The sequence below is a fragment of the Culex quinquefasciatus genome, chromosome 3 (assembly GCF_015732765.1).
Source record: "Culex quinquefasciatus strain JHB chromosome 3, VPISU_Cqui_1.0_pri_paternal, whole genome shotgun sequence".
Taxonomy (NCBI): domain Eukaryota; kingdom Metazoa; phylum Arthropoda; class Insecta; order Diptera; family Culicidae; genus Culex; species Culex quinquefasciatus.
The window spans coordinates 176,658,156-176,802,334 of NC_051863.1; the positions used below are offsets into that span (position 1 = coordinate 176,658,156).

The following is a 144,179-nucleotide window of genomic DNA, read 5'->3' on the forward strand; positions in this document are numbered from 1 at the left end:
GGTCATGGCCATGCTTGATAGCAGAGAAGTGTTCGCTGAATTAGGAGGATCTTCTGTGACTGTAAAGACCACAAGAGGCTGTCCTCAAGGGGCGTGCTGTCTCCATTGCTGTGGTCATTAGTTGTAGACGACCTTCTGAAGAAACTATCTGAATTGGGGTTTGAAGTAATTGGGTTTGCTGACGATGTGGTAATACTAGTCCGAGGGAAATTTGAAGAGATAATTACCGAAAGAATGCAATATGCCCTCAACTGTACTTTTGAGTGGTGCAAAATGAAGGGCTTAACATAAACCCTAAGAAGACTGTAGTTGTCCCGTTTACTCGTAAGAGAAAGATCCTTCTTAAAACTCTTACTCTAGATGGGTCCGCTTTGGAATTTTCTAAGAATGTGAAGTATCTGGGGATCACTCTAGATGCAAAATTAAACTGGAACTTACACTTAGATCAGGCTGTTCAAAAAGCCACAACTGCATTATGGGTATCTAGGAAGACCTTTGGAATGAAATGGGGACTTAAACCGAAGATGATATCCTGGATCTATTCGGCCATAATAAGACCCAGATTAACTTACGCTGCCTTGGTATGGTGGCCAAAAACAAAACAAAAAACAGCGCAAAAAAAACTAGAAAAATTACAGCGTTTAATCTGCATATCCATCACTGGAGCAATGCGAAGTACACCAACGAATGCTCTAAATGCTGCTCTTCATCTCCTCCCGTTGTACCAATACGTTCAAATGGAGGCTGGAAAGAGTGCGCTTAGACTAAGAAGAAATGAGAATTTATTCAAGAATTGTAAGGAACATCTAGGAATTTTAAAAGAACTTAACATAGATCCACATGTGTTTATGAACGAGGACTGGATGGAATATACCTTGAACCTTGATATAACATACAAAGTGATTTTAACTGATCGCCAAGTATGGGAATCAGGAGGTCCAAGCCTACCTCCGGGAGCAATCATATTCTACACGGATGGATCAAAAATGGGTAATAAAACAGGAGCGGGGATCACGGGGCCAGGACTAAGTATTTCGGCTCCTATGGGACGCTGGACTACTGTATTTTTGGCCGAGATCTATGCTATTTTAGAATGTGCATCAGCATGTCTGAAGAGAAACTATAGGTATTCTACAATCTGTATTTTCTCTGATAGTCAAGCTGCTTTGAATGCTTTGAATTCTCCCAAATGCCAATCTAGATTGGTTTGGGAGTGTGTAATTCTTCTGAAAAAACTGGGTAATAAAAATCGAGTATTCTTGTACTGGGTTCCAGGCCACTGCGGGGTTGAAGGGAATGAAAAGGCCGATTTGCTTGCCAGGAAAGGCTCAGATGACCTTTTTGTTGGTCCGGAGCCATTCTGTGGAGTGTCGAAATGCGTTCTGAAAATGGAAATTACAAAATGGGAAAATTCCATGATACAACAGAATTGGATTGCCTCGCATTCTGCAAAGCAATCCAAGTTGTTTATCACCCCTAGCAAACAGAAAACGTCGCGAATACTTGGTCTGAATAAACGGTCACTAAACATATACATTGGATTAATTACAGGACATTGCCCATCACGGTATCACTTGAAAAAGCTAACGCGAAGTCAAACTGATATCTGTAGGCTCTGTGACTGTGAAGTGGAAACTTCAAGGCACTTACTGTGTGAGTGTGGTGCACTGATTGCAAAAAATTAAATTTTTCAATAAAGGGATTTTAACTCCCTCAGAAATTTATTCAGAAAATCCCACTTCGGTTGTTGACTTCATTCTCGAAGCAATGCCAAACTGGGGTATATCGCATCCTCAGTCAGTGGCGGTCACCCTAAATGGTGACTTGTCACCCTGAAAATATGCGACAGTAATTAGGGGTACACTACAATAGATCAACTAAATGGTCGCAGTAGTCTTAAATCCCACAAAGGAAAAAAAGAGTATTCGCTTCTCTTTAAATGTTGTAACAATTTGGTTTGAAGTTTCCGCTTTTCCATTGAAAACTCATATAATTTAAATAAAATGGCACTGTGAAGACAATATTTGTAGATTGTTTTATTAGGCATTGTTTCAAGCAAATTGTGAAATTACACGTGATTAAATCATGAATCATGAAAACTCACGAACCCTTATTTTGACCAAATTTTGGGCCAAATCGGAACACTTTTGATCAGTGTCCGTGGAATCACTGTAACATGGTGTGTATTAGATATTTGATAAGTGAGCTTGTGACATTGTTGCACCACTGCAAGAATTTGTCTAGAAATTAGTCAACGAACTAATTTTGCTTTTGCAAGGAATAAAAATTAACACAATCGCATATTTTATCAATTTTTATTCGATATCAATAATGAATTATTTTACTAACATACATCTGTTTTTTTTTATTTCTTCATCTTAGCCTTTAGTTGCCATAATCGTATACATTGTTTGCAGTTGCTGATGTTTGTTTTCTTTTTATTCCACCGTTCTTCACTTAGTTTTTTTTCACTGGAAATTTTACGTCCTCATTTTCAAAGCAACCTCAGTAGAGTAACTTCCGTTTTCTCTGCAGTTCGCTTAGCCTAACATAATCGACCGTCCACTTCCGTTTAGCTTTCTTTACCTTACTGATTTGTACAAAAGTGTCGCAAAAAACTCAAAAGCTTTTTCTTGTTTTTATTTGTTGTAAATATTCATAGACACGAGTTTTTTTTACGGATTTTCTTATCGATTCTTGTTACTTTCTTTGTACAAACGTAAATACTTTTAAAAATTACTAAAACAAAACTGCTTTCGTTTTGCTTTCGAGCAAACAAAAAAGGGTTCAAACAGAACAAAAAAATATTTTCTTAATACTTTGAATTACACTGTTGTCCCATCCTAAGTTTTAGTTACTTTTGCTTCAGCGATTACATTAGTTTAAGTTTAGTTTTATAATAACAGGGAATTGTTCTATTTACAATTAGTTATTGGCTTACACGCTTTTAATGGGTTTTTTTTGTTTTTTTTTTTAAATGGTAATAAATTTACTGGAATGAATAGCTTTTTCTTCGCTCACAGAAAAGTACAATTAGTTACTGCTTTTCGTACCACAAACTGGCTTATTATCGAATGTGAATGTTTTTTCTTCTTCTATCGTATACTAAATTTCTCTTTATTTATGTTAATGGCATTGGAAAAATGTCTTCCATGCCTCAATTGTTTGCTGCACTATCATTATAGACAAATCGTATACACATGTTGCGTTACTTTAAAAGATTCACAGATTTTCTTTCCTTCGTATACTTGGTTTCTGCACTTTCGTTTCGAGCACTTATCGTCCTATTTTACACATCCATCCCTTGCCTGCCTAAAAATTTGAGTTATTTCGTGTAATACTGGTGTGGCGCAAAACGTTGTCCTACTTGAATAACTGCAGTCAATACACCGAGTTGTGGTGGTCGTAATTGTGCGCGTGCAAGTACGACGGCATCGTCTGGTTCAGCTCCGAGGCCCGGCGTCGCAGCGCCGCTATGCTGTGGCCCCGCCAGACGTCCTCGTCGCCGGCGCCGGTTCCGTCCGGCGTTTCGGGACCGCCACCGTGGCCGCCACCGCTGCCACCCCCGAGACCCTGGCAGTTGGAGAGACTGTGGCCACCGTTGGACTGGAAGGGGAAAAAATGGATTTAAAATAATGAAAATCAATTAAATTGTGTGATAAGTTTATTTTAATGGTAAAAAAATTATAATAATAATATATCGGTGATTCTCCGTCAACTCATTAACCCAGAAGGTTCATTTTTTTCATTTAGAACAAAATTTTTCTTTTTTAAATTTCGAAAAAAATATTTTCAAAATTTTAAAATAAAGACTAACATATCAAAAGGACGTAATATTGAATGTTTGATGTTTTTGAAATATTAGTCTTTGTTTAAAATTTATGAAAATATTTTTTTCGAAAAGATCGGAAAATTTCAAGAATGTTTCATGTTTTAACATTGTAAATCGGACCATTAGTTGCTGAGATATCGACATTAGAAAATGATGGGTTGTTTAGGTGAGACTTAGAAAACATGAATTTTCTTGTTTTTAAACCTTTGCATGGCAATATCTCAGCAACTAAGGATCGTATCTACAAAAACCGATAAAGCAAAATATAAAGAATTTTCTCAGCTTTTCAAAAATATTTTTTTTAAAAGTGGGCAAACATGGGCACTATTTTAAAAGAATCAATAACTGCGACAATTTTGAAAAAAGTTATATATAAATGGCTTTAACTTGAAAACGGTGCACTTTATCAAAATTTCATCAAAGTACTTTTTGATTGCAAATTCAATTTTACATCGAAAAATGAAATTGAAAAGAAATTGCTACCAATATTCCAATTTTTTAAAAAATTGTTTTGATTCAAAAAATCATAACTTGGTTAAAGATTATTTGCCCATTCTGGAAATTTCTGAAAAATTGGCATTTGATGTCCTCTAAAACATGTCAAAAAAATAGTGTTTTTTTTGCAAATCAAGTTTTAGTGACAAAAAGTGAAACTAAATATCACCATTTTTTTATACCGTGTATCATTTTTTTTCAGTGTAGTCCATATTCATACCTACAACTTTGCCCAAGACACCAAATCGATCAAAAAATGTCTTCAAAAGATACTGATTTTTGAATTTTCACATATCATCTTTGTATGTACAGCTGCCAAATTTGTATGGAAATTTATACCTATGGACAAACTAATGATGCAAAATGGCTTCTTTGGGTATACCGAAAGCACCAAAAAAGTTTCAGCCGGATTAAAAAATACAGAAAAAATCGAATGACCGAAATCTCAGAGAATTGCTCATGTATGTAACCCCTTATATTTGGAATATTCAGTTATTTTTTTCCTAAAATTCAGCTATAATTTGTATGGAGCTGACAAAGTTTGCTGCAACTTTACCAAGTTTCCATTAAGTGAAAATTTAAGAAGTGCTGATTTTAATAAATTTAAATGAGTTCAGAAATGAATGTTTGGTGTTTATTTCATTTGTATTTTTGCTCGCGAAAAATGTGACGTAATTGCATAATTGCCACCAATTATGTTTTTTGAAATATCCGGGTTTTCCCCAGGTTTCGATTCAACAAATAAGAAAAAAAACCGTTTTTCCCTAGTTCAGATGAATAATTTTCGCCTTAAGATAGAAAGACATTTCTTGTTTAACTTTTTGTTAATCAGTAAAAATTTATAGTTTTTTTTTCCGTTTATCTATTTTGTTTTTTGTTTTTTGCTTAAATTCGTAAACATTGCCTTTTTCTTTCCAAGACTTATGTTAGGTCATAGTTGAGATAGTGAAAAAAAACTACAAATACATAAAAAACCAAGACGCCGACCTTATTGTTTTTTTATTATTTTACAGGCGTGGATAAGAGAAGAAAACGGTTTTGTTAGACTTGTTTAGAAATGATTTCTATAAACTTTGCACAGTGGTCTAGATCGCAAAATTAATAGGAAAATTGATTTTCGGAAAAATTGTTAAATTTTGGAACTTTGGATTGGCAAAACCAACTACGTTTTAGAAGACAAAAAAAATCCAAAAATATTTCTGAAAAGATTGATTTTCAAAACATTTCAAATTTTTACAATACAACGTATTTTTGAGATAATCTCAAAATTTTGGTTTTGATAGTATTATAAATGATTGGGCATTTTCATGCCGTTCGATAATAAATATAATCGTGTTTTTGGAAACAGTCAAAATTTTCATAAAACCAGGGCCGTGCACAGGATTTTCGAAAGGGGAGGGTTTTCTCGAAAGGGGCGCATGGGGTGCTTGTTTAGATTGCGAAAGGGCGCTAACAGTCAATCTTTAAACTCAATAAATAATACTTTGGTATATTTTACATATATTTTGCTGGTTCGAATCCCGCGGCGGACGCTCTAAAATTCTAAGTGTAAATATGGGTATCCGGCGCCGTCGCTCTGTGCCTTACTCAAACAGGGCGGCGAAGTCCTTGTAGTTAAAAGGATGACAGTGGTTGGTCTAGTCCCGGGTGACAGATATAAAGTCAACTTCGTTTTTTATATATTTTACATTGGTGCAACAAGAGACTACACTTTTTGAATTGGTGCTGCAAATCGTGTTGAATAGCACCATGAAGGGGGGGGCGTTAATTCGGAGTTTGAGCGAATTTGAGATTTTTGCGCAAATGAGAGTTTTGGCGTAAATCGGAAGAGGCATGGGCCGTTCACTTGTGGAGCGTAAAACGGGGTTTTAGTGAACAAGTGTAGCGGTAATTGCTCAAAACAAGTTTTCATAAGTTTTTTTTAAATATTAAGAGTAGTTCTCTACGATTTCGCAAATTTTTTTCATGATTTTTAGCTTTTCATTTTTTTGATTTGGATGAAACTTTGCCATGCACCATGCATTCCATATGTCAAAAGAAGCACAATTGCATAATTCGTTTTTCTATACAAATGTCCATACAATTCTGGGTCCGGTCATATTATTCATCTGGTTTAGGAGATATGATTTTTTTGAAGAAAAAAAACGTAAAAGTGGACAAAAATTGTTGAAGCAATTTTGTTAACAAAATGTACCGTTTTCAGGTTAAAGCCAATTTTAGGACTGCATTTTCAATTTATTTTGGTTTCTTTTCAAGAAAATTTTGTACAATTTTCTCTCTGAAACTTTCAAATCGAGCAATTTGTTTCTGAGATACACAATCTTAAAGAAATCAAATCGATGAACTTGATTTTTTCTAAGTGTTAACCCTTTGCTGCCCATTTTTTTTTCGATTTTTTTTAAATTTTTCCCTTGTCATTTTGAGCAACTTTTGTTCTACGAAAAAGTTTACGTCTCTTGTTTTTTGTTGTTTTTGTTTCATTTATAGTTTTTATATTTGCATTTATCTTGTTTAGTTGATATTTGTTTTTGGTAGTATTTGGCCTATTCTAGCACCTAATTTGTCAAGTTTTACAGCCAATTTTTCATTATTTTTTTGTATGTTTTTATTTTTTTACTCTAGAACAAACCATTATCATTTAAATTGTTAAAAAATGCTTAGAGGTATAGTCTGAAACAATAGAAAAAAAGTACAGAAAATATTAGTGAAAAACACAGCCAAGAAAAATTTTCATTTTTTAAACATTGGTAAAGTCAAATAAAACAAGTCACACGTTCAACCCTAAAAAAATCAAATTTTAAGAGTTCACCTTTCCAATGCTTTTTAAAGGTCGAAAATTGGTAAAAAAAAAGATTTTTGGCGAATTATTAGATCGAATCCCGCCTAGAGGTGGGGTTGGGTTGTAGCTGGATAAACTGAAAGTGTTCAACTGATCATAACTCGGAAACTACTGGTTTTCAATCGACTTTTCTTTGCATTCCCTATGTCAAAAGAAGCAATTTTGCATCATTTGTTTTTTCATGCAAGTCTCCATACAATTTTGAGGGCTGGAATGGGTATGTAAACGTATGAAATTTTGTATCTTTGGACGGAATTTTCTGAAAATCTGAAAAATTAGATAAGAAACTTCATTTTGGGTCAAACATTTGTAACAGATTTTTGAGTATAAAAAATTAAAAAAGATAATTTTGAATATATTTCTATCGATTCCTTGACTTTTCTGAAGAAACGTCCTAGAAAATCGATAAAAAGTAACAAAGTTGCTACAGGAAACAAAGATATATTTCGATTTACCCCAGAAAATGTTCCGAAAAGGCACCTCTCTCATAAACAAAATTTAAAAAATGATAAAATAATTAACATATTAAATTAACATATTACGCCTGAATAGCACCATAGAAATGATGAAAATATTTTGAAAATTAGATTTCAAAGAAAGTTTCACAACACGTAAAAAAATAATCAAAAAAAAGTTAGCTAAAGCAACATAAAAATGATAAAAAGTTGCGCCTTGTGATGAAATAATTTTTTTTAAATAAAACAATTTGACTACCTTTTTGAAAATAAAATTTTACTAGAGGTGGCCTCATGACAAAATAAAAAAAATGAAAAAAGTAGAGCAACATAAAAAAAGATCAAAGATAAATATTTTAAAAATAGGATTTTACCAGCGGCGTTTTGTTGATAAAATTATTTGACTATCGGCGCTCCTCAAGCTATAAAGACTATTCAAAATTAGTCAAACAAAGTTTGCCAACCGGCGCAAAAAATTGTTGTAGCTAGAACGCTAAACAGAATTTTTATTTTTTTATGTTATCGTACGCCAAACTTTGTTTTGCTCTTATTAAACAGTCTTTATGTTGCTAGAGGGGCGTCGATAGTCAAACTTTTTTTTGTTGAATGTTTTAATTTTGTCATAATAGCGGTTCCAGTAAAATCTTATGTTTAAAATATTTTTATCATTTTTAAGCTGATTTGGGCACTGATTATTCAACTTTTTTCAATATTTTTACCAATTTTTTCCCCACTCATAAGGGCGCCTCCAGTAAAACTTACATATTGAGAATTTACATAAAAATGTTTACGTCATAGGGGCGCCCCCATTCCATTTTCCATATCGAGAATTTGCATGATTTTTTAAGTCGTAGGGGCGCCTCAAATCAAAATGTTCATATCGAGAATTTGCATGATTTTTTTTAGTCATAAGGGCGCCTCCAGTCAAATTTTCATAAAAAAATTGTATGATTTTTTTAAAGTCGTAGTCACGCATCCATTAAATTTTTCATAGCGAAAATTTTCATGATTGTTTAAGTCGTAGGGGCGCCTTCTGTCAAATTTTTGGTATTGAAAATTTGTTCTAAAAAATTTAAGTCACAAGTTGAATTTTCATAATAAGAATTTGTATGATTTTTTTTAAGTCATAATGGCGCCTCAATCCAAGTTGCCATATCGAGAATATGCCTTTAAAGTCGTAGAGGCGTCTTCAGTCATATTTTTTACATTAACATTATTTTTTTAAATACATATTTAATAAAAATAATTCATAGGGGTGCTTCCAGTCAATTTTTCATATCCAAAATTTGCATGATATTTTTAAGTCGTAGGGGCGCCTCCAGTCAAATTTTTAATGTTGAGAATATGTTTAAAAAAAATTAGGTCGTAGTGGCGCCTCCAGTTAAATTTTCGTATTGAGAATTTTCATAAAAATGTTTCATTCATAATTATCAATGGTCACATTTTCATAATAAGAATTTGTATGATTTTTTTTTTTGAGTCAAAAGAGCGCCTCCATTCATTTTTTCATATCGAAAGTTGACCTGATTTTTTTAAGTTGTTAGGGCGTCTCCAGTCAAAATTTTATATTGAGAATTTGAATTGGAAAAAAATAAATCGTAGGGGCGCCTCCAGTAAAATTTTCATAATTTTCATAAAAAATTTTAGTCATAGGGGCGCCTCCAGTAAGATTTTTCATATCGAGAATGTATGAATTTTTTGAAGTCGTAGGGGAGCCTCCATTCAATTTTTTATATCGTGAATTTGCATGATTTTTTTAAGTCGTAGGGGCGCCTCCAATTCAATTTTCATATCAAGAATTTTCATAAAAATGTTTTTGTCATAAAGGCGCCTACAACCAAATTTTAATATCGAGAATTTTCATGTTTTTTTTAAGTCATAAGAGCGCCTCCAGTCATTTTTTAAAATATAATTAATATGTTTTTTTTAATGTCGTAGGGGCGCCTCCATTCAATATTTCATATGGAAAATTTGCATGATATTTTTAAGTTAAAAGGGCACCTCCAGTCAAGTTTCTATATTGTGAACTATTATTTAAAAAAAATTAAGTCGTAGGCCTCCAGTTAAATTTTCATGATTTTCATAAAAATGTTTAAGTCAAAGGGACGCCTCCAGTCAAATTTTTCATATCGAGAATTTGCATGATTTTTTAAGTCATAAGGGCGCCTCCAGTCAAATTTTCATAATAAAATTTGTATGATTTTTTAAAGTCGTAGTGGAGCCTCCAATCAATTTTTCATATCGAGAATTTGCATGATTTTGTTAGGTCGTAGGGGCGCCTTCAATTCAATTTTCATATCGAGAATTTTCATAAAAATGTTTAAGTCATAGGGCGCCTCCAGTCATTTTTCATAATAAAAATTGTATGATTTTTTCAAAGTCGTAGGGACGCATTCATTAAATTTTTCATAGCGAAAATTTTCATGATTTTTAAGTCGCCTCCTGTCAAATTTTTAATATTGAGAATTTGTTTAAAAAAATTAAGTCGCAGGGGCGGCACCAGTTAAATTTTCATAATAAGAATTTGTATGATTTTTTTAAGTCATAAGGGCGCCTCAATCCAAGTTGCCATATCGAGCATATGCCTTTAAAGTCGTAGGGGCGTCTTCAGTCATATTTTTACATTGGGAATTTGTATTTAAAAAAAATTATTCATAGGGGCGCTTTCAGTCAATTTTTCATATCAAGAATTCGCATGATTTTTTTTAATTCTAAGGGGCGCCTCCAGTCAAATCTTTAATGTTGAGAATATGTTTAAAAAAATTAGGTCGTAGGGGCGCCTCCAGTTAAATTTTCATATTGAGAATTTTCATAAAAATGTTTCATTCATAGTCATAGGTCAAATTTTCAATATAAGAATTGGTATGATTTTTTTAAATCGTAAGAGCGCCTCTAGTCAAATTTTCATTATAAAATTTGTATGTTTTTTTAAGTCGTAGGGGCGCCTCCAGTCAAATTTTTATATGGCATATTCGTACTGAAAAAAATTAAGTCTTAGGGGCCCTCCAATTAAATTTTCATAATTTTCATGAAAAGGTTTTAGTCATAGGGGCGCCTGCAGTCAAATTTTTCATATCGATAATTTGCAAGATTTTTTAAAGTCATAAGGGTGCCTCCAGTCAAATTTTCATAACAAAATTTGTATGATTTTTTAAAGTCGTAGGGGCGCCTATAATTAATTTTTCATATCGAGAATTTGCATGATTTTTTTAAGTCGTAAGGGCGCTTCCAGTCAATTTTTTATATTGCATATTCGTATTGAAAAAAATTAAGTCTTAGGGGCGCCTTCAGTTAAATTTTCATAATTTTCATAAAAATGTTTTAGTCATAGGGGCGCCTTCAGTCAAATTTTTTACATATCGAGAATTTGCATGATTTTTTTAAGTAATAAGGGCGCCTCCAGTCAAATTTTCATAACAAAATTTGTATGATTTTTTTTAAAGTCGTAGGGGCGCCTCCAGTCAAATTTTTATATTGCATATTCGTATTGAAAGAAATTAAGTTTAAGGGGCGCGTTCAGTTAAATTTTCATAAAAATGTGGTAGTCATAGGGGCGCCTCCAGTCAAATTTTTTATATCGAGAATTTTCATGGTTTTTTTCAAGTCATAAGGGCGCCTCCAGTCAATTATAATAAAATTAATATGATTTTTTAAAGTCGTAGGGGCGCCTCCATTCAATATTTCATTTCGAGAATTTGCATGATTTTTTTAAGACGTAGGGGCGCCTCCAGTCATATTTTTATATTGCATATTCGTATTGAAAATAATTAAGTCTAAGGGACGCGTCCAGTTGAACTTTCATAAAAATGTGGTAGTCATAGGGGCGCCTCAAGTCATATTTTTTATATCGAGAATTTTCATGTTTTTTCAAGTCATAAGGGCGCCTCCAGTCAATTTTTATAAAAAAGTTAATATGATTTTTTTTAAGTCAAAGGGGCGCCTCCATTCAATATTTCATTTCGAGAATTTGCATGATTTTTTTAAGACGTAGAGACGCCTCCAGTCAAATTTTTATATTGCATATTCGTATTGAAAAAAAATAAGTCTTAGGGGCGCGTCCAGTTAAATTTTCATAAAAATGTGGTAGTCATAGAGACGCCTCCAGCCAAATTTTTTATATCGAGAATTTTCATGTTTTTTTCAAGTCATAAGGGCGCCTCCAGTCAATTTTTATAATAAAATTAATATGATTTTTTTAAAGTCGTAGGGGCGCCTCCATTCAATATTTCATTTCGAGAATTTGCATGATTTTTTTAAGACGTAGGGGCGCCTCCAGTCAAATGTTTATATTGCATATTCGTATTGAAAATAATTAAGTCTAAGGGGCGCGTCCAGTTAAATTTTCATAAAAATGTGGTAGTCATAGGGGCGCCTCCAGTCAATTTTTATGTCAAGAATTTTCATGTTTTTTCAAGTCATAAGGGAGCCTCCAGTCAATTTTTATAAAAAAAAATTAATATGATTTTTTTTAAGTCGTAGGGGCGCCTCCATTCAATATTTCATTTCGAGAATTTGCATGATTTTTTTAAGACGTAGAGGCACCTCCAGTCAAATTTTTATATTGCATATTCGTATTGAAAAAAAATTAAGTCTTAGGGGCGCCTCCAGTTAAATTATCATAATTTTCATAAAAATGTTTTAGTCATAGGGGCGCCTCCAGTCAAATTTTTCATATCGGTAATTTACATGATTTTTTTTAAGTCATAAGGATGCTTTCAGTCAAATTTTCATAACAAAATTTGTATGATTTTTTAAAGTCGTAGGGGCGCCTCTATTTAATTTTTCGTATCGAGAATTTGCATGATTTTTTTAAGTCGTAGGGGCGCCTCCAGTCAAATTTTTATATTGCATATTCGTATTGAAAAAACTTAAGTCTTAGGGGCGCCTCCAGTTAAATTTTCATAATTTTCATAAAAATGTTTTAGTCATAGGGGCGCCTCCAGTCAATTTTTTCATATCGAGAATTTGCATGATTGTTTAAGTCATAAGGGCGCCTTCAGTCAAATTTTCATAACAAAATTTGTATGATGTTTTTAAAGTCGTAGGGGCGCCTCTATTTAATTTTCCATATCGAGAATTTGCATGATTTTTTTAAGTCGTAGGGGCGCTTCCAGTCAATTTTTTATATTGCATATTTGTATTGAAAAAAAAAATTAAGTCTTAGGGGCGCCTCCAGTTAAATTTTCATAATTTTCATGAAAATGTTTCAATCATAGGGGCGCTCCAGTCAAATTTTTCGTATCGAGCATTTGCTTGATTTTTTAAGTCATAAGGGCGCCTCCAGTCAAATTTTCATAACAAAATTTGTATGATTTTTTTAAGTCGTAAGGGTGCCTGCTTTCAATTTTTCATTTCGAGAATTTGCATGATATTTTTAAGTCGTAGGGGCGTCTCCAATCAAATTTTTATATTGCATATTCGTATTGAAAAAAATTAAGTTTTAGGGGCGCCTCCAGTTAAATTTTCATAATTTTCATAAAAATGTTTTAATCGTTAGGGCTCCTCCAGTCAAATTTTTCATATCGACAATTTGCATGATTTTTTAAAGTCGTAGGGGCGCCTTCAGTCAAATTTTTATATTGCATATTCGTATTGAAAAAAAATAAGTGTTAGGGGCGCCTCCAGTTAAATTTTCATAATTTTCATAAAAATGTTTTAGTCATTAGGGCGCCTCCAGTCAAATTTTTCATATCGATTTGAAAAAAAAATCTCTTTGGCATTTTAGCAACATAGCTAAAAAAAATTGGCCCTTCGGGCCGAGGGGCGCATGGGGTGTAACTAACTTAATTTGCCAGGGGGGGGGTTAAACCCCTAAAACCCCCCCCTTGTACACGGCCCTGCATAAAACTATATATTTTTGAAATAAACTCAATATTTTTTTACAATGCAGGTTTCTAATGATCGGCAAATTTTCATGCAAAAAAAGTAGTTTCTTTTTTGTTTTAATGATTGTTACAATATGGATATTAATTGATAGGGAATCTTTTGGGTGTTGCATGAACTTCAAACTGTTACACGGATAGAAATTATGTACGCAAATCCGGTAATTATTTGTTGTCGAATTTGACAACCTTGAAATGTTACCAAAATCGTCAAAAAAATTTTCGATTTCGTTGAAAGCCTTTGCATTGTTGTTGTTGTTCAAAATCGAAAAAAAATGTTGACAATTTTGGAAACATTTCAATGTTATCAAATTCAACAAAACAGAGTTAACAGATTTGCTTAGAGGATTTCTATCCGTGTAGGAATATTTATTTTTGGTATATTTTTTTCTCTCAACTTTATGCAGTTGGGCATGCCAATCCAAGAAACTATGTCCTAGTTATCGATCGACGCCATCTACGATCAATTTTATCAAAAGTATCAGAGCAAACCCTCAAAAATTAGTTTTTTCAAGGCAGCAATTCAAGGTTAAGTTTCAGAGAAAAAATATGTTGCGATGGCTTATAAAACAAACATTTTGTTATTGAAAAAATATGTTGAACTTATTGGTCAAAACTTTCAGGCATTGCAATGTAAATAAAATATGCAATTTTCAAACTCTGATATTTAGAAAAAGTATAAGCTGAATTATTTGCACTAGGTTTCATTAACTTTAAACGCTCAAACACCCTCGGAGGTTATTTTTTTGTAAACTCGAAATATTGATATTTGAAAAAGTTTAATTTTTCAGAGAAAATAAAATTGTACCATCTTAAAGAAATTTTTAAATTTTCCAACTGAAGTTATCCATTGAGCCCTCAGAATAGAGTTTTGTTCATATCATGGGTTTTATGTAAAAAAATAGTATAGATGAACAGCATGTAATTCCATCGAGGTCCATATCAACAATTTGGCGTTCAACTACATCTTTCAAAAAGCGGTTTCAACTGAAATCATGTTATACAAAGCACAGTTAAATTTTTAACTTTTTGATGTACGACTGAGGTCTGGAATAACCCATGATAAGTTAACAATTACATCTTGGTTCACTACCGTTTTTCGAAATTTATTTATAAGATTTATGAAGAAATATAATCAAGACTTTTAAGTTTAAATCAGTTTGATGCTTACCATATCCCCTTCACTTCCACCTTGCTGCGATTGTTGATGCTGGTGTTGTTGCTGTTGTTGCTGTTGCTGCTGCTGCTGCTGATGATGGTGTTGCGAGCCTGGCGTCGACTGTCCACCATTTGGAGGACCTCCACCTCCTCCTCCTCCTCCGCCACCACCTCCTCCCGATAGCGGCGGTGTAGACGATGAGCAGCCGGCTAGGTTGGGCGGGGTCGACGTGGGTGAACTTCCGGTGCAACCGACGCCCCCCACCGAGTGCTGGTACATCATGCTGTCACCGACGAAGGGGACATCTGGAATTGGGAAATTGTTATTAATTTTGATATTGAATATAAAATTAACAAATTAAACAAAAAACGACAAACAAAGGTTACACCAAGCCCCATTACCAAGTGCGTTCAGTCCGTAGTTGTGGTACCCGCCGGCGCCCATGGCCGACGAGATGTTGATGCCCGTGTTGAGGCCCCCGTTCAGGGTGGACGACAGGGACGAGGTCTGGTTCAGCTGACCGAATCCTTTTTTTTCCCCCCGGGCATAAGGGCAGGTTAGTTGAGGGTTAGTCGACGACGTTGTTGATGTTAGTAATTTAGCAGCACACAAGAAGGAAGGGCAAAAGCAGCAGCAAAAATTAGTTTCAATTAGTGGTCCGTGTGGTTTTGGTGGTTAGTTATAGTTTCAAGGGGAGGGAGCACTTACCAGCAGTCATTGGGTTTACGCCCACGCCCCACCGGTCCCCGCCGAACATGGACGTCCCGCATAAGCTCTCGCTCATCGCAATGTTGGTGATGTTGGCGCCAAAGGGGGGCAGCCCGTGCGACGGGAGGAGTGCGCCTGCGGGATGAAGAAGCAGTTGAAGTTTAAGAATTTGTTTTGTTGAATATTATTTTGAAAAATTATTTAGTGCAAAACGTGGCACGAAAGTTTATGCAATACATAACATAATAAAAACAATTTAATCAAAGTAAATCACAGCACAATAGTTTCTTTTCAATTCTTGTAAGGTTTCCATTGGTAGAAATTGCGATTCTCGAACGATATGTTATAAAAATAACATGGCCAATGTATGGAGTTGCTTGGGAACCCAAGAATGAACGGAAAATTTTTGAGCTAAAAAAGCGATATTGTTATGACACCCACACTAATCAAATACACCTCTCGTTATTTCTAAACAACAAAAAAAGCTTAGATTAAACTTTTTAAAGTAACAGTTTCCATAATAAATTGCTCAAATATTATTAACAATAGAATAATCATCGATAGCTTTATCGGCCGACCATAACCTGATCGTTAAAATTTCCTCGAAAAACTTAGATGCAATTTAAAATTACTATTAAAATTGATATTCATATAAAAAAAAGTTTGTTGCAAGTTTAAATTTCGGGACTTCTTATCGAAAATATATAGATAAATAAATTGATAGTTTTTATAGTGTTCACTGACTGTTACAATGTACTTATTATTTTGTGATTAAAAAATTGACTTAAATTTCTTTTTTTATTATTTCCCCCTTCTCGCGACCTCGACCAGAGCCGAGGAATAAAAAACTTGAATTAAAATTTGTACCAGCCTAGCAGACGTTATTTAATTTAAAGTAACTTCTTGAAATAAGCTTATTTAACCCTCTACCACCCAATTTTTTTTCGAAAGTTTTTATTTTTCCCGTGCTCAGGAGGTCATTTTGAGCAACTTTTGTTCTACGAAAAACTTTACTTCTCTTGTTTTATGTTTTTCATGTTTAATTTTTAGTATCTTAATTTGCATTTATCTTGTTTGATTTACGTTTGTTTTTTTTTTTTGTAGTTTTTGGCCTATTCTACCACCTCCTATCGTTAGATTTTGCCTATCTAATTTATTCATGTTCTTACAGTCACTTTTTCAATTTTTTGCTTATTTTTCACGTTTTCTTCTATAAAATGGCATTATTATCATTTAAGTTGTAACGTGGGAATAACATTTTTTTATACTTAAAAATACTAGGCAAATAACATTTTAAGTAATTTATAACAAGATTTGTTATTCACCGTTATGATTTTTTTGTTATTGGATTGTTATTGCAATAACAGACTAATAACAATTTTAGTTATTCTTCGGACAAATCTTTGTTATTATTTTTTGTTATTTTAACAACTAATCCGATCATCCCAATAATAGTTGGAGGTATTTTTCCGTAACAAAAATTGTTATTCCACAGTTGTTTGTTCTTTCAATCTATATCAGACCAATAACAAATTTTGTTATGATAACATAAACTGTTATTCAACTCTAATGCAGAAATGGATTTCGCAAGAATATTCCATAACACTTTTTGTTATTTTAACAGTATATGTAATTAAAACGGCATGAACTTAGTTATGACCGTCTGTTCGGAACTTCTTTTTACTTAAAATGAAGGAAATGTTAGCAAAAAACACAGCCAAAGTTGACCCCTAAAAAAAATTAAACTTTTAACAATTTAACATTAAAAAAAACATTGGCAAAGCCACATAAAACAAGTAAAACTTCCAACCCATTAATTTTCTAAAATTTTAAAAGTTTTTCTTTCCAATGCATTTTGAAGATCAAAAATTGGTTGAAAAATTGATTTTTTGAGATTTTTTAAATCAAACCCCGTCTAAAGGCGTGGTTGGGTTGTAGAGGGTTAAACGAAATCTACTCAGAGCTGTTACTACAATACATTTTTTATAATGGAGCTATTTTTTAAAACAAAATTAAAGCTTTTAAAATGCATTAATTCATAAATAAATAATGATTTCACTACATTTTAGTTTCAAAATAAAAAAAATCACGGATTAGTTTTCAAAAAGCCGTAAGAGCCATTGGTAAACAAAGTCCTTTTTGCATCGGTATTCGACCTACTTACGAAAAACTTATATCAAAAATGCTCGAGATTGTTCATCTACACGTCCTTCAAGTGCCCCAAACTTAATACAATTACTTCTGAAAAAAAAAATCATAGTTAAGAATACGGGTATAGAACGACGCAAAATTCATATCCATTAATCAAATTTGGATATTTTCTTTAAAAAGTAATTTTCGAAAATTTAAGAATTTTACATTGATAAATCTATTATTGTGAAAATCCATACCAAAATTCGCGTTGTATGATATCCGTATTAAATGTAAGTATTTTAGTGTTTAAAAACTATGTCATTTTGAGAAAGCTTGAGTATTTTACTTTTAAAAACTGTAATGTAGTGAAAATAGATTTTTAATGTGAAAGTTTTTATGCATCGAAATTTCAGCTCGAAAAAATTAACTTAAAATAGTTTTTTGATAAAAATTTTAAGATTGAAAAAAATACATTTTTGCTCGATCTTTGAGCAAATATTAGACGAGAGGTGAAGGTAAAACGACCAAATTTTCTTGAAGATACCCAATTTTTTAGAATTTGCAAAACTTTTGAATGAATCCAGTGTAAAATCAAAAAAAAATGTACTAATACTCAATAATGCTTCTTGTGCTGCATGGGTTCAAATTTCATATCAATGTTGAAAATAGTGAAAATTCCAGTATTTTCAAAAAATTGGATTCTGTAAAAAATTGAGTAGTTTACAAGAAAAATTCCAATTTTGTGAAAATCCATACCATCGTTTGCTATCCATATTGCAATTTAAGTGTTCAAAAAAAGCAATATTTTGTTAATATTCTAGTATTTTACCTGCAGTGAAAATCAATACAAAATTTCAAGTCATTAAGTACCAATATTGCTATTTTTTGAGAATATTTCTTTAAAAATACGTATTTATTTTAAACAGTATTAAACAAAACCTTTAAATTTAAAGTTTGAAACACAAAACAAAATATTGCGTCGTTTGATATCCATCTTGCAAAAAATAAAAATTAGATTTTTTTTGAATAACTTTCTACATTATCAAAACACATGTTTTTAGATAAAAAGTTAACCTTCGCGAAGTCACGTGTTTTAGCATACAAGTTCAGTTGTAGTAAACGCAAACGGGGGTCGTTTTTTTTGGTATTTTGGAAACTAATGATTGCAAAACAACTGGACAGGTATGTTGAAACAGTGGCTCGTTAATTCAATTTTTAAACCTTTTTGTTGCACCCCCTTCCCCCTCGACTTTGGTCAGAGTCAAGGGACATAAACTTAAAAAAATATTTGCAACGGCCTTAAGTCAAAAACTTTTTTTTTCATGAAATATTTTGAACTAAGGACAGACATCTTTTCGAAAAATATCTTTTTTAAATGTATTCAACTTAAAAACAGTTTAACAGCACTTTAACTATTAACTAATTAACTATTTAAAAAAATCATATTTTCCAAAAATTATCATAAAAAAACTAACTAATAATATTTCCAATGAAGGTTTTGCTTCTTAAACAAAAGAAACAAGTTCAAAAATCAAATTAAATAGTTAATTTAAAATTATTTAATTTGTGACGGATTGAGTCTGAATTATTATCCCAAAAATGCTTTTTAATTAAAATTTTTGTTTTTTAAATATAATTAATTACTAAATCGATAAACTGAATAATAAATAAGTTTTGGATCGTTTACAGAAATTTGGTTTTTGATAGAATTATATTTTTTGGCAACTGGTTTATCGATCCAAACTCCAAACATTTCATTTCAGTTGAGAAAAAGAAGTTTAAATTCATAAAAAGAAGTTGTCACTGAAATACTAATAATAATCCAAACAACAACCAACTTTATTTTATGCCCTAATTTGCAAACTTTCTCGCAAGCAGCAATCACTGCTAAAACCTGTCATTTACCTGGCGTCCGGAACACGTTGGTGGTCTTCTTTCGTTTCTTCCACTTGGCACGTCGATTCTGGAACCAAACCTGAGGAAAAAAAAAAGACAGAGAGAAAAAAAGAAGAAATCTCAGTAACGAGCTACGAGCGAAAATGAAGCCACCTCGCAAACGACCATTTAATAAATTTTAAAGATCTCGTTACAAATCAAAAGTTCGTTAAAAGTAATGTGACCAGTGAAAAGTGTCGTCTCGCGCTCAGCAGCAGCAGAGGAAAAAGTCGTCCAATTTTGTGTCAGGGGAAAAACAAAAAAAAAATGAAACTGCAGATTGCAAAAAAAAAATGGAAGGGAGAGTGAAAACAACAAACAACTCTCCTCCAAGTGTGATGTTTTCCTGATTGGTGAGGTCTTGCCACCACGTGCACGACTTTTACTTTATTATTTATTATTGTTTAGCATTACGGTTATGATTATTAGGTATGAAATTGCTCGAGGAGCTGACATTTTTTTTCTCCGATGGGAGTATAAGCCATGCAGGAAAAATAAATTGAGCATTTTGAAGGGGTTTTAGAATTTTTAGTTACATTTCCAATTTAAAAAAAAAGTTTGAAGTTTGACATTTTATAATCGTTATCATATGGAAAACTTACTTTTCAAAAATAAACCCTAGAAAAAAGAATCGTACATAATGACGGTGCTGAATTTGGACTGCTTTGCTGAAATAACCTTTTGTTGAAAGTCTGACACTATACCAACCTCGTACGAAGGGGAAAATCGGATACAGAACAACCTTATTCCATGAGGAAAGACAGTACTACAGGACCAACCGGCTGAATCTTGCTCACAACAACACACCGAAAAGATGGGCATGACGGTGCGAAGTTAAACTAATTCAACTTTTTTAATCGAGCTGGGGGAAAATGCATTATTATAAATTCATGAATTTGAATATTGGATCTGCAAGCGGGAGTGACTTTTGACTTCTGAACGAGCCGGTTCTTGGAGAGTTGTTTTCTTTGCAGGAAAATTTGTAATATCAATCAAAAATACATTTGCACATTTTTTGACAATGTGTTTTGACAAGTTTAAACTCACAGACATTTCAAGCAAAAACAAAAATGACAACTTGTGCTTTTGTAGCTTTTGTAATTTTTGTAATTTTTGTAATTTTTGTAATTTTTGTAATTTTTGTAATTTTTGTAATTTTTGTAATTTTTGTAATTTTTGTAATTTTTGTAATTTTTGTAATTTTTGTAATTTTTGTAATTTTTGTAATTTTGTAATTTTGTAATTTTGTAATTTTTGTAATTTTGTAATTTTGTAATTTTGTAATTTTGTAATTTTGTAATTTTGTAATTTTGTAATTTTGTAATTTTGTAATTTTGTAATTTTGTAATTTTTGTAATTTTTGTAATTTTTGTAATTTTTGTAATTTTTGTAATTTTTGTAATTTTTGTAATTTTTGTAGTTTTTGTAGTTTTTGTAATTTTTGTAATTTTTGTAATTTTTGTAATTTTTGTAATTTTTGTAATTTTTGTAATTTTTGTAATTTTTGTAATTTTTGTAATTTTTGTAATTTTTGTAATTTTTTTAAATTTTGTTTAAGCCATTTGTACTTTTTTATACGATTTGAAATAAAAAAAATTGCAAAATTGGTTTGAAATGGTTATAATCTTAGTTTTAATATTAGTAAAGAAATACTATAATTTAGAAAATATTTTTGATTTTTTTTCACATCAAAAAAAAATACAGACATGATCGATTAAGAAAAAGTGTTCTGGAGTGTTATTTTTTAGTGATAATTTTTAAAGAAATTTTCTAAATCGGTTTCAAAGACCGTGTTGGCTGTTACGACGTATTGCAAACCAACCCAAATTTTTTTTTATGTCAAAACAATATTTTTCAGATATTTTGTAACCTTTTTCTTTTAATCAGATTTCTTGAAAAACACACATTTTCACGATTACTTTAACCAGATGGTTCAATTATCCCTTCACCAGTAAACATCACCCCTCATTGTTATCCGTAGAAATCTGATTATGTGTTAAAGCTGCTGTTGTTGTCTGCGGTCGTGAATTTCACGCCTCATTTCTGTTTTCCTCATCCGCATCGCTGAATTTACCCTCCTTTTCCGATTTTTCATTCAGAGAGGGGCCGGACGGCATCACATTATTCGCTCGTTTTGACACTCACTTTTTTATACACCACGTGGATTTCTTCAACGAACAACAAAAACACGTGGGCACAGGATAATAAAATGCACATCAAATAATGATGATGATGATGATGATATGCCCTTTTATTATCTCCCGCTGGGAGGTGTTTTAAATGGAAGTTTTTTTTCAAGTCCACGTTTTGATGAAGGAAATCGTCTGTTTCCCGTCTAGTTAGTAGATTTGCATTTTTCTAGTTTAATTTAATTAAGTTTTTCGCAACTGTCCGGTATTTCAAACTAATTCTGCAAGAGTTAGAGCACTCAATTAAGCAAAAATCACGAGACATCTAAACCAGTTTGAGTTTTTCAAAATCATTTCAATATCCAATACCAGTAGAAAATGCAATTTCAGCGCCGCGTGTCGATCCCACGTCAACTGGCTGTGAGCGGAAAACAATTTTCCGCGGAAAAATGTTTTACACAGGCCCGTCTCGAACGCCATCCGCCGGGTTGGGAATCATTTTGCAATCGAAACAAATTGGAAATAGATTGAATTCGATAGTGGGATCTCCTCTCCCCGTGTCGCTCGGATGTATATATTGAATGTCATATTTTGTTCCCTCACTCCCTTTCAGCAATTGTCATTGTGCAGAAGAATTGAAATGAAATTGTTTGCAAATCAAATGAATACAACGCGAGGAGCTTTCAAGTGGGCGAACGCTGGGCTTTGCGCTTATTGGAAATGGTATGAGTTTGGAAAAGAGACTACTCAATGTTCAATGTAAAAATTATGTTTGAAATTCACCAAATCTGTAAGAAAAAATTGCTAAGCAATCTTTAATGACTTTAATGAAGGCTTTTAAATTTTACTTAAAAGTTTATCAGCTGAACCTTGGAATAACCCGGTCGTGAACATTTGTGGATACTTTTGTTTGACTTAAATTCATTGAAAACAAATTCAAATCAACCGGAGAAAAAAAAAGCAATACGAACCATTGAATGATAACTAAACATTTCGCTCAAGGATGACCAAATCTGTTGAAAATTTAATTTTTGAAATTTTACATAGTATGAACATTATCTATAACTTAAGAAGTCATACAAGTCTCCATACAAATTTTACAACCGTCCATACAAAAAGACTATGTCAAATCAATTTTGACCAATCTGTGCAATAGAATTTTTGATTTTAAAACATCTCAAATAACTTGAGTTAAAAAAATGAGCAATGCAATTTGTTGAGGTCAAAGTCCAAAAACATATTGGACAAACTGAATATAGAAACTTTTTTGGTCATAAACGAAGTACACACAAAATATAATCCAAATCAAAAAATGCGAATTCGCTCCACTATCAATTAAAATAATCCAAAATCAAAAATAAATAAATTTTAGAAACTCTCATTTTTTTCAAGAAGAATAGTAGAACTTTTGTTTTGATTCGAAACATATCAAAAACAAGCTTAAATAACTGCAATCTTCCACTTTTTTCAACTTCTTTTTAAGAAAAAGAAAAAAAAAAACATTTTTTCTACAAAAAAGTGATAGATTAAACCATTTGTTTATGCTTTTTATAATAGTTTCCTTTTGGAGCAATTCCAGCTCAAATCAGGATTTTTTCTGGTACTTTTGTACCCGACCCTCTTCGATTTCAATGAAACTTTTTAGACATGTTTTCAATTGGATGTATGGGCTTACAGATATTAGCTTCATTACATTGCTTATAACTGAAAATGGTATATTTTTTCAGTGTGGTAGACACCTGGACAGCAAATAAGCTTATTAAAACGAGACAAACTTATGGGAAATTGGACGAGCTTTCCGGTAAAAATATTTTCGAGACTGAAAAATCAAGTCCATCATACAGAAATTGCCAAAAACTATAAAAAAAACCTTTTTTTGCAACATTTTTTTAAAACGCTGATTTTTGTATTTTTTAAAGGATAAACATACCATCTAGAGCGTCCAATTTCCCGGGGTTACAAAATTTCCCGGGAAATCCCGGGAATTCCCGGGAAATTTGAAATTTAACGAAAATTACTCTAATCCTGTTTCTGATAAATCTTTTGCAACGAAATTGTAAAGAACAGCAACTTTAATGGTCAAAATGAGTGTCAGGATCAATTAATGGCCTGACTGCTTGTAAAAAAAATCATGCAACTTTGAAAAAATATATAAACTTTCTAATTTTGAAATCTTTCAAATCGTCCCAAATGATAAAAATAGTATTAGCATTTTTGTTGAGAAGGATTTTTTTGAATCAAAGTGTTTGGACAGTGAAAATCTATGCTTCACAACCATAAAATTGCTTTTAAATTTGTCTCAGTGACCATAGAGTTAAAATAAAAAAAAAACCAAAAAATTCAACTTGTGAATAAATAAATAATCATTGAATTAACCTTAAAAATCTAATTTCTAGCGCTTTTTAACTTGAAACACTATTTTTTAACTTGAAAATTTGATACGAAGTTGTTTTTTAATTGTTTTTCGTGGTTTTATTATATGACTTTAGTTATATGGTATTCAGCCTAATAAATCAATTAGATTAAAATAATTTTGAGCATTTAAAAGTGGTTGAAATTCAACAATATGTTTTCATATATAACCCTCTTACGGCCTTGGTAGCTCACGTGCTTCATAAATTTATAACTTCAATCTGCGATTTCTCGAATACTTAGAAACAAATTCTTCTTACACAAACCTTTTTTTTTAATTTAATTATATCAGTTCGATTTCCATCCAACATGTTCAAGGTAAAAAAAAGTCAAACAAATCTCAATGTTGGTCTTGGCCGGAAGATGTAAATATCTTATTTTCAAATGGTGTTACAATCTCCAATTATTATTTTTTGTACACCCAAAACTGGCAGCGCTAGTCCGAGATAATGATGGTCTCGAGTCGAGAGAATAGTGGTACCATTCACGGACACAGAGAACACAGCTCGAGATGGGCGATAGAACTATTCTCTCGAGGTTCATTTGCAAAAAAAGTTCATCCGTCAAACAAAAAACTAAAAGTGTTGACTACGGGAATCGAACCAGAGACCTTTGACATACCATTCCAATGATTTAACTGCCTCGGCCACCACAGCTTGGTGACCAAGGAGAGGTCAGAAGTCGATGTATGACACTTGTTGGAAATTTATTGATACAACTAACGAATGAACTCATTTGTTATGATGATGTGAGTTGGTACCATTATTCTATCGATTTTGGCACTGATCCTTCAATAAATTTTGAGAGAACGATTATCTCGACTGTGAATTTTGGGTGTATAATTTCAAAACATTGATGCCAAAAAGGTAGGAAAATGTAAACTTCTGCTTGTATTTCGGGAATTCCCGGGAAATTTACAAATTTCCCGGGAAACGGGAAATATTTTTTTCCGGGAAATCCCGGGAATTCCTGGGATTTTTTTCCCGGAACGGGAAATTGGACGCTCTAATACCATCCTGCATTTTTCGTCAGTCTTTTTGTAACATGTTAGGCTATTTCCTCAAAACTTTTGATCGAAAAAAAAAATATTGACCTTTGAATTTAACTTTTAAACTTAAAAATTGAAAAATCTCATAGAAGTGGTGTGTATTTTTCGTTCAGTGTATTTTTTTTTCTTCAGAAAATCCGTTTAATTTCCTACAAGTTTGTCTTTGACCACTTTTTGATACCATGCAACGGCTTTGAGTTACAGTTATTTTTAAATTACAAAAATAATTTTGAATAGATAAAAAATTAAATAATTAAAAAAAAGTATGTAAAAAACTTAATTTTAAGGTAAGCTTGCTTGATGCACTAACAATACAATAAGATGGCAAGAAATAATTAAATTTCAGAAAACCGGCCAACTGCAATTTCTGGTTTATTGCTAAATTTTGTATCGTAAATCGAAGTGAATCATTCTGACCGTTGTAAAGAAGTGTTCATAGTACTTCAAGAAGAAATTTTCATAAAAATTTATGTAAGTTCTAAAATTTAGATAAACATTATCACGAAATTGTTGAAAAATATAAATAATTAAATATTCTCAAGTTGTCATAGTTTTCCTAATAAAAATGACTTCAAAAAAAAAAAATGAATTAGTTTCTTAAATAAAAATATTATGCATTTTTGAAACAAAATTAAAAAAATGGGCATTTCAGTAGAACAAATTTTACACAAAAGTGAAAACTTTTGATTCGTATTTCGTATTAAGCTTAAAAATGCAACATAAATCTATAAAACTCGCTTTAAGTAATTTCAGCCTAAATATAAACTTTTTATGCATTTTACCTCAATTTCATACGTATTTTTAAAAGCTTATAAACTAACTCAAAAAATAACATTGATTTTTCTCTTAAAACTATAGCAGCAACCTTAGTAATAAAAAAACAAATTAAATTTATTTTTAACAAGAAAAAAATGACTCTCAAAGTCACCCTTTAATTCAAAAGAAGAGTTTACAACGCATCTAACTTAAAAAAACCTTTAAACAACATTGTTCCGAAAAAATACATTACCAGTTGGAACTTGAAATGCTGTCAATATTTAGTCAATGTCACCCCGGTTAACGTTATCTTTAGTAAAATTGTATAGGGAAATAACTAAATTTTGTCACAAGGTGGAGGTAATTTTGTCGAAACATTGTTAATATTGAGTTTTTTTGGGTAGAATTTTTAGCCAAATTACTATGTCCAAGACCGTGCTTTCGCGTTGATCCTGGGGTTTTTATTACGCAAACTAGCACTACAATTTTCATAATGAATTCAAAATCAAATGGAATAAATGCCATCATAATAATTCGCTCCTAATAGTGTTCTAAACACAAACATCATTTGTCACCTCGAGGTTGCAGCTCAATATTTGATTCTTCTTCTTTTTCTTCTCCCTTAATAGAGTCATCGGTCACCGATGTGCCAAAAGGGACTCGCTCTCTCAATTCACAATTCATTTATCTTTCCTCATCCGCCAACAACCCCCTCCCTGATGATCAATACGGTCTGGACACCAGCACCTTTCCAAAGAGTGATTAATTGCCTACCTCATTATGTGGGTGCCATTTTTGGACTTCGATCCCAGAAAAAGCCAGAAAAATCTTCCGCCAAGAAAACTTTCTTTCCCACCAGCAGCAGTAGATTTATCGCCTTTCACCAGAGAGAGAGAGAGAGAGAAAGAGAGAGTTCACCGAACGAATCCCCCTCCCGGAGGAAAAGCTTCTTAAAGTTTTCGTGAAAATTCATCCTGTGTCCGGTGGAAGCAGAAGACATCCCTATGGTTTAACTGCTGTTGTGGTCAGGGCGGGACGAAAAAACTAGGAAAAATGCTTTCCCATTTTCCCGAGTTTCACCGCCCCTTCTCAGTGACTTTTCAACGAGGACGAAAAACCACCGCCGACGACTGGTGGTGAAAAATATCGTACACCATAAAATTCCCAGCGGAGATGGATGCTACAAGTAAAACTACTTTAGATCTGACTGAAATATAAATGATGGAAATAAAAATCTATGAAACAGCAGCAGCAGCAGGGAAGGGATATCGAAATGTCAGGGTTTTGTTTTATTTTGTCGTATTTTTTGTGTGCCTTTTTTTTCTCACTACAGCAGCTAAAGTTTTTCCATGTTGTTGATTTTTCTCTCTCTTTGAAAGCAGGGGAAATATCGGTCCTGACTTTTTGCAAGGCGAGCAGAACGAACGATCCTCACTGTCAAGAAAGGGATAATAGCGATAGTTTTGAAGGATTTTAAAATTTCATCCAATACTGCTGAGAAGTGCACTTCTTAAGGGGAAACGTCAAGTGTGGTTTATTTTTTATGACTTATCAATCATGACTGCAAGAATGCTCGCCGCCAGTTTCATTGCTATATTTTATTGGAGAAAAAAAAAAAGAAAGGAAACCAGTCAGAAGGGGAAACAACAATCCTCGAGAGGCGGCTGACAATGAACATTAATTGTGCATTAGAGGTGTGGAACAACAAATACACACACATACACATGGTCTGTTGTCTGATGATGCTTCGAAGGAGCAAAAGGGATAAATTTTATTACTTTTTGATGATGTCACTGTTGTTGCGAGGCAGTGATTGAGAAGTGGTAATAAAATTGAACCATTTAGGGATATTTGGAATAACTTTTTTCAAATAGTACATATATGTTTTGACATTGAAAATCTATACAATAGTTTGCTAGATATCGTCGATGGAAAAATTAAAGTTAAATGAGCAGTGTAGAAGAATTATTTTTTCTCACTTTTTTTTAATCCGAGATTTCGACAATAAATGTTCGTAATAACCATATGACCATTAATCTCCCAAGCCCACACAAATGGTGGTATTTGTATGGATTTTTGACTTTTTTACGAGCTTGGGGGTTGGAGTAAACAAAAAATATAAACAGAATTTAAAAAAAAAACTTTTTGAAAGCTTTGCTTTAGGAAACTAAAAAGGATTTCCATGTACGCAATTCTCCTCCAAAAACGGAGATGGATTTTATTTTGTTTTATTTATTTGACTAAAAACTTTCCAGGGGGCTTGTCGTTGACTAAAGAAGTCATTTTAAAAATATTTGAAAATAAGTATCTTGGATTGAAATTTTGGTGCTTTTTGCAAAAAGTTGTAGGTTTTGTTAAGAACTATTCAGAATACAAAAAATAATACAAATACAATTTTTTAATCAACTTTTTATTACTGAAAGTTGAATTCATATTTTATTGCTCTTTTTATTTTTTTATATTCAAGGGGATCCATTTTTGCAATTTCGTCGTGAAATTACTTAAGGGGTTACATACATGTAAAAAATCACTAAATTTCATGTTTCAGAAAATTTATTAAATCACCTTAAAAGATGATTTTAAATCAATCTGAAAGTTTCATGAAGATATTTTATGATTTAAGTAAGTTACAGACGATTTAAGCTGAAAATTTTGCCATGCGCAAAGCGAATTGTCAAACTTTGCGAGCGTTTTTCTCTGAACACAGAGTTGATTTACGGGTGCCACGAAATCTCGAGATGGGATGGACCAAACTGGCTGAAATTTGGGGTGAAGACTCGCAAGGCATATCCCGTGTGCATGACGAAGCCCAATTTTGAAATTTTGCATTTAAAAAAAAATACAAAAATCGAAAACTTTCGATTTTTAATATGAAAAACATAAAAATATTTTTATCCTTTTTAAAAATAAACTTTTTGAAAATCGGCCTTTGTCATGCACACAGGACCGGTTTAACGAGTCTTCACCAAAATTTTGAGCTGATTTGGTCAATACAGTGTTGAGATATCGTGGCACCCGTTTTTTGAAAATTCATATAGCTTCATATAGCTGTATCTCGGCGAAGATACAACCAAATGTCTTCAAATTTATTTTGTTAATAGTTGAAAATGTATATTTTAATTGTGGTTTGGTTGAGCGTTTTAGCAGAATGCATTACTGTGAATACAAAGAGACGAGTTGTTCCTTTTAATTCCGCTATATATTTTTAATATCTTGACAGATACGTATTTCGTCTACTACTTGCAGACTTCATCAGTGTTCTGTTCTCGAGAACAGAACACTGATGAAGTCTGCAAGTAGTAGACGAAATACGTATCTGTCAAGATATTAAAAATATATAGCGGAATTAAAAAGAACAACTCGTCTCTTTGTATTCACAGTATATTTTTATGTCTTGAAAAGAGATTTAAAAAAAGTTTAAGTTTGTGCTCAAACCAACCTCTGACATTTTTGCCGATTTACATGTATATAATCCCTTAATTTTCCTGTCATTCTCGAGCCACGAAATGGCCTACTTTTCTTTACCAAAATCAACAGATAAAAAATAAATACCTTTCAGAACTAGAACTGAAAAATTCTATAAATACAAAGAGACGAGTTGTTCCTTTTAATTCCGCTGCATATTTTAACATCTTAAGTAGTAGACGAAATACGGATCTGTCAAGATATTGAAATATATAGCGGAATTAAAAGGAATAACTCGTCTCTTTGTATTCATAGTAATGCATTCTGCTAAAACGCTCAACCAAAACACAACTGAAAAATTCCTCGTTTCAGCACTGAGGAGGGTGTTGAAATAGTAGTTTCTGCAACAAGTTGCAAAAAGACTATTTTTTCAGCACGACTAATACGACGAGTGCTGAAAAAATCAAGTTTTGCAACGAGTTCCATCCAATATTTTTTGCATTTCTGAAAAACACCCATTGAGTGAAATTATAAGTCAAATCTAAAGGTTTTTTTTTAAAGGTCCAATAAACAAAATTTTCAATTTTTGCTTTTCGGTTGTTTTTTAATACCCCTGACTCAAGGCGGTTTCAAAAACACCCAAAAAGCATAAACTGGAAATTTGGTTTATTAACTCCAGAAATGTTCATGTATTTTGTCAATAAATCGTTTATATCAATTTTTTTTTTGAAAATTATAACTTTTCAAAACAAGTGCAGAAAAAACAATTTTTGCAATTCCGTCGTGAAACTACTTACTTTTCCTGTCATTCTTGAACGACGAAATAGCCTACTTTTCTGTACCAAAAATAACAAAATCGAATAGCAACACTTTTCAAAATAAATGCTGAAAAGTTCTACTTTTCAGCACTCAAACGGGTGCTGAAAAGTTGAACTTTTCAGCACTTGTTTCGAAAAGTAACACTTTTCAACATTTTTTTGATTTAAACGATTTATTGACAAAAAAAATGAAAATTTGACATAAAATTTCACTCAGTGTGTGTTTTTTGGAATTGCAAAAAATGTTGTATGGAACTCGTAGCAAAACTTGATTTTTTCAGCACTCTTCGTATTTATCCAACTCGGTGAACCTCGTTGGATAAATGTACGACTCGTGCTGAAAAAATCCTCTATTTGCAACTTGTTGCATAAACTACTATTTCAGCACCCATTTCAGTGCATTTATTTTGAAAAGTGTTGCTTTTCGATTCTGTTATTTTTTGTACAGAAAAGTAGGATATTTTATCGTTTACGAATGGCAGGATAAGTAAGTAGTTTCACGACGGAATTGCAAAAGGTAATTTTTCTATATTTTTAATGTTTTGAACGGTGCATTTTCTTTGCAGATAGATGTTTAACATAACATTCCATTTAGCGTTTTTCGGAAGTGCAAAAAATGTTGCAAGCAACTCGATGCAAAAGTTGATTTTTCAGCACTCGTTGAATTTATCCATCTCGGTAAACCTTGTTGGATAAACGTACGACTCGTACTGACAAAAAAAAACTTTTGCAGCATATTGCATAAACTTCTATTTCAGCCATAGCCATATGGGTAAACATTTTGCCGCCAACATATATTGAGAAAAAAGATTTTTTTCTTATTAATCGAATTTCAAACAAAACAATTTTGAATGATAATTTTTAAATGCCGAACACTTCTAATTTGAAAAAAAAACAAACAATTTAACGAGAGATTATCATTTCAAAAAAATCATTCAGACTGATAGTTTTTGAAATTTCAGCTTTTGAAAATGTAGGGTTGTTTATGTAAAACAGAAAAAAATAACTTGAATTTATTGATTTTTTATGTTTCAGGGGCTGTATATCAGGAACAAAAAATGCTATCTTCATTGTTTCTTGAATAGTTTCTGAGTAAATTTTCGCAGCTTTGTGGAAAAATATGTTCATGGTCACAATGCTTGAAAATCGAAATACTATAGATTTTGTTGTCAAAATCGATCCAAAAGTGGAAATAAGTCGACTTTAAAAAAACAGTTCTTATCGATACCAACTTTATTCGATTTTACATTTAAAAATTATATTGAAAAAAATGTTTGTTTATTTATATTTTAAAGGCTAATACAAAAAAAATGAATCAAGACTAACATTTCAAAAGGGCCAAACATTCAAAATAACACCTATTTGAAATGTTAGCCTTGATTTAGAATTTTGAATATAATGTTTTCGAAAAGATCGGAAAATTTCACGAATGTTTCATATTTTAATATTGAAAATCGGACCATTAGTTGCTGAGATATAGACATCAGAACACGGTGGGTTGTTTGGGTGAGACTTAGGAAACATAAATTTTCCAGTTTTTAAACTTTTGCATGCCAATATCTCAGCAACAAAAGGTCGTTTTAACAAAGTTCAAAAACGCAAAATACAGAGAATTTTCTCAGCTATTCAAAAATATGTTTTTCAATAGTGGGCAAACATGTGCACTGAATGAAAAAAATGAAAAACTGTATCTATTTTGTAAAAAGTTACCTAAAAATTGCTATAACGTGAAAACGGTGCACTTTATCAAAATTCCAGTTGGGTACTTTTTGATTGCAGGTTCGATTTTACATCATAAAATGAAGTTTAAAAAAAATGTCCGATCAATATTTCGAATTTTAAAAAAATCAGTGTTGATCCAAAAATTCCTAACTCTGTCAAAATTTTTTTGCACAACCTGGAAATTTCTGAAAAGTTGGCATTTGAAAAAAAAACATATCAAAAAATTAATAATATTTAAATAGTCTTTTTTTGCAAAACATGTTTTGGTGACAAAAAATTAAATAAAAAATCACGAATTTTTTATACTGTGTATCATATTTTTTTCAGTGTAGTCCTTATCCATACCTACAACTTTGCCGAAGATACCAAATCGATAAAAAAATTCCTTCAAAAGATACAGATTTTTGAATTTTCAGTTATCATTTGTGTATGGGCAGCTGCCAAATTTGTATGGAAAATTATATAGACAAACATTTTATGCACCCAGAACTGGGCATCGGCATACGAGAGGATAAAGAGCACGATTCGGTAGTAAAATGGTACTGTGTGCGGACTGAGAGGATAAATCCCGAAATTACCGAGAGTACTTTACTCATGGCTCATTTTCCAAAAAAGTTCATCTATCAAAAAAAAGTACCGGTACCGAGACTCGAACCCAAGACCTTCAGCATATTGAACCGTGCCTTTGCCGTATGGGCCACCATGATTCGGTGACTAAGTGGCGGTCGTTTGTCCATATAAGCCACTCATAGGATGAACTGTTCCGATGAACGAATGAACACGCGAGAGGACTATACTCTCGCAATATAGCACTTTTCTCACGTTTCTTTTCGTGAGGACTATCCCCTCGTTCTTTAACTTTGGGTGTGCAAAATGGCTTCTTTGGGTTTACCGGAGGCACCAAAAAAGTTTCAGCTGGATTACAAAATAACTACAAAAATTAAAATTATAAAAAACCGGTTTCACAGAGATTTTTTTTTTTCATTTCAGCGTAGAGACTTTGGTTTTTTATTTGACTATTTTTTTTTGTAGTATCCACGTGGTTCACGGAAAAGCATTACGAAGATGAGGTTCAATTTCAAGTGAGTCGGCACAGAATTGTATTGCATTAGAAATTTGTTTCCACCCCAGTTTTGGCTGATTTTTGCCACAGTCACAAATTTTGGTTGAAAGGTACCGTAAACCGGTGTAATATTGATAGGATATCAATCATTTGTCAAATATTATTCGACCCATTAAACTTTTCTTAAGATTTATATGGTTGAAACATGTACTGCAGTAGGCTACACAATGTTCGTGCAGGTTTTCTCAAAAAAGTTTTCATTTAAATAGTTTTGTTGTAAATAGTTATGCCAAAAACCCGAGTAATTTTGATAATCAATTAATTTCTCACAAATTTCTGATAACACCGAAAAGACCAAAATAAGATTAATTTAATAACCTTTTTTATGAAATATATATAAATGTAAGGTTGAGTGAATTAAATGTTCCAAATTTGCTTTGAAAAATTATAATATAAGTTTTTTTTTTATTTAGAAACATTGATTTTGTTTTGTTTTTTTTTTTTTAAATAAGTTTTGTAACATGAATTAAATAATGTCTACATTTACAGAGAAAATAGTTTTATTGAAAATGCTGATGAATTTGATGATATTATTTATTTTCGTTTCAATTAAACTTAAAACTTTTTAAAAATGAAAAAGTTAAGAAAATTAAATTACAGGCCGCGGTATCAACTTTTGAATGAAAAAAGTGTTTTAAAATGCATTATACACCAGTCCAGTTGTTTTGCAATTATTTATTTTCCAAAAGTATTAACAAAAAATTTTATTTTTGCGAGAAAAAAAAGTTTTTGCGTTGCTGTACATTGTAATTTCATAAAAGTTCTAAACATTTTTAAACGAGAGCAATGCTGAAAAAGGCATTTAAGATTGTTTTCAGTTGATTAGACTACAATTTACACTAACATTTTGATGTGTTTTAAAAAAAATTGCACCCTTGTTATTTGGATTAATTTTGAATATTAACATAAATTTAAAGTTTGAAAAATATTTGCAACGGCCTAATGCGCTCTTCATAATTATTTTTAACATTTCCAAATAAAACGCCACTTTGGAAAAAAATAAAACAACAGAAAATTTTCTCCCAATATTTTGGACACCCTATAATAACAGACAACGTTGATGGCGCTGAGCATTTTCATTGTGTTTGTGTACCCAACTCTCCCTCTCTCCAAAGAAAAAAAGCTGAGCAGGGGTGGGGGGCCTATTCCGCCCACCATCATCGTCGTGGGTGGTTGGTTAGGAGCACACAATACATGCTGGCTGAAACGAACGGAGCTGGGAATAAAAATAAAAATAAAATAAATCGTTCGCTCATCTCGTGGCCTATCTCCACTCCCCAGCTGGATGCTGGATGCTTCCCTAACCGTGACCAAACGATTTGTGTCTGGAATGGAATGGTTGTGCCTGTGCCCCATGACGAGACCCCATGACGCGTTGAGTGACGACCTTTAGAAATGGCCGGTTTGGCTCTTTTCTCTTTTCCCTTTTTTGGATTTTCCTCTCTTGGTTGCGTGTTTTATGGAGGGAAAAGATGGCGAGTTTTCCCGCCTCCCCGTCCCGTTTCGCCCCACAATAATAAAGCTATGAGCATAAATATGTCCATAACGGTGGAGTTATAAAAAACGCTCAAATAAAATAAAACCAAAATGGAAAAAGCATTCCATTCTCGTTTAGCCCGGCGCTGGGTGGAATTTTTCCGATTTTTCTTTTCCCCCAACGCTTTTCATGGAGTCTGTGGGACTGTGTGGATCTTGGAGTGTTAGTGTGGGTGTATTTTTTTTTTGTTGGATCGGTATTTGCGTTGATTCCACGTTTTTGCAATAGGGGCTGTTTTAGTGGTTATTTGACTGGGGACTTAGCCGTGGGGTTCAATTTTGGCTGAACAGAGATTAAAACAGGAATGCTCATGTAGTGATAATAGCGATTTGCGGAAGGTTTATGAGATACCTTAGGTTTAGTAATATGAATGTTGGCATTGATCAACCCTTACTCTACCTAAAATTATTTATTTATACCAATTAATGAAAATGATAATAATTTTTTGTGCGGAATATTAAAATGGGTTGTATCATTAATATTTTCAGAAAATGTGCAACGAAAAACATGCAATTAAAAAAAGGGAAATTTAGCAAATTCTCGATATCAAATGTTTGAGTAATCAGAAAATGGTACGAAATTTTATTGATTGGTCAATTTCAGTACATTATCATCATTTAAAGATAATTTAATTAATTAAGAGTAAAAGTGTGTGCATAAACTTGCTTTTCGATTCGAAAGTATTGATAAATTTTGAAAATTTGAATTTTAAATGCTTTTTAAACGTTGGATATTGAAGATTTTTACTCACAAAATTTATAAAATCGATCTTTTTTATTTCAAGTTTTTGTCATCTCCCCCTTCAAAATTTTCCTCAACAAAGAGGAGGCAAATAAATCATTGACCGAGTTATGAATTCTTGAATCAAAACTGATAAAAAAACGAAATATTGGTCGCAAAAATTTCTCAACTACATTTTTTGATGTAAACTAGAATTTGAAATCAAAAAGGTACTGTAATGAATTTTTTATAAAGTGTACCATTTTCAAGTTATAGCCATTTTAAGGTAACATTTTTGAAAAAAAGACTCAGTTATTATTTTTTTTAAATTAGTGCCAATGTTTGCCAACTTTTGAAAATATATTATTGAAAAGCTGATACAATTCACTTTCTTTTGCTTTTTTGAACTTTGTTGATACGACCTTTAGTTGCTGAGATATTGCCATGCAAAGATTTAAAAAATAAGAAAATTGATGTTTGCTAAGTCTCACCCAAACAACCCACCATGGTCTAATTTCGACATCTCAGCAACTAATGGTCCGATTTTTAATGTTAAAAAAAAACAAATTATTTGTGAAAATCTCCGATCTATTCGAAAACGATATTTTCAATTTAAACTAACATTTCAAAAGGGCATATTATTGAATTTTTGGCCATTTTAAATGCTAGTCTTGAACAATGAAAAAAAATGATGAAAAAAAATGAAAATATTGATAATTTTGATTTCTAGCTTGGATTTTGAAGTTTTTGTTAAAAAAAAAAACAAGAAATCTGGTAAATTTGGTTTGGAAACATTTAATTCAAGGTTAAATGCACATTCATAAGAAATTTGATTGATATAAACATAAACCCATAGATTTTAATCGACCTGTCTAAAAAAATTCCATAAAATAAAAAATAAACTTAAAAAAAATTGCTGAAATATTGAAATATTTCGCCAGACCCCACAAATTTCGTGAAAGAGATTTTTATAGGAAACACACCGTGGTGTAATTTCACTAGAGGTGGGCAAAACCGCTCTTTTTTAGGAGCCGCTCATTTTCGTTCGCTCACTAAAAAGAACCGCTCTTTTGAACGGCCTTTTCGCTCTTTTTCAAAAATTTGATAAAAAGGTTATTTTTAAAGATTTCTGCGAACTCTCTTCTAAATTCTGATTTAATCGATGAAGTTTATAAAAACTGTAGTTAAATCAGGCAAGAGAATTTTTTTCCATAATCTCTTAGCTATTTAGTAAATTTTTGGTAATATTTTACAAGCTATGCAATGTACGATCAGTTATATAAAGAAAAGCTTTTTCATTTTGTTTAAAAAATCATTTACTTTTGGAATTTCAAAGAAAAGAAGGAAACTGAAAATAAGTTTGAAAACTTTAAAGTGGTGTTTGCATCAATGCTATTTTGGGATAAATTTTTATAAGCATTTTTAATTCTAAAAACAAATTTTGTGATGCAATTTGTTCGAAATTCGATAAATTCTATTTATAACAAGTTTAATAATCATTCTATCTTGGAGCGGTTCTTCCAAAAAACAGCGGTTTAAAAAAGAACCGCGGTTCTTTTTTTGTGAGCCATGGTTCGCTCTTTGTAGTGAACCGGTTCTTTGAGCGGCTCGCTCTTTTTTTGCCCACCTCTAAATTTTACCTCTGAAAATGTGTAAAATTATATACATTTATGATGATTTTTACCTCTCTTAATGGGTTATTTAACTTTTTCAACTTCATTCCTTCAATTTTACACCAAATTAGATAATTTCTACTCTGTTAACAAGGTGATAATAATCAATGCAGAGATTATCATGAATATTGATAACTTATTGAAATGAATGAGATTTTCAGCATCGTATTTAACATCGTCTAATTTTTTTCGGTGAGAGAAGTTCGCTTGCGACGAAAACAATTTTGAAATACACACAGGAATGTTGAAAATTTGGTAGGTTTAATATTACCTCTTTTTTTGAGTAATATTACATGGAAATGTGTAAAAATGTGAACCTGATGAAAATTCATCATTTTCTGGGGTAAAATTAATCATTTTTTTTGCCACAAAATCTGTCACCATTTCCTGATGAATAACACCATAATTTTTTTTCTGTGCATAGAAAAAGTAGAAAAAAGTCGCCGAGCTTCCGTGGCCGTGAGGTTACGGGTTTCGCCTTGTAAGCGGAAGGTGATGGGTTCGATTTCTGTCTGGCTCGGCAAGTCAGATCCCTAAAAAGAGTAAATATGCTCACTGGGAATACTGACCGGTAGGGGATGGGTTTCGACTAGCGGCGTGCTGGGTTTCCAATCCAGAGGTCGTGAGTTCGATTCTCGTACCGGGATGATGAATCAACTTTTTTTTGCTGATGTCACATTTTGTATTCAAAATTATACAATTAGTTTAAGAAACGCTACAAATATTTTTAAAACATAGTTCAAAGCATATAACACAAAATTGCATACTTATTAAGTCTTATCAAATCCAAAAAGTATCTTTTTTATCAAAAAGCTGCAAAGGCACATGAACAAGTAATGTGAAATTTTCGTTTTTTTATGTTTTCGTATGCTCAAAATGTTATTACTGAAATATTCTTAATTATTGAAGGCCACCCTAATTCATCACAACCCAGGTTCGTCGTTTACTGCTCGCTCTAACTTCACTGTCTCCAAAACCACCCTCTGCCATGAAATAAACAGTACAGTCGTTCGTTTCAAATCTCCAAGTGCCACTGAAAATTGGTATCTAGGGTCCCCCCCCTCCCCTCCCACACTCCTCCCAGTAAAAAAAAAAACTTTTTCCTTTCTCGTCCACGCTCGCAGCTCACACCATTTCCATGACAACTCTCTGCCTCGTTCGCTCTCTGACGACCATTCGTCAGTCGGACGAGTTGGAAAATGCTCGGATGCTGCTGCTGTAGCAACAGGAATCAGAGCTCTACACTGACTGTGAATTCCAGTGTGGATTCTCCCCCCAACCAGCACACTGCTTCGCAGCATTCCAGTGTGAGATTGTGTTTTTCGACTGTTTGAGAGAATCTGTGTGTATTTGTTTGCTGGGGGGAAAAGGGGGAGTTTACCAATACAAACCCCCCCGAGCTGAAGTCACGTGGGGAGTCACGATGACGATGCTAGAAGCAACCAACCGACGGGAAAAGGCTAGAATAGATGGACCGGTTTGCCGACGGAGTTTTGGTTTTGGAACTGTGGGGGGTTTGTGCTTCCCGGCAACTTTTCTTGGTGGTTATGAATATTTCAGAAGCATGCGCACTGCTTTTTCAGAGCGATACATGGGATTGCTTTTTTGGAAGAGGTTCGAAAGAGGTTGACTGGAATGAAAATTGGATATTTTTTTAAATTTGTCAACTGTAGAATAAATAAGTTCTATTGAATTTGTTGTTTGAATTAGAAATGTGCTAGTTACAAAATATTGACTTGCTTTGTGTCTATGCGTATATTTATCATGGAAGGGCCCAAGTTAGATTTGAATTGATATGGCACATATTGGAATATGCCGTACAATGATTTTCATAATACAGCAATTCCATTTGAAAAGAGCCTAAACCGAAAAAAAGTTCTCCGATCGGGCTCAAAATTTGTCTGGGGGTTCCTTGGCTAAAATAATTAGACCCGTATTTTTTTGTTTGGCCATTAGGATGACCTACATTGTGCTAGGGTGGTTCGAAAAATGGCAATTTTCGTAATTTTTCGCAAAAACGAAAAAATGAAAAATGACGAAAACGATTTTTTAACCACCCTAGCACGATATAGGTCACCCTAATGGCCAAACAAAAAATACGGGTCTAATTATTTTGGTCAAGGAACCCCCCGAAAAATGTTGAGCCCGATTGGAGAACATTTTTTTCGGTTTAGGCTCTTTTCAAATGGAATTACTGAATAGACCGATTCTTCGGCTCCTTTAAAAAAAAATCCAAGTTTTTTTCAGCGTTTTGGCTGTAGTGGCAAAATAAAAGAAGAAACCCCCCAATGTTACTACATATTTGGAAAGATAATTGATTTTCCTACAAAGAAATATCATGCAGAATGAACCATATAGTACCTGTGCTTCCCCTGAAATAAAAATGTAGCGTGACGGGACAACATCGTAGAACTGGACTTTTAAAAGGCACACTACAAAAATCGCTACAGTTTTGCTAGTTTGATTTTTAAAAACTTTTGCTCTTCAACACATTATCACAAATTAAAAAACGAATCTTTTGCTCCTTGAACTGAAAGAATTGGATGAAATTTGAGTTTTTGTCAGCCATTTCTTTTCGTGAAAGGAGCAGATTTATGAAAAAACTCCTCTCCCGTAAAATGGCTTGCAGACCACTTTTGGTCAATGTTCTTGGCTTTTAAGGTAAGAAAACGCATTTAAAGCACATTGCAATTATTGCATCAAAATAAAAATGATTTTTTTCATATTAAAAATCATATTGAAAATTGAAAAATGTGACATTTTGGTGTAGCTTCGCTAAGAATCGGTCAATATAAAAGTTAGAAAATTCTCCATGAATTCCGGATATGGATTTTATTTGTATTTTTTGTTTGGTTCAAATTTTTAATGATCCTTCCCTATGGCCAGAGAAGTCATTTTGTGTCATTGGTTCACCCATGCAAGCTCCATACAATTTTGGCAGCTGTTCATACAAAAAATGTACGTAAATATTCGAAAATCTTTAAGAAGAATTTTCTGATCCTGTTGCATTCGGCAAAGTTGTAGGATGAGGGCTGTTCAGAAAGTTTGCATAAATCCGTATTCTTTAATTTTTGGAATTTGTTGATTTGTTTTAGGGGACAAAAATTGTCAAAACAAATGGTTCATTGTAGAAATAGCAAACTTACAAAATAAATTTGCTTGACAACATTTTTTAATATAAATCGAATTTGCATTCGATAATACATTACAAATACTTTGATAAAATGCATCGGTTTCGATGAATGGTCAAATAAAGTTTGTTTTTAACTGAAAAATTTCAGTTTTAGAATTTTTTAATAAAGTGTTTATGAGTGACCAGTCCCAAATTATTTTCTTTCGAAAAGTTCAGAAATATTTTTTAGCAAACATTGAAGATTGGACCTTTGGTTGTTGAGAATACAAATACAGCGGATAAAAGATAAACAAAAAGTAAATTTGAAGTTATTAAAGTCTCGCCCAAACATCACCCCATTTTCAAATGCCAATACCTCAGCAACTAATGGTGCAATTTAAGTGTTAAAAATGATACATTTGTGAAATTTTCTGATCCTTTCGAAAACAAATATTTCAAAATCCAGATTAACATTTCAAAAGGGTGTTATATTGAATATTTAGATGAGCATCATTGAAAAAAAATATATTGCAATCGAATTGTGTGAAAAATTCAAAATTATTTATTACCCATGATGATATAACTAAAATTTTGAGTATTTTTTTTTTTTTTCAAAAATATGTCGTTTTTTCGAAATGTATGAAAAATTCCCGATCATTTGATACCCATAATGTAGAAAGCTAAAATGTTTAGTATATTTTCTAAATTACTATCTAAATTTAGAATTTTCAAAAACTGTACTATTATTTTCAATAAATTCGAAAAATTCTAGATCAGTTGATGCTCATATTGTAGAAAACTATTTTTTTAAAGTTATTTTTTCCAAAATATTATTTTTTTTGAAAAATTCGAGTATTTTCTAAACATGAAAATCGAAATTTACGAAAAACTCTTGATCATTTTGTGTCCATATTGCAATAAATAAAAATTTAAGTATTTTTTCGAGAAACATTGCATATAAAAATACAAGAAAAAAATCGTATTTTTGTGAAAATTTAATGAAGATTTTTTTTGGAACAGTGTCCATTTACAGTGAGTCAAATATTTGTCCGTACCCCCCCGTACGGAAAATGTTTGTGATATAAAAGTACATAAAATTCGACTAAAGTGCCATGTTTTGTACATCAATCGACGCGGCAGAATGCCCTCTTTAAGACACTGTCATTGTCACTGTCATTAAAAAATACAAAAATAGTTTACTGAAAAAGTCAAAAAAAGAGGTCAAATAATTGTCCGTACCCCTTGTAAAAGTACAAAATCTGATCGATTTAAGTGAATTTATTTATGAAATGTTGTTTCTGTGTCAAATACTAGTACCTCTAGCCAGTTTGTGACAACTTTGAACTTCTGATAACTTTGTTTAGTTAGTTTATATTAAGAATTGGTTTAAATTTAGTTTTTTAAAGTAAAACTTATCAAAACATAAGTTTATAAACAACTATTTTTATAAAATTGCTGTTTTATGTTGTAAGAGTCTCTATTTAACAAGTTTTAACAATATTTGTTCGAAATATACATTGTTTTCATCTTTTTTATTGACATTTTTCGACCAAAAATACTGTTTCGGAACAATACCGTTAAACAATCCGGATTGTCCCGGAACCGGTTTAGCCCCTCGGAGGGAAATTTTGTGGTGGTCAGATAGAGGACAAAAAAACCCACCTCTTACAATTTAAAGCATCCAATTTCGTCCACTATAGCCCGATTACGAGTCCCTAGTCTGAAATTTGAAATTTCCAAATTCCCCAAGCAAAACATTCTGTCCCAGGACGGTACAAAAATTCTCAGTACGGAAAGTGAAAATTTCAAATTTCAGACTAGGGACTCGTAATCGGGCTGTAGTGGACGAAATGGGATGCTTTAAATTGTAAGAGGTGGGTTTTTTTGTCCTCTATCTGACCACCACAAAATTTCCCTCCGAGAGGTTAAACCGGTTCCGGGACAATCCGGATTGTTTAACGGTATTGTTCCGAAACAGTATTTTTGGTCGAAAAATGTCAATAAAAAAGATGAAAACAATGTATATTTCGAACAAATATTGTTAAAACTTGTTAAATAGAGACTCTTACAACATAAAATAGCAATTTTATAAAAATAGTTGTTTATAAACTAATATTTTGATAAGTTTTACATAAAAAAACTAAATTTAATCCAATTTTTAATAAAAACAAACTTAATAAAGTTATCAGAAGTTCAAAGTTGTCACAAACTGGCTAGAGGTACTAGTATTTGACACAGAAACAACATTTCATAAATGAATTCACTTAAATCGATCAGATTTTGTACTTTTATTAGGGGTACGGACAATTATTTGACCTCTTTATTTTACTTTTTTCAGTAAACTATTTTTGTATTTTTTAAGAAAAAGTTTTTTGCAAATCCAATGACAGTGTCTTAAAGAGGACATTCTGCCGCGTCGATTGATGTATAAAACATGGCACTTTAGTCGAATTTTATGTACTTTTATATCACAAACATTTTCCGTACGGGGGGGTACGGACAAATATTTGACTCACTGTATGTCTATTTCTTGAAATATTGTTTTCAATTAGCTGAAAATTTGAAATTGCGAAAAGTAAAATGAGCTTGCATTTTACAAATTAACAATAGCAAGGTAAAATATCTGAGAATAATTATTAATATCTGATCAATTCTGAAGTTAAAATTATATCTTTGTGATAGTTTCCGATATTTCATAAGAACTGTTTAAAAAAAAATCAAAATTAAGCTTAACATTGAAAACTGGCCAACATTTGGGAATTGAAACCTGTTTATTTAAAAAACTTGTCCAATGGAATATTAAAAAAAATAATTTATGTATTTACAGTATTTGTATGACAAGTTCATGTTAAAATGAATTAACTTTAAAAATGAATAAATAAAAATATTTCATTTCAATTTTTCAATGATATTTGAACCAAATTTTCAGTTCCTTTTATTTTTTAATAATTTTTCTGAAACTAAATGACACAAATAAAATCAAGTTGATTGAAATATTACCAAAGTTATGCTAAAAATCGATTCAAATTTAAGTACAGAAGATTGTACAAAGAGCGATTAAGGTATCTTATGTTATACATTTTTAGAAAGAAATTTGATGTATATGATGTCCGGATCTACCATGCGATCAATCTTTGGATGAGTAATCGAAAGACCTTTCCAGTGAGCCAAATAGATAGCTAATCTGATCTCAATCAAAAATGTTGATCAATAAAGAATTAATCATTCATTTTTTCACCTTCATCAAAGTCCTTCCTGATAAGCCAGGCATTTTGAAAATCTGGCAACCCTATCAAGACTTATGAGTACTGAAGCATAGAACTTTTGAAGGTCGGAATTTTGCTATTTTGGTTGATAGGTATTACCTTGTAATTGAAACGATGGCACGAATCACTTAGAGGTGAATTTAGTGACGTTTTTTAGTCTCATTGAAAAGTTTCTTGATTTCATTTCAAATTATTTATTCCACAAATAGTTTTCTAACTAAGTGGACCCTCGCCGTTTTGACCTTATTTTGAATCATTTCATGATTTTCTGACATGTTCTGTCAAGTTTAATAAGCTGTTTGATATTTTCGTGAAAATATTTTAGAATCTTCTAAGGTAAAAACTGTTTTTAAAAATAGGCTTCGCTTTAATTAAGTTCAGAGTAAATTTTACCGTTTCCAGATTTGTTTAGACGCGTTTTTTCGAAAGACCAACATTGTTTCTGGAAATGATGCCCCGTTATCGTTCCCATTACGAAAAGAATCTACTTCACACCTTTCCATTTCCCAATCACCTCCCAGAAACAAAAAAAAAAAACTTTCAAAATCGATTCTCTATCAGCAAACGAAAAAACTTTCTCACTATCCTAACTGAAACATCCCAAAACATTTATTTTCTGGGTTTGGCAGACCAAATTCGACCTTCCCTCCCCTACCGTTCCATTCCTTCCCCTAACTATCGACGGGAATCCTGCTGCGTTTATTCGATTTCGACTCGCTCTCCAATACCAAAATGCGAGACAAGGGTCAAAATTTCCTCTCCCTCCACCCCCTCGTCACACGAACGATTTTCCGTGGCAGGGAAAACGCTGCGCCGCATAATGAAACAGTAATAAAAGTATTATTAGAGCGGGCCGATTTATTGTTTATTTATTAATATGATGCAAATTGAAAGCTTGTGTTTCTTGTTGGGTTGTTTTCGAAATTGGCCATGGAGAATAGATTGTCGTAAATAGGAATTAGGACCGATTCCACATTTTGTGCTTGTTGTGAATTTGGCAAAATTTGCATACAATCCACGAAGTGCATTTGCCAAACCGGCATCGTTCTCAGCTGTCAATCTTCCGAGCAGGTATCACACCGCGAGTTAGATTGATTCGACTGCCATCAGTCATCGCCGGGCGCGTTGAATGTCGAATCCTTCTCAAAAGATCCACCAGAAGCTGTTTCGAGTCTTGCACCGAATTGTCGCAAAAAAAAAGGACGATGCTTCATATTTTCCGAATCCTCCCCAGGAGCCGTGTACTGCCAGCTGCCACTAATTGACAGAAATTGATTGATGCGATTTGAAACTTCCAAAAGTGCGCTTTTAAACCAAATGAATTGATTCGACTGTCAACGGTTTCTGCGTAACGCGCTCTGTTTCAAATTTCGACTCATCACGCAATCCATCACCACGGGAAAGACCAACTTGTCATTCGTCGCAGCGCCGAAAAGCCCACACAGCTGAACGTCGGAAAATTGAAAATTAACATAACGATTTTCCCTGGCTGAAGTCAAACATGGCTTTCATTTAATTTACTCCTTCATCCCCGCAAAGCTTGGCTTTTCCTGGTGCGTCTTTTGAAATGAACTGCTCGGTTGAATCCTTTGGATCCGGGTGCGGCATCTTCGAGTAATCCCAGGGAATTTCCTCTGGGTCTCTTTCCGAAGATTCGCACACCTTAAAGGTTCTTGCTTGAGCATACCGCAGACGAAGACGTCGTCGACGACGACCATCTTGAAAGGCAATTCATTAAAATTTTCCTCGGAGGAAACTTTCACCTTCTTTCTGGAGGAAATTCTTGCGTTGGAAACGCACCGTATTGTCTACAGAGGATTTCTCGTTAAGGGGTTAGATGTACGCAGAATGTTCTTGGAAAGAGATAACTGTTATCCTAGCGTTAAAAAATGTCAAATATTTTACATTTATAAAGCTTTAATTATTAAAAGATTGGTAGTAGAGAACCTAGAGGCGAAATGTTACTCTCGGAGTTCCTATCAAGCTGCCAAATTCGGTTTCAAAATGGAACTTCCAATCCAATAGAGCAACTAAACCTTGCAAGAACTATGTTAAAAATTTAAAATAGTGTTTTTTTTTTCAAGTCTAGTTTTACTGACAAAAAGTTAAATTAAAAATCATTAATTTGTTTTTACCGTGTATCATTTTTTTCAGTGTAGTCCTTATCCATACATACAACTTTGCCGAAGACACCAAATCGATCAAACAATCCTTCAAAAGATACAGATTTTTGAATTTTCATTCATCATTTTTGTATGGACAGCTTCCAAATTTGTATGGAAAATTATATGGACAAACTAATGATGCAAAATGGCTTCTTTGGGCAACGAACAACCAAAGTACCATAAACGTTTCAGCCGGATTAAAAAATACAAAACTAAAATTTAGAAAAAAAGATCGACTTCGTAGAGAATTGCTCAATTAACAAAAACAAACTTTGTTCTGTTTTGATTTTTGTTTTGATGATATCTGAATTTTGCATGCTGAAATTTTTTAATTTGCCATTTTCGGTAGAACATTCTATGGACTTTTTTGCTATCGACCAGAAAAAGTAAAAATAAAAAGTAAAAACATTTATAAATTAACCTTCTACTGCCTTTTTTTGCCTTCCTCACTGAGGTAAGGCTATAATCCTGCTCTAAAAATGAACTTTGTATAAAAACGTCGTAGACCCACCTTCATGTATACATATCGACTCAGAATCGAAAACTGAACAAATGTCTGTGTGTATGTGTGTGTGTATGTGTGTGTGTATGTGTGTGTGTATGTGTGTGTGTATGTATGTATGTGACCAACAAACTAGCTCATGTTTCTCGGCACTGGCTGAACCGATTTGACCCGAACCTGATGCATTCGACTTGGTTTAGGGTCCCATAGATCGAGTTTTATACAGATTGAAGTTTCGATAAGTAGTTCAAAAGTTATGTATAAAAATGTGTTTTCACATATATCCGGATCTCACTTAAATGTATGTAAACTATGTCCGGATCCACCATCCGACCCATCGTTGGTAGGTTATCAAAAGACCTTTCCAACGAGTCTAAAACATTGAAGATCTGGCTACCCTGTCTCGAGATATGGCCATTTAAGTGATATTTATGTACTTTTCAGAAGCCGGATCTCACTTAAATGTATGTAAACTATGTCCGGATCCACCATCCGACCCATCGTTGGATAGGTTATCAAAAGACCTTTCCAACGAGTCCAACACATTGAAGATCTGGCAATCCTGTCTCGAGATATGGCCATTTAAGTGATATTTATGTACTTTTTTATTCCGGATCTAAAAAATAGATGAAATTTGTGTACAACCCCATCAAATCAGCCATTGTTGGTAATGAGTGAGGAAGGCTCTAACCACATAGGTGGATTAAGTCAGTTTTTATTTAAATTTTAATTTTTCCCTTGTTTAGGAGGTAATTTTGAAAAACTTTTGTTCGAGGAAAAACATTACTTCTTTTGTTTTATGTTTGAGAATTTTTATTTTCATTTATTTTGTTTAGTTTAGGTTTGTTTTTGATAGTATTTGGCTTACTCTTCCACCCCCTACATTGAATTTTGCTTTTCCTATTTTTTCAGGTTTTACAGTTATTTACAGTTATTTGTTTTTTCAAATAAAGTCACAAAGTCACATAGAACAGTTCAAACTTCCAACCCTAAAATTCCTTAACTTTTAAGATTTCTTTTTATCAATGCTTTTTAAATATCCAAAATTGGTTGAAAATGAACTTTTGGTGAATTTTTAGATCGACGCCCGAAATCGGATTACGTGACATTTTTAACTAAAAAACTCGCTTGTTTTATTAAAATATGAATGTCTATGAAATGTCTAGATAAAGAATCAAATTTAAATTGTAAGGGCTATGGAATTAGAACTGAAATATGATTTTTTTCAATCATCATCCCGGTACCTGAATCGAACTCATGACCTCTGGATTGGCACTCCAGTACGCCGCTAGAAAGAAAAAGTTAACTCAGCTGTTGCTGAGAGCTTATCCTGCCTGAATATTCATGCCTCAATTACAACTGCTCTTCTCTCCTTATTGAAACTCTCAGCGCCGAACAAAGCCGAACACGTTTTCGTGTTTACACACTCGTGATTGATATTTTTCTTTTCTCTCATTCCACGATCATCCTACCGCAACAGCGTTTAACCACAAAAGCCGCCACAAAACCAATTTCGCAAACGCGTCATTCGTGGTCGGCTCCTAATCGCCATCTTAAATTGCAGTTTACGAAGAGATTGAGAGACTCAGCGGTGAAAGCGCAGAGTCGATGAAAAGGGAAGGAGTGATAGAGAGAGAATGACATCGCTAGGAATCACGAGACACAAGAACGGCCGATATTCTCTCGAATGTTTTTGGTGCAAAGATAATCAATTGATAGCTTTTCTATCACTCATTTGCAACACTGTTAGAGTAAGAGAGTTAACTTAACTCTCTTACTCTGAACATTATATTTAGACCCGCATCGATTTAAAAATTATCTTAAAAATCAATTTTTAATAACCAATTTTGAAATGTTTTGGAATTTTAGTTTAATTTAAGTTTAATTTTGGCTTATAGGAATGTCTCAGGACCCTTACAACGTATTAACTAAATCAATGAACACAAAAATAAAAAATTAAATTAATTTGTAGAATGATTTCATTAAAAAAATACGGGGCAACATTTCCAGTGCCATTGCTGTTTGTAACCCTTTAACCTGTTTCATCGTAGCAATAATACAAGCGAAAGATTCAAGAATGTTCAGGAAACACACCTGCAAAAGCAGTAAGCACCCACCTAAGAAGTCAACTCCCAAGCAAATCGTCATCAAGAAGCGCCTTTCTTGTTTTAGTCTTTGTCTTAAAGTCTGTCGAGAATTCCTTTCAATCCTCAGCAAAGATGCTGGCTCTGAATACACCTGAATTTGCGTCTATTCGCACATGTATTTATTATCAATTTTGCACAAAGTTTGCTCCAGCACCAGCTCGTTGGTAATCCTCGAAAGAATTAAAGTAGATTAAAAGCTACAACTTTGCCGCAGGTTGCGTGTGGTTCGGTGTTGGATTTATTTGGAGCATTTTTGAACTGATACTGAAGATGAAACGAGAAAAAAACATAATATAAAAACACGCTTGAAAATATCATGAAAATTTTGCCAAAACAAATATTTCATATCAAGATTTCATAGTTTGAATCGTCCACCTACCAAGTTCAATTATTGCTCCATAATGAGGTATAATGAGACATGCATCCAAATGAGAAAGTGCAATTAATGCATTACCTTGTGCCCAGGTTCTCATTTTCGTACCCTCGCAGAAGTACACCGAATACCTTTTTGGTAAAAATTGCTCAGGCTTGTTTGTCCGGCTGATCATTACATGACAAAACAATTCTTAATTTCAACGAAAAACATCCTCGTAATAAGCCATTGAGTGATCGCAGCCAAATTCCAAACTAACCTGATTTGGCCGAAATTAGGCGTGAAATTGTGAATGAGTGAAAATTACCCCATAGCAGCACTGAAATTTCCACCCGGAGGGGTTGAACGAATCAAGAATCAAAAAGTCATTTCCCCTCTCCATCTCGGGCGCCCGGAAAAGATTTTCCCAACATGATAAATAGTGCCGTGGCCAGTAATGTGCTATTAATCCCAAATAGATTTACTGGGAAAAGATTTATTTTCACACCACCACCCACACCCACCCACCCTAAAGTTTTGTGATGGCACACCTCGAAGGGGGAAGTGGCAGGGCGGTTTTCCATCAGCCACACGCGGTGGGATGCCAAGTTTTCCTGTCTTATTTTTGTTGTTGTTGTGTGTGACAATCTCGGCACAGACACCACCACTGTTTCAGGTTGTGCTGCCGCTCGTCAACGAGTCAGTGTGAGGTTTTTTTGGCGGTTGGGTGGTTCTTAAAATTTAATATTTGCTAAACAACGATTTTGTGAAGATTTCTGAGAAGAGAATGTTGAGGCAATAAGAAAAACAAAAAAATACTCTTAAATACGCCTTTCTAAATTTCTAAAATCTAAAAGTGCTTTACCCCTTTTCGTGAATACAATTTGTTTTAAAAATTTAGTTGAAACTTAGTGCACCCTCCATGAAGAGGCAAGTTTATACCCAAAATTAAAATTTCCTCATACTCTTTAAAAAAAATTATTTTATTTTTTATTTTTTCATCAGATCAAAAAAATTAGGATATTTTTTGAAAAGAAAGAAATTTCTATCAACAGAGTTATATCGAAAAAATATATTTTTTTAATCGAAATGAATGATTTTGTTTTTTTTTATACAATTTACGTGAGCAATTTACCGTAAATTCTTTAAAGTTAAAGTTTCCATGCAATGTTTCGGGCTGGTCAAATAAAATGGGTTTATAAATATCTAAACAAACGATTTTAAAAGACTTTGATGTCTTTTTAGGTAATAATTAAATGTTTATACCTGACTTTTAAAAATCTCTTTTAAATTAGGGCTTATTAGGACAATGCAATTTTTTTTCAATGTTCTTAAATCATTAATCTATATATATATAAAATTTCGACGGTTTTGTTCGAACGCGAATTAGTTCAATACGGAGCGTCGGATCGTGGTGCTCTTTGTTGCGTTGGGTTCGTATAAGTCCAAGGAAGGTTCTTACGCCAAAAAGTTACAACTTTAGCCACTCTGGAACCGATTCCGGATAATCTGAGATTGTATGGGAAAAGCTACGTAAAATAAAATTTTGATCGCAGGAGGGTGAATAAGCAAACAAACTAAAAACGTCAAGAAAAAAAAGTCAAGACGAAGTTTGGCGGGTGAGGCTTGTTTTTCAAAAAAAAAAAACTTGAACATCATTTTTTTTTTTAATTCAAAAGATTATAAATCTCAGCAACTCAAACATGCTTGAAGTGATTCTAAACGCAGGAAAACGCATTTTAAATTGATGTCAGCTGATTGTAGTAAAATTTTCATTGAAATTTTGAAGTTTTTTTTTTAATTTTGTCCCCTGAATTTCGGGCCAACTTTGAAAGGGGGGAGACAAAAACTTTAAATAAAATTTGTACCAGCCTTAGGGGATATTGACAAAAAAAACTCATTTTTCACAAAATCACTTATTAACACATTTGAGGTAGTGATGCAAATTGGTTCAAAATCGTGTGCTCTTTCAGAAAACCAAAAATATCCGAAACGTTGTATTACACGAAAATTTTTGGAAAAAAATCTCGTTTTTCGTAAAAATGTTACACGTCAAAAGAGAAAAAAAATCTATTTTTTTACTTTTTTGCTAAGTGTTTCAGGGTGTGCTTTTCATTTACAAGATTCAAATAAAAATTTACCTTCAAAATAGAAAATTTAACTTTAAATGGCTCTAATTTGAAATCTGTGCATTTTTTCAACATTTTGTCAAGTTGCTTTACTTTTTTGTGCTTCGTCAAATAAATTATGATAAAACAAAACAAACATATTTTGGGTTTTCTACTTTTGCTGTTTTTTTCTGAAAAGTTTCAACCATAGCCAACAAATTTACCGAAGGCTCAAAAAATCTTTCTAAAGCTATCGAATTTAGAATATTCACATGTCAATTGACCACACCGCAAAGTTGTATGGAGACTTGCAAGGAAAAAAAATATGCAAAATTGGCATAGAAAATGTATGAAAAATAACATAAAAAAATATACAAAATAATTTGAAATTTAGAGTATCTTCATATTTTTGTTTCAAAATAATGTTTTAAACAAAAAAAGTTTTTGAAATTTAAAGGGTTTAATAAAGAATGTTTTATAAATTTAGTAAATAAAGTAAATAAGATTATTACATGAGAATTAAGTGAAAACATGAAATCTGATTAAAACTTTTTAATTCAATTGCATAACTCCAAATACTTTTTTTTCTTGAAAAATTATCACAGATAAACATTTGTTTACATATGTACACAAAAAGTTCAAAATTGGTTCAAAATAAAAATTGAAAATATTTGTTTATTAGTTATAATTTCAAGAAAAAAAACTATGTAATAGGAAATCATACAACTTGTGAAATGTTTCTTAATTTTATTTAAGAGATTCATCACAATTGCATTAATTTATAAGGTCATAAATTTCAGAACAACCAAATCATTTCGTGATACGATTGCTATTTTTTTTAAATGGGGGTTGAGGATAGAAATTAAGTTTTTTTAAACAAAAAAATCGTTATTTTTGAGGCTGTATTTTTGCAATGCATTGGTTGTCAATGAGCTATTTAAAATTTTGTAAAAAAAAGCTTGCTCATGGCAGGTTTAGAAAATCAAGTTATGAACAAAATATCTATGTTAAGTGTTTATATCTTAAAACGGTTCACTATATTGAAAATCGTGTGAATTACTTTTCGATTGAAAATAAAATTTTACATTTAAAATTCAGTCAAAATATTCATTCCCCAATTTTTTCATGATTTTTTCGAAAAAATGGCAACATTGCCAAATGAATTTTGAAAAGCTGGTGCCTGAGCTCAAAAGATGACATTTTTATCGGTTTTAAAAAAAATTGGTTATTTTTCAAAATCGTTGTGAAAATTCGATTCAAAAAATAGTTATTTTTTAAGAGTGTAACTATTTTTTCTTAAAGGTTCTAAGTGATATCTTAAGTTTTGCCGAAGACAAAAGATCGATCAGAAATTTCGTTTTCAAGATACCGCCATTTAAATATATTCGCATTTTTTTGTACGGACAGCTATCAAAATTCTTTGAAAATTTGTTGGGTTGAACAAATGATGCAAAATGTTTTCAGCCAAATCAAAACATGTTAGTGTATTACACATACAATTTCAAATCAAAATATTAGAAAATTTAATGTGAATAAAATTAGCAAAACAAATTCTTATCTTCAGAACCACTCCACATTTCCTTTCTCCTTCGTGGCTTTCTCCCTTGGGCACAAAACTGAAAATGCGAGGGTTAAAAGGTTTCAGCTTTTCGGGGCTGCTGCTGCTGCTGCTGGTTCATTATTTATTAGACCGGTAGTCCAATGACGATGACGGTCATCCCTCGCCCGCTGTTTGGACGTGTGTGATAAACACAGACAAATTTTCGCCTCCAGTCATTTCCTGCCGTGATTCTGCTAGGGGATGTCAGCGAGTTTAACACGTGTCAGAATGAAATTTTAGGATATCCAGTTTTTTTTAAGATAATTCATAAAATTTTACTCATACGCTTTTTTTTCAACTAGTTACAAATCTCGAAAATTTGAAACAAACAAAAAATTCAAACTCCCCCGGAATGCGACCTTCCCGAAGGCATTCAACGGTAACAAACGACGACATCGGCTAACATTGAGCACAAGAGCAACACCAAATATAAAAAAAGACTAACGTCCAACGTTGAGGCCAGGCATCGCTGCAGAGCGCGCTGAAATATGGATGAGTAAATAAAGCCCGAGACTAATAAATATTTTGGCAGGCTGGTGTGAAATTTTGTACTAATGACGTTTTCCTCACGTTACACACAACGGCGACCGGCTAAGGTAGCAGCAGTTTTATGACATGTTGGCAGGTTGCATCTCAAGTCAGGTACGGAGCAGAGCAGAGAAGAAGACAGATCAAACACTGCTGGCTGCTGGGGAAGCTGACGATCGTGATCCACGTGAGGGTCTTCTTAGCTTCTTAGCAAATCTCGAATATGATACATCTTGGTTTCTTGAAGGTTGTTTTTTCTCTCTCTCTTTTTAAGTTTTGGGTAAACAACAGAATCAGGCTCAGATGCAGGCCGGTAGTTCCACGGAAGACCAGTTTCCCGAATGCAAATGGGCTTTTAAGGTGGACAAACACAGAGGAAAACAGACGAGCTTAGGAAATGAACAGTGGAGGGGTTTGTGAATGGTGATCGAGAGAGATGATTTTGTAAAGTCATAAATTGCTTTCGAATTTTAACTTGTTAAACATAGAAAACAGATCAAACTGCATGTTGGAAGCAAAAATTCTGGAAATGTAGTTTAACAATCATTTTGCGGCTTTAAAAAAAATGATTGGGATTCTTTTGCGCCACACGTTTTGAAGTAGTGTCTTTTTCAATGTAAAATACACTACAGCCGACTCTTTGGCTGCGAACCTCTTAATATCAGTAATGTGCCATCTGTCAATTAATTTTTCAGTCCCTTCAAATAGCATGCTTTGATTTTTCGTTCTGCTCACGACGGTCTCTTCAATATCGACACAACATAAGTCCACTGAAGTTTAAAAAAAAATGATTCAAACTTGGACTTTTTGAGCTTTTTCAGGCATTAATACGTATACGTATTGCCTAAACAAGAAAATTCATATTTAAGATAAGAGGAGATTTGCTTTTGTAAAAAATAAAGAGGTTGCGACTATCCTTGAAATTATTTTATAAAAATTTACAAAAACTGAAAATGTCACACAAATTGTTTATGTTTTAATAATAGAGCAAGTTTCTAAAATTACTGGAAATGGATTTGGATATTTGTTTTATTAATGTATTTTTATATGTTATCAAGGCCCGAACAGTTGCCTTGTTGAGGCGAAGAGAAGCATGGACAAAATTTTTTTCATGGTTATTTAATTATTTTCAATGGAAATATTAAAAAAAAAACACTCAAAATGCTCTCTAAAAAATTCAACAAATCAAATGCTTAAGTAGATATGCAATCGAAAATGATCTATTTCACATTTTCTTTGACATAATTCGTAAAAATAAAATTAAGACCAACATTTCAAAATGTTGTTGCTCAAAATATTTTTTACATTTTTTATGCGAAATTGAAGTAATTATTACTTCAATTTCACATAAAAATGTTAAAAAATAAAATAAAAATTTGCCTGCTTGTAAATTTAAAAAAAAAATTAAGGCTTAAAAATTGCAAACAGTTTTTGCAAATGTCTTAAAAATTATGAAAAAAAAAAACTTTTTGTTTTTTTTATTTTCCTTTAATTTTACGTTTGTTTCCAATTTTTTTGATAAATTTGGCGACTGGTGAATTTGTCGAATAAAAATAGGTACACCGAAAAAAAATCTAATCTAATTGACATGTTATCACTTTAACTTAAATTCCCAAAATATCAAGGTGTTTAATCGATAGAATAATCGTCGATAATCACCACAATATTCCTATAATTGGTCGCAGTGGTATTAAGGCTCTACAAAAAAAATCGTCGATAATATTATCGTCTAACGATAACGATAATCTATCGTTATCGTTATCGTTATTCCGATAATTGATTCGACCGTAACGGACGATTAAATTTAATATATTTCTGAAATTGACTAAAACCAACCAAATTATGTTCAATCTTCAAGCTTCCTCTAGGTATTTTTTTTTGATAATATGGTGAGTTTCAAAATATAAAAACATTTGAAAAATCACAACATACCGTATTTTTTTTCAAAGAATTCAATTTTTTATAATTCATAGCGAAAAGAAATTTTGCATGAATTTTCACTGTTTTAGAGTTTGTCGAAAGAAATACTAAAATTTTCACAATGTACCGTATTTTCTCGAATATACTCAAATTTTTATATTTCGTAAAATGGGTATTAAACGATTCGATATTTTGCATGTTTCTTTTACTGTTTTAGAGTTTTTGAATGAAATTCTAAAATTTTCAAAAAATACCGTATTTTCTCGAACATACTCAATTTTTTATAATTCGCAATATGGGCATCAAACGATTCGAAATTTTGCATGCATTTTCACTGTTTTAGAGTTTTTTGAATGCAATACTTAAATTTATATACCGTATTTCTTAAAATCAAATTTTCATGGTTTGCAATATGGGTATCAATCGAAGTGAACTTTTACCCGCCTTTTTATTCAAAACCTTTAAAACAGTGAAAATACATGCAAAATTTCGAATCGTTTGATGCCCATATTGCAATTTTACAAATTTGAGAATTTTCGAGAAAATACGGTATTTTGTGAAAATTTCAGTATTTTATTCAAAAAACTCTAAAACAGCTCAAATATTCGCAAAATTTCAAATCGTTTGATGCCCATATTGCAATTTTACAAATTTGAGAATTTTCGAGAAAATACGGTATTTTGTGAAAATTTCAATATTTTTTATTCAAAAAACTCTAAAACAGCTAAAATACATGCAAAATTTCAAATCGTTTGATACTCGTATTGCAATTATAAAAATTTGAGTATTTTTGAGAAAATACGTTATTTTGTGAAAATGTTAGTATTTCCTTCAAAAAATTCTCAAACAGTTAAAATACATGCAAAATTTCGAATCGTTTGATACCCATATTGTTAATTTTAAAAATTTTAGTGCTTTTTCAAAATACGGTATTTTATGATTTTTTTTATATATTTATGCTTTGAAACTTATCAAAAAAATAATTACTATGAGGAAGCATGAAAATTCAACATAATTTGGTTGGTTAAGTTTATTTTAGAAATATATAAAATTTAAGATATCGTCCGTTATCGTCGATAAAATCATCGCCGATAATTATCAGAATAACGATAACGACAGATTATCGTTATCGTCCTGACGATAGAACAATAGAACTATTGTTATCGTTATGTCCCGCCCGTGTGGATCAATCGGACCGCGCACTGGACTCACAATCCAGAGGTCGCCGGTTCGAATCCCACGGCGGGCGCTCTAAAATTCTTTGTGTAAATATGGGTATTCGGCGCCGTCGCTCCGTGCCATACTTTCATACACTTAGGAGCCCAGGGCGGCGAAGTCCTTGTAGATAAAAGGAAGACACTAGTGGTTGGTACTAGCAATGGTGGCCGACAGCTTTAAAGTCAACTTCGTTTTTTTTATCGTTATCGAACCTCGATAATTTTATGGTTAAAAACCTTGCAAAATATGTATTTTTAATAAGGCTGAATATCTCGAAAACAATTTTCAATGTTAATAAATGAAGCTATTGTGAAATTTTCAGCTCTTTTCAAAAAAAAGATTTAGAAATTTGAAACTGTTTAAAAGGGCTAAAAACATATTTTGGCTTGTTCGATGAAATTGAAAAAAAAAAAAGATTTTTTCACACAGTTTAATTTTAAGATATGTTATCTCAGCATGCAGAAAGGACTGTTTTCAACAAAATAAAAAAGTGAAAATGTTGGAAATTTTCCCAACTCTTCGAAAATATTTTTTTTAGGGGTGAATCAACTTAAGATAGTAGTTTTAAATGTTAAACAAGTTTCGACACAATTTCACCTTCAAATACCTATTACATAAAAACGGTCCATTTTATTCCACAAATGTTTCATTTTCCATCTTAAAATGATTTTTCAATTTTTGTTTAACAGTTTTTCAGGGTTTTTTTTTTTCAAAAATCATAAATCTGCTAGCAGATTTTGCACTATACTTATCCTTTATTAAAAAATTTCGAAAATCAAAAAATAATATTGAATTCTCAATTTTTCCGGGATAAAAAGTATAAACATAAAAATAAAATAATTTGTTTTTTTTTTCGTGTACCTATTTTTTCTTTGAAAGGGTTGCAACTTTGACGTAGATAACAAACAGATCAGGAAATCCCGTTTTAAGATTTTGTATGCATCCATGGAGACTTAAATTAAAGACAAAATTATTATGCAAAATGGCTTCTTTTTACATCGGAAATGTATGGAGAAAGTTTCATAAAAATCAAAATTAAAGATCTGGCAAATAACTGTAAAGTTGTTGAAAATTACTCAAGTGTGATTTGCAAAACAAATGATATTATAACATCTGGAAAAGGTGGCAGATTTTGTGTCAACAAAAACTGTAAAATTCCTCATAAGGGGGTTATATTCAAGCTAGCAAGTTTTCAACCTCCCATGTTTTTTTTTCTCTGTATTTTATTTTCAATCCAGATTTCTCCTCTGCAACTATCAGTTTCGAAATGTTTACTTGAATTTCAATCCCATGATATTTAGCCAAATGCAATGATATGACTTTCCTCGATTAAAGAATTGAGAAAAACCATAGCAAAAAAAAAAAACGCAGCTCTAGCAAACCCCTAAAGTATTCTCCAAATCCACACAGTCACAAATCTGTCCAGCAGCCTTCCTCAAGATCCCCGAGCAGCTAAAATTTATAGGTCAGAAAGCTCAAGAACAACAACAGAAAAAAAAAATGCAAAATCCAACGGACTTTCCACGCCATCACAGCATGGTTAACCCTACATTTTCCGCGCGCCAGATCCCTGCTGCCCAGGGGGACGACCTCCCACCAGGCTATATGCAAAATGCTATAAATTTTGCCCAACGCTGACTGGCGGCCCGGCCAAGTCAACGCCTAATCCCCACAATGTCAATTTATATATGCGCGAGGAGAATAATTCCCGGCCGTAAATCCACGTGGTCCTCGCCTTACATGGGTGTGAATAAATTTTGTGGATCCCACGTGGAGAAGTTTTGTGGAGCAATTGTTCCCAATTTTTGGCAACCCTGCCCAACCCAATAATTTGAATTCCATCGAAAGTGAAAAAAAATCAGATCATCGACATTAGTTCAAGTTGGCCACAGGTATGCTGTGCGGTCGGCGACCACCACTGAAATTCGATACGATTTAGACAGGTTTTTTTTTGTTCTCTCAACAAGCCATGTTTACCTTTTGGGTTAGACGTAGCAATGATCATCTTTTTTGTGTCGAAATCAATTCATTCCGAAATTCCTTAAACATTCTCCCCACACAGCCTCGAGCAGACAATTTCACCCCTTTTTCAACTCGAGAAATTCGAAATTCCTTCCAAATCGAAGAGGGAGAAAGGAGAGGAATGTCGTCACCACGGGGATGTAATTCCATCCATCAGCTCCAGATTATCTAGATTGCGCCGTTGAACGAATCAATTTGACTTCATAGGGGAAACTCTCGTATGTTTGGCATGTTAAGCACTCGCTCCTAACTCCATCCAATTTGATGATTTTCACTATTTAAACAACTATTTTGCAAAATTTTTGATAGTAACTTGCTTGCTCACTTATCATTGAGCTATTTATCACTCGATTTCAGTTGTAAACGCTTTTTATTAGCTTCAATTGAATGTCAAAGTTCTGACCTGCCAACATTAGAGGCACGCTGGAATTAGATGCTGTTCCCCTATTCACTTTATTAGTTTCCTGTGGCGAAGTCGATCTGCCTTCCCCTCTTATATGTGCGGCAGTGCAAATATAGATGGGAAATCTCTGTTTGTGGGTTTGTTTTCAAATCTGTGTTCGTGTTTTTGTTTTCTGCTTGGCAGAAGCCGCCAAGCAATAGTGGGTGTGATACAAATCGCTGGAGCGTGCCAGCATCCCTTCCACCCCACCTTTTGCTAGTGGGTGACACGTGGCGAAATTTAATAAGAAAGTAAATAAAGTTTGGATTACAAATCGGTGTGATGCGGTGTGCAGAGGGACCTGTTGGTGGGAGACTGCGAAGAATGTGAATTGTGTTCAACACAATTTTGAAACATATAAAAAAATAAAAAATAAAAAAACGGATTTTGGGACATTAAAATTAACAAATAAGGCCGATGCAAATATTTAAAAAAGTTTTTGTCCCTCGGCCCTGGCCGTGGTCAAGAGGAAGGGGGGGGGGGCAAAAAAATAAAAAAATATAAAAATCTAAATAACGAGCCATAGTCTTCACTTTTAAATGAAAAAAGTGTTTTAAAATGCATTTTAAACTAGTCCAGTTGTTTTGCATTCATTAGTTTTCAAAAAATCTAAGATCTGACAAAAACAAAAATTGTATCGAAAAAAAAGATTTTGCATCGAAAATTTTCAAAAAATCTTAAGATTTTTTAATCAACCCAAACATGCTAAAAATGATTTTTTGCAATTCCGTCGTGAAACTACTTACACCCAGAACTGGGCATCGGCATACGAGAGGATAAAGAGCACGATTCGGTAGTAAAATGGTACTGTGTGCGGACGGAGAGGATAAATCCCGAAATTACCGAGAGTACTTTACTCATGGTTCATTTTCCAAAAAAGTTCATCTTTCAAAAAAAAAAGTACCGGTACCGAGACTCAAACCCAAGACCTACGGCATATTAAACCGTGCCTCTGCCGTATGGGCCACCATGGTTCGGTGATTAAGTGGCGGTTGTTTGTCCATATAAGCTACTCATAGGATGAACTGTTCCAATGAACGAATGAACACGCGAGAGGACTATACTCTCGCCATATAGCACTTTCCTCACGTTTATTTTCGTGAGGACTATCCCCTCGTTCTTTAACTTTGGGTGTACTTTTCCTGTCATTCTTGAACGACGAAATAGCCTACTTTTCTGTACCAAAAATAACAGAATCGAATAGCAACACTTTTCAAAATAAATGCTAAAAAGTTCTACTTTTCAGCACTCAAATGGGTGCTGAAAAGTTGAACTTTTCAGCACTTGTTTCGAAAAGTAACACTTTTCGACATTTTTTGACTTAAACGATTTATTGACAAAATACATGAAAATTTGACATAAAATTTCACTCAGTGTGTATTTTTTTGGAATTGCAAAAAAAGTTGTATGGAACTCGTTGCAAAACTTGATTTTTTCAGCACTCTTCGTATTTATCCAACTCGGTGAACCTTGTTGGATAAATGTACGACTCGTGCTGAAAAAATTATCTTTTTGCAACTTGTTGCATAAACTACTATTAAACGCAGGAGAATGTATTTTAATTTGATTTCAGCTGGTTGAAACTTGGAAGTTTATTGTAAACATATTTTTTTTGCCCCCTGATTTTTCGGGCCAATTTTGAAGAGGGGGGGGGGGGGTGACAAAAACTTTTAAAAATATTTATACCAGCCTAATTGAAAAAACACATTTTTTTCCCCATTTTTTCTGAATAGTCCTCACAAACTTCTGCATAGTTCTCAACCAAAAATTCCTTGAAAAGTCACATATTAAAATCAAAAAATCTGTAAAATATTTTTCGATGCAAGTTTAATTTCACATTAAAAACTGAAGTCATGATTTATTTGACTGAAATTTCTATTTTTCCAAAGCACTCTTTTTTTTACAATAAATATCTATAAATAAAGATAAATATAAATAAGGTGGCAATGTTTTTGTCCATACTTTTCTTCGGCTCAAAATTTGCGTTTGTTCAAATCACAAAAAATAAAAAAATACATATTTAAGAAAATTGAGTTTTGGATAAAAAATTATTTTGAAAATAGGCAAGTATTTTTTTCCTTGTACCTATTTTTTCTGAACAATCCTCAACAATAACTTCACTATTTTAAAATTTATTTGTTATCAAAAATCAATTTTCTTAGATCTATTTTAAATTATTTTTTTTAAAAATTTTTGATATGTAATTACTATATACAAAAAACGCAACCTTTGAACCATACAAAAGAATGCACAGTGGTCCAGATCGCAAAATTAAATGAAAAATGGGTTTTCCAAAAAAATTGAAGTTTTTGAGCTTTGGTGTCTTCAAAAGAGTTGTTGTAAATGGAAAAGGTCAACTTTTGGTTAGGTTCAAAATTAAGGTGGTTCACGATTTGGGTGATTTTGAAAATCTTTTGAACTGGTCAGGAATATTTTTGGGATTTTTTTCGTATTCTAAAAAGTTGTTGGGCTCACCAATCTAAGCTACTTTGACGAATACACCAAAATTTTATCGCGCAATCTACGCCTTCTACGACCAAATTTAGGGAAAGCATCTGATCAAACCTTCAGAAATCAGTTTTTTAACGTAATAATTCTAGACATTTTACGGTAAAAAAGATGCAGATTTAAAACTCAAATATATCAAACCATATTCCTGACAAGTTAGATTTTCAAAATCACCCTTATCGTGAACCACCCTAATTTTGAACCAAACAAAAAGTTGCCCTTTCCATTTGCAACAACTCTTCTGAAGACACCAAAGCTCAAAAACTTCCTAATTTTTGGGAAAATCCATTTTCCGTTTAATTTTACGATCTGGACCACTGTGGAATGGACAAAAACATTGGCGAGTTATAATTTTTGAAAAAGTTGAATTTTTTGGAAAAAATAAAAACCTCAGTCAAAAAAAAATTATGGCTTAAGTTTTTTATGTAAAATTAAATTTGCAATCGAAAAGTTTTTATGATTAAGTGCACCGCTTTTAAGATAAAACCAACATTTATTTTAACTACATAAAATCCATCCATCGACATTTTTGAAACTTTACACAAAATTTCCGAATAGGCTACCCGATCAGACGGCAATAACTAAATTCATACCACTTCAATAACAAATACTGTTAAAATAACAGAAATTGTTATGGATTCTTCTTGAAAAATCCATTTGTGCATAAGGGTTAAATAACAGTTTATGTTATCATAACAAAATTTGTTATTGGTCTGATGTTGGTTGAAAGCCAAAACCACTTTGGAATAACATTTTTTGTTATGGAAGAATACCTACAACTGTTATTGGGATGATCGGATTAGTTGTTAAAATAACAAAAAAAATAATAACAAAGATTTGTTCGAAGAAAAACTTTAAATGTTATTAGACTGTTATTACAATAACAATAAAATAACAAAAAAAAATCATAACGACGAATAACAAATCTTGTTATTAATAATCTAATCGAACACAAGCGCAGCCAGTCCGAAGAAAGCATCCGGTAAGAACTTATGGTAAAATTACGCCTCAAGTTCTTTCTTGTCATTATTAATTATTGCAGTACTTTCGAGAACCCCCGAAATGTATTACACTCACCGAGTGGCTAGTGGCTAGAGCATCTGACTGCCAATCCAAAGGTGTGAGTTCGAATCCCACCTGATTCCATGCGTTTTTTGTTCATATTCAAAGTTCAATTATAGTCGAATAATTTCAAGGAGACCGGTCGGGAATCAAACCCGAAACCTTCCGTAGCCATTAAGCCACGGGCCGGTCGAATAACAAATCTTGTTATTAATAACATAGTATTTTTAAATATCAAAAAAAATTATTCCCAAGTCATTTCCGTCTGCTCGGGTACGCTCATAGAAAATACATTTATTAATATATCATGCTCGAATAGGTTTGTTATTCAAATAATTAAAAATTAAAAAAAAAAAAACAAAGAAATGACAGAAAGCCTGAATTGATCTCTAAGAAATAACTATCCGAATTGTAACTTCCATTCAATGTCGATGAATGTTTGGAAAATATCTAAAATTGTAATCAAAAATGTTTAAGCTACAGAATTTTGAATATAATTTCAGGATCTTAAGTTGTTTATTCGTAATTTTTAGAGACTTTTCAAAATTTATTCAATAGTTTCTTTTTCGTTTTTTTTTAATCTTAGAAAGGTTATGAAAAGTTATTAAGGAATCCTTAATTATGACATTAATAATCATGATTTTATTTATATTTTTGTCAACAAGAGAGTAGGGTGCCCCAAAAAACTAACCCCCTGCTTTACAAGAAAAAAACAGTTTTTTATGATCCCGGGCAGACGGTAATAACAAAATTCATGCCATTTCAATAACAAATACTGTTGAAATAACAAAAAATGTTATGGATTCTTCTTGAAAAATCCTTTTTTGCATAAGGGTTTAATAACAGTTTATGTTATCATAACAAAATTTTGTATTGGTCTGATATTGGTAGACAGCCAACACAACTTTGCAATAACATTTTTTGTTATGGAAGAATACCTCCAACTGTTATTGGAATGATCGGATTAGTTGTTAAAATAACAAAAAATAATAACAAAGATTTGTTCGAAAAATAACTTAAAATGTGATTAGTCTGTTATTACAATAACAATGCAATAACAAAAAAGTCATAACGACGAATAACAAATCCTGTTATAAATAACATAAAATGTTATTGGCCTAGTATTTTCAAATATCAGAAAATGTTATTCCCAAGTTATTACCGTCTGCTCGGGATATTTTAAGCATCTGTGCAACTTTTGAGCGAAATTGGTTGAGATTAACCCATTGTTACCCGAAAGTCAGTGAAAACAATATTTGAATGGAAGTAGCGCACCGTATATACCAAACCGTAAGAAAATTGTGGTTTCCATAATTTTTTACGGAAACTTCACTTTCAAGAGTCTTAACACAGCATAGCAACATAGCATCAACAAATCGAGAAAGGAAGAAAATCTAGTTTGAGTGTGAAATCATCGAACTACGCCGTTTAAAAAAGACTGAAAAATGCATCGAAAAATGAATGAACATTAAGCCAGATATTATCGGTAATTGCATTGTTTTCTAATCCACTAATATTCCTAATAAAGTTTGATCACAACATTCTTCTAACCTAGAGTGTTGACATTTCAAAAACCTTTGGTTTGTTGTTGCAAAATTTATCTTTAAAACCAACACTAACACAAAATTCTCAAAATCCTCCCAAATCGCTCAATAAACTGCTCGCTTCAAAAAAAGTCAAAGCTCACACGCATTATCGTATCCCATAAATCAATCAGTCTTACCCCCAAGCTGCTGGTGTTGTCCTTTTCCCACAGTCTGGTCACGTTTTTGCACCAGAAAAACTTGAGACTGCAAGGCCCCCCACCCAAAATCTGCCGTCTCCTAATGCTGCAGAGATCACTTTGAATATAATCTTTGCGCCGAAAAGTGCTCTGCAGATGCTGGTGGCAAAATCTTGCCAATATTTCAAGGTTATCTTGTCTTGCCGAAAAGGGAGTGGCTTTAACCGGGATCATGCGGATGCTTTTGGGGAAATTTTTCCAAAGGAACAGTGGAATGCCGTTTCCACAAAAAGGATCAACTTTTCCAATCAACCTTATTATCGAGGCTAAATGTGGCTTCTTGCAGTGGACTAATGAACCGCGTAGTTAGTAGTGTGTGTAGTTTTCCCAGGTTGGCTCTCCCCGAAGATGCTTGCAGGCTGGAAAATTCCCGCTGCGCAGACAATTGGTCCTTTATGGGTAAACTTTTCCTTTGCAGCAAAGAGCCACCTCACATGTATGAAAATTTAACCTCTCTCAGATTGCATGGAGTTTCCTACCGTTATCTTTTCACTTTCCACACACAAACACAACAAAGTGGGGGGGACACAAAGAAAGTGTACCGATTTTCCTGCACCATTTTCTGGAAATTGCTATAGCCGCCAAAAATGGCAAACACCAAAGAAAAAGAGGGAAAACCCAGCCCGGATTTTGTGATTCGATTTTTATGATGTCGTTATGATTTTATGAGGTTTCGCCACCCCTCCTCGAGTGTCTGGAATTGAAGCCCGAAGTGCGAGCCGAATTGGCCACACGTTTTTCCTCGATCGCTCGCTGCTCTTTCCGGGAGCTGGAAACGATTTGTTTGATGATTTGATTGCCTTTCTTAGCAGTGTCGTTGTTCCGGGGAGGCCATTTAGTGGATCGGTTTGACGATTTTCGGGATTTGGTGCGCCAAGCCAAGCGGCCAAAGTTAATTGAGAGCCCGGGCAGACGGTAATAACAAAATTCATGCCATTTCAATAACAAATACTGTTAAAATAACAGAAAATATTATGGAATTTTCATGAAAAATCCATTTTTGCATAAAAGTTTAATAACAGCTTTTGTTATCATAACAAAATTTGTTATTGGTCTGATATTGGTTGAAAGCCAAAACATCTTGGGAATAACATTTTTTGTTATGGAAGAATAACTCCAATTGTTATTAGGATGATCGGATTAGTTGTTAAAATAACAAAAAATAATAACAAAGAATTGTTCGAAGAATGACTACAAAAGTTATGAGTCTGTTATTACAATAACAATCCAATAACAAAAAAATCATAACGACGAATAACAAATCTTGTTATAAATAACATAAAATGTTATTGGCCAAGTATTTTTAAATATCAAAAAGTGTTATTCCCAAGTTATTTCCGTCTGCTCGGGAGGGAAGATAGTTGGACATAAATGTTCAATAAAATCAAGGTATTTTTATTTTTAATTTTGCGTAAGTTTAATTTTTAATAAAAATATTACAAACTAATTTTTGAAGCCTTTTGAAATCTAAATTATATATATTTTTTTAAAACAGCTTGAACAAACATTTGAATTTTTTGCCTGAATTGTTAATAACGTGCTGAAAGGATGTTTTTTAAACACATTTAATTTTTGGCAACACTGCCAATTTTTTTTTCGAAAATTCACAATTTTTCACAATCTGGCAACTATGTTTCAGATAATGTATAGAACTTTTTCAAGATTTGTAAGTTCAGTTGAAATCGGTTTCCCATGTAACCTCTTTTGTAATGTAGAACTCACACTAGAAAAGTCCTTTCAATTTGTCATGAAATGTCTAACTACACTGGCCTGAACCATTAGGCTGTTATGGCACATTTTAGGACTGTGGTAAAATTTGGTTGAATATTCTGGTTGACTGAATAATTCTCTACTGCCGTCTACCCGGGTAGGAACAAGTGATTTTTCACGGCCTTCGCTTCAATTTCAATGCACTTTTAAAATGATATCTAATTATTGCATTAATGTGTTCCCGAGCAGACGGAAATAACTTGGGAATAACATTCTTTGTTATTTGAAAATACTAGGCCAATAACATTTTATGTTATTTATAACAAGATTTGTTGTTCGCCGTTATGATTTTTTTTGTTATTGGATTGTTATTGTAATAACAGACTAATAACATTTTACGTTATTTTTCGAACAAATCTTTGTTATTATTTTTTGTTATTTTAACAACTAATCCGATCATCCCAATAACGTTTGGAGTTATTCTTCCATAACAAAAAATGTTATACTTAAGTTGTTTTTGCTGTCAATCAATATCAGACCAATAACAATTTTTGTTATGATAACATAAACTGTTATTGAACTCTTATGCAAAAATGGATTTTTCAGGATTATTCCATAACACTTGCTGTTATTTTAACAGTATTTGTTATTGAAATGGCATGAATTTAGTTATTACCGTCTGTTCGGGTTATTTTATACAATTCGTGTATAACTTAAAACATTACAAAAAATTTATAAAATTTACAGTTTCTAGGACACAAAATATAAGTTCCTGAAATAAAATATTCAAACTAACAATTTTATTGGATATCTCTAGCAGACGGTAATAACAAAATCCATACCATTTTAATAACAAATATTGTTAAAATAACAAAAAGCGTTATGGAATCTTCTTGTTAAATCCATATTTGTAAAAGAGTTTATGTTATCATAACAAAATAGTTATTGGTTGAATGCCAAAACAACATTGGAATAATATGATCGGATTAGTCGATAAAATAACACAAAATAATTACAAAGATTTGTTCGAAGAATAACAAAAGGTGTTATAAATCTGTTATTACAATAACAATTCAATAACAACCCGGGCAGAAAGTTGCATCTTGGAAAAATCTACCCATGTTCGTAAAAACACGAACAAGTCAAGTTCACCCCAGGGTATGGTTAAGAGATAACCGAACATGGCCACGAACATAAATTGTTCGAGGCGTATCTGCGAAAAATCTTGTTGAGTTTATTTGACCAACAATGCCACATCAAGTTGAGTTTATAGTAGCAAACAACTGAAATCTTCCAAAAATCATATCAAGTTCATAAAGTAGATTTTGATCCCAAAAATAATTTAATTGGTTTTTAATGCACCCCGCCACAATTAAGACCACCCCCTCCCCCCCTTCTTCCTCTTCACAAATATGAGTAATATTGCTGGAATATACGCACTTACATCAAAACAAGATTTTTCAAAGTTGAAAAATTATTTTACTTTAAAAACTCATTAAAAAATTGTGGAGAAAGCGTTGAATTGCCAAAATGTCACAATAATTCACGAAAAATCCAAAGTCTCTATATTCCATTTTTTTAAATTAAAAATAAAAGTCTATGAAAATATTCCTAAAATTGCATAAGTCCAAAAATTCACAGTAAAATTTCAAGAAGCCTGGTAATGTTTCTTATCAAAATAATTTTTCAAAGTGTTGAAAAATATTCAACTGGCTGAGAGCAAAAATTTCGCAAAGTCCTGAAAATCTAATAAATTCTACCAACAATCTTGTCGTGATACGGATCCCGTAAATTTTCTAAGTGCCGGAACGATTTTTGTAGGGGGTATATCAATAATTATTAAAAACCAACTTTCGTATTTCAAAATTTCAATGAAGACGTTTTGTTAGGGACATTATTTTAGGAACAAACTGATGTTTTTGTAAAAATCGGACGAAAATTTCCTGTAATTTCGACGATTTTTCCGAAATTTTGGTTCAAAGCAAAAATAAACATCAACATAATTTATCATGTTTCTAAACTCCCAAAAATTTTCTAAGTCCCAAAAAAATGCTTTTTCTGTAAAAGTAAAGAATTGAAAAATATACGCAAAAATTTCAAAGTCCAGCATAAATAAAATCAAACTTTAAAATATCAGCTCATGAAAATTATTCGGAAATTGAAAATTATGTCAGTGACTGCTAATTTTTCTAAGTCCAGCATAAATTTGTTATTACGTTTTTTTTTGCTATTGGATTGTTATTGTAATAACAGACTAATAAAATTTTGAGCTTTTCTTCGAACAAAAAATCTTTGTTATCATTTTTTTATTATTTTAACAGCTAATCCGATCATCCCAGCAACAATTGGATGTCCCGAGCAGACGGAAATAACTTGGGAATAACATTTTTTGATATTTGAAAATACTAGGCCAATAACATTTTATGTTATTTATAACAAGATTTGTTATTCGTCTTTATGATTTTTTTTTGTTATTGGATTGTTATTGTAATAACAGACCAATAACACTTATAGTTATTCTTCGAACAAATGTTTGTTATTATTTTTTGTAATTTTAACAACTAATCCGATCATCCCAATAACAGTTGGAGATATTCTTCCATAACAAAAAATGTTATTCCCAAGTTGTTTTTGCCTCAAATATATAAGACCAAATTAACAAATTTTGTTATGATAACATAAACTGATATTAAACTCTTATGCATAAATGGATTTTGCAAAAAGTTTCCATGACCCTTGTTGTTATTCTAATAGTATTTGTTATTGAAATGGCATGAATTTTGTTATTAAAGTCTGCCAGGGTATTATTTTAAACTTATAAAACATTATTTTTTCACTAAAAACAAAAATACAATAAAAAAAACTATATTAAAAAAATAGGCAGAAAGTATCACAACATGTAAATTAAACAAAAATCAATGATTTTGTGAAAGCAATATTTTTAAAGACTTCAGTCCAAACTCGATTAGCCGAAGGTTTGTTCGAATCATGAACATTTTTTCAATTTTTTTAAATTTCTTACTTAAATCATCAATCAATATCAAATGCATTTTCTCAATATTTCATAATCGCCATTATGGCCGCCATCTTGAATTTATAAATTCTAAATCATTTAAAAAAAAGCGACGCAAAACTGCCCTGACCGGTTTCTACCGTTTGTCACTCTATTCTAATCGCTACTGAATACTCTCTATATATATATCTCTCTCTCTCTCTCTCTCTCTCTCTCTTTCATTATCCCTGTCTCTCTCTCGAATCGGTTCGCTCAATACTGACTCAAAATAGTCTGCGATCGGCTTTGTTTTTGATTTTTTTTAAATTGTTTGAACTCGAAGTTATCAAAAAAAAAAAAAAAAAAAACAGTTTTGTTTATAACACAACATTACCTACACATTTGTCAGCTATTTCTACCATGCCAAATACAAATATAAAGCACACCGTAGTAGTAATGGCCAAAAGAGCACCGCGCTGGTATTTTGTTACATTCTCTCCTTTTTTAACAAGTAGTATTTGTAGCTAGCGAGTCGTGTTCGCTCACGAATGGTTGCGCGCTTCAGTCGGCAATGATATTCGTTCGGCGATGAGTGAGTGATTTTTGTTTTTTGCGATTCAAAATAAATTTGGTTTTTGAAAAAGACTTTTTCAATAAAGTACATTATTTTCAAGTCAACATTTTCGAGAGTTGCAGAGCTTTTTTGTTTTTTAAAGAAATTTTATGAAGGAAGTGCACTCCTGCAAATATTTTCGTAAAGCTAAGAAAGTTGTATAGAATTTTCTTTTTCGGACTTAATTTATCGGAATGCTGGTTGGTAATAAAACACTTTTACAAGTTTGAAATTTTTGATAAGTTAGGTTTTCTTAGAGTTGCCCTTATTTTGCAACTGATGATTTCTGGATTGTTTAAAAATCAAACTTTTGTGAAATTTTGTGGTCATGTGGGATTTCAAGACTGTATTTTTCAAGATTTTTTTAGTTTTTTTTCGATTTTTTTGCTTTCCGGGCAGACGGTAATAACAAAATTCATGCCATTTCAATAACAAATATTGTTAAAATAACAGAAATTGTTATGGAATCTTCTTGAAAAATCAATTTTTGCATAAGGGTATAATAACAGTTTATGTTATCATAACAAAATTTGTTATTGGTCTGATATTGGTTGAAATCCAAAACAACTTTGGAATAACATTTCTTGTTATGGAAGAATGTCTTCAAATGTTATTGGGATGATCGGATTAGTTGTTAAAATAACAAAAAATAATAACAAAGATTTGTTCGAAGAATAACTAAAAATGTTATGAGTCTGTTATTACAATAACAATCCAATAACAAAAAAATCATAACGACGAATAACAAATCTTGTTATAAATAACATAAAATGTTATAAGCCTAGTATTTTCAAATAACAAAAAATGTTATTCCCAGGTTATTTCCGTCTGCTCGGGTTGAGTTTAGAGTTTAAAACAAATTCTAATATTTTTTTTTATTTAAAAAAAATCTAACTTCAAAAAATTCCCGATGAGAAAATGATCATTTCAAGTAAATTCCATGCATCGTAAAAAAACGCCAACGTCATCCACCCGTCCACACCTCATTAATTTATGCACACACTAAAAATAAAAACGTCAATCATCGTCCCTGCTCCGAGCAGCTTTAACAATATAAAAAAGAACAACCTTCAGGTCGAGCCCCTTTGCATCGCCCGTTGACCGTGTTCGTTCCGGCCACTTTGCTATTGATTGCGCCGAAAAGTGAATAATAAAAATCAGCTGTTTTTGCCTCGACCGCGCACGCACACACCCAGTTCTTTTCAAACATCATCATCCCCAGCCCAGATTTCACCCCTCGATTCATGTGTTGGTGGTGGTGGCGATAAATCACTTTGCATCCTTCGACGAGGGGTGATGCGATTTTTCGGTGTGCGCGCGCGAGGAGTGTTGTAATGTTTACAGATGGTGTATCTAATCTAAAAAGGATAATAATGTAACTAATGCTTTTATATTGTCTTGTGTCGGGTTTGACTGCTTTTTGACTGTTGGTGGGTGGTAGGGTGGAGAGGAGAGTGGGGGTGAATGATGTAGGTGTTTTTCCTGGTGGCTTTTTCGTACCCTCCGTCGGTAATGTTTTGGGACGGCTGGATGATTTGCGTGACTTTGGTGAACATTGGTGGCAAAGTGTTAAATAAGATAGTCCGCTGGGAATTGCGAGGGTATTGATTTCACGAAAGTTGGGGTTTTTGTTGGGTTGAGAGTAAATAGAGTTGATTTCAAGAGATGGTATTTGCGATTGGACTATTTAATATGATTTTAAAGACAGACCTAGCTATATAAAAAAAATACTGACAATGAAAAATTGTTTACACGATACAAAAAGGATTACCTGAAAACCTTCCTACACGGCAATCAATCATCCTAGAACGTCCGCAAACAAATATCAAACCACCAGACGTGTATGTCTTGCTCACACTAATCACCGACAGATTAAGGCCTGACATCAAATATTTCCTTCGAAATCCCCTCACCACAAATTTACAGCATCACTCATTTGCATAAACATGATGTACGACCATCTTCTGACCTCCAACTCATCCCACCAACAGCCCCCCATCTTGGCCTTAATGACCTATGTCTTGCTTTGAAATCTTACCCATAAATCTGGTGTGGCCTGCCCACAGGTGACAGGTTGAGGCGTTACGTTACGTCAAATCCTTAAGTCCATCCCGAGCAGAACACGGCACGCACGCAAATCTTGGAAGGATTTTCCCGCATTTTCCAGACACAACCAGATATCGTGTGTTACAAGAGGACGAGATTCTTGACAGGATGCTTTTACCATTTCATTAGACATGTTGTCGATGTCGGTGGTGGTGGATGGACGATGACCAGGAAAATCAATACTCTACAGTTACAGTCGGAGTGGACCCCGTTTCCCATTCTGTAGGTATGGCGACCTGAATGTCCAGCTAGAAGATCAGGATTTCTGGCTCGTCGGAATAGTTTTGTGTAGCAAATGCATATTTTAGAAGCTATTAGTGAAACTTTGCCACTGTCTGTTAACAAATTTGCTAATCGATGGATTCACCGTTGAACGTGAAATTTGCGTGGATTTTTTAAATCTTGGTTTTGAATTTTTGATTCATTGATTTAATTCGGCTATTTCATAGTAATTCTATGAACAACTTGCAAATCGTTATTAGGGAGCGGCCGTAGCTGACTGGCTACGGTGTTCGCTTTGTAAGCGAATGGTTCTGGGTTCGATGCCTATCTGCTCCCAACGAGAAAATTAAGAACACATAAATTTGAAATGATGAATATTAACGAAAAATCAAAGTCGCTCGAGGCGGGGTTCGATCCCCCGTCCTTTGGATTGGTAAGCAAAAATGCTAACCACTAGGCCATGACGACTTGGTGAGCGTGGACTGGAATTAGGAATACTGTTACAGAGAGCGAGTTGTGGCGCTATAACCACGGCAAATAGTGTCCAGGGCATTCGTGTAAATACAGTGTCCCATCCCAGAGGGTCCCGGAGTACCAAACCTTCTTAGCATGGTGCTCCCAACGAATACAACCAAATCTCGGAGCGTATGGTGGTGCGACCCCACGCTTCTTCCTCCCCTGTCGATTCAAAATTGTGTTGTTGTTCGAACACTCAGTGCTCAAACTCAACCCTTACGAGTCATCTCTGCGATACGGCTTTACGCAGTAGGCCTGGCCGCTTTAACGCTTGTGATGTTTCAATGCATATCAATGCAATGGCGCACTACAAATGTTAATAAATGACAAGAAGAGTGCTAGGCGTCATCCAACCTAAGGCACTCTCCAGGATCCCTTCGAAAGATTGGCTGCGCTAGGGTCTGATTAGATTAGATTAGAACAACTTGCAAATCGTTATTACATCAACCATCTACACCCAGTGAAAGGAATTACACCGACCAACAAAATTTCTACGGAGGCTCAATTCGCCATAATTCTCCATGCAAACTTTGGAGAAACCCCATTCGGCCGTGTCTAAATATTTTTGAAAAATTCAAAGTGCACGTGTTTCTGGGGACCTCAAACTTCATGCTTCCTCTCGAGTTGAGCCTGCGCAGTAATTTTTGTATTTTTTTGTAAATCAGTGTTATCAAACTCAAATGATAATTTTTTTTTATCACTCTTCTCCAACACATCTGAGCAGTAAACAACATTTCGCAAATATATTTTTTGTTGAAAATTGTCTTGTTCTGATTTGTACTTTTGATCAGCGTTTGACAGCCATGAACTGGCAGTTCTATTCTGGATTCTGATCTCGTCTAGACCAAATATCGTTCATGAATTTTCGACCGTTTTATAACATTAATTATGAATAAAGAATTTTTAGTAGGTAATTTTTGTTTCGAAATTAAAAAAATATCACAAAAAAGGGACCATCCATAAACTACGTGAACACTTTTTTGGATATCTCAAACCCCCAAAGGTGTTCACGTAGTTTATGGATGGTCCCAAAGACGCAGTTTCTCAATTTTTAAAAAGGTAGTGCCCTATTTTACTTTTTACTAAAAAAAATGTGTTCAAAAATCTGAAAAAATTTCTAACATTTTACTAAATTTGATCTTTGTTGCTACGTCATTTGGTTCCTAAATATAACCATGCAAGAAATAAAAAAACAGGAAAAAAATAGATTTTCTTAGTTTTGTCCAATCAGCCCTCTTTTTTTTATCATCGATATCTCTCGGGAGCCAATGATCCGCTTTACCATGTTAAAAAATGAATATTTTGCTGCTCTTTCCAAAATCATATATTTCGAAATTTTATAATCAACAATAACTTTTTGGAAAGGCTAAACACATTTTTTTATAGTTTGAAATGTTGAGCTAGAGTTAAAATATTGAAGCATTATTAATTTTTGAATAATAAAATAAAACATTTTGTAGCATAGAAAATCGAAATATTGAATATATCGAGGGCTGATTCGTCATCACTGATAAAAAATTCATTTTTTCTGTTATTTCTTTTAGCATGGCCATATTTCAGCAACCAATGGGCGTATCATCAAAGTTAAAAAAAAAAAACAACAAGATGTAGAAGGGCAATTCTCTAGGATATCGACTATTTTTTTACTTTAATTTTTGAATTTTTAACCCAGCTGAATCTTTTTTAGTTCCATCGGTATGCCCAAAGAAGCCATTTTGCATCTTTAGTTTGTTCATATAATTTTCCATATAAATTTGGGAGCTGTCCATACGAAAATTCCAAAATCTGTATCTTTTGAAGGATTTTTTTGTTCGATTTGGTATCTTCGGCAAAGTTGTAAAAAAAAAGATGGGTAATTCTCCGCCAACTCACACAGCAGTTGCCCCGACCCCTCTTCGATTTGCGTGAAACTTTGTCCTAAGGGGTAACTTTTGTCCCTGAATCCGAGGTCCGTTTTTTGATATCTCGTGACGGAGGGGTGGTACGTCCCCTTCCATTTTTGAACATGTGAAAAAAGAGGTGTTTTTCAATAATTTGCAGCCTGAAACGGTGATGAGATAGAAATTTGGTGTCAAAGGGACTTTTGTGTAAAATTAGACGCCCGATTTGATGGCGTACTCAGAATTCCGAATAAACGTATTTTTCATCGGGGTAATTCTCTACCAACTCACACGAAATCGGGAAAAGTTGCCCCGACCCCTCTTCGATTTGCGTAAAACTTTGTCCTAAGGGGTAACTTTTGTCCCTGATCACGAAACCGAGATCCGTTTTTTGATATCTCGTGACGGAGGGGCGGTACGACCCCTTCCATTTTTAAACATGCGAAAAAAGAGGTGTTTTTCAATAATTTGCAGCCTGAAATGGTGATGAGATAGAAATTTGGTGTCAAAGGGACTTTTATGTAAAATTAGACGCCCGATTTGATGGCGTACTCAGAATTCCGAAAAACGTATTTTCATCGAAAAAACACTAAAAAGTTTTAAAAATCTCCCATTTTCCGTTACTCGACTGTAAAAATTTTGGAACATGTCATTTTATGGGAAATTTAATGTACTTTTGAATCTACATTGTCCCAGAAGGGTCATTTTTCATTTAGAACAAAATTTTTCATTTTAAAATTTCGTGTTTTTCTAACTTTGCAGGGTTATTTTTAGAGTGTAACAATGTTCTACAAAGTTGTAGAGCAGACAATTACAAAAATTTTGATATATAGACATAAGGGTTTGCTTATAAACATCACAAGTTATCGCGATTTTACGAAAAAAGTTTTGAAAAAGTTACTTTTGCGTTTCTCTTTGTTTCGTCGTCCGTGTCTGTCGCGGGTGACCATGAATGGCCATGATCGATGACGACCAACTTTTTTAAAACTTTTTTTCGTAAAATCGCGATAACTCGTGATGTTTATAAGCAAACCCCTTATGTCTATATATCAAAATTTTTGTAATTGTCTGCTCTACATTTTTGTAGAACATTGTTACACTCTAAAAAATAACCCTGTAAAGTTAGAAAAAACACGAAATTTTAAAATGAATTTTTTTGTTCTAAATGAAAAAATGACCTTCCTGGGACAATGTAGATTCGAAAAGTACATTAAATTTCCCATAAAATGACATGTTCCAAAAATGTTTACAGTCGTGTAACGGAAAATGGGAGAATTTTTAAAACTTTTTTAGTGTTTATTCGGAATTCTGAGTACGCCATCAAATCGGGCGTCTAATTTTACATAAAAGTCGCTTTGACACCAAATTTCTATCTAATCACCGTTTCAGGCTGCAAATTGTTGAAAAACACCTCTTTTTTCGCATGTTCAAAAATGGAAGGGGTCGTACCACCCCTCCGTCACGAGATATCAAAAAACGGACCTCGGTTTCGTGATCAGGAAAAAAGTTACCCCTTAGGACAAAGTTTCACGCAAATCGAAGAGGGGTCGGGGCAACTTTTACCGATTTCGTGTGAGTTGGTAGAGAATTACCCAGATAAAAAAAATATTTCAAAAAAAAATTAAATGTCAACTTTTCAGAAATTTTTAGAATGAACAAAAAATTTGTGACCGAGTTATGAAATTTTGAATCAATATTGATTTTTTTCAAAAATCGGTCGCAAAAAATTTTCAACTTAATTTTTCGATGTAAAATGTAATTTGCAATCAAAAAAAACCTTAGTGAAATTTTGATAAAGTGCGCCGATTTTTTTTGGAAATAGTCGCAGCTATTATTTTTTTTTACATTAGGGCCAATGTTTGCCCACTTTTGGAAATAGATATTTGAAACGGGGGGCAGGGGGGGAGGGGGGTTTACATTATTCATACACTTAGTTTCTGAGATGTTGCCATCCAAAGATTTGAAAACAGGAAAATTGATATGTTTTCTAAGTCTCACCCAAACAACCCACCATTTTCTATTGGCGATATCTCAGCAACTCATGGTCCGATTTTTGATGTTAAAATATGAAACATTCGTGAAATTTTCCGATCTTTTCAGGAACAATATTTTCATATTTTTAAATCAAGACTAACATTTCAAAAGAGCCAAACATTCAATATTACGCCCTTTTGAAATGTCACAAAATTACAAAAATTATTTATGCATCAATTCTTTCGGTGTAATCCTCATTAAAACCTACCAATTTGTCCAAGACATCAAATCGACCAAAACAATCCTTCAAAAGATTTTTGTTATTTTTCATACTTTTTTTTACTGCTGCCTAATTTGCAAATGATGAAACAATTTTTTTTCTTTGCACGCGGAAGGCAAGTTGAATAGCCAGATGAATAACGAAAAAAATCGGAAGGCCAAAATCTCAGATGATTGCTCACAGATGCTTTCAAAACTCGAGTCGACTTGTAAATTTTCATCGATCATTCATCTTGAAATATTGATAGTGAAAAGCTCAATTTGAAAACAAAACTTTGATAGTTTTACAGATATCACTGTATTTAAGATAATTTCAAAGTAATTTTAGTTCAAAATTCTGTTATAAAGTTAACATAAATGTTCAGAAAATATCCCTCGCATCGACTGAAAACTAAATAAACAATAAAAAGGTTTTTTAAAGATAAAAAAAATCACTTAACATTATTGAGTGAAATGTGTCCTTAAACGAGTAAAGTTTAAGAAATATGTGTTTGGAAAGCCTTCATTTTTCAACGAGTGATATCTTTAAAACTTTAATTGTTTTTTTTATTAAAAAAAACGTATTTGTTTCTTTCCCAAAAAACTGTTTAAAGCGAACAGCAAATTAACTTAAGATTCATTAGAAACGAAACTATTGGCACTACGCCCCCCGGGGCATGCCCTTCCTCTAACGTGGGATTTCTGCTCCAGCGCCTCTGACGAGACAGGAGAAACATTAGATAAAACCTTAATTAAATCTTGAAAAACGAATACAACTCTGAAATGAGTTTCCCTCTGGAAATATCTGGAAATATCTTGAACATTTACAAAATAAAACAAAGTATATTTTTTTATTTAAAATAGTTTTCTAACCACTACTGAGCAATTCTCTACGAAATCGGTCTTTTTACTTCAATTTTAATTTTTGTATTTTTTAATTTGACTGAAACTTTTTTGGTGCCTTTGGTATGCCCAAAGAAGCCATTTTGCATCATAAGTTTGTCCATATAATTTTCCATACAAATTTGGCAGCTGGCCATACAAAAATGATGCATGAAAATTCAAAAATCTGTATCTTTTGAAGGAATTTTTTGATCGATTTGGTGTCTTCGGCAAAATTGTAGGTATGGATACGGACTACACTGGAAAAATATGATACATGGTTAAAAATTTTTTGGTGATTTTTTATTTAACTTTTTGTCACTAAAACTTGATTTGCAAAAAAACACTATTTTTATTTTTTTTTATTTTTTATATGTTTTAGAGGACATCAAATGCCAACTTTTCAGAAATTTCCAGGTTGTGCAAAAAATCTTTGAGCGAGTTATGAATTTTTGAATCAATACTGATTTTTTCAAAAAATCGATGTAAAATCAAATTTGCAATCAAAAAGTACTTAAGTAAAATTTTGAAAAATTTCGAAAAATGAAGTTGAAAAATTTTTGCCACCAAAATTTGGATTTTTTGAAAAAAATAGTATTGATTAAAAAATTCATAACTCGGTCAATGATTTCTTGCAAAAGCTGGAAATTTCTGAAAAGTTGGCATTTTATGTCCTCTAAAACATATCAAAAAATAAAAAAATTAAAAATAGTGTTTTTATGCAAATCAAGTTTTAGTGATAAAAAGTTAAATAAAAAATCACCAAATTTTTTAACCGTGTATCATTTTTTACAGTGTAGTCCGTATCCATACCTACAACTTTGCCGAAGACACCGATCAAAAAATTCCTTCAAAATATACAGATTTTTGAATTTTCATACATCATTTTTGTATGGACAGCTGCAAAATTTGTATGGAAAATTAAATGCTAATGATGCAAAATGGCTTCTTTGGGCATACCGAAGGCACCAAAAAAGTTCCAGTTGGATTGAAAAATACAAAAAAAATCGAATGACCGAAATCCTAGAGAACTGCTCTACTTCAATAAAGATGCCCAAAAATGCCAAACTGGACTTGAGAAAGATGAGTTCAAATCCAGTTGGTAACATTTCTGAGTAATTTTAGTTTATTTCTCAAATACTTGTAGTTTAGCTTGATATTCGGAGATGCTCGGCAAAACTAGAATTCAAAAAATACATTTTGTGGAAACCAGTTTACAACATTTTAACCATATTTTTGACATGGATCTGATCATTTAAATTGGATTGGATTTCAGGGATAATGTTTAACTTTGAGTGAACATCAGCTCATTAGGCGCAACAAAATATAACCGAAGTGAGTTTAATTTTGTTCCTTATTCAATCTTTCTAAAACCTCATGGCTTCAAAGTAATACATAATTTTTTTTATAGTATTATAAGCTAATACCGTTAATAATTTTCAAAAAAAAATTGCCATCACTTGAAAATCTGTATTGCTCTGTATATACTGAATGAACGAAAAATCATAGAAGTCATCGTTGTCGTGCAAACTTGTCGCACTTGCTTTGACTTTCAAAGATCCACAAAATTCTATTTCAATCCTAAAATATTCAATAAAAACAAAAAAAAAGCTCCGTGCATTGTTGTCACGTTTCATATGATTTTTTTTTCAATCTGGTCGTGCTATCTGAAAATTACTGTTAGTGCGACAACTGGCCAAAGGGATTTCAGGTTAGAGCGCGTTTGACACACGTACACGCCCGACTACTGTAAACATTTTTAATTATAATTCGGGACTGAGGCAACCAAATTCAACCTTCGGGACAATGCACAGTATGGTAAACCAAACAAAACATGTTTGTTATTGTTTTCACTGCGTGCTTTAAGTTTTGTTTATTCAAGGTCAAACATTAAAACGCGTTTTTCTCGGAACGTCAAAAAGCGACGTGTGACAAGTTATCACGACAGTGTCGAGTGATAGAAGTCGTCAGATTTAAGATTTGGAATTTTAAGAACGAGTTTCAAAATGTATCGAGATTTCTCAAAAATACGATTTTTCTCTCCAAAATTTCGTGAACCTCACCTGCACCCGGGACTCGGTCAGCCCGATCCGCATCGCGATCTCCTCTCGCATGAAGATGTCCGGGTAGTGCGTCTTGGAGAAGCACCGCTCCAGCTCGTTCAGTTGGGCCGGCGTGAAACGGGTTCGGTGCCGCTTCTGTTTGCCATTTTTGTCCATCGAAATCTAGGGGAGAGTAAGAAAACGGGCCGCTCATCACTTTTTTTTTTGGGAACGGGATAGAAGGGGGAAAATCCCCCCTCTTTCCGCCAATCCAGGACGCTATGCTACATTTACCTGGTCCTGGTGGATGTTGTGGGGTTCGCACAGTCCGCCACCGGATGAGCCCCCGGAAGATCCGGAGTTGGCACCACCGCCGACGTGCAACCGGTTGCCGTTGCTGTCCGAGGTGGCCCCGCCGGCCGAGTTGGGAACCGTGCCGAATCCGTTGCCACCGCCGTGCAGTGAGGTGAGGCCCCCCTTTGGCAGGTCGCACTCTTTTGGTCCTGGGGAGGAATAGAGAGAATGGAATCAGAATGTCAGTGTCGGGTTGCACTAATTGGCCGTATTGATTTTTATGTTTCACGGTGTGGAGTCCGTAATGAATAGGACGACATTTCTAATTATGTTGAAGCCAGGCGTAATGAAGTTCACAATTTTAGGTTATTTGTTAAATGTTTGAAACCGTATCTCTTCGATAAAACAGAAGTTACATTCGAATCTCATTACTTTAATGTCAAGCCATACCGATTGGAAATAACACACGACGACACTTTGCATAGTTTCTCATCTGGAAAAACGAAAATGCATTTCCCCCCTTCCACACCACCTCACCACCCTCCACCGCCAGAGTGTGTGACACTAACAGACACTTGTTCGGTCCTGAACATCCCCGGTTTACCCCGCGTCCCCCACCCACGCAAAACTGAATCCAAAGTTTTCGGAATTTTACTTTACGATAAATGCATCGCCATCGCCGCCAACCACCCATTCCGGGGCTTCTACCTGCAGCCAACTCCGAAACCAGCAGGTGTGGGTCTCGTGGCGCAGGGGTAGCGGCTTCGGCTGCCGATCCCGATGATGCTATGAGACGCGGGTTCGATTCCCGCCTTATCCACTGAGCTTCTATCGGATGGTGAAGTAAAACGTCGGTCCCGTTTTCTCCTGTCTCGTCAGAGGCGCTGGAGCAGAAATCCCACGTTAGAGGAAGGCCATGCCCCGGGGGGCGTAGTGCCAATAGTTTCGTTTCGGAAAGTCGAGCCACGAATTTTAAGAGGGGGGGAGACCCCGGGTCACGTACAACCAGAACTTGGAATCGAGGAAAATAGGATGGCAGAAACGGGAGGGTGCTCCAACGACAACGACACGTTCATCTACATAAAACGTGGCAGCATAAAATAGGTTTTAATAAAATTAAATTAAACATTATCACCGGATGTGCAGGAGCGGGGCAGGGCGGCTTCGTTTTGCTGGGATGGAGTTTTTTGGGGGGAATATGGAACGGAAAATGGTTCCGGAAAGTGGTGTGTGTTTTATGCCGTCGGGTTGGACATTTACTGAGTCGAAATGGGGTCGTGGAGGTGAGCATGGAGTTGTGGAGACGATTTTCGAACTTTTGGTGCAATTTGGGAGTTTGAGCAGTTGGCCATCGTTGGGCATCGTTTAACCATCTAACACTAAACATTTGTTTTAACTTTTTTATTTTTTCCGTAACTTTTGCTCTAAAAACATTCATTTCATTAGTTTTATTTTTTCTAGTTAAATTTTTAGTATTTCCATTTGCATTTATCTTGCTGAGTTTATGTTCATTCATTGGAAGATATATTTAAATATTTTAAGATCAAAATTTATGAAAGAGTTGATTTTTGGGTCTACAGGTGTGGTTGTAGAGCAGTGTTTCTCAACCTTTTTCCATAAATTCTCCCCTTGGCTAATTTTCAAGAACCCCCTTCAATTTCCAAATTATTGCATGGCATCAATGCATAAAAATCAAAATCTTGGCCATAATGCTTGTAGAAAGTGTAAGTTTTACAAGATTTTTGTCAATAAGTCGAAAAGGAAACAAATTCTCATAACATTTTGTTTCAACTGTTGCTCAAATTTAATTTTAGAAAAGTAATTACAATTTTATTATTAAAATACTTTTTACTTTTTTGTCAACTATATCTTGTAAAATGATTAAAAGATGAAATCTGAGAAAAATAACTGTAGAAAGTTATCAAAGAAATTCACAAATTTCACAAGAAATTCAAAAATATGGTAAATGGGTCATTCCATCTGAAGCGGAACAGCATTTGAAAATTACCATCTCCGATTCTGCTCAAATTTGGCGAATTTCATCCAAACAAAAATAGATTGTTCAATGTATTGATTATCTCAAAATCGTATAAAATTATAAAAATAGTTCATCTTACAGAACACCAGGTAGTTATTACTAATCAGCACGACTAAGTGCTTCTAGCATATGCGTCAGGTGTAGCTAATTTAGGTAATCTCAAATACTTAAAACTTTAAAATTCGATATCTCTGGAACGAAACATATTCCTTTCTGTCAATAAGTGATTCTTATGTAAAATTGGACGGGGAATACGATGGTGAGGTCAAATTTAAAAAATAAATCGGGCTGTTTTGAGATACGGCCATTTAAAGTTTTCAATTGCACAATACAGGTAGAAAAAATATTTTAATCCAAATTTTGATCCAAATTTAGATTCTACGTCCAATTTATTTCAAAATTGAGTTTGAGACCGACTCTCTAAGATTTCTGGTTCCTGATTTATCGTCGTTTTAAGATAGGGGTTTCGCTCAAAAATCGCCAAAAAGTCGATTTTTTGGGAGGGTACAAAACTGGAGGGGGAGGTCCGATTTGGATGAAATTCGGGATTTTTGCATGTTTTGATAGTCTCAACAGCTCTGCCAAATTTGAGCAGAATCGGAAATGGTAATTTTCAAATTTGCATTTTTTTCTTGCACACTTCAGGTGGAATGACCCATATATTATTATTTTTTAATACAGTTTAAAAGAAACAGCCTGAGTATTGAGGATTTTGGGAAAAACGTTTAAAAACATTGAAATAATAATGGCCAAATTCCCCCCTAGGGGGGAATTCCTCACCGGTTGAGAAACACTGTTGTAGAGGGTTAAAAAATGACTTTTTTCAGCTCATTTGCTTAAAGTCTGAAAACATTCAACGAACAAAGACCTAACTTATTACATTAATTCTTTTATTTTCAAGCATTTCATAAAGCTCGAATAATTCGGTTGAAATAGTGGTTAAAAGTGGAGCAAATTATGGCAGGACTTATCAACATGTCGATACTTCAAAAAATGAATAAAATTTGATCAAGAGATGACAGTTACAAAATTTAGCATGGTAAAATGATTTTTTAATCACTTTTGAGCAGGGCTGCGAAGTCGAGCGACTCCAACTCCGGCTTTCTGATTTCAGCCGACTCCGACTCCGACTTTCAGCTCCAACCGACTCCGACACCGACTCCAACTCCGGCCTACCAACTCTAGCCGACTCCGACTTTGAATCCAGCTTTCAACAAATTGTTGACACCAACTCCGACGCCACATATTTTTAAATATTTCAAAAAACAGTTAGCTATTATTTTGAACAAAGAAATGATAAATATAATTATTTTAAATCTCTCTTAGTGTCAAGTTTTTCTCCAGGAAAATAAGTATGAATCATAAAACGGAAAAAAAGTTTCTAGGTTACAAGTTTTATACGTTACAAGAACACAAATAAAAATATTCAGTTTTGAAGGCATTTTAAGGAGAACAATTTTTTAAGTAAATTTGGATTTATTTACATAACTTCAAATTAACAATTAATTTATTAAAAGCAAAATAGTAGATTGATTTGCAATGATAATCACCTTTCATAAAACTGTCGTGGGACACATAAATTATGTAAAAATTCTTACCGGTTGAATAAAATTTGAAAAATTAATGAAAATCCTTATATTTTTTTATTTTTTTTAATATGTCCCTTAGAACTTGAGATTTGTTCAACGACAATTTGCAACGGTATCAAAATAGTTTGCCCAAGGATCGACACTTTCAGTACAGAAATTGTAAACATTAGGATAATTGGTATATTTAATAAATTCAATGATTATTTCAAAATTAGTTGCAACTTTTTTGATTTTTTTTTTTTGCAGTTTCAAATACTTGAGTTCCAAGTAGAAGATTGTTATAATCGTTGATTATAACTGGATTTGCTGGATTTTCAAAAAACAGTGATTTTTATCTTTAATCTTTTTATTCCTGAAAAATGATTTACTTAAATTCTCCAAGACATTCGCTTTCGGGGTAAACAAGACTATGTGTGTACTATAAGGCTATAATCCTGCTCTGAAAATGAACTTTTTATTAAAAGCTCCTAGAACCACCTTCATGTATACATATCGACTCAGAATCGAAAACTGAACAAATCTGTGTGTGTATGTGTGTGTGTATGTAGGTATGTGACCAAAATTCTCACTGAGTTTTCTCAGCACTGGCTGAACCGATTTTGATCAAACCAGTTGCATTCGACTTGGTTTAAGGTCCCATACATCGCTATTGGCAGTGCGTGGCCGAATGGTTACGCTGTCCGCTTTGTAAGCGGATGATTCTGGGTTCGATTCCCATCTGCTGCAACCTTCCATCGGATGAGGAAGTTAAATGTCGGTCCCGGCCTTGGTTGTTAGGTCGTTAAGTCATTCCAGGTGTAGGAGTCGTCTCCATGCCATAAGTACAAACAACACACCAAACCAAGCCTACTCCGGTGGAATCGCTGGCGGCGGTTGGACTCGCAATCCAAAGGTCGTCAGTTCAAACACTGGGGTGGAAGGTTCCTTGGAGTAAAAAGAGGTTTGGGTGCTCTCACCATTCAATCCTTCGGACTCCTAGGTTCGAGCAGAAACTTGCAATAGAGACCACAAAAGACCCGGGGGTCGTTAATGTGGATGGTTTGATTTGATTTTGACATCGCTATTGAATTGTTTGAAGTTTCGATTAGTAGTTCAAAAGTTATGTATAAAAACGTGTTTTCGCAAATATCCGGATCTCAATTATATGCACGTAAACGATGCCCGGATCCATCATCCGACCCATCGTTGGTTAGGTAATTGAAAGGCCTTTCCAATGAGTCAAAAACATTGAAGATCTGGCAACCCTGTCTCGAGTTATTACCACATAAGTTATATCTGTGTTTTTTTCTGGAACTAAAAAAAGCTGAAATGTGTGTCCAAACCACTCATATTACCCATTTTTGGTAAAAAGTGAGGAAGGCATCAACCACATAGGTGGATTAGGTTAGTTTTTTCAGAAAGAACTGGATTAAATTGGATTGGTCAAATTTAAATTGAAAGGGTACACTCATATAGGTAAAAGGAGGCAGTCGAGAATCAATTGATTAGTTCTGACAACACAACCAATATTGTCTATTTTTTTCTAGTTATGATACTATATATTTGATTAACAGGTTATCATTTAGTGATCATAGTGAAAAAACACAATTAGAGCATTCTAGCGGTGGGCAAACCCGCTCTTTTTTAGGAGCCGCTCATTTTCGTTCGCTCATTTAAAAGAGCCGCTCTTTTGAATGGCTCTATTGCTCTTTTTCAAAATGTTGATAAAAATGATAATTTTTAAAATTATATGATTTTTAAAGTTATTTCACATTGTACTTTTAAAAATCATTTAAAATCAAAAATATTTAAGACCAAGAAGATGTCCTTGGTAACTATAGGTCTTGGTGGTCTCTATTTTAAGATTTCAACTCGAACCTAAACGTTGAAATGACTGAATGGTATCCAAACTTCAATCTAGAATTTTGAAGAAATTTTGATCATTTTTTTTTGTTTTTGCCAAAATTGAACTAATGCTGACATTTTACTTGGAGAAAATATTCTGTGAACTTTTTCCTACATTCAGATTTAATCAATAAAGTCTATAAACGCTAAAGTTTAATCGCACAAGAGAATTTTTTTAATCCATTTTTTGCCCACCTCTAGAGCATTCCAATCACAATAAAAATGCCTCAAAAACATAATGGCATCTGATAAATCTCTATTAAAAAATAAATAAATAAAAATGGCAACGCAATGCATTTGATTAACAAAAAAAAACAATTGAAAATATAAGAAATTTTGTTGATTAACCTACAAATACTGAACAATTAAAAAGTAATATTTTTTGTTGATTTTTAGATAACTCTGACTCCGTCTCCTACTCTGGTTTATCTGAAATCCTTTTAACTATTAATCGCCCTTTTTTGTTAATCGTCCTTTTTATCGGCTTGGCAGTCGTGTGGCAAAGATCAAAACGGTCGAATTGTTTATTTATTCCTTGATAAAGATTATAAATAAATCGAAACGTTTATCTGAAATGTTCGGCTCTGACTCCAACTCCGACTCCAGCTCATAAAATTTAGCCGACTCCAGCTGTTCGAGTTTTGGCGACTCCGACTCCAGCTCCGACTCCGACTCCGACTCCAGAGCTTTGCTTATGAGTTAGAAATGCAGTTCCCAAAATCGTGAAAAAGCGTTCATGGCTGGTCAAACGAAACGGAGGCGTTATGTTAATAAATTAAGGGTTTGATTGGATCGGAATAGAAAATTGAAGTTGACAAACTTTTGGGTTCTTTAAAGCTAAAACGTTTTACAAATTGTCAAAATCAGCATTCGACCAGTCTCACATTTAAATCAATATCAATACAGACCCGAAAGCCAACGCAGGCAACGTCCACTCTTTGTCCAGGGACGCGGTGGCCCCGAGAGAATCTAGGTTACAACCGGTAGCCGCGAACGCATCGATGCACTTGTCAGCTTCCATCAGCCGTTTTTCAGTCCCACCGAGTGCAACTCAACACTTCTCATTCGTGTTGACCAAACTTGTCTGCTGCATTCCCGCCGAACTCTCCCCATCTTGCCCCCTTCCAACGTGTGGTTAATTCATGAAAAAGTGTACCCCACACATGAAATCCGTTGTGTTTTCATTATGATGTCCAATGTCCTTTGCTGTTGAAGTCTCTCTCCTCTCCACTTCATCAACTCGACGCCGTTGAACGTGTTTTTTTTTAATTTTAACTTTATTCCTCATCGAACACGGCGGCGCAGGTGTTAATTTTAACACATGTGTACGATTTTGGCTACCGTTTTGTGGTGCACTTTTTTATGTGACTCCAAGACCCCCTCACTGGACTCTCCCCAAGCAAACGAGACGAAATTCTCTCGGAAATCGACCAAAATTCTGTTTTTGAGTTTTGACTTTATTTGATTAGAAATGTTCAAGATCCTTTCAAAAATGATGTTTTCTCAAATTGTGAAATAATACCGATTTCCCAGAGACTTCCTCCGGAGGCCCTAAAAGCATCTCGCGCCACAACGTGAAGACAGGCCGTGACGACCTGCTACCGCCAGGAGCGTTGTCCACGGGATTTGACTTATACTGAAGTCCTACAACGCAGCGCGTTCAATCCCCCCCTTTCCATCCAAAACCTGTGAAGACCTGTGTCCGAGAGGGATAAAATGATCATTATAATGAGGTATACATTCGACAGAGCGAGTTTGTTTTGCTGGGCTGGCTTTTATGATTACCATTCATGCTTCACTGAACTCGCTGGTGACGCTGACTTGAGTCATTCAAGGGGACCACCTCACACCGGCCTGACTGACCTGGCCAGAAAAGAGATATCTTCCAGAACGTCGTCCGTGGCGTGTGATATTGAGACTTCTGAAAGCTAAAAAGTCAGTCATGCGTGTAAACCACACACTTTGGGTTGGACGTCTGTGTTTTTTTTTTGTTGGTCTCGTTTTGATGTATCAGACTGAGATGTTTTCGATTTGGTTACTTCCAAGGAACTTTGTGGGTTTGAACTTGGGACGAGAAAAAGGGTAGACATTTGGCTGGAAGAACTAAACCAGTTTTTATTTTCGATAAACGATCAAAAAGCTTGAAGCTTGTTTTTAGCTCTTTCTCAAAAACGGTTCATCCGAAAATCGCTGAATATGGCAAATTTTGTTTTTTATTCCATGAACAACATTGAAAATATGAAAAAAATCAGTTTGTTACAAAACGGGAAATGGCTGAGACTTACATAAAAGTAATTTTGAAACCAAATTTCTATCAAATTAAAAAATGACCCAAGATATAAAAAAATTAACTCGGGATTTCTGATCAAGGAACATAATAAAAGAAAAAAGAATCGTAGAGTACGAAGAACGATTGTTCCAAAATTAAATTTTTAGTGCATTTTGCAATTCTTAACTCAGGGTGCCTACTCAAATCCCATTTTAAAATTCTCAACTTTTCCAGAACTTCAAATTATAAGAATTTATTAACAAAAAAATATTGCTCAACGAAATAAATTTACAATTTCAGCAAAATTAGAAATTATACAAAATTTATTACAAAAATCCTTTAAAAATTCAAGTTCTCACAGTTCTGATTCTTAGAGAAAACTTAAACTATAAAAAAATAAATATAATTCAAAACTTTCTAATACAATTTTACGATACGGTAATTTTTTTAAAATTTATTCTTTTTTTAAAAAAACGTTACTTAATCCACCTTTAGGTGGTTGGTACCTTCCTCACATTCATAAAGTCAATACATTCAGTAAAAATAGCAACATTCCCTTAACATGTTTAACAAATCAACTTTATTACTCATTTCTTTTGATAGGGTTCGATGACCTTCAATTTTTCTGGCTTATCGGCAAGTCTGATAAAAAAAAACCTATCCAACGATAGTTCACATGGAAGATTCAGACAATATTTTTATCACAATATCTGAGATCCGGCCTCCAAAAAGTGTATAAATAACACTTAAGTACTAATAACTTTTGATAGGGTTGTCAGATCCTTCATGTTTTAGGCTCATTTGAAAGGTATTTCGATTATCTAACTAACGATGGATCGCATGATGGACCCGGACATAATTTTTACTGAAATATCTGAGATCCGGCCTCCAAAACGTGTATAAATAACACTTAAGTGCTAATAACTTTTGATAGGGTTGTCAGATCTTCAATGTTTTGGGCTCATTAGAAAGGTCTTTTTAATACCTTTCTGAAAATGTATAACATGATAGGGTTTCTTGCAAAAACCACCCTTTTTACAATCTTCCGGACATACGCCAAAATAGTTTTTTTAGCATAACTTTTGAAGTACTTAACTAAACTTGCTGATTTTAAATAGAGACCTATGGGACCCCAAGACGGATCGAATGAGACTAATACGGTCAAAATCCGTTCATCCAGTCCGGAGATAATCGAGTGACATTTTTTTTGTCCACCCACCTACACACATCCACACAGACATTTGCTCATGATTCTGAGTCGATAGGTATACGTGAAGGTGGGTCTACGAGGTCGAATTAAGAAGTTCATTTTTCGAGTGATTTTATAGCCTTTCCTCAGTTAGGTGAGGAAGGCAAAAAGAGTGCTTGAACATGAGAACAGCTGCATACTTTAAAAAAATCAAAGTATCTTGGAATTTATGTCAAAAATACTTTTGTCTGGTTTCCTTTGAAATTTTATGATTTTTTATACATAATTCTAAAAATCAATGTTGAATTATAAAGTTGACAGTATTTCAATGTTTTCAATTTTATTTCAATGAAAAATCCAGTTAAGTAAGGATTCGTGCTTTAACTCTATGTTTTTGTAAACTTTTAGTATTATTCTAGAGATAAATTCTTTAACCATATTTGTAATGGCCTAAACTACAATTTCACATTTTCTCTATGTTTTTGTATATTTTTAGTATTATTCTAGAGATAAATTCTTTAACCATATTTGTAAAGGCCTAAACTACATTTCCACATTTCCATGTTTTTTTTTTTATTTTTTTCAAAAGGTAACTTCCACTCCATATAAAAAGAAAAATGTTTGAATTTCATTTAAAAGTTGAGTTGAGAAAATCAATCCGTATCTACTTTTAATAAACTGTACTCATAAAAAAAGTTTAAATTAATGAAAACTTTGTAGAAAATATTTGCAATGGCTTAACGAATTGAGTGTACCACTTTAAAAACAAAGGCAATAAAAATCAATTGCCAAGCTAAAGTTGTATAAATATTATCAAATCTTTAAGCAATGCGACAAAATGAAACAGAATAATAACTTAACGCTAGTCAAAATCGCTGAAATTAAGCTTTATTTACAACTTTGGTTTTTAACAGCTTTTCATAGTTTTAAGTTTACTGTTATCTTTTGCTTTGAAGCTTTGTCAAAAATAAATTATGAAAACGTTGTCACAAACTTCAAGTACCGTAAAACGGGGTGACTGTGATAGGTTTGAGATTTTTCCGCAAAACTTTGGTTAGAAATAAACTACGTATGGAATGGTAAAAAATCATACTGACCGTGGTAGAGAAGTGTTCAAAGTACTGCTAGGAGATGTTTTCATAAAATTTTAAAACGTTTGAAAAGTTAGTTGATTATAAGTATGAAAATGTTGATGAATAGCATTATTTTTCAATTCACAAAGTGTCATGGTTTTCTCAATGAACATGATTTCAAATTCGAAAACGAAATGCATTTTCAGATTCTTTGGATGATTTCTAATGAAAATTAAATAAGTTTGTAAATAATAAATATTACTTGTTTAAGAAACATATTTTAAACAAAGATCATTAAATTTATAAGAATTTTCTGAAGAATAAATTTCATATAAAATGTGAAAACATTTGATTCGTGCTTCGAATTCAGTTTAAAATGTAATACAAATTGGTATTTGTATACACAAAACTAGTTTCAACCAATTTTAAGCATAATTCAGTTTTCAATTAATTTTTCCGAACATTTACATGTATTTTGTTAAAAAAGCGTATTTATTCAACTAAGAAACATAAACATTGATTTTTCTTTTCTTGAAAACTATATCAGCAACCTTATTCATGGTTTTGAAAACACTTTGAACACTTTATGTCTGATTTTAATAAGAAAAGCTAAGACTGTCAAAGTCACCCCGGATTTCAAATTAAGAATTTTTAACGCAACTATTTTTTTAAACACAATTGATACAAGTTTTTTTTTAAATAGTGCATGGACCTTGTGTGGCCTACCCCAGTGCATGTTTTAAAAATATTTGTCTTGAGAAAAACCTTAACAAAAAAAAATATTCCAGAAATAATAATCCTATCAATGCCACCTCGGTTAACGGTACCTGTTGTTGTTGATTTTATTAGGGGAACCCCTTAAGGGCTCATTCACTTTCTCTGCACTTCCCAAACACAAATGTGAACCTCAAAAAATTGGTGCTCGAAAAGATTGAATAATGGAATAGGTTGAAATTTTTAAAGAAAATGACACAATTGTTCAATGCTTGGGATTCCGGACTTTTTCAACCTTTTTCAAAAAAAAATTAAAAATTTACAATTTTTAATTTTTTAAAACCATTCTTTGATTATTTTGGCAAAGTGGTATGGGTTCAAATTTCATGGTTTAGATATTGATCATGAAAATTTACATTTGGACAGAGTAGGTCACATTTCTGGTTTTTCTTTGTCATGCTGGTCATGTCTGGAACATAAAATTTATAGTTATTATTGAAGGATATATGATTCAAAACTTTATTAAAGTAAACCATAGAAAGCACCTTATTTCGATAATCTTCTTGTCTCTGTAAAAAAAAACATTGAACAATTTCGATTGTCACCGGAATACACAGTGAAATCAAAAGTTGAACAATCAGCTGACACAATATTTAGAAAATTTCAAGGCTAGAAATTGAAAAAAAATATTTAGTTTTGTTATTCGGTTATAACTGGAAAATAAAAAAGGAGAACAAAAATAAAATAAAATAAGTTCACCCGATCAGACGGTAATAACAAAATTCATGCCATTTCAATAACAAATACTGTTAAAATAACTAAAATTGCTATGGATTCTTCTTGAAAAACCATTTTTGCTTTAGGGTTAAATAACAGTTTATGTTATCACAACAAAATTTGTTATTGGTCTGATATTGATTGAAAGCCAAAACAACTTTGGAATAACATTTTTGATTATGGAAGAATACCGACAACTGTTATTGGGATGATCGGATTAGTTGTTAAAATAACAAAAAATAATAACAAAGATTTGTTCGAAGAATAACTTTAAATAATATTGCTCTGTTATTACAATAACAATCCTATAAGGGTAATTCTCCGCCAACTCACACAGCAGTTGCCCCGACCCCTCTTCGATTTGCATGAAACTTTGTCCTAAGGGGTAACTTTTGTCCCTGATCACGAATCCGAGGTCCGTTTTTTGATATCTCGTGACGGAGGGGCGGTACGACCCCTTCCATTTTTGAACATGCGAGAAAAGCGGTGTTTTTCAATAATTTGCAGCCTGAAACGGTGATGAGATAGAAATTTGGTGTCAAAGGGACTTTTATGTAAAATTAGACGCCCAATTTGATGGCGTACTCAGAATTCCGAAAAACCGTATTTTTCATCGAAAAAAACACTAAAAAAGTTTTAAAAATTCTCCCATTTTGCGTTACTCGACTGTAAAAAATTTTGGAACATGTCATTTTATGGGAAATTTAATGTACTTTTCAAATCTACATTGACCCAGAAGGGCCATTTTTTCATTTAGAACTAAATTTTTCATTTTAAAATTTCGTGTTTTTTCTAACTTTGCAGGGTTATTTATTAGAGTGTAACAATGTTCTACAAAGTTGTAGAGCAGACAATTACAAAAATTTTGATATATAGACATAAGGGGCTTGCTTATAAATATCACGAGTTATTGCGATTTTGCGAAAAAAAGTTTTGAAAATGCTGGTCGTCGTTGATCATGGCCGTTCATGGTCACCCGCGACAGACACGGACGACGAAACAAAAAGAAACGCAAAAAGAAACTTTTTCTAAACTTTTTTTCGTAAAATCGCGATAACTCGTGATGTTTGTAAGCAAACCCCTTATGTCTATATATTAAAATTTTGGTAATTGTCTGCTCTACAACTTAGTAGGACATTGTTACACTCTAAAAAATAACCCTGCAAAGTTAGAAAAAACACGAAATTTTAAAATGAAAAATTTTGTTCTAAATGAAAAAATGACCCTTCTGGGTCAATGTAGATTCGAAAAGTACATTAAAATTTCCCATAAAATGACAAGTTCCAAAATTTTTTACAGTCGAGTAACGGAAAATGGGAGAATTTTTAAAACTTTTTTAGTGTTTTTTTCGATGAAAAATACGGTTTTTCGGAATTTTGAGTACGCCATCAAATCGGGTGTCTAATTTTACATAAAAGTCCCTTTGACACCAAATTTCTATCTCATCACCGTTTCAGGCTGCAAATTATTGAAAAACACCTCTTTTTTCGCATGTTAAAAAATGGAAGGGGTCGTACCGACCCTCCGTCACGAGATATCAAAAAACGGACCTCGGATTCGTGATCAGGGACAAAAGTTACCCCTTAGGACAAAGTTTCACGCAAATCGAAGAGGGGTCGGGGCAACTTTTCCCGATTTCGTGTGAGTTGGTAGAGAATTACCCATAACAAAAAAATCACAACGACGAATAACAAACTTTGTTATTATTAACATAAAATGTTATTGGCCTAGTATTTTTAAATATCAAAAAATGTTATTCCCATGTTATTTCCGTCTGCTCGGGCATAATCAAATTTGTTATTCAAACTCGCTTGAAACATGATTCCAGTATAACTGTATAATATTGAAAATTATTAAAATATCTAAGAATTCCGATTTGTTGTTTATTGTTTATTGCTTTATTTCTTTTTTTCATAAAAAAAAATAATTCAAGAAGATTTTTTTTTTCATTTTATAGCTAAGTTTTTTTCCGGAAATCAACTATCTTCCAAATATTGAGTTACGTTCGCAAGACGAAAATGAGTGCAATTGGGTTGAATATAGTACAAGATATTACAAAATTGCTCGAAAATATTTTTCTGACAGATATCCCGAGCAGACGGTAATAACTTTGGAATAACATTTTTTGATACTTGAAAATACTAGGCCAATAACATTTTTTGTTATTCATAACAAGATTTGATATTCGTCGTTATGATTTTTATAGTTATTCTTCGAACAAATCTTTGTTATTATTTTTTGTTATTTTAACAACTAATCCGATCATGCCAATAACAGTTGGTGTTATTCTTCCATAACAAAAAATGTTATTCCCAAGTTGTTTTGGCTTTCAATCAAAATCAGACCAATAACAAATTTTGTTATGATAACATAAGCCGTTATGCAACTCTTATGCAAAAATGGATTTTTCAAGAAGAATCCATAACTCTTTTTGTTATTTTAACAGTATTTGTTATTGAAATGGTATGCATTTTGTTATTACCGTCTGCCCGGGATGGTATGAAATTTTACAAATGTAACTTTTGATCACACATTTACAATCCCGCTGATTTCCCAACCAAGTTATGGTCTTCTCAAAATCGCAAACCGCCCACGCCGCCATGTCTAAAGTTCCCTCCCACTAATGAAAATGCATAAATTATCAGTATCGATCGCGGTTCGGTTTCGCGTCCGTTTTCTTCCCATTCCCCAGGCGCGTGGAAAAGGGAAGGAAAATCTCAACATTCCCCCGCTGTCACGACCTGAGACTTTAACGGCCTGGAGATTTTCACGACCCACGTCGTTGCCAGCCTCTGACAGTGTGTGAAATGTAACGCGGAGGAGCAGAACAAAAGTTGTCAGCTTTAGCATTGTGCTGAAATTTTCAATAAACGCTGCACAAAATGCGAAACATACGTCGGATTTTACGAGGTTGTACTTTTCGTTTGCGTTTGAATTTGATCACTCTACACAGCGAAAAATTCAACGATTTATTGATCCAATTTTCCTGCAAGCGAAAATTTTAGAGGCCAAGCTTTTTTTACCTCCACATTAAACAAGCAAACTCATCGTTTTTTCCGGGGGTCAAAATCTGGCAAGGCATCAAACTAGAAAACAGGCGTGAAACGGCCTCTTTTTCCACCCTCCATTATCCATCCCGTTTCATGTCTGTGAGTGTGAGTGAGAAAAGAACGAGGAAATGAGCGTAAGAGTGAGTGAGCAGAAGCAGTGATTTTCCAGCAGCAGCGGCGTGAAAAGTCAACTTTTGTGTCTGCTCGCTCATGTGTGGTGCTTGCGGCGGCAGCAGTGTCAAAAGTCTGGTGCAAGTTTTCATAATTCAAAATGAAAGAGACCCCAGGGAGATTGACGTGTGCGTGTGTAAGTGTGGAAAACTGTTGGCAGCAACGGGGTTTCCTGTTAAAGGAGATGTTGCATTTACAGAGAATTAAAGGAAAAATAAAAAAATGTTTCAAAAATATTTAAAATAAAATTATAAATAATTTTCATTCAATAATAGAGGTTGTGTCCTTTCCACTGATTATCTCTATCCATACAAAATTTCAATGGTTATTATGTAATTTTACTCCTTATTCGTTTCATTAAGTACCAAAAAATTTCGGTGATTTTGATTTTTCTTTTCATAGGTTAGGGGTGACAAATCAGATCCTATTTTCAATATCGCGACTATTCCCAACATTTCTTACCCAAATAACAAATAAAAATAAATTAATATCAACCATCGATAAAGTTTTGATAATAAATTACAAAAAAAGAAGCTAGAAATTTGTAAAAAAAAAAACTTCAAAAATGGAACTCATAATTTTGATCCAGAGATAAAACTTGAACAATCGGCCTACACAATATTAAAAAACTAACTTAATCCACCTATGTGGTTGATGCCTTCCTCACCTTTTACCAACAATGGGTAATATGAGTGGCAAATGAGTGGTTTAAACACATATTTCGACGCCAACATTTCAAAAAGCATCATGTACAAACCATGCGTTTTGAGAAAAACGCATTTGAAAGTTGAGCATCCATTTTCAATTCCCATTTTAATATAAAAGCAAAATAAGATGTTCTAATAATAACAAACGATGCAAAACGTTGCTTTCATTGATACTTGATCATTCAAATTCAATAAATCATTATTCCCGTCGTTTTATTTAAGAAAAACAAGCATAACTCCTTTTGAAATCACCAACGTCTATATCACCCTGCTGTCATTGAAGGGGACGCTTTGTTATGATTCGTTTTTCTTTGCCGAATGTACATGGCGCTATGTTCATGTTGCTTTTTTTCGTCACGAGGTTTATGTAGTCTTTTGTTTGACAGGTTGACAGGGCTATATAAACAGGGACTGCTGATGGCAGAGATTTTGTTTATGTTACTTTATTTAAAATCATGATTAAACAGACTTTACTGAAGTAACTTTTGCTCATTTTTGGTGGAGAGGTAGCTTATTAGAAGTACTTTTAGAATATACAATAACCCAGAAAGTGTCAAAATGTACATGATGCCTTTTGAAATGTTACCGTCGAAATAAGATGTTCTGATGATAACAAACGATGGAAAACGTTGCTTTTATTCATAATTGATCATCCAAATTCAATAAAACATTAGTTTCGTAATTTTATTTGAGAAAAACAAACATAACTTCTTTTGAAATCACCAACGTCTATATCACCCTGCTTTCATTGAGGGGAGCGGTTTGTTATGATTCGTTTTTCTTCGCCGAATGTACATGGCGCTTTGTTCATGTTGCTTTTTTTTCGTCACGAGGTTCATGTAGTCTTTTGTTTGACAGATTGACAGGGCTATATAAACAGGGACTGCTGATGACAAAGATTTTGTTTATGTTACTTTATTTAAAATCATGATTAAACAGACTTTACTGAAGTAACTTTTGCTCATTTTTGGTGGAGAGGTAGCTTATTAGGAGTACTTTCAGAATATGCAATAACCCAGAAAGTGTCAAAATGTACATGATGCCTTTTGAAATGTTACCATCGATTTCAGCTATTTTTTTTAAGGTCCAGATAAATAAGTACACAGATATAACTTAAGTTATCATAACTCGAGACAGGGTTGCCAGATTTTCAATTATGTGGACTCGTTGGAAAGGTCTCTCGATTACCTAACCAACGATGGGTCGGATGATGGATCCGGACATCGTTTACATGCATTTAAGTGAGATCCGGCTTCAAAAAAGTACATAAATATCACTTAAGTGGTCATAACTCGGGACAGGGTTGCCAGATATTCAATGTTGTGGACTCGTTGGAAAGGTCTCTCGATTACCTAACCAATGATGGGTCGGATGATGGATCCAGACATCGTTTACATACATTTAAGTAAGATCCGGCTTCAGAAAAGTACATAAATATCACTTAAGTGGTCATAACTCGGGACAGGGTTGCCAGATTTTCAATTATGTGGACTCGTTGGAAAGGTCTCTCGATTACCTAACCAACGATGGGTTGGATGATGGATCCGGACATCGTTTACATGCATTTAAGTGAGATCCGGCTTGAAAAAAGTACATAAATATCACTTAAGTGGTCATAACTCGAGACAGGGTTGCCAGATCTTCAATGTTGTGGACTCGTTCGAAAGGTCTCTCGATTATCTAACCAACGATGGGTCAGATGATGGATCCGGACATCGTTTACATGCATTTAAGTGAGATCCGGCTTCAAAAAAGTACATAAATATCACTTAAGTGGTCATAACTCGGGACAGGGTTGCCAAATATTCAATGTTGTGGACTCGTTGGAAAGGTCTCTCGATTACCTAACCAATGATGGGTCGGATGATGGATCCAGACATCGTTTACATACATTTAAGTAAGATCCGGCTTCAAAAAAGTACATAAATATCACTTAAGTGGTCATAACTCGAGACAGGGTTGCCAGATTTTCAATTATGTGGACTCGTTGGAAAGGTCTCTCGATTACCTAACCAACGATGGGTCGGATGATGGATCCGGAAATCGTTTACATGCATTTAAGTGAGATCCGGCTTCAAAAAAGTACATAAATATCACTTAAGTGGTCATAACTCGGGACAGGGTTGCCAGATATTCAATGTTGTGGACTCGTTGGAAAGGTCTCTCGATTACCTAACCAATGATGGGTCGGATGATGGATCCAGACATCGTTTACATACATTTAAGTAAGATCCGGCTTCAAAAAAGTACATAAATATCACTTAAGTGGTCATAACTCGAGACAGGGTTGCCAGATCTTCAATGTTGTGGACTCGTTGGAAAGGTCTCTTGATTACCTAACCAACGATGGGTCAGATGATGGTTCCGGACATCGTTTACATGCATATAATTGAGATCCGGATATATGTGAAAACACATTTTTATACATAACTTTTGAACTACTTATCGAAACTTCAAACAATTCAATAGCGATGTATAGGACCCTAAACCAAGTCGAATGCAACTGGTTCGATCAAAATCGGTTCAGCCAGTGCTGAGAAAACTTGGCAAGATTTTTGAACACATACATACATACACACACACACACATACACACACACCCACATACACACACACACACAGACATTTGTTCAGTTTTCGATTCTGAGTCGATATGTATATATGAAGGTGGGTCTTCGAGCTTTTAATAAAAAGTTCATTTTTAGAGCAGGATTATAGCCTTACCTCAGTGAGGAAGGCAAAATGTCAAGGCTAAAAATTGGCAAACATTAAGTTTTGTTACTAAATTTTAACTGGAAAATAAAAAATAGAGTTCAAAAAATAGATTATAATTAAATTAACTTGTGTTTCTTAATTAATTTTAACACACTTCAAACATGATTACAGTTATGAAATATAAAAAAATGTGACTCTCTGAGAAATCAGGTTTGTTGTTTATTGTTTTCTTCTATTTTTCATAAAAATCAATTCTTAAACAAACTAACTGCCTGAATGAAAATTTTCTGATTTTTTTTTATCTGTTTCACAATTCAAATATTTTTTTGCAAAGTTAAAAAAACGTTCATTTTTTCATTTTATTATGCCCCTTTTTAAACTTATTTCAATTCAAATGTCAATAAGATTCCTAAGGGCGTTTAGATTTTTCATGTCTTAAACAGTCCATTCATTCTCAAATGAATTAAAATCAAGAAAAAAATCTAGACAATCCAGACGAATCGAGTGCAATTGGTTTGAATTTTTGAATTAAATATACTTTATTGAATCTTTCTTATAATAATTACATTTGGTTTACATAATAAGTGGTCAGCTGTGGCTCTTCAGCTTTAGTTTGCTTTTCGTGATTTAAACACTGTTCATATTCATAACTTTAAAAGTATATGATTTATCATTTTTGTAACACTAGGTACAATGAAGAAAAAAAAATTAAGAAAACATAACCTAACCTAAAACTAACTTAATCTTACCATAAACTAAACCAATCCTTGAATCAAGGGGTATTCAGATATAGCACATTTTTCCCTGAATTTCAAACATTTTTCTTGAATCTTCTGATCCAACATTTTTACTTCTGCTAATTCATGAACCTCACTTGATCTTGTCCAGCCAGGAACATTCAAAACCATTTTGAGTACCTTGTTTTGGACACGCTGGAGCTTCAATTTATGAGTTCTAGCGCAACACTCCCAAACAGGTACTGCATACTCAATAACGGGGTAAATTATTTGTTTGTAAACTGCTAGCTTATTTTTCAAAGATAGCTTTGATTTTCTGTTAATTAAAGGATACAAACACCTGATGAGAATGCTGCACTTGTTCAATATTTTATCTACATGCTGCCGAAACAATAGTTTCGAGTCAAGTATGAGACCTAAATAGACAACTTCCTTTGACCAGGGTATTGAAACATCATTCATTTTAATCAAAACATCATCCTTTGGGACAAATCGGGCCGATTTGGAAAGTGGAAAAATGATGGTTTGAGTTTTGGCTGCATTTATGCGAATTTTCCAGTCGCCAAAGTATTCGGAAAGAACGTCAAGACCCTTCTGAAGACGGCCAACTAAATATCTGGTTATTTTACCCTTATAAATAACGGCAGTGTCATCAGCAAAAAGTGACAACACACCATTACCAGGAAGAGTAGGCAAATCAGATGTAAAAATATTGTACAGAAGTGGGCCAAGAATACTTCCTTGGGGAACCCCAGCATCAATGTTGAATAATCCAGAAGCAATCCCATTCAGAAAAACCCTGAACGATCTCTCCGAAAGATAGTGCTGGATAATTTTGATAAGATACATTGGAAAACCGTATAAATACAGTTTATGTATCAAACCATCATGCCAAACATTGTCAAAAGCCTTCTCAACATCCAACAAAGCCATAGCAGTTGATTTAGACTCAAGCTTGTTCTGCTTGATGATTTTAGTTACTCTCGTAAGCTGATGAGCAGTATTATGTCCCTTTCGGAAGCCAAACTGCTCGTTCAAAATTATATTATTATCGTTGGTAAAATCCAAAAGCCTTGAATAGATGACCTTCTCAAAGAGTTTGGACAGACTACTCAAAAGACTAATGGGACGATAACTTGTTGGCGATGTTGGATCTTTTGAGGCTTCAAAATTGGTATGACTTTGCCCAGTTTCCAATTGGTGGGGAAGTAACCAAGTTGCAAACATTTATTGAAAATATTGGCTAGATGTTGAAAGAACTGATCACTCTGTTTTTTCAACACTAGATTAAAATGTTATCAAAGCCTGGAGCTTTCATATTTTTCATTTGTTTAACTGCAACTTTGACTTCCTCACCAGAAACATGGGAATCTGCAGGAAATTCAAAGGTAGAGTCATTGATTGTTGAAATACTATTGGCAACTGATGTTTCTTTACGGCTGGTCATGGAAGCGCCAAGATTATGTGAACTAACAAAATGAAGCCCAAGTGCATTTGCCTTTTCCTCGGATGTAATCAAAGGAGAATCCTCAACAATAAGAGGAGGAATAGGCTTTGGTTTGTTTTTAAGAACTTTTGAAAGTTTCCAAAATGGTTTTGAATAATTCCCAAGCTGGCTTACATGTTTTGAAAATTCTTGATTTCTGATATTGTCAAGTCGGTCTTGTATGATTTTGTTCAAATTGTTCACTGAAATCTTTTGTCATAGTCCCCAGTCCGTTGATATTGTCTCCTATAAACATTCCTAAGTCTAATCAAGTGTTTAGTATCTACGTCAATATCAGTTACCTTAAAATTAACAGGAACCTCCCGAACGTTGGCAGCCTCTGCTTGGTTGATAGCCTGCTGGATCACCTCCAGCGAACGATCAATATCAGCAGAAGTTTCCGGGTGTTGATCATAGTCGATGTTGCTGTCTACCACTTGCTGAAACTGCTGCCAGTCAACGTTGTGGTAATCTTTCCGGGTTGGTTGCCGCTGCGGAGTAACGGAAGCTCCAACCTCCACAACCACCGGATAGTGATCAGAACTCAACTCTTCAAACACCTCAGGATGAGCCACGTTCTCAGCCATATTGGTAATGAAGAAGTCGATGATTGAGTGATTCCCAGACCGAGCCACCCTCGTTGGACGATCCGGACTCACAACGTTGTAGTATCCGTTTTGCAGATCGTTGTGCAGAATCACTCCGTTCCGATTCCTCCTGCTGTTGCCCCAAACTTCATGCTTCGCGTTGAGGTCACCAGCGATGATGTACTTTGCGCTCCGCCGTGTCAGCTTCTGGATATCGCCTTCAGTTTTGCTGCTGAACCATCTCTGGCATTCACCTGACGTGGGCAGTATGCAGCAATGAAGAGTACTGGGCCAACCGAAGTGGGAATTTCCACTCCAACGGCCTCGATGATGTCCAGCTTAAAGTGTGGCAGCCGGCGTGGCTTGAGATCACGATGAACAGCGACAAGCACACCTCCTCCTCCAGACGTGGTCCTGTCGAGCTGCGTCGCAATCTTGTAGTTTTGCAGATAAACTTTTTCACCGGGCTTCAGATGAGTTTCCGTGATGGCAGCTACGTCGATCTCCTTCTCGCGAAGAAAATCCACCAGCTCTAAGTTCTTCCTCCTAATGGAGCAAGCGTTCCAATTCAGCAGCTTGAGGGACCTACGATCCATACTGGATGACGAACGAGGTCAGCACTTCAATCTGCTGGGTCTTGGTTTTGCATCCACGCAGTGCAGCGGACATCTGTTTGAAAATATTGAGGAGTTCGGTTGAGGTGTAAAGATCATTACCATTTTCCTCAACTGCTGGTTCTTGGGTTGGTCTTGGCTCCTGGCTGAAGCCCGGTGGTGGCGGTCTCGGCTCCTGGCTGGAACCCGGCCGTGGATGATTCATCTCAGCTCTCTTCCTGGGATCCAACGGCAACGGTGCCAAGTTCGGGACCTGGCGTCGCGGTTGAAGAGGTGGAAAATTTTGCTCCACCAGGGCTGGAGGAGTTCTACGACGCTGAGGCTGATTCTTCGTCGATGCTTGCTGCCGAATTTTCACGAACTCAGCTCTCTTGGGGCACTTTCGGTCGGTTGACGAATGCTCACCGTTGCAGTTGAGGCACTTCACCAGCGAATCTTGGATGCACTGGGATGTGATGTGCGCATCGGTACCACATTTGGCGCAACGACGCTTTAGGTGGCAGTTCTTACCTCCGTGCCCGAAGCCCAGGCAGTTGAAGCATTGTGTGACGTCACGATGCACTGGTCGGTATCGCTCCCACGACACGATAATGTTGAAAACCGCTCGGATTGCCTTCAGCTCAGGAAGCGTCGTCGATCCCTTAGCCAAATGCAGCAGGTAGAGCTGGTCACGGTACTTGATGTCTTTGTTGCGTCGGCTCATTTTGTGCACGGCCAACACATCCAGTTTCAAAACTTTTAGCTCGGCAGCTAATTCCTCCACTGGCATGTCGTACAGACCTCTGACGACGATTTTGTACGGCTTATCCATGACGACATCATGGGTGAAGTACTCCGCCTCGTTTTCGGTCAAGTAATCCTTGACCAGTTGATAGTGCTGCCTGGATTGCACCAGCACCTTAAATCCGTCCTGACACAGACGAATGTTGCCTTGGACTTTCCCAGACTTGATGAGTTCAACCAGCCCCGCTCGAAAGTCGATCGTTGCTGCTGATTGCCGCACATAAAAAGGAGGCAGTTTCTCCTTTCGCTGTTTCACTTCATTCTCCTTTGCTTCCGCTACCTGGTCCTCGTCAGGCAGTCCAGCAAACTTGTTGTTCTTCAATAGCTGCTCCTCGTGCGACGAAGAGTTCTCCTCCTCCTCATCCATCGGTACAGTACCGTCGCTCTTTTTCGTCTTTTTGCTGTTCGATGTCACTTCCAAAAGCACCTTCCTTTTGGAAATTCCCGGTTTTTGGCCATCAGTTGAGGCCTCAACCTTCCTTTTGGAAATTCCCACTTTTTTGCCTGCTTGAGCCGCAGGTAGGGCAATATTGCCGGCGTTTTGCGCCGGGACGCGACGAGTCATGTTGATTCAGACAACCTTCACCAACGAATGCTCGGATAACAATGCAATTGGTTTGAAAATTATACGAGTTATCACAAAGTTAATGAAGAGCTATAAAATATTTTTCAGACAGATTTGTTTGAAATTTCCAGCTTTTCCAGACTTTCCAACAATATATCACAAATTTCCGACTTTTTCCGGATGTTTTTTTTTAGAATTTTGAGACTTTTACTGACTTCTATTAATTAATTTCATCTTAAAACGCGTTCTTGGAGCTATAATTGAACGTTACAGTGCAAGTTTTAACAATAGATTCCAAAATAATAATATTTTGACCTTTCAAGTATTAGCTGAAATTTTAGAATCTATAATTATTATTTCTGAAATACTGTAAAATTGGATCAACGGTTGTCATCTAGAAAAAAAACTCAATTTTAACAATTTTTATTCCTCATCTTAGCAAAAAATTGTCCGATTTTGAATGTTTAATAAAAAAATTATAGCATCAAAAATTCCAACAAATATTTTGAAGCAACAATATTATGCCTTTTTGTAATGTCTTTATTACAATTTTTATATAATATATTTTTCAACGGAATCGGAAAACTTTTGATCATTGAAAATTTTACCAATGAGATATTAAAAATAAATTACTGTTTGGGTAAGACTAAAAAAATAAATTTTCCAAAAATTTTCCTTAAACCAATTCTGTTTCCATTTCTTCTATCCACTGTATTACAGCAACCAGAAGAAAAGAGCCTATAGAGCAATTCCAGCTCAAATCAGGATTTTTTCTGGTTCTTTTGTACCCGACCCTCTCCGATTTCAAAGAAACTTTTTAGACATGTTATCCAAGGCCTACATAAGCCATTTTTATATATGTAGCCAATTGTACTGAACAATGACATTTAAGAAGGGCGTAAGTGTTTTAAGTATTTTTGTATTTCATAATTTAAAAACTACTGTGTCTCGAAGCCGTTGCATTGTATCAAAAAGTGCTCAAAGACAAACTTTAAGGAAATTGAACGAACTTTCTGAAAAAAATCACTGAAATAAAAATACACGCCACTTCTATGCGATTTTTAAGCTTAAAAGTTAAAAATCATGGTGATGTCACTATTGGTTTTTGAAAATTTTGACGTTTAGACAACTTTTCAAAAAATTGTTTCAGTAAATGATTTTTAGGATAGGAGAGAAATTTTTTGTCCAATTGCCTACAAGCTTGTCTTTGACTACTTTTTGATACAATGCAATGGTTTCTAGACACATTAATTTATAAATTATTAAACACTAGGATGTAACAAAAATGACTTTTTGGCGGGCATTCAGGGGTTTGTTCCGGTGGGCATACTGAGCCCAAATCCAAAATATGAGCTTGATTGGACGTAACAGGAGCTGGCGCTCCGCCCTTCAATTTTAAATGGGATTCAACCCGTAAAAAAGATTTCATCAAAAATGACAATTTTTGAGGCATTTTGGCCACTGAAGCGTTTACCAAAAACATAACTGGCGTGTAGGCCAGATCCTTGCGCATCTTTTGGTATATATAACATTGAAGTTTGGAGCACCCCGGAGCTCGGTACAGACCTTCAAAGTTTGGCATTTTTTCGAGAAATCGGCCCCGGCAAAAAAGATATGCGTCGCACCTCGCGACGCCCGAGACGCCATTTGATTTTGCCTGGGCCGATTTTTCGAAAAAATGCCAAACTTTGAAGGTCTGTACCGAGTCCCGGGGTGCTCCAAACTTCAGTGTTATATATACCAAAAGATGCGCAAGGATCTGGCCTACACGCCAGTGATGTTTTTGGTAAACGCTTCAGTGGCCAAAATGCCTCAAAAATTGTCATTTTTGAAAAAATCTTTTTTTACGGGTTGAATCCCATTTAAAATTGAAGGGCGGAGCGCCAGCTCCCGTTACGTCCAATCAAGTTCATATTTTGGATTTGGGCTCAGTATGCCCACCGGAACAAACCCCTGAATGCCCGCCAAAAAGTCATTTTTGTTACACTCTATTAAACACAAAAATATTTAAAATACTTTAACACGCCCTTCTCAAATGTAATTTTTAGGCACAGTTTTCTCTATATACACAAACATGGCTTATATTGGCCTAGGATAATATGTCTAAAAAGTTTTATTGAAATCGGAGAGGTTCGGGTACAAAAGAACCAGAAAACATCCTGATTTGAGCTGGAATTGCTCTATATGAAAAAGCAAAATGTTATCTTCAAGTAGTAAATAATTCATTTCAATAAGATTAAAGATATGATTTTTTTTAAACAGTCCAAAAACGAAAGTTATTTTTGAAGAAAATCGTTTAAAACTTCGATGTTTTCAAACTTCGTTCTGTGCATTGCATGTCCGTTATTCAAGTACTTGCCAATGTTTAAATTTGTGTCAAAACATCAGCAAACTATCGGAACCGGTTGCCTGTTGGCACAAAAACCTACGCGCGTAAGACCGGTAACCGCCAAATCAAGAAACGCGTACGGTGTAAACAACACCTTTACGAAAACAACAAAAATTAAACACATGGTTGTTGAGTGTTTTCCCAAAAATCTGTTTACAATTTGTACCCCGCACGCGATAGAAACTTGCCGCCAAACGTCGCAAATGCAAATGAGCGCAAACTTTGGGCAGCGAACGATTCAAGTGGCCATTAGCGATCGTTGGACTCGCGGCACAAAATACACACACACACAATTTACACAATTGGGGTTCACAACTGGTCACACAGCCACGGAACCAAGTGTTGAGCCATTAACATAAATCAAAACGCGAACTAAGCCCAACTGCAACGCGCGCGCGCGCCACTAAACTATTTCATAAAATGATCATAAATTGTAAAAGTTTTGCCCAACCTCTGCCATCCGCAGGTAGGTGGTGTGCGTTTAGTGGAATCGAAACCGCTTAACGTGTCATCCCCGCTCTCCCACACTCTCACACGTGGAATTTATTTCGAGCTTAAAGCTTTTGCAGACCTTCCCTGTCGCCGCCGCAGTGGGCTTAAATAGAAAATGTAATATAATAATTTGGTATAAATTAACAGCACATGCATAATGTGACGCTAACTAGTGATGTCTGTGTGTGTGTGTGTCCCTCTGGTGGGAGCAAAAAAAAAAGCTTGAAACTCACGAGACCTTTTACAAGCTGCCCCCAGGGGGGAGAGGGGGCTTAAATGGTCACGCGTAGACATCATCCGCCTCGACCGCGCCAGCCAGTGTAAATTTGCATTTATACACCATGGTAATTAATGACATTATAATTGAGCGATAACAATTGAAATTATGATAATTTAATTGGAGTGGTATAATTGAAACTGATCAGCAGACGGCGACGGTCGAAAGTGACGGCGGCAAGATTTGCTTGCGGCTAAATGGGCTTAGTTGAAGACGACCAACAATGAAACAAATCACTTTTTTTTTAATTTCAATCCATCGAAATCAAAAAGAAGCAGAATGTCTTTAAATTTTTTAAAGTTTAGTTTCAGTCATAGTTTTGAACAAAACATTTTTAATGAACATGTTTATTAGGGTGGTCCAAATCCGAACTTTCTCAGGGCTACCCCCTGAATTCAAAGATTGGCCCATCACTAGGTGACCATCCATAAACCACGTGGACATTTATTTGGGAATATGAAAAAAACTTTCTGACCACGGGAACCCTTCCATCTAAGTCCTTGAACTTTGTATGGAAAAAAAATGTCTAAATATATGCAGAAAAGCAACTGTTCCAGATTTTTAACCTGTGGAGGACACACTACACGGAGAAAAAAGAGTTACCAAAATTGTGAACAAGCGTTCATGAAAATGGGAACCACGAGCAAAGTGTTCAAATTTCATGGTACGATTTTAAAATCGTATCGGATTTGAACACTTTGTTTGAGGTTCACGATTTTGGGAACTCTTTTTTCTCCGTGTTGTCTTCCATTCTTTATCAACTCTCAGATGTAAGACCTAGCCGGGACCGTGGTGTAGGGGTAAGCGTGATTGCCTCTCACCCAGTCGGCCTGGGTTCGATCCCAGAAGGTCCCGGTGGCAAATTTTGAGACGAGATTTGTCTGATCACGCCTTCCGTCGGATGGGGAAGTAAATGTTGGCCCCGGTCTAACCTACAGGTTAGGTCGACAGCTCAGTCCAGGTGTAGGAGTCGTCTCCCTGGGTCCTGTCCTGGTGGAGTCGCTGGTAGGCAGTTGGACTCACAATCCAAAGGTCGTCAGTTTGTAAGACGTAAGAAGTAGTAGTAATAAGATGTCAGAAGAAGTCTTTTGTTGGGTTTTCTTTCTAGCAAATTAGAAAAGGGGAGAAGTGCACAAGGAGTCCAGCTAGGTGGATTGCTCCTTAGGGTCGGCATACGGTACTCCACGGGACATAACAATAACTTCTAATAAATAAAGAATAATTACACTTTAAAATACTTACACTGAATCACACACTTTACAGGGCAAAACAAGCAAAAGACCAGATATCATAAATAATTTAAGACGACACAGCATGATTGATCTTGACCTACATTTTTATTTTTATTTAGACGGTTTTCAATAATTTTAACAACTATACTTAAGGGGGAGGAAGGGGCCATAGTGGGGGGGGGGAAGATTTAAAGACGTTTTAGCTGTTACACGTGTATTTGTCTGTTTACTTGCATGCTTAGGTTAGGATCGTTGCTGCTCGTTGGTCGACTTGCTGCTGCTGTTGATCTGCTGCTGGTGGCTGGTTCCGGAACTTGGCGGGAACGTCGGCGCTGCCTCAAAGGCCGCCGGGGTTCGATGGCTTCGCCAAAAGGGCCACAAAGAAGGGGGTTTCTTCTTCGGCGTTTCGCGGGCCATATGGTGACGGATGGCCAAGTTCGCTGTCCGGGGAGTGGTACCGCGCGCACAAAAGAGTGGTCCATCCCGAGCGAGGCACACCACTGTTTTTTTTTGGGGGACTGGTCCACAGTATTTGACGAGTACCACAATGCACTCAGTACCGCGGTACTTCGTGCGACCAGTCCCGACCACTTTACACTTTTCACTGCAGTTTCTTTACACTACACTCGCTCGGGGGGTACGATTTTGACCGAGGGGACTTAACGCGGCTAGGGTTTTTAACTTGTCCGTGGTGTCCACTAACCGTTTGTAGTGTTGTCCTTCCTCAGTCCGTACTATTAACTTTAAGTGATTTTAATCTGTGGTACGTCACTGTTTATCACTGTTTGATGTGTGAATTTTAATTAGGTTTTCAAATTGCACACGCGAACTTAAAAACCGGGTCACATGTTGACGGGTGACACCGGCGCGATTGCCGATCTTCACTCCTCCGGACGATGGAAAAATAAGAGAGCGGGCCTTCGTTTGGGTCCGCTTTTATACCCCCAGAAAATCCATTCCCGCCAGCTCACTTCCGCTTGCGACGATGACAGTTGGTTGACAGTGACATCTGTCACTGTCAGCTGGAACAGACTTACATTTCATATGGGGTTGGTGTCTATGTATTTTTTTTGTGACTTTTCTCGACTTAATAGAGTCGCCTACTTTTAATTGATTTTAATTGTGCTTGTTTTCTATTTGTTTTTTTTTTAAATCATGCATGAATAGGTTTTAAGAAATAGGAAATAAATTAACAAAAAATCTCCTAGTTTGACACCAACCAAAGGCTAATAAATATAAAATAAATGCATGTGGTACACGATAAACATTAAGACATACATTTAAATATATTTAAACATTTACAGACAACAATTTAAAAATTTACAATCTTCCTTTAAGTCAAATCATGCTGGCCTTTGATTCAGTGTGTATTTTTTTATTGGAACTGTGAAAACACAGGTTACAATTTTCCCGGAGTCGGGTTAAAAAAATGACAAAGTTATTTTTTTTGTTATCCTGGGCACATACACATCCAGACATTCCTCGGATCCTTAGCTTCAGCCAAATCATTGATTTAGTTAAAGTGATTGGTACCATTGAAGGAAAGCTCTTCTCCACTAAATCATTGTGATTTTTCAGAATCAAGGACCACCACTCTTTAAAGAGTAAAGTAAACTCAGGGGCAATATTTTAATGATTTGATTATTTTTTAATTTGTTATTCTAGGCACATACACATCTAGACATTACTCGGGTCCTTAGCTTCCGCCAAATCATTGATTTAGTTAAAGTGATTGGTACCATTGAAGGAAAGCTCTTCTCCACTAAACCATTGTGATTTGTCAGAATTAAGGACCACCACTCATTAAAGAGTAAAGTAAAATTAAATAAATAAATATTGTTCACCAAATATATCACAGTTCAATTCATCACATATGGGAAAAGAATAAATAAACACAACAATTATCACAGAATATCAGATTGAATTGGTTGAATGACTAGAGAAGTTCGTTTCTGCCAATTCATAATGATCTCAATGAATTAATACACCATTACAAACACGAATATCAGCCAGCCGTAACGAATGCTAAGTGGAATCTTAAAGTAGCGAAAATCGCATTAAATTTATTGATGATTTCATATTAATCTACGGATAAGAGATCAAAATTGCAAATATGCTTCTCTGTATCCGGGACTACACTAAGAAAAAATAAATTAATCTGAAGAAAACGAAAAAACAAGAAACCAGAAAATTTGGTTCGTTTCTTGTTAATTGATTACGTCACAAAAATTTATTTGGACCAGAAAAATTATAAACTAAAATCCTTTACGTCGCAAGTGGAAACTTGGACCAGAATGGATCGCATTCATTCATCACACGATTCATTCAAAATTCTTTCAAAAACCCCCACATTCATTCTAAACTTTCATACAAGCTTGCATACAAGTTCGCATGCATACAATAATTAATTATTCTATGCTACGCAATGCTTCGTCAAGCTAATTGCTGAAAGGTTATTATGTTAGGGCCCTAAACTAGATTTCATCTACCATTGACATGATGCATCAGTCAAGGTGATGTGTTTAGGCATTAGTGCCTAAGTAAACTTAAATTAAACTTTTATTACTTCCTTCGTTTCTGAAGGAAAGAATAGAAAAAGTAATTAAAATTTACTAGACACTTTTTCACAGTGTTTTTGAACGACTCAGAAGTGGCTGCGTACTGAGCGTTAGCAGGTTACCGTGGGTTACGCTCGACGGCGTTTGTTCCACCCTGCGCTCTGTCAACCACAACTGTCACGGGAATGTCAGTCAAAAAATAAAAACATTCCACAAAGCTAGACGGCATGAACGGCGATTTGGTTTTTATTCGGTAAGTTATTTCTGTAATTTTATTCAATTCTAGTGATTCATTAATGTTCTTTTTCCTAATTTCAGATCTTTAGCAACTTCATTCATCGACCGGGTTCAGGAGAACCTTATCGGCGGAGTTTACTCGTGAGTTTTGATCAAAGTGATGACAGTGAAGAAATTGAAAAAAAATATGTTTATAAGTGATCAGTGTTTTTGATAATAGTGAAATAAATGAAAAATATAATGTTTTTTTGAAGGTTGTTTTAATTTCGATTTGGTGAGTTGAGATGAAAATTGGAGAAGTTTCAACGTAAACATTGTGCTTCCATTTTGATTGGGATTTCTGAAGCATTTCGCATTTGGTTTTGCGACCTATTGACATTTCTTATCGTTCGTATTCCTCATGCTGTTCTAAGTGATGATCGTAAATTATGTTGTTTCGCAATGATGTTATGTTTTCCTATTCATGAATAATTGGTTTGTGAGTGAACTTTAAGTTGAGAATTCATTCAAGAAATTCATCAAACTTTTTTGAAGCGTTTTAAATATCACAGATTCGATGAAAAATGAACAAATTGATTGAAATAGCATGCAAATAGAACGTTTAAAGAATAAATAAATAACGACAAAAAACAAAATAAATAAATAGATCACATTCACCAGTATTATCACAGTTCAGAATTCTTTGGTTATTTGGTGTGTTTCAGGAGCATCACTTTTGCAACTTTGGCTAATTTATGATTTCGCTCAACATAAGAAACTTTTGGTTGTATTTGTGCCTAAGCTCATGGAGTATTTTGCGATTATATTTTTCTTTTTCCAAAGTGATTAATTGCCTCGTAGGATAAACTGATGAAAACTAATTTTGTTTTTATTGAAATTAATGAAGTTAATTGAAATTCTCCGGGAGACCGTTTAAAAAAGGGGTTCATTTCTGGTCAGGAAATAAAGCACTTTTTTATTTTGCGTTGGGCGCCAATTGTAAGACATTTTTAGAAGACGTAAAGATGATATAAGAAGTAGTAAGAAGGAATCTTTTGTATTGGGTTTTCTTTCTAGCAAATTAGAAAAGGGGAGAAGTGCACAAGGAGTCCAGCTAGGTGGATTGCTCCTTAGGGTCGGCATACGGTACTCCACGGGACATAACAATAACTTCTAATAAATAAAGAATAATTACACTTTAAAATACTTACACTGAATCACACACTTTACGGGGCAAAACAAGCAAAAGACCAGATATCATAAATAATTTAAGACGACACAGCATGATTGATCTTGACCTACATTTTGATTTTTATTTAGACGGTTTTCAATAATTTTAACAACTATACTTAAGGGGGAGGGAAGGGGCCATAGTGGGGGGGGGGAAGATTTAAAGACGTTTTAGCTGTTACACGTGTATTTGTCTGTTTACTTGCATGCTTAGGTTAGGATCGTTGCTGCTCGTTGGTCGACTTGCTGCTGCTGTTGATCTGCTGCTGGTGGCTGGTTCCGGAACTTGGCGGGAACGTCGGCGCTGCCTCAAAGGCCGCCGGGGTTCGATGGCTTCGCCCAAAAGGGCCACAAAAGAAGGGGGTTTCTTCTTCGGCGTTTCGCGGGCCATATGGTGACGGATGGCCAAGTTCGCTGTCCGGGGAGTGGTACCGCGCGCACAAAAGAGTGGTCCATCCCGAGCGAGGCACACCACTGTTTTTTTGGGGGACTGGTCCACAGTATTTGACGAGTACCACAATGCACTCAGTACCGCGGTACTTCGTGCGACCAGTCCCGACCACTTTACACTTTTCACTGCAGTTTCTTTACACTACACTCGCTCGGGGGTACGATTTTGACCGAGGGGACTTAACGCGGCTAGGGTTTTTAACTTGTCCGTGGTGTCCACTAACCGTTTGTAGTGTTGTCCTTCCTCAGTCCGTACTATTAACTTTAAGTGATTTTAATCTGTGGTACGTCACTGTTTATCACTGTTTGATGTGTGAATTTTAATTAGGTTTTCAAATTGCACACGCGAACTTAAAAACGGGTCACATGTTGACGGGTGACACCGGCGCGATTGCCGATCTTCACTCCTCCGGACGATGGTAAAATAAGAGAGCGGGCCTTCGTTTGGGTCCGCTTTTATACCCCAGAAAATCCATTCCCGCCAGCTCACTTCCGCTTGCGACGATGACAGTTGGTTGACAGTGACATCTGTCACTGTCAGCTGGAACAGGCTGGAACTTACATTTCATATGGGGTTGGTGTCTATGTATTTTTTTTGTGACTTTTCTCGACTTAATAGAGTCGCCTACTTTTAATTGATTTTAATTGTGCTTGTTTTCTATTTGTTTTTTTTTTTTAAATCATGCATGAATAGGTTTTAAGAAATAGGAAATAAATTAACAAAAAATCTCCTAGTTTGACACCAACCAAAGGCTAATAAATATAAAATAAATGCATGTGGTACACGATAAACATTAAGACATACATTTAAATATATTTAAACATTTACAGACAACAATTTAAAAATTTACAAGCTTCCTTTAAGTCAAATCATGCTGGCCTTTGATTCAGTGTGTATTTTTTTATTGGAACTGTGAAAACACAGGTTACAAGTTCGAATCCCGGGGTGGATGGAAGCTTAGGTGTAAAAAGAGGTTTGCAATTGCCTCAACAATCAAGCCTTCGGACACCTAGTTTCGAGTAGGAATCCCGTAATCGGGAACGCCAAGGCAATGCTGTAGAGCGAATAATTTGATTTTTGATTTTTTAGATGTAAGACCTTTATTAAATTTAGAACAACTTTCTCGAAGACATATTTTTAGGATTTTTTTTTTGCTGAAAGCTTTTGAAAAAAAAAACCGTTTTTGCGCGACCATGGGAGGGGTTTCCTTGGTCAGAATGAGCACAAATTTGGAATTTAGCCTAGTGATGGGTCAATCCGGATTTGGACCACTCTAAGTTATCTAGATTTATTAAATTTTGCCTTTACCCTGCCGTGCAATTTCTTTGAAGCAAATTCAAAGAAAATTTTACAATTTTTCAAAAGAATACTTTCAGAGATTGTCAAGCTAAACCCGACAATTTTCGACTAGTCTTTTTTTTTTGTTTCTTGACGTTTTAGCTCGTTTCCTTACTCAGCCTCCAGTAATCAAAATTTGATTTTACGTAACTATTCCCATACATTCTGCAGATTTTCCGGAATCGGTTCCAGAGTGGCTAAAGTTGTCACACTTTGGCGTAAGAACCTTCCTTGGACTTATACGAACCCAACGCAACAAAGAGTACCTTGATCCGACGCTCCATATTGAACTGATTCTTGTTGGAACAAAACTGTCGAAATTTTTTATGTTATAAATTATTAAAAAATCCGTTTTCAAGGTACAGATTTTGATTTTTTGTACACACAGCTTTCAAAATTGTTTGCAGATTTTTAATGACGAATTTATGATGCAAAATGGCTTCTTTGGTCGTAGAAAATTTCCAACTTTCAACTTTCCTTTGATGATTTTGCGGAAAAACAGTCTCCCCTTCAAATAAATTTCAAATATTTCTAAGATTTTTTTGCTTTGTTTTTTTTGTCAAATCCAATATGGAATGTGAAAGTCATTATTTTACGAAAAAAAATTAACATCATTTAATCACATGAGGTAAATGTGCCAACCAACTGATTTTACATTGTCTAAGGTTTATTATTGTATGTTCAATCAAATAGGGCTTATCACAAATTTTGAGTTCAGGGATTACAGTTCAGAAAAGACGTAAAACTTTATTAAATATTCATAAATACATGTGCCATTTTGAAAATTTAGCTTGAAATTTCATATTTTTTGTCACCTTTACCCCTCGACTTGAATAAAATCTGGGTTTTTTTTTAAAAAAAAGGTACAATAAACCAAATTTTCAGTTTTTGCTTTTTGGGTGTTTTTAATAACCCTGACTCAAGGCGGTTTCAAAAACACCCAAAAAGCAAAAACTAGAAATTTGGTTCATTGGACCTTTTAAAAAAAAAACTCCAGAAATGTAGTTTTCCTATATTAAAAGTTTTCAAAAGTATTGACTCATTTCAAAAATCTCCTCGATGCCATTGTGATTGTGTAAAAGAATGTTTTTGTGTAAACAACAAAAAAACGGGAAATGGACGCTCTAAAAATATCAAGTGCTTTATATTTTAATTCATAGTTCTCTGCTGAAGGATTTGATTTCATTTTATTATGAAAAAATATCATTTTATAGAAAGATAAACTATGTTCAAATGTCTGAAAACAACAATTATATGTATCAAATGACCATATTGAAAAAAATATTTTAAGAACTGGATTAGGCACAATATAAGTTTCAAGTGAAACTATAATTTCGGTAATCTAAAGCAATCCTCATGAAAATCCAGGGACAGGTCAGTGAAACAGATAATAAACCTGTAATGATTTATTTAACAGTGCTAATTCAGTAGCTCTGCAAAATTAAATTTGATTTTGAATTGGACCTAGTCATTTCATAACAGTTTATTAAAAACCCAAAATTAGTTTATTTTATCTTACAATTTTTAGTCATCCAATTTTAAACCTATCGGACATTAAAATAACAAAACTACATAAAGACAATATAATTAATATAAAGTTAAAATAATTTTTGTCAAGATTATCATCACACCTGTTGAATTTTCAATGTTTTTTTAATCTTTAAAACCTTAATAAATATCAACTAAAATTTTAAAATGTATACCTTCAATCGAAAAATCCAAATTTTAGCGATAAAAAAAGGAAAAATTGCACAATATTTACAAGCCATAAAATCTTAGGAAACCCTTATTTAACAACCCTCACATATAAGAATATAAGGAGGTGCCAAGAACGCTCTTGGAATCATTTGCGAATTTTACCAAAACAACCTGTCCTATTCCAGCGTTTCACTATTCTCCATACTCCTAGGCCATTACTAGAACTGGCCTCGTCACTCACATTGTCAGTTTCACTTCATATCCGAAGAAAAACGGATAAAAAAATCAAATTTCCCCCACTATCCATAATACCCCAAAATCTCCCAATGGTGAATTGCTTATTCAAATGAATGCCTGTCAAAAAAATTTAATTTAGTTTTATTATACAATTTGGTTTTTATCAGCAGGTTGTATCTAGCCTGTCACGACCCTTGGAAATTGTAGAATCATATAAAAGCATTATGTTCAAATTATTTTCTATAAAAGTCCGGTTTCTCTTTCTCAAATTGTATTTGACAACTTTTTTGAAATTTAAAAAAGTTGTTCAAAATGCTAACTAGTTCGGGTTAATCTCAGGGATTTGGTCCTAGTTTTGGCCAAAAGCGTAAGGAATGGAAACAAAAAGCATCCAATAATGCAATCCAATTAAATATTTTGTGTTGTTGAAAGTTTGTGTCAAAGTTGTATTTTTTTTTCTATCCCTCAAGAGCAAAAAACATACTCTTTTCCTTGTGATTTATTCAATTTTCCTATCATTTGTTAATGTCTTCTGTAAGAATATTTACTCAAATTTTCCCCGCAAATTTGCATTATATCTTTCAGATAATTTTGAATCAGTTATATTTACTGCATAATGTTTGATTGTTGATTTGCTTAACATCAAATTATCTTCACATTTTGATTATAATTAATTATGAGTTTAATTTTTTTTACGGATATTCAATACTGTACCAACTTCAAAGTATTCAATCAAAGTATAGAAAATTATTTTAATAAAGTAATATAAAAACATCAATATATCGAACTTACCTCCCAGCCCGGCGGCGCTCAGATTGTTCAGCATGTTTGCTGAAAAGTTTCTAATGGACAATGCCGACAGCTTGAAGTTTTGCGTCACGGTGTTCAAGATAATGGGACGTTCCTTCTTCGATCACAAATCAAAGAAACTTCCGATTTACAATCACATTCACTGCACAAACACACAATTCAGTACCGGTTGTTCATCATTTTGTCGAAGTTTGGTCTGCTAACCGACGCCACAGGATATTTTAGCTCTGCTAATTTTAGCCCAACTCGTTTATCCATTTCCATTTAATTATGCATCGCACAGACACCACGTTTTCGTTTTCACTTCCGGTTGTAGCGCCAACACCAGCAAGGTTAATCACTTGCGAAATTAGTTGCACACACGTGGCCACGTTCACGTGTTCACGAAAGATCCGGAATTCCCGACGCAACAGCAGCAAAAAAAAGTGCCTCAAAGACACTGGCAGAGACACACTTCTCACGCTTATTAATTAGGGGCCTGTATTAATTAAATGAGTAACTAACAAATTTAATTCATTACAGCCCCGTGGCGAGAGACGGAGGACACTCCGACGAAGAAGTGGCACGCGCGACGGAGAACGGTCCCGACGGTTCCAGCGACCAGCACGTTGTGAACTCCTGGCTGTCTGGTCTGTTTTCAGGTCTGATGGGATTTGGCCGTCCGGACGACTTCGAGGATTCAACAGGAGCAGCAGGAAGTGGTGACACGGGGGATGACCCCCGGAAGAACCTGTGGCAGGTCACTAAGACACGAACGGACACACACGGACGCGCACGCTCCTAACCCTGGCTGGCCAAGACCACTGCTGGATTGGTACTGATCCCAGGCGGCGCAGCATCCACGACCTGGCAGCACTTCCGTCCTTGTCTGGCCTCTGGTGTCGTGAGGGGAAACCGGTTCCAGTGGATGACACCACCACAGCAGGCGACGACGACGACGACGTATCAGAACACGGGGATCAATGCGCCAGATAACAACACATCGCTACGGCTGATCCAGCCAGCATCCACCAACACAAAGCACGCAACAACAAAGCAACCCGTTTCACTCACACCCCGTGGGCTCATCACTTATTCATGCGACCCGTTCCAGTGGCAAATCTCGTGGTCTCGCTCGCACCAATACAGCTGCATCGCAAGTAGGCGTGACTTCCAAACCATTCACCACCACCACCTGACGGAAACACACGTGACTTTAATCAACGCGCGCGATGTAAACACCGCAGCTGTCAAACTGATAACCTTATAACTGAGTGCGTGACACCTGTTTGCGCGAAACAAAAGCTAAACACCGTGAAGAAGCCGTGCCAGCTTTGACAGTTGACAGCGAACTGAAGCGTTTCGCCGCCGGTGTGGTACCCGTGTGACCATGGCGATGGGCGTGGCCTGCTGCGAACGCTATACGGCACAGGGAAGGAATGCATTCCTTTCCAGGGCTTGCGCAGAACGCGGGAAAAGTCTTGGAATGCAGTTTCGGGTTGGAGTCGATTTTTTTTTGTTTTGGAGAAAAATCGCTCCTGTTGAGTGGAAAGGTAATTTTTCTTTGCCTCGCTTGGGGCTAACAGATGGACGAATGTTGAGGTTTTCTGAATGTTGGAGGATAAAAAAGTTCAGAAACGAGAAAAATTGGCACTTTCCGGGTGGTTTTGAGCAGCTTGATAACAACAATTTACTTTAAAAAAAATAGTACTATAGAAAGAGATTTGATTTAATATCAAATCGTTTTAACCCTATCAACTAAGTCAAACTTAAAGAAGTATCAACCAAAACGCAATTTTTCCACCTTTTAGGTGAATTTATCCCATCTTTTCTCTTTCTCTCACACACTCAATGCTGGAAAAGCGTCGAGCCATTCGTCTCTTCACTCTTCTCCTCTTCTGATTCTGACAACCCCCAGCAGAGCGCGATGGTGAGTGATGATGCAAAATGACCCTGTGCTCCGTGTTGACATTTCGCTTTTCCAAGCGGAGCGACCTAGGTTCGATCCTCAGCTTGGTTAACCTTGATGAAGATGCGTTAGGATAACTTTTCGCGCTCTTGAATCTTCATGAGAAAAAAAAAATCAAATTATTCGCTCTACAGCTTTGCCTTGACGTTCTCGATTGCGAGATTCCTACTCGAAACTAGGTGTCCGAAGGCTTGATTGTTGAGGCAATTGCAAACCTCTTTTTACACCTTAGCTTCCATCCACCCCGGGATTCGAACTGACGACCTTTGGATTGTGAGTCCAACTGCCTACCAGCGAATCCACCGAGGCAGGACCCAGGGAGACGACTCCTACACCTGGACTGAGCTAACGACCTAACACCTCTAGGTTAGACCGGGGCCAACATTTACTTCCCCATCCGACGGAAGGCGTGATCAGACAAATCTCGTCTCAAAATTTGCCACCGGGACCTTCTGGGATCGAACCCAGGCCGACTGGGTGAGAGGCAACCACGCTTACCCCTACACCACGGTCCCGGTCTTCATGAGAACAATCTTTAAATAAAAAACTGAATGTTTTGTGCAAATATTCACCTTGAGCTTTCAGTTGATTCTTAATCAAATTAAGTCGATTTTAAGGGTATTTTGACAAAATCGAGTTCACGATTTTTTGCGAAAAATACTTGCAATCTCCTAAACATATTGTACGAAAATAAAAAAAAAACTCTATTTTCAAATAAAAGTTATTTTATAGTTTGACATGCAAACATTATTTTTTTTCGAAAAAAAATCAAGTGATTCGTGCTAACTACGTATCATGAAAAACAATTTCAACATAGGAAAACCACAATTAAGGCTGATACAAATTTTATTTAAAATATTTGTTCCTCGGCACTAGTTGTGTGGTTGTATTCTCACAGTTTACAATCGAATTTACACGTTTTTAAATGAAAAAGTCAATTTTAGTACTTTTTTTACCCCTAACTTTGTAGGACAGTTTTGAAGGACATAAACTTGAATTTAAGTTTGAAGTGGTCTAAATAATAATATTTCAAAATAACTGTTTCTGCATTATTTATTGTTCAATGATCATTTGGATTTTTTTTAATTTCCGGTAACTCAACAATCTAAAAAATCGTTTTGAATGCCAAAAAAAAACAAATTGTTTACGTAATGATGAGAAAATGATTTTCAGGATCATACGAATATTATAGGCTAATTCAAAAAAAAATGATTTTGAGTCAAAATGCCCCATCAATAAAAAAATGTTTGTTGTTCGTTATGATTAAATTATTTACTAGCCCCTTTGTACAAGTGTTTCCTTCAGGGATCTGACACGCATGCAGTTTTCTGAAGTCCCCACCAGAGGCGCTGTCAATATTGTTTACGTATGATTTTTGAAAAGGTCGTCTGAAATAAATACATATTTTTTTCCTCAAATTATGTTTTGTTGATTTCTACCTCAGTTTTTACTTTTTACAAGCATTACGTTATTTTTTACATTGAACATTTATTAGATCAATAAAACAAAGTTCTACTTGGCCATTTAAGAAAAACAACACAACACACTGAACTGAACTAAAAATTGTATAGCTTCAGTTTCCTTGAAACAAAATAAAATTTATTTGATATTTAATTTCCGTTGTATTAAAATGAATTACGCTTTCAGAATACTGTCGAAAATGCTTTAAACTAGCTGTAACTGAACACCAAAGTGCTGATATGCCAACAATAGGTTCTCGATGCAATTATATGCTGTTCCCCTAGTTCAAATTTGAGATTAAACATACATCTTTCTAAAGTAAACATAGGGGAGTGTGGGGTAATTTGGACACCCTAAGGAAATTGCTCTGCCATGGGCTGTATGGATATTTTAAAGGAATGTGAATGAAACCAGAGGATAACAGAGATCATATTCGATGGAAAAATTTCATTCATTTCGATAAATTTTGATGAAAAACTCATTTTTATCGCAAAAATTAAAAGGTGTCCAAATTACCCCCACATTTTTGTGTGGGGGTAATATGAACACCCCTATGGGGTAATTTGGACATGTCTTGTGGGGTAATTTGGACATGTCTTGTGGGGTAATTTGGACATGCCTTGTGGGGTAATATGGACACCTTTTGTGGGGTAATTTGGACACATGTGGATGAATAAGTTTAACATTTGATGTTTTGAGCATGATTTTTAACCTTCAACCTGGTTTTGTGATTGCTCTATGTTTTTAAGTTTTTTTTTTTTGCTCACAATATTTTATCAATGTTTTGAATCATGATTTTGTGATAGAACTATAATTCAAAAGGAAGAAAACAAATAGTTCAGTGTAGTTACATAATTAAATCATTTATCAATTTTGATTAGAACATTGATTCTGGATTAGGCACAAGTTTAGCTTTTAGTGATTAAGGTATCGTTTAGATTTATCTAAATCAATCTTTATATAGAACTTATTAACCTGAAACCATTATTTTTTTTAGTTTTACATTCCGTAGCCCTTCAAATTTAAATATTATTGAAAACCAGCGTAGAAATTAGAATTTTCAAAGAAATTAATTAAAAACATTAGAGTCTAGTTGAACGCCCAATGTGCATTAATCAGATTTTCATCCATTCAAATATTGAAATTTTTTTATCTAAATTAAAAAATAGGGGTTTTTTGAAAGATCTTATTGCTCACATTCCGATCTGACATTTTAAATCCCTCTAAATTTATCTAAATCCATTTAAAAACTCAACCAACCATGAAAGATACTTTTGTTTGCCTGACAGGTAGACTTTCAGGTATGTCCAAATTACCCCACAAGCTATGTCCAAATTACCCCCATAGCATGTTTTATCAAAAATGGCATTTTTTGATGATAAAAATGGATAAAATGCACAATATTTATACGTACATACCTCAGGAATCGTTAAAACAACCCTCTTAAACAAAAATTGTCCACTTTTTTGCAATATAATTCCTGCAAAACCTTATTTCCCAACCCTCAAAAATTAGAACTTAAGGCAGTGCCAACCGGCCTTTGGAAACTTTTATATATTATACCAAAACTACATAACCTATTCCAACTTTTTTAGTTTGTCCATACTCCTAGGCCATTACTAGTACTAGCCTTATCACTTAAATTGCCGTTTTCGCTTTATATCCGAAGAAAAGGTGATTTTTAAAGGGGTGTCCAAATTACCCCCACTGTCCATATTACCCCAAACTCCCCTACATCTTTCTAAAGTAAATTACATAAAAGTGATTTATGAAATTTATTTTGGGGTTTTTTGTTTCGGCTGATCAGTCAATTAATATGCGGTTGGTCCGTTTTATACCAATGCCAACGTTTCGATGCTATTGGGGGGCATCTTCATCAGGGTCGAGCCCTAGCCCTGATGAAGATGCCCCCCAATAGCATCGAAACGTTGGCATTGGTATAAAACGGACCAACCGCATATTAATTGACTGATCAGCCGAAACAAAAAACCCCAAAATTCATACAAACAGTCGTTTTCCCCACCCAATATGTAATTTATGCCCGATGCGCATACGACCTTTTCAAATGCCACGCGCTAAAAACTTGGTTCGATCTTGGTTCGATTTTGACTTCACTCGCTTTGTATGTGGATGACAGTCGTGTCGTAACCGTGGTTTTCTTAAGTGAAATTTTTGTCATTTTCAAAGTAACTCGGAGAGTTACTAATAATTGTAAGTATTGTTAATAGGGCGTCCAATTTTCCCGGGTTTTGAATTTCCCGGAATCCCGGGATATTTTTGAAGCAGTCATTCAATTTATATTTTCATTTTCTTTGTCATGTTTTTCAAGCTTAAAATCATAAAATTAGCTCAATAATATTGATTGCCGATAATCTAGACTTCAATCTTAAGAAGGACTACAGCATTTCTTTTTTTAAAGAGGTTTAAATTTGTTTGTTTTGTTTGTTTGTTAAGCTAGAAATTTTAAATCAACAATAATTTTTAAAACAGTTTAATCCAAATTCAACTTATTTCTTTTTGGAAAATTTCTTTTATTTTTTATATGCCATTAATAAAAAAGCTTAGTAAATTTCTTTGAGCTGTCTAAAAAAAGAAGAAGTGAAAATAATCAAAACGATACAAGCCAATGTAAATTTATATGTTCAGAATATCAGAATATTTTACCAATCATCTTTTAGTCAAAATCGCCAACTGGGGAAAATCGGGACTGAAGTCTGAATAGGTAGAGGAGATTTTAAAGGAAAAAATGGAAAGAGGTGTACTAATTGCTTATTCTGTTCTTGTTTTTAAACCGAAATAAATGAAAATAACGTTGTGCAAAAAAAATACTCGAACAGATGTTGTGATTCGTTACTTTTGGCCTGATTTGCTCCTGATGTCGGTGTATGATGAACAAAAAATAAATACGATATTTTTTCAAGTTTTAAATCAAAAATATGCGTAAATATAATAACAAGGCTAAAAAATAATTTAAATATTTAAAATGCTAGGCGATTTTTGGATTTGTAAACTACAATTTTAAAAATTTCACCTTTTAAGCTAAATTTACGTCGATATATGCCGAATAAAAATTTTTATGCTTTTAAATTCTTATCGATTTCTTAGTATTCAAGTGTTCCTATATTTTCGTAACCAAATCTGTGTTCCTATTATTTTCGTGTTCCTATATTTTCGTAACCAAATCTGAATTTCCAGGCCAATTTTTTTTTAATTGTTGTTTCTTAATCACTTGTGTGCAGTTACTGAATTAAGTTGAGATGATGAATACAAGCAAGCTTAGTGCAAGAGAGCACACCGGCATTGATTTGCAACGAAATATAGTTAAAACCAGCGATGAGCATTTAGAAAAGTTTAAAAACTATTCAATATACCTATGGAGAAAATATTTCTAAACTATTTCAGACCATTTCCATCTGATAAAAGCTTCAATTTATGGAAAGAGATATGCTAACATGACCTTGCGGATAAATTAGAATTAGAAACAATAAAAAGTAGATCTCAAACCTACACTTGCAATATAAATATATATCAAAATCTGCAACAGTGAATTTGCTGCAGAAAATGTTACATTTTGTAATAAGTGGATGTTGTCGCTATTTTCAGACCACGTTTTCCACTTTTTCTCATCAAAACCAACTACTTTATCGACTTCATTTTGCTGGCCGAGTTAGGACGCCGTCTATTTTTAGACGATGACTCAGCACTTTTCCACTCCTGTAATTCAAAAAACCAGATGGCAGCACAATGTAACGCCACGTCCCTATGCATCACAATCAAGCGACCGTCAGATGGGTGTATAATTGATGGCCGAAAGTAGATTATTGTGGGTTTTAGGTTAACTAAGTTGAACTCATAACAAATTCTTTATTTATTACTTTTTCCAGCAAATTAAGATTTCAGATATCAATCTATTGGAAGTATTTTTAAGGTAGAACGATTTCAAAACATGACTTCAAAGCAGGACAAACAAACCTTAAAAAATGTTCAAACTCCACTTTCTCAAAAAAAACGATAAAAGAAACCCTCCAGCTACCTGCTGAAATGTCGAAGGACCGTCTTCAGACCAAAAGTCCAACCGACTCTACACCTTCAAATACAGCAGCCATATGCTACTTCTCACACGTCGTGAGTGATTGGTTCGGCAAATATGAAAGGAAACTGGCCAGTAATTTAAAAATAACAACAAACACCCTGAAACTCGCTCGGAAACATCGGATCGCCTCATGATGGTCGTCGGGGAAGCCGTGCGGGCATGATGGCCGATATTAATTGTGCCATCTTTGCACTGCTGAGCGGTTTTTATTTTTCAACAATTTTTGTGTAATGATGAATGGCAACAAGTGGAGCGCTCGTGCTCGAGAGGCGGTAAAATGGCGATTGATGGCCGAGTGACTGCGGCCGAGATAATTGTGCGAATGATATACCTAATTGATAGAGCTTTCAGGTCGGTGTCAAAAAATTAATAAACTAAATTGAAGGTTCAACAGGAGCTGATTTTGGCGGTGGATTCCACGGTTTACGGTGGAAAATTGCCAATGAGATGAGAAAAAGATTCAAATAATTTAAAAAATATAAAAATACGCTTTCAAACTCAAACAAAAATCAACAAACAACAAACAACAAACAACAAACAACAAACAACAAACAACAAACAACAAACAACAAACAACAAACAACAAACAACAAACAACAAACAACAAACAACAAACAACAAACAACAAACAACAAACAACAAACAACAAACAACAAACAACAAACAACAAACAACAAACAACAAACAACAAACAACAAACAACAAACAACAAACAACAAACAACAAACAACAAACAACAAACAACAAACAACAAACAACAAACAACAAACAACAAACAACAAACAACAAACAACAAACAACAAACAACAAACAACAAACAACAAACAACAAACAACAAACAACAAACAACAAACAACAAACAACAAACAACAAACAACAAACAACAAACAACAAACAACAAACAACAAACAACAAACAACAAACAACAAACAACAAACAACAAACAACAAACAACAAACAACAAACAACAAACAACAAACAACAAACAACAAACAACAAACAACAAACAACAAACAACAAACAACAAACAACAAACAACAAACAACAAACAACAAACAACAAACAACAAACAACAAACAACAAACAACAAACAACAAACAACAAACAACAAACAACAAACAACAAACAACAAACAACAAACAACAAACAACAAACAACAAACAACAAACAACAAACAACAAACAACAAACAACAAACAACAAACAACAAACAACAAACAACAAACAACAAACAACAAACAACAAACAACAAACAACAAACAACAAACAACAAACAACAAACAACAAACAACAAACAACAAACAACAAACAACAAACAACAAACAACAAACAACAAACAACAAACAACAAACAACAAACAACAAACAACAAACAACAAACAACAAACAACAAACAACAAACAACAAACAACAAACAACAAACAACAAACAACAAACAACAAACAACAAACAACAAACAACAAACAACAAACAACAAACAACAAACAACAAACAACAAACAACAAACAACAAACAACAAACAACAAACAACAAACAACAAACAACAAACAACAAACAACAAACAACAAACAACAAACAACAAACAACAAACAACAAACAACAAACAACAAACAACAAACAACAAACAACAAACAACAAACAACAAACAACAAACAACAAACAACAAACAACAAACAACAAACAACAAAAATGACAAAAATGACAAAAATTACAAAAATTACAAAAATGACAAAAATGACAAAAATGACAAAAATGACAAAAATGACAAAAATGACAAAAATGACAAAAATGACAAAAATGACAAAAATGACAAAAATGACAAAAATGACAAAAATTACAAAAATTACAAAAATTACAAAAATTACAAACATTACAAACATTACAAAAATTACAAAAATTACAAAAATGACAAAAATGACAAAAATGACACAATTGAAAAAAATGACAAAAATGACAAAAATGACAAAAATGACAAAAATGACAAAAATGACAAAAATGACAAAAATGACAAAAATGACAAAAATGACAAAAATGACAAAAATGACAAAATGATTTGAGGGCAGGTAGTTTCCATTTTTTGAACATAATTGCCATCAATTTGGCTTATGAATTTTCTCCAAAGATTTTAAATTTTCTTTCAAACATTGAGCCAAGTCGAATCCAGAATCAGTAAAGAAGTCAATTCGTTTGTATCACTCGCTCCTCCGCGATAGCTATCATTCGTCAGCAACTCGCGAAATTCCAATTAACACCAATTATCGCCATTAAAATAATATTGAAAATTTTCCATCGAAATCGTTTTGTCAACTTTTGGCTCTCCTAGGAGCAGCGTTGATGGCGATGTCTCCACGGATGACTTGTCACGGCTGGTGGTGATGTTTTCAAAAGTTGGTCCAAATCGAGTGGTGGCCCACCGTGTAGACCTGAGCAAATCCGTCATGCCCGATGGGGCGCATAATTTTATGTTCTTCGAAGCCGCCGTTGAGTGCAGGAGCGCTGGGTTCCGCAATCGATGGAGGGGACTCAGCAGTTATGAGAGTGTTTGTGTGTGTTTTTTTTTTGGTGTAAAGTGTTAAAAAGTGATTTAATTAATACCAAAGTGTTTGCCACGCCACCTGGCGGTCAAGCGGAAAAGTGTGATGATGCCGAACTGATGGCTCTGCTCGGAGAGGAGACAAATTATCGGCTTTTGGGCGTTGATGCGAAGTTGGTAAAAATTGTTCCAAATTTGTACAAAAATATAAACGCTTATGGACACAAAGGGGCTCCAGCCATGGATGGTTGGCTTTTCACTGGATTTGCCAGCCGCGGAGTGTGTTTGAGTTCATTAAGCCAGTCTCAATTAAGGCCTAAGCTGGTTCGGCAAGGATTTCAAGGTGACGACGAATGAATTAATAATTATTTGCCACTGCAAACGAATTACACTTACACCAAACTTCCAATCCAGTCAATCCTTTTCGAACACGACATCCGCAGCATAAACTGCGCCACCCACGCAAAAAAAAACGCTCTAATTTGCGCTAAAGTGCCCGCATAAACCGTGCATCGTCCTTTTGCCTTGGATTTAGCCAGCCTTAGCGACGTTCTGCATCCTTTTGCAGGGACTTGAACTATCCCCCTCGTCGTCGGGGTCGTCGTTGTCGCAGTCGCGAAACAAATCTGCGGAAATCCTCGCGTGAAAATCCTAGCGAAAACTCAATAATACCAGCGGGAAACTGGTGCTGGGTCGTCATGAACCGTGGTAGGAGGTCCCTGGTCCTGATGTCCCTCTGAGGTAAAGTTGCCTTTCTGCAGTTTGAATACGATAAAGGAGACTCTCTGTCGATGGTCTAATCGGCGCGATTGGCGGTGGAAACTTTGGGAAAACTAGCGATTGCACTGGAACGTCTTAAAATTATAGTTTTTTATTAGAGACTTTTACTTTTTTGAATACTGATTTTTTCAAACACTACAAATTAAAAATGTAACTTCATGAAGCTTGAAAAACACGATTTTTACTACGTCATTGATACAATGCGGATTGAATAAAAAAAATCTTTTAAAAATTACATGTTTATTTTTTAAATATTACATGTTTATTTTCTAAAATGGCTGAATTTTTTGAAGAGGCTTACCGAGTGACATTTTTTGTCCACATCCCGATATTTGCACACAGATATTTGATCAGAACTTGATTCTGAATTGATATGTATACGTGAAGTTGGGTCTAGGTGGTCAAACAAAAAAGTTTACTTCTCGAGTGATTTTACAGCCTTTCCTACACCCAAAACTGGGCAGCGATTGTCCGAGAGAATAAGGGCCTCGAGACGAAAGAATAGTGGTACCATTTACGGACACAGAGAACACAGCTCGAGATGGGCGAAAGAATTATCCTCTCGAGGTTCATTTGCAAAAAAAAGTTCATCCGTCAAAACAAAAAAACCAAAAGTGTCGACTACGGGAATCGAACCGTATACCTTTGACATACTAACCCAAGGACTTTACTGCCTCGGCCACCACAGCTTGGTGGCTAAGGAGTAGTCAGATGTCGATGTATGACACTTGTTGGAGATTTATTGTATCAATTAACGAATGAACTCATTTGTTATGGTGGTGTGAGTTGATAGAATTGTTCTCTCGATTTCGGCTCTGAGCCCTCAATAAATTTTGAGGGAACGATTCTCTCGACTCGGAATTTTGGGTGTAAGTAAGGTGAAGAAGGCAAAAAAATGTTTTGCATAGTCACTACTTTTGAATTTATTTAGTTTTAAATTCGTTTGGACTGAAAAAAAAACAACTTTTGAGTCATGACCCAGCAAGGGTAAAGAAAAAATAAGAAATGTTGTCAGTTATTAAAAAAAAACTTATCTTCTTTATAAGATGCAATGTCTGTACTTTACAAGAATTTTCATAAATTTCACCGTTTTAGAGATAAATTCATCAATGGTTATTTTTTCGAAAATTCTCGAATTTTTCGGTTTTTCCTAAACAATAGTTACACATCTTGTGAGTCCTAAATTGAAAATTATGATGATAAATTTTATCGGAAAAATCAATTTATTTCACGTGTATTTTGTGTTTCTTTAGAATTGAAAATCGAATCAATAGTTTCTATATTTCAACATTTGAAAATGTAGTTTAATTTGGGTGATATAAAACCCATATTTTCAATTTCTATTAAGTTTTTTTTTTTTCATTTTCAATTAAGTTTTGAGTAGATTAATCTCAAAACAGTTCTTTTTTTTTTAAATTCCTGTACGATAATTTTTGGTTATGAATTTCTATTTAGTGTCATAAAGTATAGTTTTAGTTTTTCAACCATTGTTAAAAATAGAAAATTATGACAAATATGTAGTGTTTTTGAGCAGATGCCTTTTTTCAATATTTTACAACCACCATTTTCCGCCATCTTGGATTTAAAAAATCTTAATTACTTTAGCGTAGTTAATGGGTCATACTTAAGCTCGACAATCTAAAAATAACAGTGAAAAATAAAATTTCTGTTATTTCTGAAAATTCAATTATCCGAAGTGCAATTTCTCCAAGGCCTTCGGATACTCGAGTCTGGACTGAATTTTAAAGCTGAGGCAAGCTGAGCTGATTGTTAATGATGAAATGACGTAACCACCTTTTCTTCTTTCTGAGCTCAATTTTCATGAAATTTGACACTTAAATAGATTTTGTGGTGCAAAGAGGATCCTACTTCATCATTATACTCATCACATGAAGGATCTGACTCATCGTTTCAACATTATTTTGATTGTTTTGTTTTGTTAAAAAAACATTTATTTCAAATCCACGTATACAACAATGAACAATTATGTAACGTTTCGATTAATGCTTCCAAATTCTCGTCCCGGGAATTCCCGAAAAAGATATTTCCCGACAAATATGTAAATTACCCGAAATTCAAGCGAAAGTATACATTTTCTTAAATTTTGCGCAAATCCAGACTTCAAAACGCACTTATTTGAACGCGGCTGATTTCCACGTATGAAAAATGGATGTGTTACAAAAAGTCGAACGACATTTGGTCGAACCGACAAAAGGTTGAATGCCAAAAGGTCGAAATAACAAAAGGTCGAAAGAACAAATGGTCGATTGAACAAATGGTCGAAAGAACGAAAGGTTGAATGTGAAAAAATGAAACAAATAATTATAATTAACTTCTAAAAAATTCCTGAAAAAAATATTTTCTTACAAACAAGTCTGATTTTTTTCTGTGAGTTAATCCATCCTTTTAGTAATGATCATTTCTTTTTTTTTTTTTTTTGAATAAACAGAATAACTTCCATACCATTTTCTGAGAAGATTTCCATTCTTTCAAACATGAGCAGATCTTCTGAAAGAAGTTTGACTTCTATAATATTTTTCAAGTTTTTTTCAACAACCTTTTCCTGTTTGTCGTTATATTTTGGTGAGTATTTTCATTCTTTCAAACATGAGCAGCCTGCCCATGTTCGCGTAAATGTTCCATATGCAAAAACAGCAAGCTGAGAAAAATGCATTTGAAGTTTGTCCCATCCATAAGGCTACGTGTTAAGTTTTCGCGAAAAAATCGATTTCTTCCTGATTTCTAGAACAAAGTACTGGATGTTATAGGCTCTTTTGATAGAGCACACGATATTGAATCAAACTGTATTAATAACTCAAAGGCGATGAAAATGCACTTCTAAACTATTTCTAAAGCTTTTATTCTATTTTTAAATACCTATTCTTGACTGATTTTGTGATTTTTTCATTTTTCAAATATAAGCGGTTCTTTTTTAAAATACTACTTCTTAAACATAAATCTTGTTTCATTGAAGTTTGTAAACTTGTTGATGCGTTAAGATAAAGTAGTTTTTATGCCTTCTTGAGAATGTGTCTGACACAGCTCAAGGGGGCTTTTTGAGCACCATAATAAAAAATCTATGTAACCCTGGTCAATTACATGATCTCCAAGTATGGAGTTTAAGGAGTTGTTTTTTTTTTTTGTTATATATTAGTTATTTAACGATCCTCGGTCCCAACCTGGTCACAGCACCTAAAAGGACCTAATAAAAATAAGCTATGAATAAAAAATAATATTAATAAAAAAATGAAAATGAAAATATTTCGTATGTTTGATTTTTTTATTAAAAAAATGGTGGAATATTTGGCTCCAACTATTTGAAAACATGAATTGTTTCAAATAAAAAATAAAAAAGTAAGATTTTTATGAAAAAAAAAAACAAAAAGGTTTACTATTTTGTTCAAGGATTGAAACCAGCAATTTTTTTTTCATTTCAACTTAATGTGTCAATGTTAATCTTTTTCACCACCTGTCAAACTGGTCTGTGAGGCAAGCTTAAAAGCAATTTAATGGTTGTGGAGTATAGATACATTACACGGAAAACGAAAAACTTAAAAAATAATGCCTCTAAAATTGCATGAAATCTTTTTGTTTAATTGCACGATTTGAAAGACAGTTTGAACAATTTGTAACAATATAAATTTTCTTGAAATTGTATGATTTTTTACAAGCAGCCAACTCAATTATTGATCCTTACACTTATTATGATCAAAGTTGTTGTCGTAAGCAATGTGGTTGCAAATATTAATCAGAACTGATATCAGAATTTTTAACAGATGAGCAATTCGCTACCAAAACCGGAAATGGATTTTATTTGTATTTTTTGATGTTGCATACCGAATCAGCTGTAACTTTTGAGTGAATTTTCCGATCAATTTGGTGTCTTCGGCAAAGTTGTAGGTATTGTTGAGGACTATTGAGAAAAAAATAGGTACACGGAAAAAAAATGCGGATTTTTTAACCAACTTTTTTTTCACAAAAATTCAATTCCCCAAAATATTTTTTTAGGATTTTCGAGATTTTTTGATATGTTTTAGGGGACAAAAACCCGCAACTTTTGAGCCATAGAGAAACATGGTCAAAAAATCTGCCGCCGAGTTATGAATTTTTGAAAAAATAGTGATTTTTGGATGAATCGAAATTTCATGCAAAAACAAATTTGACGTAATTTTTTAATGCGAAATTGAATTTGCAATCGAAAACCACTTTACTGATTTTTTGATAAAGGGCTCCGTTTTCAAGATATAGCCACCGAAAGTTTGATTTTAGCGAAATGTTTGCAGTTTTTCAACATTTAGAAATAGTAACCATGAGTGACCATTTCTAAATTTTTTTTAAAGTTCAGAAAATTAGCTATAAAATTGTCTAAGACACATTGAAGATTGGACCTCGTGTTTCTGAGATAAAGCCGTTTTAAGAAAAAGAAGTCCGAAAATTAAAGTTTTCTAAATTTCACCAAAACAACCCACCATTTTCTAATGTCGATATCTCAGCAACTAATGTTCACAAAGAGCCAAATCAAGAGCAATTCCAGCTCAAATCAGGAATTTTTCTGGAACTTTTGTACCCGACCCTCTCCGATTTCAATGAAACTTTTTAGACATGTTATCCTAGGCCTATATAAGCCATTTTTGTGTATATGGAGCCAATAGTACTCGAAAATAACATTTGAGAAGGGCGTAAGGTATTTAAATATTTTTGTATTTTACAATTTAAAAATTACTGTGTCTCGAAGCCATTGCGTCGTATCAAAAAGTGGTCCAAGACAAACTTGTAGGAAATTGATGGGCTTTCTGAAAAAATACACTGAAACAAAAACACGCCACTTCTATGAGATTTTTGATTTTTAAGTCTAAAACTTAAATTTGAAGGTGTTGTCACGATTTTTTAGTTCAAAATTTTGAGGAAATAGCCTAAGATGTTACCAAAGACTGACGAAAATGCAGGATGGTATGTCTCTCCTAAAAAAATACAAAAATCATTTACTAAAACTGTTTTTTTGAAAAGTGGTCTAAACGTCAAAATTTAAAAAAAACCCACAGTGAGAATCGATTCTCCAGACAATTTTAAATAAAAGTCTCCATATTGACCATTGTCCTATGTCCAATCCTCCAGCAGTTTTAAAAATAAAAGTGATGAAAAAATAGGTTTTTTGGTGGTTTTTGGCAATTTCTATATGACAGACTTGGTTTTTCAGTCTCGTAAATATTTTTACCGGAAAGCTCGTCCCATTTCCCATAAGTTTGCTTTTGACAGCTTTTTGATTTGACTCGTTTTGATATTTACGTAAGCTAATTTACTATCCAGGTTTCTACCACACTGAAAAAAAATTCCCTTTTCAGTTACTAATAATGTAATTAAGCTTATATCTGTAAGCCCTTACATCCAAATGAAATGCTGTCAAAGGCAAACTTATGGGAAATTGGACGAGCTTTCCGGTAAAAATATTTACGAGACTGAAAAACCAAGTCTGTCGTATAGAAATTGCCAAAAACCACCAAAAAACCTATTTTTTCATCACTTTTATTTTTAAAACGGCTGTATCTTCCCAAGGATTGGACATAGGACAATGGTCAATATGGAGACTTTTATGTAAAATTGTCTGGAGAATCGATTTCCACTATGGGTGTTTGAAAATTTTGACGTTTAGACCACTTTTCAAAAAAACAGTTTTAGTAAATGATTTTTGTATTTTTTTAGAAGAGACATACCATCCTGCATTTTTCGTCAGTCTTTTGGTAACATCTTAGGCTATTCCCTCAAAAATTTTGAACGAAAAAAAATCGTGACAACACCTTTAAATTTATGTTTTAGACTTAAAAATCAAAAAAACTCATAGAAGTGGCGTGTATTTTTGTTCCAGTGTATTTTTTTCAGAAAGCCCGTCCAATTTCCTACAAGTTTGTCTTTAACCACTTTTTGATACGACGCAACGGCTTCGATATACAGTAATTTTTAAATTGCAAAATACAAAAATATTTAAATACCATACGCCCTTCTCAAATGTTATTTTCGAGTACTATTGGCTCCATATACACAAAAATGGCTTATATAGGACTAGGATAACATGTCTAAAAAGTTTCATTGAAATCGGAGAGGTTCGGGTACAAAAGTTCCAGAAAAATTCCTGATTTGAGCTGGAATTGCTCTCAAAAAATACAAAAATAAAAATGGTCGAAATCGGCCGATTTCGTAGAGAGTTGCTCAGGTTTAAAATTTTCCGGGATTTCCCAGGTAATTTGCTGAAAATTTACCGTTACCCGGGAATTTTGTAGCCTCGGGAAATTTAACGCTCTGGTTAAGATACTGTAGGAAAACAATGAATATTTTTTTTCCACATATTCTTAATTCTTGAAGAAGCATAAACTAGACGATCCTTATATTTACGTGTAATTTTATTTTTCTCAAAAAATAAGTACATGGATTGCCCAATGGTTGTTGTTCAATGATTTTTAATATTTAAATTGGTTCGATTAATTCCCATTACTGTTTTAAATCGGTGAAGCTGTCAATCATTAGAAAATATCACAACTCAAAAATGCCTTTATTTTGATAAATTTTAAGAGTTATTGCATCTTAATGCATTAGCATATTCCGGTTTTACCCTTGAATGAATTGTTGATCTGATTGTGTCTCAAAATTTATAAATTTTTGTCAACCAATCAATCATCTTCTTTTTGACAATTTCTGGTGGGTAGGGTACTAAAACCAAGTCAAATTGTTCGCTCTACAGCATTGCCTTGGCGTTCTTGATTGCGACACTCCTACTCGAAACTATGTGTCCGAAGGCTTGATTGTTGAGGCAATTGCAAACCTATTTTTACACCTCAGCTTCCATCCCAGGATTCGAACTGACGACCTTTGGATTGTGAGTCCAACTGTCTACCAGCGACTCCACCAGGACAGGGCCCATGGAAACGACTCCTACATCTGGACTGAGCTATCGAGTATCGACCTAACCTTTTTAGGTTAGTCCGGGGGCCAACATTTACTTCCCCATCCGACGAAAGGCGTGATCAGACAAATCTCGTCTCAAAATTTGCCACCGGGACCTTCTGGTATCGAACCCAAGCCGACTGGGTGAGAGGCAACCACGTTTACCCCTACACCACGGTCCCGGGTAGGGTACTAATCATTGATAAATAATGATTTTCACAAGGAAGAGCAAAATCATTACCAGTTTTGAAAATTAAATTCATTCTTATTTTATTTTGGATGTTTCACACCTTCCATTATTCATTATTTAATAAATATTTATGCAATGTGAAGCTTTTTCTAAAGCAATTATAAATTTCTAAAATTATGATTTTTAAATCATATTTTTGATTGAAACTACCCAACTCCAGTGTCACCGTTCGTTCCACTCTTCCTTCTGGTGCATCTTGCAGCACAATTTCCCAACGCCCAGCTTTACAATCTCCACCTTCGAATTGCTTTTGGCGGGGCAAAATCGACTTCGAACGCGTTGGAAAACGATTTGCTCGTTATTCCGCGCGACTGGCGGAAGGTGACAATTCCCCGCGCAGATAATCCCGGCGAATATGCAACACATCAATTTGAATTTGCGTTGCTGCAAGTTTCCCCCTGGTGGGTTGGGTGGTCCTGCGCGGGGGGGTTTCGGGATATGATTTGCAGTTTTTGCAAGCCACCAGATATAGTGTTGCAGCGAATTCGATTAATATTCGTTTTCGATTTTGAATTTAAATCTAAACAAATACGTGGAGCATTGGTTGCACGCAGGCGAATTCGAATGTCAAAAATCGAGCTCGGGTCGGAAAATAATGTTGTCGTCGCCATGCCGTCATGTTTTCTGATTGATTGAGTGGTTTTCGATGATGGACTTCTAAACACAATCTGTGCAGGGAGGGGCTTATTTGCGGACCTGTTCGGGTTGTTCGGCAAATGGAAATTTTGAGTTTTTGAAATGTTTTGTAAATATGAGCCGGTCGTCGGATGTAATAAATTGGATATCCATCATCGATGGTGACATCCTACCGGGAGATTACTGTGGTTTACCATTTTCAAAGTGGTTCTTTCGATAACATGTTTTGAATAATGGCGTAATTAAATGAGGTTTGATGGAATGCAGCCATTTTGTGATTTTCAAACAATTTTATTTGTTTATCGGCTTAGAACAGTTCTTCATTGAAACAACTATTTTCCCAGAACAGAAATAAAATAATTCTTTCTAGCTACAAAACAAAATATTTCATTAAACCAAGTAAATACCTGTTCGTTTGAAGTTAATTGTCGAATTCCACATGCAAGCACACTCCAGGGCGATGTGGCTCGACAAAGAAATTGATAACATTTTCCAACCCCCTTTTCACTCACCTGTCCGGCACGTGCTCCGATCTTCACCTGAACCCCCTTCCCCCGACAATCTGGCAACAATATAACCAAGCATAATAATTTAGACAAAAATATTCCAATGAAAATAGCCGACTAATCAAAAGCATGTGCCATAGGAATTCAATCAAAAACGAGCTCACCTCTCACCGGACCAAACTCTGCAGCAGAGAAAATTAATTTCTGAGGGACTTACCTTTCCCATTTTCAATCCCCGGAACACACTCCAGCCACGGAGTGAAATCCGAAAAACGTATACCGTTTGCAAAACATTCTCACAAAACTGAAACTTAATAATTTCATTCCCAGGGGCTTCGGGGTCGCCGGCTTTGTTATCAATTGCTGCCGGTGTTCTCCGGATAGCAGCGTTTCACCAGCACCACTTCAGCTGAAAAATGTATACCGGGAATATTCAGGTGAGCGCTGCGGATCTGGCATTCGTCCTGGGATTGTCGACGATCCGGCTGGGTGAAGGGTGAAGGGAGTGGGAAAAGATACACGAAGCGTGTGTGCACGCTTTTATTGCTTTGTGAATGGGTGAAGCATTAAGGATAGGGATTATTGAAAAAAAAAAACAACCTGAAATTATCATATAAATTTTGTTATTATTATCTTATTTTTTAATGGGACTAGATTTGTAAACTATAAAAAAATGCTTCGACCCCTCTTCATTTTCGTGAAATATATTTCTAATTTGGTAATTTTGGTCCCAGATCATGAAATCTGAGTCCAATACCTGGATGTCTCGATACTTCAAACTACGCTCTCACCTCAGGGTTATCGATCTAACGTTTTTTCATATAACAAAAATAATGTTTGAAAATATTCCATCGCTAAAATTTTGATTTACAAATTGCTTAAACTTTTGGATTTCCATACAGTTTTTAAATTGATCGGACCTTCTAAGTGAATAAGTTTCAAAAATGTTTTGTTAAGTTTAATTTTGTTAGTGAAACAATATTTAAAAATAAAAAAATAAAAAAATATAAAAAATTAAATAACAAGCCATAGTCTTCACATTTAAATGAAAAAAAGTGTTTTAAAATGCATTTTACACTAGTTCAGTTGTTTTGCAATCATTAGTTTTCAAAAAATCTAAGATCTTACAAAAAAAATTGTATCGAAAAACAAGATTTTGAATCGAAAATTTTCAAAAAATCTTAAGATTTTTTAATAAACCCAAACATGATGCTAAAATAGTAGTTTATGCAACAAGTTGCAAAAAGAGGATTTTTTCAGCACGAGTTTTATTTATCCAACGAGGTTCACCGAGTTGGATAAATACGAAGAGTGCTGAAAAAATCAAGTTTTGCAACGAGTTCCATACAACATTTTTTGCAATTCCAAAAAACACACACTGAGTGAAATTTTTAGTCAAATTTTCATGTATTTTGTCAATAAATCGTTTAAATAAAAAAAATGTTGAAAAGTGTTACTTTTCGAAACAAGTGCTGAAAAGTTCAACTTTTCAGCACCCATTTGAGTGCTAAAAAGTAGAACTTTTCAGCATTTATTGTGAAAAGTGTTGCTATTCGATTCTGTTATTTTTGGTACAGAAAAGTAGGCTATAGAGCGTCCAATTTCCCGGGGTTACAAATTTCCCGGGAAACGGGAAATTTTAAACCAATTTCCCGGGAAATCCCGGGAATTCCCGGGAAATTTAAATTTATAGAAAATTGTTTTGATCTTGGTAGTGCTGCAACTAAGTTGTTTAGAACAGCGACTGAAAGGCTAAAACAAGTGTGAAGATCAATGAAGCATTTCCATTCGAGCAGTTTTTGCTTTTTTCTACAATGTATTTCTTATGGAGCGAACTGTCAAAAACTGCTTGACTGCGGCTGCTTCATTAACAGCTTAACTGCATGTAAAAATCATAAAATTGCAAGAAAATGTTATTTTTTCTTATTTTATAAGCTCCAATAGTACAATAAATCAAAAAAATATTGTCATTTTTTTTATTTGCAAGGTAATTAGACAGTGAGTAGTGGAACAGCATCTAATTCCGTCGTTCCTCTTATGTCGGCAGGTCAGCACTTTGACGTTCAATTACAACTAATAGAAGGCGATTTAAACTGAAAAAGAGTGATAAATAGCTCAATAAGAAGTGAGCAAGCAAGTTACTTTTAAAAGTTTTGCAAAATTATTTGTTTAAATAGAAAAAAAAAATACAAATTGGATGGAGTTAGGAGCAAGTGCTTAACCTGCGAAACCTACGAAATTTTCCCCTAAAATGAATCCATACTCCACAATCATACAAATTATTTTCTTGCCTCTGTGACCAGTAAAAAAGAGCGTCGTTTGATACAAAAAAAAACATGCAGAAATTATGTTTTTCATGACAAATAACTTTTCTAATTAAAGTCATAATGGTTTCCTTTCATGGACAAAATGGCAAAGCAAAAATCAAACTTCTCTTGTTTGTTTTACTTCAAACAACTCAATGTTTTCAAACATTTGGAATTAACATCATGTCACAAAAATAGGAGATATCGATGATAAATTTTCTGAAAGAAACCAGTTTATAAAACAAAATTTGAACCATTTTTCAAAGACATGAATGCCACAAAAGTGGCAGTCTTACATGTTTTGATATTTACAGTATGTAAAAAAAGTATTTACACCCCTTGGGCACTATGCACATTTTGTGATGAAACATGTAAACAATTTAATGTTGACATAAACCTAGTACTACGTTTTGTTCAGAAACTCATGCCGAACATTTTGCTGCAAAAAGCTCATGAAAAGATGTTTTCTATAGAAAGTTATATAACAAATACTATTACAAAAATAAAAAAGGTGCAAAAAAAGTTTGTACACCTTTCGAAAAATTAACATAAATAATGTTATTTGTTCACAAATCACCATAAATCCAGCCTCCCAACTTCAAATAGGCATCCTTGACTGATTAAAAAAATAATTTGGATTGAATATAAAGTTTACTAACTACTTAGTATAAAAGTTTATATAACTCTGGAAATTCTATGTAAAACTTATCTAAACTTAATTTTGCAAACTTTCAATTTAACTAAATGTCAATATATTACCATAGAATTGCTAAATAAACATTTTGGAGTGGGTATAACACCGTTTTGGGGGTTTTTGTATCGCTAGAATAGATTTTTCGTTGGAATTTCGTACCAACCCGGAATTACGTCGTCGGAAAATCCGCCGGCATTCGAACCTTTTAAATAAATACTTTTTTTACATACTGTAACCTTCTAACACCCATTGTTACACCAGTGCTCCATTTTTCTTTTACTACATATTGTAATTTCTTGTATACCGGGTATTTAACGAATTGAATACCAATTTGATTTTCAACTTATTAGATCATGGTTAAAAAACCTAAAAAATTCTCAATTTAATATAATTTTTATGAAATAACTCCAAATATTCTTGAAAAAGCTTACTTAATTTTCCCGTAGCTTCAAAAATTAATATTATCTGATATCAAAGTGTCTGATAATCTGATTAATTGTAATTGAGCTATAATTTAAATTTAATTGAACAAATTCATCTTCATTTATTTTTCTCTGAGCATCTAAAAAATGCTTCCAAAAAGTATAGAAAATGTGTACTTTTGCTCAAATTCCGGGAATTCCAGGGAAATTTACAAATTTCCCGGGAAACGGGAAACATATTTTTTCGGGAAATCCCGGGAATTCCCGGAAATTTTTTTCCCGGGACGGGAAATTGGACGCTCTAGTAGGCTATTTCGTCGTTTAAGAATGACAGGAAAAGTAAGTAGTTTCACGACGGAATTGCAAAAAAATATATAATTCCTTGATGTAGTGTGAATTTTTATAAAGCAGTCAAGCCATTTATTGATTCTCACCTTTATTTTGACCATTGAAGTGGCTATATACACATGGCTATATATGTAAACATTTGTTGAAACATTTACATTAGTACCGTAAACCGGGGTGACTTTGATAGGATTTCAATTTATTTTTGGAATATTTTCCAACTGGAAAAGTGTTTCTCAAGACCATTATTTTTAAAACATGTACTGGGGTAGGCCACACAAAGCCCATGCACTTTTTCTGAAAAAAAAAAGTTTTTTCTATAATGTTTTGAAAAAAAGTTACGTTAAAAATTCTCATTTTAAATTCCGGGGTGACTTTGATAGTCATAGTTTTTCTTGTAAAAATCAGATTAAAGGTGTTCAAACTTTATATTTACGTTAAATGTACCATCACTAAGGTTGCTGACATAGTTTTAAGTAAAAAATCGATGTTTTTATTTAGTTAACTAAGTTTATAAGCAAAATTCATATAAATTTTAGGTAAAATTGTTTAAAAGTCAAAATTTTGACTGAAATTTGTTGATATGTACTAGTATTTATCATGAAATTATCGATTTATATTGCCGTTTAAACTAAATTCAAAGCACGAATCACAAGTTTTCACATTTTATATGAAATTTGTTCAACTGAAATTGCCTATAAATTTAGAGAGTTTTTTGAGTTATGTTTGAAAAACATATATTATTTAATATTTACAAAATTATTTTACCTTCTCCTAGTCAAAAATTTCCAACAAATCCGAAAATGCATTCCATTTTCCGATTCAAAATCATGTTCATTGAGAAAATCATGACACTTTGAGAAGTTTGGAATAATGCCTTTCATCAACATTTTCTTATTAATAGTTAACTAAATTTTTAAACTTTTCAATTTGTTATGAAAAGTTCTTCTTGAGGTACGTTGAGTACTTCTCTACCACGGTCAGTATGATTCCAAACCATTCCGTACGTATTCAATTTGTACTCTTCATTTTGCGGAAAAATCTCAAACCTATCAAAGTCACCCCGGCTATCAAAGTCACCCCGTTTTACGGTACGTTAATTTAAACAATTTTCAATAAATTTGAAATTTCCCGGGAATTTCATGGATTTCACAAGAAATTTGTTCCAAAATTACCGTACCGTCGAACCCTGTGGTGAATGGTTCGGACTTCAAGGCTCGAGCAGAAACTTGTAATAGAGACCACAAAAGACTTGGGGGCCGTTAAAGTAGATGGTTTGAATGATTGATTCAAATTTTTTGTTTCAACGCATCCCTACTTCAAAAAAGGGGGTGGTCCCAGCTCGCACCAGGATCAAAGCAAAACTTTGCCGCCACCACCACCAACCAGGTTCAACCCCGGCCCTAACATGCCACTGTCTGATCCGGCCTGCTCAGTGATTCAGTGCTCATCAAACGCTGGCTGGCTGGCTTCGTTGGAAGTCCTTGCCGTGTGCCGAAAGGAATTCCTGACATCGCTCGCTCAGGTGTGCTGCGGTTCTTCCTTTCGAACCTTTGATCGGCAGGGGAGGGAAAGGGGTTGCACGTGTTTTGTAGAAAGGGTAGGAAAAGGTAACATCTCAACTTCACCTCAATAATGGATGCAATAAAAATATTGCCTTTGCTGTGCGATTTTGCGTTTTATTGCTTTCGGGGAAGATTCGAACGGGGAATTTCGGGAAGGATCAAATGTATTACTTTTGGATGATTTTTTTTTCATGATTTCGCTGACATTTTTAATTTTGTTTGGGAAGCTAAAAAAAATAAAAATGAAAGTAGAAAATAATTTTGAACAAAAATCCCTCTCAGCTCTTTTGTAGATGATTGCGTATCTTGAGTTATTGTGAAGTTGGCTAAAAATGTGCAAATAAACACGGAAAAATAACTTATACTCATTCAAAAAAAAACTATGTCTGATGGAAAACAAAACTTTTCAAAGTAGGTTAAAATCTGAACCAAATTAAAAAATATCAAACTCCAAACTTCAAGACTTAATTTTCCGTTCCACCCCCATTCAAGCACAGGAAAAACCAATCTCCGTGCCCAATAAGGCGGTCGGTTGTTGCGTGGTGCTTACCTGCTCGCAAAAACCCAAGACTCACTTGTGTTGCCAATCAACCGGTGTAAAAATGCTTGAAATCTTGGAAAATGTCTTCTTCGCATCTGAGGTGGGAGCTCGAATTGTTCGTTCAATGGGGCCGCGCGACGTAGAGTCCCAGCGAGAATGTGAAGTGATTCCGGTAGGGATGATGCTGATGATGACGGTGGTGGTGGTACTGAAGATTGCTTACCTGCTTGAAGCTCTCTGGTGAAAGTGGATTCCCCGTTGAATGGTTGCGGAACGCGCAATTGAAGTTTTTGCAATATTCAGGTTGATATTTTTTTTTTGTTTTCAGGGGAATGAATTGATAAAACAGAAATTAGATACAAAGTGAATAAAACTTTTACTACAAAATTGCTTCAAATAATGCTAATCATCGTTTTTGAATAAAATTTCATAATCGTCAAAGGCAAACACAAAATTTATTTTTATGGCCCCTGTATCAAAATGGTTTTTTTAAGGTTCTTAGTTAAATCCAAAAAAAAACACATATCACAAATTTGACGACACAAATATACTTTTTGAAGCCCAAAATGCAAATTTGGAGCACTTTTTAGAAGTTTGAAAAGATGTACTTCAAAATTGTGAATCGCTAAGAGCATTGAAGTATGAGATTCAAATACATTTTATTGAATTTTCAAGATCGTAAAAAAAATTTCAGCAGATCTGCGCAAAAACAATGATTGAAACTAAGACATTCAATTATTGAAATTTGTTCTGGAGAATGCCTTCTTTATATTGATTGAATTCATTAAGTGTAAACTGTGATGAGATTGACAGTTAAATTTTTGTTTGGCAATTGGCCTTCGTCATGCACGCCGGTCTGGTTTAACGAGTCTTAACGATAAATTGGAGCCGATTTGGTCAAAGCAGTGGTGAGATATCGCAGCACCTGTTGTTTTTAAATGATAACTTCAAAGCTGTAGCTGTAAATTGTTTTTAAAAATCATTAGGGGGCGGAGATACAAGTCTGACAACAGATAAATGATACTGTTCGCCCCGATCAGCTAGCTCCCTACGTTGTGTCTCTCTGGCCGGCTGGGAAAGCACACAAGTTGCCTCAGCAACTACGAAGAACAGCGAAGACGACGACGAAACACCATTCGGAGGACGATACAATAAATCAAACACACGATGATTACTTCTGCCGAGGAGACATCCAATCTCCACGGCGGTCAAAACACAAGAGAACGTTTATTCACAATATTACAATACAAGTAGTCAAAACAATAACAATAACAAATAAACGTCAAAATGTCACTCTGACACTACTTCTTTGGTTCACCCCCCCGTACGACGGGGGGTAACTAAAAATACCTAATTATAGGGTCCGCGACCCAACAGATACAATTTGAATATTATGATTTAACACTTTTATGCTTTTCTACACATTGTCACGGATTCCTGGAGTTTTTAAATTGCAATATTTTAAACATTATGAAAATGATTTTTTTTTTATCTTGGGCCGTTGCAAATATTTTTTAAAGTTTATGTCCCTCGGCTCTGACCAAAGTCGAGGGGGGGGCAAAAAAATAGAAAAAATATAAAAATTGAAATAACAAGCCTAGGTTTCAACATTTGATTGAAAAAAGTATTTAAAAATGCATTTTACAGGCGTACAGTTGCTTTCCAATCATTGGTTTTTAAAATATTGAGGTATTGGCGGATTTTTTTTTCGCAAAAATAAAACTTTTCGTGGGACTGCACATTGGTATTTTATGAAAATTTAAAATGTTTGCAAAGGAGTTCAAACATGCTGAATAAGATTATAAACGCGAGAAAATGCATTTTAACTGGTTTTTAGTTGATTAAACTTTAATTTTCATTAAAATTTTGAAGTTTTTCGATTTTTTTTTGCCCCCGATTATTCAGGCCAACTTTGAGAAGGGGGGGGGGTTAACATAAACTTTGCAAAATATTTGTTTTTAAAAAACTTTGGAAATGAAGTTAAAGAATAATAAAGATTTTTGTCAAATTTCGGTGAACAGTAAGTATCGCAAAAAGTCCTTTTATCAATATTTTTTTTTTCGTCGCATCTTTTTTTTTCAATCAAGGCTAGTACAAATTTTATTGAAAGTTTTTGTCTCTCGGCTTTGACTAAGGTAAGGATAGGAGAGGGGGGAGGACTATAGACTTCAGTACAGTTATGCTACACTCCAAAATGTGCAAAATGTCAATGAATTTATAAATATAATTTTTACCACAATTAAAATTTGGTTAAAAGTTCAAAAAAAGTATTTATATTATTTTAATTTATAAAATGTTTTTGCCCCTCATTTTTTTGAGAAATTTTAAAGGGGGGGGGGGGGGGGGAACAAATACTTTAAGTAAAATTTGCAATGGAATAATGATTGCATTTTATAACAGTTTTTCAATGAAATCATTATTTTTGCCCAAACTCTTTTGATTTTGAACAGAGTCAACGGATTACTCATTTCAGATACCCTAGAACGGGGTGCCTTTGATAGCCGGGGTTACTTTGATAGGTTTGAAATTCATCATGAAGGGTACAAATTTAATAAGTACCTCAAGAAAAAGTTTAAAAAAAAAATGAAAAGTTTAAAAATTTATTTAACTATAATCAAGAGAATGTTGATGAATAGCATTATGTAAATCTTCTCATAGTGTCATGATTTTTTCAATGAACATGATTTTGAATAGGAAATCGGAATGCATTTTTGGATTCTTCAAACAATTTTCCACTAGGAAAAGGTAAAAAAAATGTTATGTAAATAATCAATATTATTTGTTTTTAAAACATTATTAATAAAATCTCCGTATTCTTAGGCATTTCCAGTAAAACTTTTTTTTTAATTTTATAAACAAAACTTGTTTTATCGAATTTCAGGCAAAATTCTGACATTTTAACAATTTTATCTAAAATTTATATGTTTTTGGTTAAAAAGCCTATGGACTTAGTTAACTAAGTACAAATTGATTTTTTTTCTTAAAAACTATATCAGCAACCTTGTTGATGGTACATTTGTCGTAAAAATAAAGTTTTAACACTTTAAATGTGATTTTAACAAGAAAATTTATGATTTTTTTTATCATAACTATTTTTTAAACGTTACTGACAAACATTTTTTTCAAACCTAATTCATGGACTTAGTGTAGTACATGTTTTAAAAATAATAATCCTGACAAAAACCTTACCTTATGTTACAAAAATTAATTTTAATCCTATCAATGTCACCCAGATTTAAGGTGTATTCACATTATACCGCATCCGCAGCCGCAGCCGCATCCGCACAAAATTTGACAGTACGGCCGCACAGTGCGGACGCGATTTCTCCAATGCATTTCATATGCAGCCATTCACACTGTTCCGCATCCGTATACGGATCCGTACTGCGGATACGGATGCGGAACAGTGTGAATGGTTGCATATGAAATGCATTGAAGAAATCGCGTCCGTACTGTCAAATTTTGTGCGGATGCAGCTGCGGCTGCGGATGCGGTATAATGTGAATGCACCTTTACGGTACTCAAAATGAATGAACGACGGCCGTGAATGTCACCCCAGATTAAGGAACTCAAAAACTGTAATTAACTTTAGAAGAACTAATTGTTACTTGATTATTCAGCAATAAAATCAAATTCAGTTGAATTGAAAACGTAAAGTCGTAATCCACCCAAAGAGAAAAATTTAATTCAAAAAACTAAAAATAAAACAAAACAACTGATTTTAATCTAAAACAAGATAATTACATAAACATTTTGCTTTTCTCAACTTTATCCATGGCAATATCCCAGCTATCAAGCTTTTTCATGCTATTCCCAGCATAAAGCTGCCCAGCATAAAAGCAGAGAAGGGACAAAGCATAAGAGCAAAACATCCATAACCTATCCGTGCTATGCTGCCTTGCGTGCAACATTTCACAGCAACATTTCGAACCCAAGAGCTTGCAAACAAGAAAGTGCTTCGGAGTTTGACTCCCAGACGGCGCAGCGATCGCCGGCTTGCTTGTTGCACCCAACACCAGGGAGCGCGAGGGGTGTATGTTTGCAGGTGTGGTTTAACCAGGCCGTTATTTATGATTTTTAATTAGGTAATTAATCAACGTGACAATAGACATGAATCACAGGGAGATTTTTTTATAAACAGAATAAAAGGAACTCGTCGTTTTAATTTTCATTCAAACATTTCGTTTCTGTGCCAAATATTTAATTTGAGCTTAATGTTTTTTTTTTAATTTTTATTTGATTGGTAGTCGTATACATTTTTAATCGGTTGAAAATAAATTTTAAG

General features: G+C 34.2%; 1 protein-coding gene across 2 annotated transcripts; it reads right to left on the bottom strand.

Annotated features, from left to right (window-relative positions):
* Window positions 1–2,301: 2,301 nt before the first annotated feature.
* LOC6049011 (homeobox protein orthopedia) lies at window positions 2,302–116,197 on the bottom strand. Of its 2 annotated transcripts, none has more exons than XM_038264672.1 (8): window positions 114,863–116,197; window positions 79,006–79,214; window positions 78,733–78,867; window positions 19,409–19,478; window positions 15,371–15,505; window positions 15,064–15,189; window positions 14,675–14,967; window positions 2,302–3,606 (listed from the first exon to the last, which is right to left on the bottom strand). In XM_038264672.1, the coding sequence occupies exons 1-8, from the start codon at window positions 114,894–114,896 to the stop codon at window positions 3,382–3,384; spliced, it is 1,227 nt and encodes a 408-aa protein (XP_038120600.1). In that variant the 5' UTR covers window positions 114,897–116,197; the 3' UTR covers window positions 2,302–3,381. The 2 variants fall into 2 exon arrangements, with proteins under 2 accessions (XP_038120600.1, XP_038120599.1); XM_038264671.1 differs by having other exon boundaries at window positions 78,733–78,894.
* Between the last annotated feature and the right edge of the window lie 27,982 nt (window positions 116,198–144,179).

What these genes read in the sequence shown, in the direction of transcription:
- LOC6049011 (XM_038264671.1), bottom strand. Translation starts at nt 114,896, where the DNA reads ATGCTGAACAATCTGAGCGCCGCCGGGCTGGGAG. An exon ending in ACAACATCCACCAGGACCAG is followed by an intron (nt 78,895 to 79,005) that starts GTAAATGTAGCA and finishes ACTCTCCCCTAG; the next exon opens with ATTTCGATGGACAAAAATGG. An exon ending in CAACGTGTTCCGGACGCCAG is followed by an intron (nt 15,506 to 19,408) that starts GTAAATGACAGG and finishes TTCATCCCGCAG; the next exon opens with GCGCACTCCTCCCGTCGCAC.